Source organism: Emydura macquarii, unplaced genomic scaffold (assembly GCF_026122565.2).
Source record: "Emydura macquarii macquarii isolate MOO-44397 ecotype Brisbane River unplaced genomic scaffold, CSIRO-AGI_Emac_v2 contig_1477, whole genome shotgun sequence".
Taxonomy (NCBI): Eukaryota; Metazoa; Chordata; order Testudines; family Chelidae; genus Emydura; species Emydura macquarii.
In genome coordinates, this window is record NW_027131614.1 from 17,655,981 (window position 1) to 17,800,159 (window position 144,179).

The following is a 144,179-nucleotide window of genomic DNA, read 5'->3' on the forward strand; positions in this document are numbered from 1 at the left end:
ACAATCACCATTCTTGCTGCAGTAGACAGAGGAATAAAATAAATCAAGGTGTGCTTGGAACCCCTGTGATCTGCTCTAAAACCTACAGCATGTGAACTTCAATACAGATGGTAGTCATGCATGCTCATAATCATGTTAAAACTGAAAACCCATGAGCCTAAACTCAGACTCAAATAGAAGTTTTCTGAAATGACTCTGACAACACATGGAAGGGCTTTTCCTGAGTAGTTTCCAGCTTTGCTACATCATATCCTCATATATTGCATTGGTGGATCAAGAGGAAAAATATGATTAAGGTATTTCAAGCCTGACATGAATATTTTTCCAGTGGAAGGAAATAAAGTAGGCTTGCAGTTTGAATTTGGCATTAGCTTTGCTGCTGTAATTGTGCTTCTAAGGCCTGCAGAAGAATCAAGGCCTAAGAAGCCAAGTAAAAAAACATATATATTTCAAGGGAATGCTCATCTGTGATACAATAAATCTATTAGGCTATTGAATATCTCTTTTGAATTATATCAAATCACCTGAAGACCATATGACAAATGGAAATTTTTACCTTAACATTTGCTGCCTTTTACAATAACAAAAAAGAATTTTTGTTGTTAGTTAAACCTATATCATTTCTATACTAATATGCCTTCAACTTTTGGTAATGGGTAATTGAATGTCAATTTTGACCTAAGTGGATCAGTTACAGATATTTTATCTGCAGAAAAGTTAGATAGAAAATACGGCCACATTTTTCAAAAGTGGGATTTTAGGCAGCTAAACCAACATTCAGCCACCTAATTCTTAGAGGTGCTAAGTGAAGGGATTCTAGTTGCATTCAGTGGGGGCTGAGCACCTCTGACTAGGAGGGTAAAATGTGGATTTAACAGTGCAAACTATTTCAAAAGAGGCACCCTTGTTTGAAAATTTTGACCTATTTGTCTATCACTCAAAGCACTAGCTTTCTATGTTTCAGACAGCACTCTACCTCTAAGGCATTCCCATTAGCTATATGGATGGGGGCGTTGATGAGATTTTCTTGCATGGGGCAACCCCTAACTCTCTGACAGAAGATTCAGAGAAAACTCTTAAGGGAAACCTTGGAGAGTTTCCGAATGCCTATGACAGTCTTTTTGCATAAGTGCACAATTTGACCCTACTTTAAGTATGACTCTTACCTAAAACTCTTACATGATAGAGGAGCCTTTGCTATCACATCATAGGAATTGGATATATGTGTATGCCAGAGTCTGATCACCTGGATCATATGTCTAGTCAGGCTCAGGGATCTGTATCTAGAACCAGAAGTCTCCCAGCTTCTTAGCTAAACCTGGACTCTTATTTATCCTAAAAAGTCCATAGTAGGATAAACTAGTTTAAAGTTCCCTTAATGTGCCTCAGGTTTCTTGGTCTTTCCAAATACATATTCCTCACCACTGAGAAGGGGCCTTTTGTTTCTTCTCTGGCTGCAGGAATTTTAATGTTTATTAGAATAATATTGTTGAGATGAGCCCTTTATTAACAAGTTTGCGCAGTCCCCTCTCAAGACCACTATTGTAAACAAAATAACTACCCTTCGCAGCCAACAGATTATGGTTATATAAGGTACATTGCAAACTCTTCCACGAGTTACACATTGAAAACCATGGCCATTGCACCTGTAGAACTGAGCACAGAATTTGGCCCATTGATTTTTCAGATAAAATTGATTCAGAGGTTTAATATGACCTCATACCTCATATTTCCAGTCACTCACAGGTTGTTTCTCTGCCACTTCTCTCTTTCACCTTCCACAAGAGAGAAACTGTAATATAATAGCTTTCCTACAAAGCACTTAGCTCTTTAGAACTACTAGTTGGTTTATTATTCATGTTCAACTTTGTCCTGTTGAGAAAAGAGGAGCTTTTTTAGATCTAAAGGATTATATTATGCATCTTGTCTAATGAGACATGAAACTTTATCATTGCTGTGTCATAGTCCGTTAGCTGGGATGTAACATGACAATGTGTGGTACCTACATCTTAAAATTAAAATAATTTTTTTTTTTAAATGACATGACCTCAGAAAGTTACTTTACTTTAACAAAAAATACACGACAGCCTGACTTCTCTTTTGATGTTTCGACATATTTTGAAATAGGTTTTTTTGCAGGTTTACAATAAAGGTATTTGTCTAACAATTGACTGGGATGAATCCCTTTTCTGTTCTGAAAACACATTTGTGCAGGACTGCATCCCAGGTGCTGCTCTGCAACACTATTTGCTCTTTCGGCCTGATCCTGCATTCCTTGTATACAAAAAGCTCCCATTGGCTTCAGTGTTAAAGAATGCAGGACTGTCTATATTTAATGTAATTACATACACATTGTTCCTGATTCTCCACTCACATTGATTTTATCTCTGTGGAATGCCATTGACTTAAGTGGAGTTATTTCTGTTTTTCACCAGCGTAAGTGAGTGGAGAATCAGGCCCATTATTTCTGATGATTACCCAGGATAAATGAAAAACAACCTCTTCTTCAGGATCCCAGGCATCACTTCACTAGGGCTTTCTGGGTATTGCATTGCCAAATCTAAGCACTGTAATTTTATTTCTTTGCTAAAGACCATTAGGTCTTGCATGCACTGTTAAAGATCAAATAACATTAAAAGATTCTTTATTAATAGAGAAATGGACAGTTAACACAGAAAAAAATCTTTTTTATTTGTCAGTGCTTTTAATTTCTGAAGAAGCAAAACAAACTGAATTAAATCAGACTTTTCATGCAATTTTTAATGCATGTAAATTTTGGTATGGCATAAAAGCATGCATTTTGTGTGAACACCATAGCCCTCATTTTTTACTTTTTTATTAATTTTTCTTTTGAATTCACAACGTTTCTTTTATGGAACAATGAGTACTTTCCCATGGCCAAAAATAATATCTCTAAACTTCAATGGCTTTTAACTAAAGACTCTGGAGCCCAGTGAATAATGCTTCTTGCCTTATATTTCAAAGATATCGAGTTCAAATGTTATAGGTGTTATATTTTTATTTTTAAAATTTCATGGATGAGATGCTCAGATGGCATAAATTGGTAGAGATTCATTGATGCCTATGGATTTCTGCCAACTTACACTAGTTTAGGATCTGGCCCCATATCTTTTTTCAAATTTAGTATCAAATTCAGTATTCGATACTCATATATTAACACTTCGTTTGAAGTCTGTAACCAAATGTTTTCATTGTCAGTATAAATGTACCCTGTGAATTCATGAAAATGAATAGGCTGTGTGAAAGGGGGGTCGTGGGCATGAAATGATACTAAAATTAGAGCTTCCCCAAGCAGACACCTCCTGCCATCTATAGAAATGTTGCCTGAGTAGACACTGAGGATCAGTTTCTTGTCAACTCTTGCAAGGGTGGATAAAGGCAGGGAAGGATGCAAGGACTCCATCTCCTGCTTTTGTGCCTATAAGCAAGGGCTGTTCAGAATTGTAGAGTGAAATCCTAACTGTACTGAAGTCAATGGGAGTTTCACTATTGAGAGCAATGGGGCTAGGATTTCATCCATAATCTTTTGTCTAAATACCTTTGAGGTTCTGGGCCTAATGGCCTGAAAAGGAGGAGGACATAGGACAGAGCCATGGTTCTGCCCCCCTTTGAATGGCCAAGAGGGCATAATCAGGGGCAAAGGGCAGAAAATTGTTCTTGAGTGGTGCAATGAGTGTGCACAAGTGCCCAATCAGAGAGTTCCCAGGAGGACTTCTGTTTGAGTCATAAACTTACTCTAAATTTTATTTAGTCCTTACTCAAGCAAAGGTTTATTTGGAATCTATTTAAGTAAGCAAAGGATTTGGCCTACACTGAACAGGAACAATGCAGGTAGCAGCGCAGTTCTGTCAACGTGCTGCAATGCTCTAGTGAAGTGGTTCTCAGAGTGTGGGTTGTGACCCCAAAGTGGTTTGCGGCCCCATTTTGATTGGGTTGCCAGGACAGAAAATCCAAGTCTGCAGCTCTGGGGGCAGCAGTGAGACTGAAGCCCCAGCCTGCAGCTCCTCAGTGGTCGGGGGGCTGAAGCCCCAGCCCACAGCTCAGGGGATGGCCGGGAGCTGAAGCCCAGAGCCAGATCAGGGGGCTAAAGCTAAGAGCCAGGAGCTCTGCAGCAGCAGAGGGCTTCAAGCCTGAGCAATTTAGCTTTGCAGGGCCCCCCCATGGCATGGGGCCCCCACAATTGCCCTGCTTTCCATTCCCTGCAGGACCTGTGCATCACTTCCTGCACCTTGTTTACCTGGCAGCCCACTCAGCATATGTTGTGTTGAAACCAGTTTGAAAAGGAGCTGTAGAAATAATTTTCACAATGGACTGTTTTCTGAAGAAAAGTGGAAGAAAGGGGAGTACTGAAGGGGATATGATTGCCACTTGCAGCAAAAGAAGGGCAGACAACAAAGATCCAAACAGCAGCAAAAAACCAAGAAACCACAAATACAATCCAAAATATTTGGAATATGGATTATATGGACTGGTTTTCAAGAGGACCTACAGCCACAGTGTGTGTTATGTGGGGAAGTTCTGGCAAAGGAGAGCTTAAAACCATCTAAAATGTTGCAGCACTTGTAGACACGACATAGTTCTCTTCAAACAAAACTGCTTGATTTTTTTCAGCTAAATCTGGGAGAGCTAAAGGGCCAGAAAACAGTACTGAGAATGGCAGCTACAGCAAATGAGAAAGCCCTGGAGAGATCTTTTGCCGTGTCCCATTGGATAGCTAAAGCTGGGGAACCGCACACTACTGGAGAAACGTTTTTTCTGCCATGTGCCAAGAAAATGTTTTCAATTATAGTGGGGCAAGGTGCAGCAACTCAACTTGATTCGATTCCCCTGTCTAATGACACTATTACCAGGCGTATTCATAGTATGGCAAATGACGTGACTGAACAAATTATTGCCAAAAACAAGCAAAGTTCTTTTTTTTTCTTTTCAATTTGACAAAACAAAGGACTTGTTGAGTGCTGCTCAGATGCTGACATACGTAAAATTTGAGAACGACAAAAAGGAAATTCCAAGAGGAATTTCTGTTCTGCAGGCCATTACCACAGTGTGCTACAGAGAACAGCTCTTTGCACTTTTGGATGTTTTTGTCTCTGATTTTGGATTGGAATGGCTGTGCTGTGAAGGAATTTGCAGTGACGATGCTCGTGCAATGACTGGAAGAAACAGCGGGCCAGTCACTCAAATGCAGGCTGTTGCACTGCAAGCAGTTTGAACTCACTGTATTATACACAGGCAAGCCCTAGTTGCAAAAAAAAAAAAAAAGCCACCCGCTGTAAAACAAGTTCTCGATGAAACTGTTCACACAGTCAGCTTCATCAAGGGTAATTCAACAAGTGTACGCCTGTTTGGAGTTGTGTGTGATGAGATGAGTCCTGAGCACTGTCAGTTACTTTACCACACAGAAGTTCGGTGGCTCTCTTGGGGAAAGATTCTCAATCGTTTGTGTGAGTTCAGAGAGGAAGTGAGAATTTTTTTCTTTCTGACAAAGATTCCCCACTGGCTGAAAAGTCTGCAGATAACAAGTGGATTGCTTTCCTACTTTACCAGGCAGACATTTTTGAATGCCTAAATGCATTAAATACTTCACTTGAAAGGCGAGTCACTTCCATCTTTTCTCTCACTGAGAAAATCAAAAGTTGGCTCAAGAAACTTTCGTTGTGGTATGCTCATGTGCACAATGGCAGTTTTGAAGCGATTTTTTTTTTTTACTGGATGACTTTTTGGATGAAAATGCCTTGCCAAAGCATGGCTTGCAACCCATTATCATCAGCCACCTAGAAAGCCTTAAACTGCAGTTTCAAGAGTACTTCCCTGAAAAGGATCAGAAAACAGAGGCATGGATTAGAAATCCCTTTAATGCAGAAACGACTGCAAGTGCTGTTATGTCATTCATAGTGAAAGGAACATTAATCGACCTTTCCTGCGATGAGACATTGATGCTGAGATCTTCTGAGCAACCTCTTGTTAGAAGAATATCCAGAACTGTCATCTGCAGCTTGGAAAGTGGTCACGCCATTTCATCCACCTACCTGTCTGAAGCTGGCTTTTCAGCACTGACTTTACTAAAAAACACATATAGGGCCCGTCTCACTGTTGAAGATGACCTCCATCTTTACCTCAGCCACACAGAGCCCCACATCAAGGATTTGTATTCATCAATACAAGCTCATCTCTCCCATTATTTTTATCTTTTACTGCTGGATATAAAGATTGTCTTGTGATGTATTTTGAATCAAAATATTTAGTGGCCACTTTTTGTAGATACGGCCTTGTAATGCATTTTTTATTTAAAATACTGACTATTCTGAGTAACACAGGGCACGGGAGTTGTGTAGTAATTTTTCTTGTCAGAAGGGGGTCGCAGTTTGAGAACCGCTGCTCTAGTGAAAGGTCTCTATTTAGGAATGAAAGGGTAGTTGAGTTTCCATGTCCTTTCAATCTCTGAGCCAGTCAAAATTCATTCTGGGACTCCAGGTGATGCACAGCCCTCTCAGACAGGCCTGTTGGCACATAGGGCAGAATCTAGCCCTTGGCAAGAGGATGGGGGTTACCATTTCTTATCAATAGTATTACAGACCAATTACATTTAGAATTAACCCAGTTGATACTGTACGAACAAATACAATTTAAGAGATACCTATATGGTCATGCAAGGAAGGGAAGCTTCTGAGCTGCCATGAAAAGTTAATCATTCTAGGTACAACTATAATCAAGGCACTGCAAGTAATTAAAATGATGATCATTTTTGCCATGGCTGTAAAAATTAGTTTTCTGTGTTCTGTGATTCAAGCAGGCTTATGGGAAGTACAGGAGATTGTGATGTATAGTACCCGAATGTTTCCGTGACTGTTTGTAGTTTTAGAAAAGACTTTAATGTGTATCTTCTTATCCTTCTGATGTTTTGGCTTATTTCTGGGGCTATTGGTTCCCGGGATAAAATACAGCTTTGGCTCCCAATACTCATATTGACTGCAAAAAGTCTAAAAATGAACATATTATTTCTGGCACTTTTGAAAAGATCTTGATAATGATTTTAGAAATAAAAGTTGACTGGTGCTAAAATGGCATGATTTTCAAATGGTTTATATTAGTTTAGCTCACATTTATTCAATGTTATGAAGAGATTAAATTTTATTATATTTGGATGAAATTTAATGAGCCTACAGTCAGAAACCCACAAAAAACTAATTATTTTTAAGAAGAGTGACCAAATTCTTCTCTAATATATCTCCTTTGCAAACCCATTCACTTCTCAGTTGTAACTGAAGCAGAGTTTTGCCCAGTATGCTGAGGAAATTAATGTAAATTTTGCCCCCGCCTCCCCAAAAAACCAAATAACACAACTGAGCTTTAAGAGGGTGGAGTCACATGAGGTCACTGAGCCAACCAAAATTTTTGATAAGGACTTCCTTGGTTGGGCTGTGACACGTCTGTCATAGTTCAGAGCAACTGCACCTGTATTTCCCCCCTTGTGATCCAGCAAAGGCACCCACTTTTAGGCTCCCAGCTCCTCAGCTGTCACCTCTCTTGAGCAGAGACCTACATCTTTCTCCCTCCTAGTCAGGGTTGCTTGAGGCTGGACTGCTCCTTGCCTAAACAATGTGAGTTTCCCAGCAAGTCAGACTGCCTCAGCAGACCTGCTTTGCTTTCTTCTCGGAGACTATGAACGGTGTAACTGAGCACAGTTATAGGTCACCACACAGCCCTTTCTAAACAAGCACATTTATTCTTAAGGTGAAAGTTTTACAGAGAAACATTAAAAAAAAAAAAAAAAAAAAAAAAGAACCTACACATGTGCTAATAAGCTTACCAGAGATTACTTCCAATGCCAACAAAGGCTCTGGCTGGTGATCAGTCCTTCAAACCTCACCAAGGGATTTTTCTATCCTTACAAGTCTATACCAGCTGTTAGCTCAGAACAAGCACACCCATGAATCTGTGAGTCAGTCCTTTATATAGTTTGGGTATTTGATCTTGGGACCTTGGGAAAAACATCAGCAGGCAATCACCCTCCTGCAGGGCATATAACCAGAGGTGAGAGAAGCTAGAGGGGGAATTTGCATTCAGTCCCCCTCTCTTCCCCCCCCCTCCGCCCCGGGTCGATATGTCTCAGGAAATCCACTTTACACTTATTGCCCCCAAAAGTTCATTCTTGTCTGCCACATTGTTCAATATAGTCCTTTGATCATTAGGCCCACAGTAGTACATAACTTTTGCATTTTACAATGGACTCCAAAGATACTTAATCTTAATTCAGTAAGATCTCCCAAAGTTATTGCAAGAAATTGCCATATTTGTGACAAGATCCACCATGCAAAAAACATACACTTCTTCATGTCTCAAATGTCATAGAAATTAAGTGGAAGACAGGAAGAACTGAAGACCAGTAATACCCACATCCTGCAATTGTGAAAAATTGATATGTGAGAAACATCCATCTGATCCTAACAGATTAACCCTGTTTAGTGCTCTAGAAATACTTGTAAACAGCCAGGTAGTTTATCCTTCTTTCAGGATCATCAAAGATCTATAGTACTAGTAGTTGCAAGTATAATCAGTACTAAATCAGGAAGTGAAACAAAGCAAAAAAACAGTGTTTAATGTAATTCTAAAACTTCTTGATGAAATAATTGTTTTCAAACAGAGGGGCCAGGGCTACATTTTGTCCTCCAGTTTTACAACAAATGTAAGAAAAACTGGCCCTTGTATTCAAGGTCACACTCAGTCACAGTTTCTCTGGCCTGGTCTCCATTGGCCATGGATTTTGGCAGCAGTCGACAGGAGTAACTTGCGTATCTCCTGTCGACTTCCTAAGGTCTACTGCGCTGAGCCAATGGGAAATGCCCTCCCGTTGACACAGTGCTATGCTTCTTGCCAGGGTGGATTTACAGAGTCAACTTCCGGGTTTGATTGAGCGAGTCTTCACTGCTGCTCAATTAAACCCACAAAACTGATCCTGCACTGCCGGCGGTGCTGCCAGCAGTGTAGATATATCCTCTAATTTTAGGGACGTGGCTAGTTGGGGATCAGCTGCACTCCATAGCATCATTTCCCTGAAATCTCCTCAGAGAGCTCCATGTTACTAATGGAATTATGGTTCTGAAGAGAACAAAAGAGAGTGCAGACATTTTCATGGATAATCCAGCTATCCAATGGTACTGGAGTTTGGGAGTATTCATCTGTGGGTTTTGGGATATGTACAGGTCAGGATGGCCACGTTTCCTGCTCACTATGCAAATAGGTAGCACCAACCTCCTGACTACATAGTCTGGCAGAAACTCCATGGCCCTAAGACTGCATATGTTTCTACCTAAGATTTTGTGTGGGAAGGCAAGAGTTGGGTTTTTATGTTCTACATAAACTACTGTAATGTATTTGCTCAAACTGCTATATATTACATTATTTTTCAGATTATTAGAAATATTCCATGAATTAACTTTAACAAGACAGGTTGGGACACAGTAGGACAAGTGAAGACTTAGCTAAGAAGACAAGGCTTGTTTATCTTTTGGGAATCTTTTTTGTTCTGGGGAAGAATTTCATAGCTGATTTTTGGTTTTATTTTATTAATCTTATTATATTTGAATCTAGCCCTGAACAAAACAAAGCACTTTGCTTCAGGCTAAGCATTACAAAAATACACTAGCAAATGAACCTTCCGATGTTGTGGGTAATTAATATGTATACAGTGTTAGTTTAGTGCCATCAAGTGACCAAAAATATGAAACAACACTTCTACATTTTGTAATCAAAGGAAGACTGAACTGTTATCCTTTTAATAGAAGAATGGGGAACTTGCTGAAAAGTTTTATTAAAACAAAAGATATTTCTAAAAAGTGAAAGAATCTAAAAGTTAGTTTCAAAATCTCTTACATATTTTGATAAAACTAGGCCTCCACTCCTTTACTAGCTAAATAGGTTTGAAGAACATGAACTTCTGGGATGAAATCCTAGCTCCATTGAAGTCAGCGGGAGGTTTTCCATTCATTTCAATGGGGACAGGATTTCACCTGATTTTTTTTTTATTAATGCCCCACCTACACACACACACACACACACACACACTGTTCTGGGATTTAGGATGGAGTGTTCTCTTCATTTAGTGAGGAAGACATTTGTTTTCCTCAGGGATAGTTCTGTATTTGTAAATCAGCCAGAACATCCCTCAGGAATCAATCGCCTCTCACTGTCAGTGTCTTCTGTCTGCAGACAGACCATCAGTCTGACTAAGTGTTTCACAACTGTGTGTCCTACAGAAAAAAGGGGATGGGCCAAGCTACAAGGGGTTAGGAACAATTACTCTGCATGGCATATTTTCCTTTTTTCATGGCCCTAATACTATGTCTTAACCAAGATTTTCCAGACGAGTGCCTAAATCCTTATTTCTGACATATGGTACAGGGCCCCTGTTAGAGACAGGATACTAGGCTACATGGATCATTGGTCAGATTCAGTATGACAATTCCTATGTTCTTCAATGTATGATATTGCCCCTATCACAGACTCACAAACCAGTAGTTTTCAACATCTGGCCCATGGACCCCTTGGAGTCCACAGACCATGTCTAAGATTTCCAAAGGGATCCGTACTTCCATTTGAAATTTGTTAGGGGTCCACAAATGAAAAAAGGTTGAAAACAACTGCACTAAAAGCATAAACAATGCTTGTGAGAAAACATTTCTACAAATCTATCAATCTAGCTAATAAATCTGAGCAGCCATTGCAGTAGTAGCTCGACACTAATAATTTGCCATTTTGATTTTATTGAATCATTCTTAAAATATACTTTTATTCTGAGACGAAGTACAGGCATATTTCATTTTTAAGAGTAAATGTGTTATAATGGTATCACACCAGCAGGCGGAGCTCTAAATCAAGCTGCAGAGAAATATTAAACAAACGCAAGGAGGAAATAATGCAATCCCATAGAGAACTTTAAAACACACCTGGTAAGAACAGAGGGAAGTTATCAAATGTGCTGAGAAAACCAAATGCAAGTGCCTGAAAATCAAGGGGCATACATAAGAAGTACTAAATTATGTTCAAGACTATCATCCTATGAGTTTGATTGTGGTCACAAGGATGGATTAAAAATTATGTAGTAGGGCTACAGACCATGCTGTTAAACTGGTAGTGCAGACATGACTAATAAGGCTATGGCTGATTTGTAAAACTATTTTGTCTGTAGCCTGCAGTACCTCTAAATATATGCATGGCACAAAACGCATGCTTGATTATGACAGACAGTAAAGCTTCACTTTTATCTAAAGCTGCTGGCAACAATATAAACAAGAAGACCAAAGCTAGAGTGGTTTGACAATTTTACGAAAGCCTGTTATTTATAGTTGGGTCTACCTTTCTAAAATAGTAGGATTAAAAACAAAAGCCCTGTACACATGTTCTTTACTGTTACTTTACTGTTCAAAGTGTTTGGTATGTTGGATGTGAGGATCCCAAACATGTTATTGAGAGTTGGGTGCCAACCCAATGCTTTAAACATTTAGACCCGCTGTAAACTTTCAGATGTATATCTAACCATTGACATCACTTTCTCTCTTCTTTTTGCACTTGCATTGGTTTGTTCCTCTATTTCTTTTGTTTTTTCATATCAAAGAGTAAATTGGGTCCATTAAAGACAGCTTGCTTCTCACCTTAGAGAGAAATTACTCAAATCCCTCTGGAGAGAATCAATGGGGGGGAATACGGTCTAAGTGCCCTCCTGCTTCCCCCAACCCTGGTCACATAGGGCTGGAGATGTCCCCTAGGAAGTGGTCTTGGCCTATGGGAAGCTCCAGTCCTCTTCAGGAAGACGCAGAGCAACTGTAACACAAGAGCAAAGGAACAAGAACTTTCCTCCTCCAGAACATCTCCCTCTAATCAAAATATCTGCTCAGAGATTGTTAAATTGAATAACTGCTTTGGGGCCTAATTGGACTCCAGAATCTTACTGAGATCCCCAAAAAGCCATGACAGGGAAAATATCTATTTCCATCTGTGACTGGTTAGAAGATTGCACACCATCCATTGGGCACAAACTTGGCCATGATGATCCCGTATTCATGAACCCTAAGCATGATTATTGTGACTTTTGTTCCTGCTATGACACCGTTCTTTGATGACACTCAATGCTGTAAACTAAATGCTGGCTGCTTTTATGGCCTAGTTTTCAAAACTGCTGAACACACACAGCTCCCTTTGAAGTCAATGGAAACTGTGCTCAGAACCTCTGAAAAATAGCCAATCTCCTTTGCTTTAGGTTTTTGAGTTTTTTTAAACTCTTCTTAGCTACTTACTGATGCCCTTGCAGCATCTCAATCCTTTAAACTATAACACCTATAAATGCGGAGCTAGTCACAGTTTGACTGCCTGAACCTTTCTTTAGAGAGGCATGAGTGTCACACTGTCTGGAGTGGCTCATGACCATGAATGCCTAACTCAGGGAAAACAATCAAAAACAGTGCTGATACCTCAAATTGATAGTATGTTCTATAATTAGATTTTACCAAGCCAATAACAAGTGTGAACTCCTGGATCACTATAATAGTCTCACCATGGAGTCACAGACAGTCCCCTCAGACTCTCCAGTCTATCTTGCCACCCAGACAAACTAGACAATGATAAGTGGTCATTTACACCAAAAATCACACCATATTCAGGTTGCTTCCAGTCCCAAGAGACTAGTCACTTACCCTTGAACAACTGGTACCCTAGATCCTACACCAAAGACACCGACTGTAGCCAATCCTGTAATAAACTATTTAAAGATTTATTAACTAGGAAAAAGAAATGAGAGTTATTTACAGGTTAAGCAAGCAATCATACACACAAATGAGTTACCATCTAAACCCTAAGAGCAACAGAGTTGTAGTGATCTGTCAATTCAAAGTGTCTTTCAGGACAGACCCAGGAGGTAATGGCTGGGGATCTCTGGCTTCAGTTTATTGTCTCTGACTCTGTGATAGTTCAAACAGCATAGAGATGTAAAATTTTCTTGTGACTTTGTTTTATTTCCTTCATTCAGTTTCCAAGTCCATATGACAAGCTTTCTTCCAGGTAGCATTTCCAAGGTGCGATAGGGGCCATTAACCAATCCTTTTTATTGCAATGTTTCTTAATGGCCATCTGATTTTGATAGTTCTTCTGGATGAGTGGGGGAGAGGGAGAGAACACTATTTGTATCTGGGTTCATAAATTTAGATCAAACATTTTCAAAGTTATAAAGCAAAATTTACATATTATAGCATGGAATACAGGCATTACAAATAAAATTAATGCATACAGTAACTTACAAATGTTCTATAGAGTCTAACCACTAAATACAGTCTTATAAGATTAATTCCTACTTTGAACATCACTAACACATAAGTGAACTGGTCTGGCCTTCAGCTATGAGTTTGTCAATTCTTAGCTAATGCCTGCAGTCTTGGCAAGAGTTGGCATCTGGCCTGCCAGCGTCACAGTGAGCACATTCTTTTATTAATTTTTTCCTCTTAGGAATTTTTTTAATGTTTTAATTATTGGAATATAGTATGAGGAGCTGCTCAATTTATTTCCTGCATATTGCTGAGTGATGCAATCCTGAATAGATTCTTACACATTATATTGTTTCAGCTCTTTGAACATAAGCACTGAAGTCAAGTTTATTATAATGAGGCAGCAATGTCAAATACAGTATTTCATATCAAGGGGAGATGCTAAGCTTGATGCTTTAAGAATGATCCAACGCTTATGGGTTCAGGGCAGACCTAATTTGTTCTTGGAAAATTTTCCAAACACACAAGAAACCAGAATTGCATTTCTCTTCTAGGATAAAAATCAGAATCAGTTTAAAATGCAGAAGACTGCTTCTTCCTCTCTTCTCCTAACCAGTCAGTTGATATTGGTATACACTAGAGTTAGGGGCCTTTTCTCGTTGAAGCACTCTTCCTTTAGTGTCCCAACTACACTTATGTCCTGAAAAAATTCCTGTTTTTTAATAACACTATGAATACAAAAAGGGCAAAATCTAAATTGTACTCATTGTTACTTTCTATAACAATACCCATTCGAGCATCTATTTGCACATCCTACTAAATGACACAAGATCAGATTTTGGGTAGAATTTATGTTACCTTCAGTGTGTTCTTTACATTTGGTGATTCAGGTTGAAATTTATGCAAAAGAGCTTGTTAAAAAAAATGGCGATTTTGATCATATATGGGGAAATGTTCCATAGCTAACTGTTTCTGGAACAATTAGTCTTACTCCTAAATCTATTTTACTGAATTGTGATGATGGCATAAATACGACTCCCTCTCATCCTCTAGCACCAGCCTCTCTTAGCAGCCAGAGTGGTGGTGGACTCAGAATCTCCAGTAAATAAATGGGTTAACACATCATGGGATATGTGTTCATGGAAAAACTTATAAGCATTACAAAAGATTCTTGGCTGAGATTTTTAAAAGGGCTTTAAAGCCTGACTAAGCAAATTAGATGGCTTATCCTACAGCAGAGAGCAACAGGCAAATTCTTTGTTACTTCTTTTGAACTTTTGGAAATCATTCAGATACTATGGTGACAGACATAGACAGAAAGAAAAAGAGAGAAATCTGAGAACTTTAAATTCCTTGCACCATTTTGCTTGTTCTAAATAAATCAGGCTCTCATCTATGGATATTCCGGTTCTAATGTATTGTCTCATCATTATCATCCTTATTTCTTTTCATATATATTGGGAATGCCCAAAGGTCCTAATCAAAACTGGGCCCCCATTGTGCTAGGAGCTGTATAAACATACATGAAAAGAGAAACCCTGCCCCAAAGAATTAATGTACCTATATTGCCAGACAAATCATAATCTGATCATGTAATAATTCACTTATCCCATTCAGAGAGCTAATACTTTCAGACAACTAAAATATTAGAATCAAATTAATCTCTGGTGCAACTTCACTGAAATTAACAAGTTACGTCTGGGATGAATTTAGAACTCAGTCTTTACGCCCAAACACCTCCTCAAATTTTAACCCTGACCAGCAGTAAACGAAGTATAATTCAGAGCAGCATAAGAGGTTAGCCTAAACCTAACTATTGCAAAATGATGCTGACTGCAGCAGTCCCATATAGATTACTGCATCCCCTGTCTGAGAATTGAAGGGACGCTATATACTCTGCGCCTGAAACACCCTATGTGTGGTGGGATTGACTGAATAATATAAACCAGCTATGCCTGTTTTACATAGAGACTTTACACTCCCTAAGCAAAACAAATTAACATGGGATTGAGAATCTGGCCCTTAGTGTCTATATACATTAATATGCTGGTGAAGAAGAGTTGCTAGTAATGCTAAGGAAGGAGTAGAGAGCTCTAAAGTTTATTTATTGAGTGCTGAATGGTTCTGTGTGTAATAAAATCAACACAACTTCATAGTCAAATCTTATTAGTTTTAAATACGTGAATAGTCACAGTGACTTCTCTGGGACTGTCACTGTGAATAAGGTGAATGGAATTTGGCCCTTATTTTGTATTGAATCTTTCACACAAACCATTCCCTAAATACTTGGAGAGAATTATCTCCTCCTGTACTGTCTTTAGGGTTGCCAACAGTCTCATATTATAAGGGACGGTGTCCCTTTTTTAAATAAAAATTGCATGTCCCATATTGAACCAGCACAGGACGCCTTTTATCCCATATTTCCTTTTCTGGCCACGCCTTCCCCTTTTGCATGGATGTCTTCACATGCTGAAGGATGAAGCAGGAAGAGTTCACTGGTTGCATCTTCCCCCTATACTAAGTTCTGATTGGTCACACATTCCCTTTGGAGGTGGGGTTATTGGGGATGCACCCAATAAGGAGGACCTTCCCAGGTCCAGAGAGACTCCCAACCCCATTGTCACTGCACCCTAGCCCCTCATCCCCAGAGAGACCCCCAAGCTCACTGTCACTTTACCCCATTCCCCCATCCCCAGAAAGACCTCCCCCAACCTCACTGCCACTGCATCCATTAGCCCCAGAGAGACCCCACTATCATTGTACCACAGACACCTCTCCCTAGAGAGACTCCCCAAATCTCACTGAATCTCATTGCAGCCTCAGTCCCCTATCCCTAGAGAGACTTGCAGCCCCACTGAATTTCACTGCACCTCCCCAGACCCACTATTCCCCCAAACTTCCAGGATGTATTTTATTTTAATAATTTGCATGAATTCCATTGTCACAATTAAAAACAGTAACTATAAATAAGCACAAATAGCTTAATGAGCTACAATTGCATGCAAGTATGTAATATATGTGTAGAAGAAATTGTGAACTGTCTGTATCAAGGGCATGAAAACTTACCTCAGCTGGGATTATGATAGACCCACACTATTTTTAGACTGGGTAGAGGGAAATGTTTCACTGAATCTGTCACACTGCAGATTACATGAACCACAGGCTGGTTTCCTCCCCTTCCATTCTAGCTCCAGGGAATGGAGAGGCACAGAGCCGGGTTGCTCTGTTTCTCTGCCTGTGCTCTATCTCCATAGGACAGAACACCAGGGTGTTCTGCCTTCCCACCTAGCTCTGGGAAACAGAAAGGCACAATGCCAGGTACCTGCCTTCTTCCCAGCTCTGGCGACTGAAGAGACACAGTATCTGTGTGCTCTGTCTCCCCTCTAGCTCCAGGAGCTGGAGAGGTGAAGTACTCAGCCTTCCTAGGGGGATAGACTCCTAGAACTGGAAGGTTAGTTGGGAGGCCGCACTCCCAAGCTCTTCACACCTCTAGCCAGCAGCCAGCTAGCAGGCACTTGTAAAACTGAGAAAAGCCTTCCCTGAGGGCAGCGGGGAAGCAGAAAAATTTCATTTGGGGTCTCCTGAACAGAATTTGTCTTTAAAACCTTTTCTGCAACCATTTTTATCCTGCTTTGGGATGAAACTTTTTATCAAACATGCCAAGTATTTTTGTGAAAGAGATTCCCTTTTTTACAGCCAGTTCTAATTGTAAATATGCCTTGACTGACTGGGACTACTCATAAGTGGGCACTACTGGAATACAAATCATAAAATAAATTGATGGAGGTAGTATGATCCAGTGACTAGGACCCTAGAACTTCCTATGTGACCTTGGGCAAGCCTCTTATCTGTTCTGTGCCTCAGTTTCCCATCACTAAAAAATGGGGATAGTAATATTTTCCTACCTCACAGGGATGTTGTGAAGCTAAATTAAAGATTGTGAGGTGCTCAGGCACTGGGGTGATGGGGGCCTTTTGAACTAAAATGGTTAGGGTAAAAGCAATTGTAGGATTGGATTTTTCTCTTCCTGATCTATTACTTTTCTTAGATTCTGAACACCTTGATACAGGAACTGTGTATGTGTGGGCAGACCTGGGCACCCGATGGGCACCACTGGAATAAAGTAAAGTAAAAATAATTATACATGGAAAATACTACATTTACACTTTTTATTTTAACTACATTAAATAAATGTGGAATTACTTTTTTAGTTCAAAACATTTAAGGTTATGTAAGCAGGGTCTGAATGAACTCTCCCCTGCCGAGCTAGTATTGCATGAGCACACCCGTCCTGCTTAGGTGCTCAGCATGATGGGATGGCTTTGCCCAATGATCCCTTTTGGCTGGTGTTGGGTTACAAATCACTTCAGTGTTAAATGCAGGGATAATTAAATGTTGTTCCCCTTATCATATGAGCAAAGGGCAACAGAACTGTGCTTAGCCTGTTCTGACTGAAGGGTCGCTATAATTGAACCGAACTGGCTAAGCAAGGGGCACGGATGCCCGAGCCCTGTGAAGGTTGATGGTGGTGGGGACTGATATTTCTGCCTGGAAGTGTGGGCTCTGTCTAAGAGTTCCACCCATGGTTTAGTCTCTGTCTCCCACTATTCAAAGATAGAGCTAGTTAAGATTCCACTAGAAATCTTTTTGTTTTGTTAAATGCCTGCTAGAGCTGAACTCATCTATTGTGGGATAGTACTCCTATCCAGCCACAGTGGGGCCTTTAGCTCAAGATGCACCCACAAAGAGTATTACAGGGTGAGATTATGGGTTCAATTCCTGCTTATGAAGTTGTTAGATTAACTGATTCAGCACAAAGGTTTGTCTCCTGAGAGCTGAAATCACTGCGAATCAGAGAGCTGGGTGGAGTATCAAGAGATCAAGTCTCAAAGGTAATCTAAAATAACAGAAGGTGATAGCGTGTGGCTAGTGGAGAGGGCAGCTAGACTATAGCAGCCAGATGGTGGAGTGAGCTGGGTACCTTCCTTCCCCAACAAGGAGGGCAGGAGGTGAACTTAGAATCTGCCCTGATTAAGGACAACACCAGTGAAGGGAGAGGCACATCAAAGGAACTTCTTGTTGCTGGACTTAAGAACCTCAAGCAAAAGACAACTGCTCCACGTACATTGGGGTGGATGTTTTGTTCATGGTTTTATGCATGTGACTCTTGGTTCCAGCATTTTCCCAAGTTAATGGTGGATTTGTTGCCCCCTTTTTATTAAAAGTCTCTTTTTTACACTCAGGCTCTGTGTTTGTGAGAGGGGGAAGTATTGCCCCTGGAAGCACCCAAGGGGTGGTGTTGAATTGTCCCAGGTTACTGAGTGGGGGCTCGAGCCAGTTTTGTGTTGTACTGTTGAAAGGAGAACCGGAGCTGGCCCTTGTTGCTACGAACTCCGAATGACAGAAGGGTTACAATTATAAGCTAAATTAAAAGATCAGTTAATGGACAAATATACAAATGAGTTAATTAGCAAGATAGGGCCACTTCTATTCTAATCCTTGGCTTTTTCAAAGTCACCTTTCCTAAAAGATCCTGAAGTAGTTGAGTCAGGTACTTCCTGGGTGTAACTCCACGGCCATGGATTTCCATGGGGGATGAATTTGATCCGCTAGAGACTGCAGGAGGAAGATGTCCTTAAGGCCCCGTGTGCTGCCATCAGATCCGCAGGGTCAGAGCTGTGACAGCACAGCCAGGGCGTTGGCCCCTGCCCTGCCCGACGCAGCTGGGCGTCCCTTCCTGGGCGAATCATCATCACGGGCGGCCCGGCTCTGTGGCTCGGTTATGGGGAGGCGGGCAAGGGAAAGCCGGCTCTGCTTTGAAGGGTCTTGGGGAGCCCCGATCGGCGGGGCGCGGGGTAGCCAGGCCTCGTTAATAACCAATAACATCAGTGCCCGGCGCTGAGGGGGAGTGTCCGCCGCGCATGGGGCAGGAGCCAGCAGGGGGCAGGGCGCTGGCAGCAGATCCCCGCCGCCGCCGCGCGCTGTGTGGAGCCCGGGCCGGGCCCGGCGAGCGGGAATAGGGTCCGTCCTAGCCGCTCGCAGCCCGCCGCGGGCTACATGCGCGAGAGGCGGCGCGGGCGCCCCGGGCAGCGAGCGGGCTGAGGGCGAGGCCGGCTCCGCGCTCTCCGCCCCCGGCGGGGCCTGCGGGGGGCCCCACCATGGCTTTCACCCGGAAGAGGCGGCTGGAGCAGCAGCTGTACTCCAAGGAGAGGTGGGGACCCCGCCGCGTGCGTCCGTCCGTCCGTGTGTGCCTGGCCCGGTCCGGCCCGGTCCAGCCGGCCAGCCTGGGTGGGGGCCAGCCCGCGGTGCAGAGGGCGCTGGGCCGCTGGCCCACCCGGACCGGGCTGCGAGAGCAGCAGGCGGGAGGCTCCGGCGGGGCCTCCTGCCGCAGGGGCGCTGTTATCTCCCGCTAGGAGATGCGGGCAGGTTTGGGCAACGCTGACAACCTCCAAGGGGCGAAGGGGGGCAGAGTTGGTCAGTGGTGACGCTGCCCCCTACCTCCCCAAGAGGTGGAGCGGGGCACATTTGGGCAGTGGTGACAGTTCCTTCTCTTTTCGCGATCTGGGGGTGTCTTCTACTGCACGGTGCCTGCCATAGTGCAACTTCCCGTCCCGCCCCCCCCACCACACACACTTATATCCTGTGAGCAGGTGTTCAGGACATATGTAAGCATATGATAAAAGATCTGTTTATTGTCACGTTTGGGGCCTGGGGTTGGAAAGATGACATAAACCCTGTTCTGAGCACCTCTGGTTAATGGGGAAGACCAGATTGAAACATTTTGGGTCAGGCCTAACGCTAATAACGATGAACTGATCTGGGAAAAAAAACCCACCCTAAAATAGGGTTAGCTAAAGTTGGAGAAGTCTTTTAAAGAGAGAGAAATATATGATCTGCCTTAAGATACACATTAAAACAATAGCCATGTCAGTTGTGCTCTCAATAGCTTAAAATATTGTAAGCATCATTTTTGACACATATTGAAGTGTTATATGTTTTGAGTTTTTATCTTAAAGTCAATTTTTAATGTACGTACCCTTTGGCAGTTTAATAGAGAGTCATATTTACAATTAGCCCATGACTTTTTTCCCCTAACCCTTTGTTCTCTCTTGGTTTGTGTTTTTGTGGCTCATTAAACCTGGAAAAAATACTTTGTACACGCACTTAATTCAGGAAAAAAGATAAATAAGTCTCCTATGCATCAGTAGGGGCGGACCTATTTTATTTGTCTTGTCTGCATCTAGATTGACATTTAGAACTTTTTGGAACCAAAATGTTTTTTTATTTTAATAAGTGTGATAATAACAATTGAATTGTTGTAAGATGATTAGAACAAAAAGTAGTTATCTTCCTTCCAGATGGTGCTCCTGTGACTGGACTCCTGTATTTCTATTTAGAAGGCTGTTGAGAAACAGCTCTACAGTGTGATTCCCTTCCTTTTGAGTAACTATAGTGCCAGTAGCAATAGGGATGGAGTAGTAAACTGATCACAAGTGACCATTTTACAAATGCTATTCTCTTAGAGCTTCTCTGTAGCTATTGAATGCATTACGCTCTTCAACCTTGGCAAGGAAACCACAGGATGATGATGAGACAGACTGAATGGCTAATTAACCAACGGCTAATGGAAAAGGGGAGCCAGGGTGAAATTAGTAAAGCATTCTACATTGGATTCCTTTTATATTATTGAATATTTAATTGTTTTGTTTTTTATAATAAAAATGCAATTTTTATACCACTCTAATGCCTTTGGGGTAGTGTTGTAAACTGCCATAGGGTTTGATTCCTAGGAATATATGGCCTTGAGGGTGAGATGTATAAAGCAGAGTGGGGGAAAAAAACCTTGTGTGAGTAGGAGGAGGAAGAAAAGAAGAAGAATCCTTAAAGCTCTGATGGGGCAAAAGCAGTTTCTAGAGAGGGAAAGAAACACTTTAATTCTTTTCCACCAGATTTCTGATGTTGTGGAAGAATGGTTTTCTTTTGTTTGAATGGAGAACTTTTAAATTGCAAAAACATGATGAGATCAGGGCTTGGAAAATGTAGTAGTGGCTGATGGAAAAGATGAGGGACCCACCAGCTAGGTCCATGGGCAAATTCATGTCTAATTCATTGTCCACTATTTGTGGATTGTCATCACTACTTCTTCCCAGAGGTCTTCTCAGCCGCTGAAATCTATAATGAGTATTTTTCTCTCAAGGATAATCTCACAATGTATTGCCTACCAGTGATTCTAATTTCAGCAGTTGAAGAAATATTGAGTTCTGTCTTCCCTAGTGTTTGAAACTCCTCCCAGTTTATTATCTGTGAATTTAATTTCCATGCTGCTTGCTCCTTTCCAATCATTAATCAAAGTCAAAATTCCCTCAAGCTAATGGCTCATCTGGCTGACGTAGTTACATCAATCTCATAGCCAATGATATGCAAGAGAGTGATGTGGCCGGTATGTCCTGGTGCCTTTGACTACCCTGTTCCAGTGAACCAGGTACCCATCTTGCAGATTGGTGAACTGGAGGTAGCCTTTCAGTGTGAAACTGAGTAAGACTTGAACCCACAACCTTCAGAATTGTGATTACGTTAAATAAGATCGTACCTGCAGTTACCTTTGGTACCCAAATAGATGCTCCTCCCTTAGTATACTGGGTTTGTATCCTTTTTTATGACAAAGGAGACTTGAAAATATTTATAGTGTTTTTTCTGCTCCACTGCTTTTTTTAAAAAACATCAGTAATATAAAGTCTTGACACCCTGGTTTTTCCTAAACTCCTTCCTTAAAGGATATGAAAGTGGCTTGGGAGCTTTTTCATCCTTAATTGAAGGGCTAAGCTGTTGAATCTCTAACACAGAGCTTTTCTTCTATTTGCTTGCTGGGTAATTGTTAAAGGGACACAATTTTTGTCCCGATGCCTTTATCTACAAATGTAATCTTGGATGTTGTAACTATATAACTGAAAAATATTTGATTTTTTTTTTTCATTTTATTTTCTGTGTGTATTTGACAGTTTGTGTATAGTAAGTTTTATTGTTCCACTGTTTGTTGGCTTTTCAAACAGCAGCATAGAAAAGTACGTAAGATATAAGATGGTAAAAGTACAAAAATTGACTGAGAGGCCGACATAGTGCCTCAAACATTTATGAAACTGACTAGACTACAAGTTAATTGTATCCCTTAAATAGATGATTATGAAAATAAAAAAAGTTTTAAATAGTCTCAGTCAAAATCATTCACCTCTCAATTAATCCGATTTAACTTTATAGATTCATAGACTATGAGGTCAGAAGGGATCATTATGATAATCTAATCTGATTTCCTGCACAACTCAGGCCTCAGAACCTCACACACCCACTCCTGTAATAGACCCCTAACCTAAGACTAAGTTTTTGAAGTCCTCAAATAATGATTTAAAGACTTCAAGGTACAGAGAGTCCACCAGCAAGTAACCCGTGCCCCATGCTGCAGAGGAAGGTGAAAAACCCCCAGGGCCTATGCCAATCTGCCCTTGGGGAAAATTCCTTCCCGACCCCAAATATGGTGATCAGTTAAACCCTGAGCATGTGGGCAAGACACACCAGAAAGAATTATCTGTAGTAACTCAGAATCCAACCCATCTATCATCCCATCACAGGCCATTGGGCATATTTACCACTAGTCAAGATCAGTCAATTGCTAAATTAGGCTGTCCCATCACACCATCCCCTCTATAAACTTATCAAGCTCAGTCTTGAAGCCAGCTAAGTTTCTTGCCCCCACTGCTCCCCCTGGAAGGCTGTTCCAGAACTTCACTCCCCTGATGGTTAGAAACCTTTGTCTAATTTCAAGTCTAAACTTCCTGATGGCCAGTTTATATCCATTAGTTCTTGTGTCCACATTGGTGCTGAACTCATAACTCCTGTTCCTCCCTGGTATTTATCCCTCTGATGTATTTATAGAGAGCAATCATATCTTCCCTCAGCCTTTTTTGGTTAGGCTAAACAAGCCAAGCCCTTTGGGTCTCCTCTCATAGGGCAGGTTTTCCATTCCTTGGATCATCCTAGTAGCCCTTCTCTGCACCTGTTCCAGTTTGAATTCATCTTTCTTTAACATGGGAGAACAGAACTGCACACGCTATTCCAGATGAGGTCTGACCAACGCCTTGTACGACGATATTAACACCTCCCTATCTCTACTGGAAATACCTCGCCTGATGCATCCTAGGACCGCATTAGCTTTTTTCACAGCCACATCACATTGGCGGCTTATAGTCATCCTGTGATCAACCAACACGCTCAGGTCCTCTTCTCTTCCTCTGTCACTTCCAACTGATGCGTCCCCAGCTTATAGCAAAAGTTCTTGTTATTAGTCCCTAAGTGCATGCCCTGGAACTTTCTGCTATTAAATTTCATCCTATTTCTATTACTCCAGTTTACAGTGTCATCCAGATCTTGTTGTGTGATATCCTGGTCTTTCTCTATTAGTAATATCTCCCAACTTGGTGTCATCTGCAAACTTCATTAATATCTGATTTTATAAACCTCTTACTTTTCCAGCTACTCTCTTTTTTCCTTTGCAGGCTATCTTTAATAAGTTTAGAACATAAATATCCCTTTCACATGGGTAGACAACTATTCTCTTTTCTTTGGCACTTCTTATCTCCCACATGCTTTGTAAGAAAATTACTTGAGGGATGTATTGTGTCCTGTTTAATTGACTTATACTAAAATCTTCTATTTTGTACATATTAACAATTTTTGCTATTTGAAGGAAATAAAATTAAGCTTCTAAAAAGTACACTAATTTTAGTTATAAAATTTACAAGTAAAATAGTATTGTTTTATTTCCTGTAAGATCATTGTAGCATTTGAGTTGAGTTCTCTATGCAGTTGGCTATTAGCGTCAGGGTGGATTGATTTAAATCGTAATTTAAATCACCAAGAGAAAATAATTGATTTAAATCAAGTTTCCCACTGATACTACTTCAGATTTGCACCATTGTTTATGAAATATGTGATCACTAAAACATGTTAATTTACAACTCAGTACAGCATTTTACAACATCTAGGAAGGTATACTTTGTGTAATTTTTTAGATAACTTGATTTTTATTAATTTAGGAAATAGTACATAATACTCATTACCTGTGTCAAGCTGCGGATGCATCAACAATACATTAGGAATGGTAAGAACTAAATCTCACACACAAACACAATAGCACTTTTATGTAACATTTAAGATTTAGTTTAATAAAATATATGTTTCACATTTGCAATTGCAGCAGTCTCCTGAATTGCCGGCTGATGGCTGTCCTTAAACTTTTTTTTTTTTTTTTTAATTTTCAAATTTTATTAACTCTAACAGACAAGACATCACAACATTAAACGTACGCTGTCCTTAAAACTTCTACAACTAGCTTTCATCTTCCCCACTCCCACTGTCATTTTTATTCATAGACTGAAACAGAAATATGAGTTTTCCTGCATTTTCAACTCCCAGTCAATTTCTTAGCTTTGAGTGACTAATACCAAACGATGAAAATATTCTCTCTGTGCTTGCAGAGGAAGCTACTGCTGTGAAAAGTTGGCTTAGCAACTGAAGGAACTCTGTTTCAAGGTGCCTGGCTAATAATTTCCACCAATTCAGAGGAGTGACTTTGTTCAAAACATCATCAGTAAACATGTACTGTTTAAATGGTTCTACTCCAGCCCTGAAATTTATTATGACTGGCATAACTGAGAAATGATTTTGAGATGCCCATGTCATGGCAGCATCATCTTCTTCAGAAGGTAGGCATCTCCCTTTACATCTGGGGTCGAGAATGTTCGCAAGAGAATGAGGTGGAGTTAGTGCTTGATCCATTCGCTTCTTTATTGCCTGCAGTTTAACTTTCTGGTGAGGTATTTTTCTTCAATGTCTCATGAAGTGACTTCCGAATTTCGACAGCATCAGCAATGCAGCAACAATTTCTCTTAAGGTTATGGATATAGACTTCAGTATACTGAGCATATCCTCTACATTCCTCTTTAGTCCAATGTTAGATATTTTGGATGAGATACTTCCATCTATTTTTTGTCACTGTTTTCTTCACAAAGTTGTATGAGAATAGGCCAGTTCTTAATCAATTGTTCAAAACAATCAACCAGAGAATTCCATCAAACATCTTGAGGAAGAACTAGTTTGAATTCTCCTGCTCTCTTCAGTGAAGCTGAAGCAAAATGGTTGTTATGGAAGTATTTTGTGACTTCAGCAATATTTTGTTTTATTCCTGGAGAAGACGTACTTAAGTCTTTGGTTAAAAGATGCATTAAATGGGCACTGCACCCATATGTTATTAGGGAGCATCCTTCTGTTTCTTCTTCTAAGTATCTCTTCTCATCAAATTTCCCCTCAGTATTTCTTGCATACTGTTCAAGTTCCTTCTCATACACTGTGTCCACCAGGTGGAGTGTAGCCTGGTTGTAAGGACTCAGCCATGTCAATGAAGTCTTTATTGTTAACTATGCGAAAAGGAGAATTTGTGGCATAAATGAACCAAGCAATCTTTTCATCTATGGTGTCTTGTTGGTATTTGCTGGTCCTTACTACAAACCCATCCATGGTGGTGGTTTTACTGGATGATTGAAATCTTTCATTTTTGTTTTAATACTTTGTTGTCCGAAATACGTTTAGTTGCAGCACTGCTGCTAAAAGTACCAACGGATGACACTGAAGTTGTTGCAGATAGACAGTCACAGTCAAAGTCTCTTATGCTTAAGTGGAATCCTGAAACAAAATTCAAAAATGATTTTGAATAGTCATTCTTCTCACACTATTATTCAGTTAATCATTTCATTTTTTTCAACAAGGATGCAGATCCGATTCTCAATTACCATAAAAGCTAAGACTGACTGCACTTAGAGTGCACTTAATTTTGGAGTAAGCCCCATAGAACTCACTGACACTTCTGTCTTTTGAGAAAACAGGTATAGGATGGGGTTCCCTTGGGAAAAGTGAGTTATGTTGAAGTAAAATAGGGAATAGACTTATGGCATCACCATTATGGTCTGTGGCCATGATGTTCCAAAATAAGGGGCATGTATTATGTAATATAAAATAAGAAAATGACACCCAGCGGTAACTGGCAACTCTAGATTTCTCTTACTGCAGCTTTCTGTACCGTACACGTGAGTGATAGATTCTAAACCTAGTTACCTAATTAAACAAGACATAAGGATTATCTAAGCTAAACTTTTTTCCTAGCAACATCTAACATAGCAAACAGCTTGGGAATGTACTTGTTAAATCACACTTATACTAAAAGGAATAGAGAGAGTCTTGAAAAATGATGCATTGGGAAGTGAATTATTTAAGTTACTAACTAGTAGATCCACATTATTCTTCAGACATATCCACATCTTCATCCACATCATTTTCTCCCAATAAGCAGTTTTCATTCTGATGTTTCATTCTTGCAGCTAGGCCCTGCATCTCCTTGTTGCACTACTCACACTTGACACGTTTTACTTTTTTACCCAGGGAAGTAATTTCTTCAAAAATATTCCCAGATAGGGTCTCTTACTCCCAGAAGCCATGACAATTTTTCTGTGGCAAAAGTGTGGGGGAATATAGGAAATTGTGTTATGTACTGAATAATGTCTTCCCTTTATCTTTCCAGTCCACACCCTGTTCCTTTCTACTCTGCCTCTGTCCTTTGTGTGTCTGTCTTTAAGACACCATCTTAACTAATTCCTTTGCCTTCCTTGGCCCAGGTCCAGCACATAAGCAAAGAACAACAATAATCCTATCCAGCTTGTGTCTATCTTTGCACATGTGATTTTAGTCTGCTGAGACAGAAACTGAAAGCCCAGAACTTTCAAGAAGCAAGAGGCAGTAGTTAGGCTGGACAGACTAGAGCCATTAATTTGTTTTTGTGAGATGGTAAGTGTAGGGTTAGTATGTTTATGATGAGATTTAATCGTAACTGTTACTTTTTAAATGGGAGACAAATTTAGTATTGATGATTTAAAAAAAAAAAGCAAAAAAATCTGATAAATTTAAATAATAAAAAAAAATCATTGATTTTTATTCACCCTGATTAGCATGCACATATGGGGGTGGGACTAACTCATTGATCTGACACCTCATACAGAGGATCTTATAAACAGATCTCTAATGCACCACATCTTGCATGCTACTCTGCTTCCTGTTCGGGAAGCTTATCTGTTTCTGCATTAGTGTTCTGTTTGTGTGTAAGATATTGGCAGCATAAAGGCTCTGCTCGTGAATCCTGAATAAAACAATTGTTTGGCTTTTTTTCCAAGCCAATAACCTTGTCTCATCCTCTTTGGTGCAAAATATCAAAAACAAAAAACGTAATGAGTGCTCTCATGTTCAGATATCTGTAAATGAGTGTCACTTCTTATTTATGGATACTTTCTTCAATTAATAGTGTCTAAAATTTTAGAAACAGACCAAGTTTTAGTTTAGGAATAACTTGGTGATTCCAGCCATTGCAGATTTTACTGACATTCTGGTGCTGCAAGCTATTCTACACAGACAGATGCCTAATAACTTCAGTGGGGGCTCTGTGCAGACGCAGAGGTTTACCTATGTGGAGCAACTTGCAAAACTGAGGCTTAAAGCTGCACAAGTTGGAAATCCTAAGCAATGTTGCCTCCTTTCAAATGAGTATACCTTTGAAAGGGTGAGAGTAAGGTCAGGTTAGAAATGGAACTTTTATTTATTTTCTCTTACTGAGGGCTTTAGAACTGTGTAGTTAACTAAAATTTTCTCTCTTAGTGAATACGGTTGAGCTGGTTTGGTAAGCAGACATCTTAGAGACCTGATGGTAAGGGAGAGGGATAGTGGTGAAATTTCAAATTTTCAGGCAGATTGACATGAGGTGAATTCCTTAGCAGGATCTGGCGAGTATCTTCTCTGCTTAGGAGCTAAGGATGGTAATGATAGAAATGGTCTTCTCACCAAGGCATAGAACTTGGCATCCTCGCTTTCATATATACCTCTTGTTTGTAGGTTTGACCAACAGGTTCCTGAGATACAGACTCCAGGGGGGGAAGCAGATTTTCTTAAAGATGACACACACTAATAAGATTTTTGTGTGCAGAGAGAAAGGTACAGTCAGGGCTCAGATCATCTCAAATCAGGGTGCCTGGCTCGAGGGTGCTTGGCGCCTACTAGCCTCTGGGGGAACTCAAATTAAAGCATTATTTGAAAAAGAGTTTGGTTCTCCAGTTTTGTCTATGCAAAGCAGTTCTGAGGCTTATGTGCCTGTTTATGTGGCTAATAGATTATACAGCACGTGTGTGAAGAGAGAGGCTAGCTATCTGGAAAACTATCTCAGCATCTCAAGACCTGGGAGAGGGGAGGTGTTATGGTCATTGAATCTGAGCACCATCCCAGGTATTGTAGGTTTGAATCCAAACCAGGTCAGAAATCTGAAGTGAATAAAGCAGACATAGTGCTCCAAGCTGCCTCTGTCAAAGGGTGGTTCTTATTTAGGGGAAATGTAATTTGAGTACAGCAGAATATTCAGAAGATGCTGAAACTTATTTTCTTAAAAAAAAAAAAAATACATAAGCAAATTCTCCGAGGCAGGGGATGAGTTATTAGGGGTGCAGGAGTAGGTGGTAATAGAAGAAGAGGGGTTTGAGTCTGCAGTGAGGGATGGGGAATGGGATAAATGGGAATGGGTGGAAAGGGACCCTGCTCCTCTTTGGGTGTCTGAGCTCCTCTACCTACCCCTCCATGTGAGCTGGGTTCTGGAGTGGGAGGGGACTGAAGATAACACAGATTTAAACATCTGAAATCCAGAAAATGAAGATACCTATCATCCCTATGTAGGTTGGGGGACCTGACCAGAGTGTGAGGGAAGGGTGCACTTGGTGGATCTAGGGCATGGCTGGGGAGAAGCCAGGATGAAGCAGGGGAAGGAGTTCCAGTTGGTGGTTGGTAGCAGGAATGAGCGCCCCAGCTCAGTGTGCCGCTTGGGCTACATAACCAAGGTAATGTGCAGCCCTCCATAGGGCTAGAGACAGCAAGGGAAGCAATTTATCACATGTTAATGGCTTTTATCATGCCAAGTAATGGCTTAATGGGATGGGAAGGGGCAGAGGAGTTGGAAATGGTTGGGGCGGGGGCTACATATTGTGGGGGAATGGTGGGGCGGGGGGTGGAAAAGAAGAGGGACAAACCAGGATTCTTGCACACACTTGGTGTCAGGACGTTTGGCTGTTTTCCTCCACAGCAGGGGTCCCCAAACTACAGCCTGTGGGCCTCATCCAGCCCGCTGACACATTTTGACTGACCCGCTGAGTCCAGTGGCATTACAATTACATGCAGCCCTTCATAACATAATGCAGGGGTCGGCAACCTTTCACAAGTGGCATGCCAAGTCTTCGTTCCGCCCTCCTGGCCCCACCCCTCCCCCCAGTCCCGTCCCTCTTATATGTGACGTGGGCCTAGTGCCTGGCCAGGAGGAAGCGCTCCGGCTCACCATAAGAGCAAGACTGAGTGATGTGGCCCTAGCAGCTGAAAGTTTGGGGACATCTGCTCTACAGGTTTGCTGGCTTGTGCCAACACTTTTTTGCAATGTTCAGGAGTAGATAACAGTCTTTGTTGCCTATGGCCAGATGCTCAAGCAGTTTTCTGTACTTGTGTCTTAGCATCTCTGGAAAGATTATTTTTTTAATTTCTGAAGATGAAATTAAAAAAAAAAAATCTTCCACTTAGTCATCACATTGATTTTCCAGGTATCTTAGTAAATCAATCCATTAATTTAATGACACAGTACAGGAAGCAGAACTATGAAATGAAAGCTCTTCAAGCAAAACAATATTGGCTGTGCTTAAGTTACTACAGAAAGTGCCCTTATGTAGGCATTTAAATTCTGCTGTGATATGTACAGTATTAAAAACTTAGACCGGAAATTTAGGGCTTAATCTTGTAAGTTACTAAGCACCTTCAACACTCACTGACATCAATGGGAGTTGCGGTCACACAGTACCTTGCAGGTTCACATCACTAAATAGATATAATCTCTTACAAATTTGTAATATATTACATTCTAGCAAATGCTTTTCAAACATCCAGTTACTAGTCCCATACACCTCCATTACCAATCTGTATTTCAGGTTCCAGCACACCTCATGGAAGTAACTAACAGAGTCTGGAAATTCCCCATCTCAAGTATGATTTTTAAAAAGCTAAAACAAACATGTATAAATAGTCCTTTTCTCTTTTGATGTGGAGGTAGACTTGAACAATCTCAGTGCGCCGTTTCAGGGAGATACCAATGTGAGTCAAAACACAATATTACAATACTTCCTGTTTCACAACCAGTCTGATTAGGTTAAATTAATATCAGCTGAATTCCTTTCCTAAAACTCGCATCATCTCCTCTTTTAATGTGCACATAGGTACTGCTGTGCATCCTATAAGGGTTTTTCCACCACTTTCAGTAAATATTTTTAACTGAAGAAGTGAGACCAGCTTGTGATCTTAAGTAGTCTCCAGAGTTTCATTGGTGCCTTCTGAGTGCCATCAACACCTTCTGGAGAATGTTTCTGTGGATGTAGCTCCTTTGCAGACAGTCTGCTAAGTAGCAAACCACCAAGATTTGTTGAACTGAAATCTGGTTCCCTACCTTAACTATTCTGCTGTGACCAGCTCCATCATAATATAGTCGAAACAATTCATGTGGGCCATACTAGATGTCTGTCCCAGTGCTCTGTATATTCAATTGACTTCAATTGGTGTCGTAATGTTGGAACTGGTAGGATAGTCACTGCCAGATCCAGAAAAAAGGTACATTGAGCAGCCGGGCTGGAGTTAACAAGTTGTATTGAGTGGATAGTGTTGAAAATGGAAAACTGTACTCTTTTGGTATTCTCTAGTGGATTCCATTTTAAAATGACGTTCTCTTTGCTCTTGCTTTCTATTGCTATAATAATACAAATAATAAATCATTATAATTTTAATAAATAATTAATATCTTCACATTGGTCTCTTCAGAAATAGTAGATGGTAATTCTATGTATCTTAGGTATCCTCTCAAAATACAGCCCCTAGGCCTCAATTGATGGCAGCGTGACTCAGGCAGGTATAGTACAAGAACAGTACTTTCAGCTGACTAGATTTGAAATGCTCAAGCCCAATATATGAAGCCTTTCCCCCTCCTTAGGCTTCAGAGTCCGAGCTCCAGCCTGAGCCACAATTTCAAAGTGCTGTCTCTACAGCTATGTTTAGAGTGCTAGTGCGAGCCCTGTTGATACGAGTGTCTTGACCCAGGCTAAGAGGCTCACTCCTGTTAGCTCCAAAACATTATGTAGACATGCCCCTTGATCTCTTTTCTTATTTGACCCCTCTTGTTTAACTCAACAAGGTTGTCCTTTTCCTTTGTCTTCTGTTTTAAGGGTATTGTTGCCTTTAAAAGCAGTCTCCTATTTTTTCTTCCAGTCCCACACTTATGATAAAATGTTGACTGATCCTCAAAGAAGTAATGATTAATCAGATATTCATTGTATGAAGCATTGCTATCAATGTATTTGTGAGCAGTTAAACTGCATAGTCATCCTACAACTTGTGACCATCTCTATGAAAAGTGTATTCTCTTGACTTACAGGGAGGCAGCATAACTTCATAATATTACACGTTTCCTATGATACACTTAAAGTGAAGTTTTAGGTGCAGGTCGCTTAAGGCTTGAACCCAACAGCTGTTGAAGTCAAAGGAGCTATTTCCTTTGGTTTCAGTGGGCTTTGAATCAGTTGGTAATGTGTATAATGCTGAGCTATTTAATATCATTAACAACTGATGTTAATTAGTTAAGTTTCTTACACTTGGCAAATTTCTCATAACACAGTCGATTTACACGCTTCCAGAAAACTGACCACTTTTTGTTGTTAAGACAAATCTGTCGTTCAAAGTTCTCTGGTTTCTCAAAGACCCTACAGGTAAGAGCCAGACACTAGTTTTCACTCATACCAAATAATGGAACTGAGAAGGAATGAAAATAATTTTGCCTAAAAGGAGGGAAAAACATTGCTCTTTTATTTGCTTTCTGTACTAGAAGGGCTTTCAGAAGGATTAATTGTAGTGGTAACTCACAGTTTACCCAAACAATCTTGACAGTGTAGTTTTTTTAAAACTTTTATTATTAATCTTAAAAGATTATGCATATACATAATGCTTCCCTTATATTTTCAATAACATCTAAATCTAAAGTGATGGTGCACTAATATCAAATGGATTCAAGGCTGTGTGGTAGAGAGAAGCCTTACTTATTTTGAAATCGTTGATTGCTTCCTGTTTCCTTTCAAACTGGTGGGAGTTCAGCTTCTGTGAAGTATTCTTGGTAAGACTTGTTCCATGGTTTACCTTGATCATGTTGAGCCATACTGGCCTTTGTGGTTCTACTGGGTTCATATAGGCAACCAGGATTGCTTTTTTGACCAGCATAGTAACAGAGCATAATAGATCCGTTTTATGGAGTTTTAACATTTCAGAAATGCCTAAAACACAATTGTGGTATTTTTTAGGGAAACTAGTTTTCAACATGTCCTTAATTGTGTTACTCCTGCCCATGTGGCAGTGTATTTTAATAAGAATAGTATAGAGTCTGATCCCTCCAGGAAGAAAAAAAAAAAAACCCAACACACCATTTTCCTCTCACTTCTTTATTTCTAGGTTTTCTCTGCTCCTTCTTAATCTGGAGGAATATTACTTTGAACAGCATACGGCTAATCATATTATAAACAAAGACTGCAGAGATGAAAGGTAGAAAGCCATTTGTGTTTTAAAAGTTACACTGGAGTCATTCAGCTATTGGATCTCAATTTAGTTACACAAATATTTTTTTTCTTTTTCTTTCTTTCTTTCTTTTTTTAATTTTAGAAAAATCAGAGGTTCACTAAAAATCTGCTCAAAATCAGTTATTTTTGAACCAGATGAGAAAATCCAGCCCATTATTAAGGTAAATTGTGCGGTCTGATCATTTGGTACTAATTCATTTTCTTTTAAAATATATTTTTAAAGAAACAAGTATTTCTATAACTTGCTGCAGATCCCATTGAGAGACTGTATTAGTATAGAAGCACCAGAAGATAATGAAGCGAATAATCCTTTCACATGGTATGTGAATTTAAGATGTTCAGATACTTATATTTTTGTTTTTAATAAGTTGAATACTTGTATTTCAAGTCCCTTATCTGCATTTTAGGTGTTTACCTGGAGGGATTTCTGTTGTATCCAATCAGGTAAGAAATACATATAATAAATTATTGCCTTATAACTAAGAGAAGTTTTTCTAGGATTCCTTTAAATATTTTCCAAAAAAAAAAAATTGGACACAATGAACTAGAAAATAATATACCACATTACCTTTCTTAACATCTTTCATAAATAAATTAAAAAAAACACATGTTCAACTCAAACTTAGTTGAGGTTATGTTGAGATAACTCTTGAAGAGATGGTCAGATAAGTTAAATTTACCTCAGAGCTTTATTGCATATTGCCCAGTGAAGATAATATTTGCAGAAATGAATGATTACAAGAGGATCACTTTTATTATTAAAATAACTAGGGAGGTGTATGCCAGCTTTAATATTTCTTGTTTGAGTCTTTCTACATCTCTTGCAGTTTTTCTGACTCCGCTACCACCATTTGTCTTTTCAAAGAGTCCAGTAGAAAACATTGGACTTTGTATTGCATGTGCATTGAATTTTTCAGTAACTGGTCATGAAGTATGGAAGTTACGTTAGAGCATGGAGTGTCTTGAATATAGTTAATTCTAATTTGTAAATAATGCTACACACTCTAGGATTCATTAAAAATTAAAGCAGATCTAAACATTTTAAAATTAGAAAGATTTCACCAAAAAATGCACATACTTTTCATGAAATCTTTTGTCAAAAAATTCACCCCATTTTTTCAGCCAGCTCTATTAAAAATCTCTTATGTTGGTCCACTGGCAGATTTCACAATTGTAATCTTGATTTTGCCCTATTAAAGTGCAATTGCTACAGTTCAAAAGGGATTTGGGCCGGTCATTAGAGGAGTGTTTACATGAGAAAGTTATACCAGTTATACTTACGTAGTTATACCCAGTACATTTAGTCATTCTCTTTTCAGTGTAGAGATTTTGTGAAAATGGCATTATGGGGTTGGGGTTCCATGTCAAACTTTTACATATAATGTACTCAATTTACAAATATAAAGATGTCTTCAACTGGTCCTGCAAACTTAGTCAAAGTTCTAAGAGTGGAACTGTGTTTTTCCTTTTCGTCCCCCACTATGCTGCAAAAGTTGTGAAGCACAAAACAGGTTAGCCCAATCTGCAGTCCCAGGGGGATTCCTCTTACACTATCTCAAAGCCTGTTTCTCAAAGAAAAGTGCAAAAGCATCTTTTATAATGGAAAGTGTATGGCAAATTAAATATGGGGTAGTTGGATGCTACCACCTCTCCCCTATCATACTTGTAAAGTATTGAAATCCTTGGATGAAAGGTGTGTTATAGAAAGTATTTTATTCAAAGGAGAGGGGATTTAGAGTGTATAAAATGTATATAATTGACACTTTCTGATGTCTGTCGGACTCCGTGCAGAGAAACATTTATTAGTATATACGAATTAGACATTATTACATCCACCTTATAAGAAGTTGTAGTTATAGTGAGTTATAATGGAACATTTACTATATAATCTCAGAAAGGATTACTTTCTCTGTAAACTCAAAACTCATTGCCAGTGCATGACTGAATAAGAAGCTTTTTGTTTTGACTGAGAAGAATGGACAACTGAAAAGCAATGCCATAATAGCTGCAAAACAAAGACAGGAAATAAGAGCTGTAATGTGAAGGTCATTGGAGATTGTCGAGACACTATTGAAAAACTTCTGCTTTCGTTATCTCTGAGGAATAACCAGATGCATTAATAGTATATGTTAAAACGTGAAAGTGTCTTTTCTGTTATGCTTGTTTGGTAATGCAGCTGCTTTCGACCTTCATGTTCTATTTGCTAATTTAAATTTGGGATATCTGTTTGAGAACTCTCCAAACTGTAAAATATTCATCTAACATGCAATAATACAAGCTAACTGCAATGTAAGCAAATCTTAGTGAGGTTTTAGGCCCCGATCCTGAAATGTGGGCAAATCTCTGTGCCTGCACAGAGCTCGTTGCAGGATCAGGGCTTTCATAGGGCTTTGTTTGTTTGTCTGTCTGTTACCAGAACACCTACAAGCTCTAGTCATGGACCAGGACCCCACTGTGCTAGATGATGTACAAAAACAGAATAAAAAGATAGTTCCTGTCCCAAAGAGATTAAAATCTAATTATTAAACAAGAGATAATAGATGTCTACAGAGAGGTAGGTGGGGGAGTTCAAGGAAACAGTGAATCAAAATTGGTCAGATAGTGCTCTCAGAACACCAGCATCTAACCATTATCAAGTTTTTTGTAGGCATCACTAAAAAGGAGAGTTTTTGAAAGGGGATAGTGAGGTATCTTTCTGGATGTTTACAGGGAGCTGCTCCCAAGCGTGAAGGGCAATATGAGAGAAAGCATAAAGGTACTTTTTTGAAAATTTAAAGGTGGCCAATTGGAGGTGTGAGGTAGCATCTTTTCAATGTACCCTTCTGGCCTTGTAATCTATGAATCTTGAGAGTGAATGAGAGAGAGGCCATGTGAAGGGCCTTGAAAGTGAAGACAGCTTGGAATATTAGTTTGATTTAAAATGTTAAGACTAATTCAGAGAAGAACATTACAAATGTTAACTGCAAAAAATGTCTAGGAAAAGGCTGTGTATCAAATATCCTTCCAATAAATATAGTTAGACTTCAGTGCTCTTTGCTTACATTGCATTTAATCCTATAACTTTTGTGGTGTCTTTTAGCAAATAAAAATCAACTAAATCAAAAAAGATGTTTAAGAAATTAACATCTTGGTTAAATTGAATGCTTGTACCTTTTGTAAGTGGTGATCATATTGCTGAAAATTGATAGCTCTCACTAGCAGAAATCCAAAAGTCACTCAAAGCAAGAGAGTGGAATCCTGTTTCTGTCTTGCTTAATAGTAGTTGACTGTATTTAAAACCAGAAAGTGTCTATAACTTGTTAAACCTGTTCTTACATCAGTTTTAGTCTTTCACTGCTACTGACATTGGAAACCCAAATGCCTTCATATGTATATAAAAATGAGTTTATTCAGCAATATCGCCAGTGAACCTGCCATGCTAACAAAAACTTAAATTCTGGATATAGCTAACTGAGTGAAAAAACATTTAATATAACAGACCTTATTAATATTTGTTTCTTTCTTTGATCTTTTGACATAACTTAACAAAACAGTGCAGCCAACAAGTTGTGTTTTAACCGTAATAAAGCTTTAAGTTTTTGAATCTCAACATCTACTGTCATTAAATAATTATTATGTAACCCTTCCCCTTCCATAATTTCCTGCAGCTGTGAAAATTTAATCAATAAAAAGCTTAAAAATAAACATTGATATTATCCATCAAAATCATTACAAAAATAAATAAATAGAGTTCTGCCAAGACTAATCAGATGGGATTAAAAAACAAAGCAAAAGCTGCAAAGTTTAAGAATGGATACAAATCCTCATGCTGCCGGACATAAGCCAATTCCTAAATGAAGAGTTTTAGGAAGAAATTTTCCCTATAAATGGTAGTGCTACAATTGTCCATTTCTCAGTTTCTTGCACCTTACTCTGAAGCATCTGGTAGTGGCCACTTTTGGCAATAGGATATCAGATGGGCCACTGACGATTCCTATGCTCCTACTCTCTTGTCACTGTCATCCCCCTTTTGCTTCCACCCCAAGTTAATAGAAGATCTCTCCTCCCTGCACAGACCTCCACATACACATCTTGACCGCACACACTTTATCCGCACATTGTCACCAAACAATATAATTCATAGAAAATTTATGGTCAAAGCATATTCTGGCCAAATGATCTTTTATCTTTTTTCAGGCTTTTCTCATTAAAGAACAAAATGTTATTGCACCCTATAAAACTGAAAGAGTAAGTAGACATTTTTAATTATTTTTAACGATTTAAGGATTTTATATGAACTATGCTCTTGTTCCTGAAAGAGCAAGATTATTTATTTAATTGCCATCTGAAGTTTATGGGAACAAATACAAAGTACTCATAAGTACCTCTTTGCACTATATAATAAATGGTGTCTGGGTATTTGCCTTAATGCATGCATGATGTATCATTATCAAAGGTCTAAGGCTGCTATGACTTGGTATTGAAACAAACTCTGGATGCATATAAAACTTTTCCATCGCTAGGTTAAACCAGATCAAGAAAAGGCAAATGAAAGAAAATGCAGTGCAAAGAAATGAGCTTTTATAAATTTGCTGTGAAATAACATAAGCACTAAATACCAACAAACCTCGTTGTTACACAAGGGTTACTGGAAAAGAATGAGCAGGCACAAGAATTGTTTAAATTGCTCAAGATATTCTACCTTCCTTCTGTTAAGAGCAAGACTTTAAGAATAACACATCCCACAAATTTCTATATCTATAATGAACAGCAACATGTCTTGGAAATGCAGTCTTGCTTCCTTCACAACTGTTTTATGTCTTCTGTGTACTCTTTCTGTTAACTACATCTCTAGTCATAAAACACAAGCACCCTTAAAAGTTAGGGAAAATAGTGAAAATCTTGTTGCACTGCCTTCTACCTGATTCGCCAGCAGTACGTTGGCAGCACAGACAACAAAACCTTATTGGCAGGAAAAGGTCCCAAACAACAACAAACCCAGCTGGATTGATCTTGTAGGGGAAGAGATTGTAGGAAGTTAGACACAGGAAGAGATTGAGTCCTTACTCCAGAATTCAAACTTACTGAAGGCTAAATAGTTGAGAGGAAATGTTTTGGTTCAGTTCATTTCAGTTATCTTTATCTACTGGAGCTGATTTTTCCTGTCTGGTCCCTGTCTTTTCTGTTTCTAATTAATCCTTATTTATGTGAGTGATAGGGAATCATAACTAACACCATAAAGAGATGTGACTGTATTGCTGCATGTTAAAACAAGAAACTTAGTGTTTCCTCTATAGCTTCAGGGACTCACTTTGTTGTTGCCAAACCTATCCTCTCCCCGAATGATTACTAATTCTAGACGCTCACCTGAGTACTTTGCTCTGGTGCTAAGTTGAGGTGTATGTGTTTTGAAACTCCACTCATCCTCTCCATTTAGCACCTAAGTAGCATTCTCCAACAAATCAGAATATCCTGAGTTCCCATGTGAATGGGGAGATGGATGAGATACCTTTTGCCGGTGATGGCTCTAAATAACCCACTACACTATTCTCTAGTTTTAAAGCTTGTGAAGGCCTCTTGATCTCCCAGAGCCACTCCTAGCCATTGAAGGAAAGGTGCAGTTGCTAAAACCTGCTGTGCGGGTCTTCTTTTCAGTCTAGCACCAGAAATACTTTATTGTTCAACACTCTTTCTCTTCATTCCCACCCAAGTTCTTTAAGACTTCATATTTTCTTCACTATCAAACATTTCATTATTTTTTCTCCTCAGTTGGATTGCTTTCCACTTTCTGTGAACTGTGACTGTGAAATTGAGTTGAAAATAATTCAGATCTCACTAGTTCTTTGAGCCTGAAAAGCGGCTCTTCTGCAAGATAAATCTTTCATTGTGTTTCTCCCAATGTCTCCAAATACCTCTTACTCTTCATCTTGCCTCATTAGGTTATATTTGAAAAAAAATCACAGGAGTTTATTTTATATATTTTTATTTGACGGTTATCAGAAGATTCTTTGAACTCCTTGATGTGTCACAGTAGAGTGCAGACCTAAAATGTAGAGAGTTAAAATTGAACCTTGTTTTTAATGTTCAGTGTTTTTCCATTATACATATTCTCCTTCCTCATTCAGAGACCTGTATTGCAATTAACCTGAATAGCCTGATCTTTAAAGATGTTATAGATTAGAAACTTTTGTCTAAAAGGTATACATTAGCATTAAACATATCCTACAATAAACATATCAGTTGCTAGATAAGCATATATTGTTTCTTCTTCAAGTGCTTGCTCATGTCCATTCCAGTGTAGGTGTGTGCTCGCCCTGAGCACCACCACCAGAAAGTTTTTCCCTCAGTGGTATCCGTCAGGTCAATTAGCGCTGGTATATAGGGCTTTGCCACTCCTCCGCCCCCTCAGTTCCTTCTTACTACTCGTGATGGTCGCTGGAACTCCTCGTCCTTGCATTCACACAAGTACTTCTCTCAGTGGACTTTGGTTTTCTTTACCTGTATATAGTTTATAGTGGTTAGAATTTAGTTTTAATTTAGTAGTTAGTTAGATTGGAGAACCCTGCTTAGCGGGGTTACCCCTTCTCCAGCACCAGGGCATGCCTCAGTCCCTAGGGTGCCCTAAGCCCATATCTATTAGTGACCCCTATTCTAGCTACCTTAAGTGTTTAGGGGTGTCTCACCTGTGGGAGCACTGCAGAATTTATAAGGGGTTCAAGCCCTGTACCAAAAAGGACAGGGATCAAAGGCTCAATTCCTCCTCCTGGAGGCAACTCTCCACCCCTCCCTTAGAGCCAAGCCAGCGAGCACTTCAACTTTGGTGAGAAGCGCTCCAGTTTATCAGAGCCAGCATAGCTCGGCCTCTCCAACACCAAAAAAGGACTCCTTTTCTGCATTCTGGGACTCTCGTGACCATCAGGTATCTCCAGTGCAGAGGAGGTCCATGTCTCAGTGGAACTCTTGGCACTGCTCCCAATCGCTGGTGCCAAGGAAGAAGCAGATGAAGACTGACCAGAGATGCTCCCCAACCCCGATGTCCACTGGCCACAGGGAAGCTGGCAGAATGCAACCCGTTCTGGGCCACTCAGACACACCAGCTGCCAGCATGGTACTGTTGACTCTGGCCCCGGGAAGCGACCCATTGAATCCGGTACTGTTGGACTCCCCCCAGCGAGAGACGTTACAGTTCAGTCCTAGCATTACTATCTATGCCAGAGGCATTTGGGGCAGTGAGGAAACTACCATCACTCCCAGTACCGCCATCACCTGCCAGGTGGGAACTGGCACCACAGCTACCACAAGAGCTACCATGGCACTGAGCCCCCAGGTGCCATGAAAAGGAAAGCTGGTCATGATGGCCCAGCACCTTTCTCCTCTCTTCATCCCTGGCAACACTCTCTGGCCCTGGTTGGTATGGCTCTACCATGGTCACTGAGAAGCGACTTCTTGCAGTTGGACTCCGAGACAGAGTCTTACACCTCCTGCGGGAGCCAACACCAGTCCAGCTGCTGTTACCCAATGGCTGACATGAACCAGGGTTTCCTGCCAATATCCTGGCCCGTGCAGTGGAAAATGCCTCAGCAGTGATCCTTCTGGAATCCCTGGGTGTTTCAACTAGTCATGGGGTTGCAGTCTAGGAGATCATATTTTGTTGTTTCAGAGAGTAGAGCTCCTCCACCATTTCCCTTGGTACAGGAACCATGAACCGCTACCAAAAATGGCACCGAACTCCAGGACCCGGTACCACGGGATCTCTCCGGTGCTGAAGGGGAAGAACGATGTCTTGTGCCTGTTGAGACGTCTTCCTCTTCCTCTCCAATGAGACAGTGGCAAGACCATCTATTGCGCCCTCTTAGGATGACTACATATCAATGTTAGGGAACTCAGAGCAGTGCAAATGTGTGCTTACAAATGTGTGCTTACAGACAACACAACAGCGATGTTCTATATAAACAGACAGGGTGGAACACACTCCTCTCACCTGTGCCAGAAAGCTCTCTGCCTGTGGGAATTCTGCATATCCTATGTCCTGGGGGCACAGAATGAGCTAGCAGGTCATCTCAGCAGATCCTTTTCCAATCAAGAATGGTCCCATCCACCCAGATGTCGTGAAGAATATTTCCAGAAGTGGGGAACTCCCCAGATAGACTTGTTTGTGACAAGACACAACAGGAAGTGTCTACAGTTCTGTTCCTTTCTGAATCACAATGCATGCTCACTCACAGATGTTTCTTCTCCCTGGAAAAAACATCTCTTCTATGAATTCCCACACTATTCCTCTCATACACAAGGTCCTGCTGAAGGTCAGGGAGGAGGGAATGAGCCTGATCTTGATAGCCCGGCCTGACCATGTCAACACTGGTTTACCACCCTTCTGGACCTCTCGGTGGAAACACCAATCAGCCTACCTCCATTTCCAGATCTCATCTCCCAAGACCACAGATGCTTGTATTACCCAAACCTCAAGTCTCTTCATCTCATGGCCTGGAAGCTCCATGACTGAACCCCTTGGAGCTAGCATGCTCAGGCTCAGTTCAAGAAGTTCTTTTAGGGAGAAGAAAGCTGTCCACTAGAGCTATGTACCTGGCAGAGTGGAAGAAGTTCTCGATCTGGTCAGTGCAGAGAGGTGTCTCACTCACATAATCATCAGTACCATGTATTTTGGACTACTTGCTACACCTGAAGCAGCAAGGGCTATCGGTGTAATCGATTAGAGTCCATCTAGCCATGATTTTGGCCTGGATCTGTCTTTGCAAACTTGATCTGTAGTCATTTGTCAAAGGGCTAGACAGACTGCACCCACAGGTGAGACAGCCTATCCTGCCCTGGGACCTCAGCCTTGTATAATCAAGGCTCACCGGTCTGCCATTCGAACCCTTGGAAACATGTTCTCTATTTTGCTCGTCCTGGAAAGTGGCCTTCCTGGTGGCCATTACCTTGGCCAGAAGGGTCTCAGAAATGTGGGCCCTTACTTCAGAATCTCTATACATGGTCTTCTTCAAGGACAAGGTCCAACTGTGCCCTCACCCAGCCTTCCTCCCAAAGGTGGTGTCACAATTCCATAATAATCAGGACATATTTCTCCCAGTCTTCTATTTGGGGCCGCACACCTATAAACAGGAACAGAGACTTCATTCACTAGGTGTCAGAGGGACGTTTGCTTTCTCCGTAGAAAGGACTAAATTGTTTAGAAAAACTACTCAACGTTTTGTGGCAGTGGCAGACAGGATGAAAGGTCTTCAAATCTCAGCCCAGAGAATTTCATCGTGCATCACTTCCTGTATCTACACATGCTATGACCTGGCGAAGGTCCCTGCTCCGGCCATGATGCACATTCCACAAGGGCACAAGCATCTTCAGCTGCATTCACAGCACAGGTTTCCATCCAGAACACCTGTAGCACAGCAACGTGGTCTTCGGTCCACACTTTTGCAACTCCTTATGCCGTCACTCCGTAGGCCAGAGACGATGCTGGATTTGGCAGAGTGGTGCTCTAGTCCTCTTGTCAATAAACTCTGAACCCTCCTCCTACATTTACTTGGAAGTCACCTACATTGGAGTGGACATGAGGAAGCACATGAAGAAAAATCCATTACAAATCTTCCATTACTCTTGTTCTTGGAGACGTGTTGCTCATGTCCATTGCACTCTCCTCCCTCTTCTCCCCTCCCCCCCCCATCTGTCCCTCTGTCAGTTAACTGGCAAGAAAGAACTGAGGGGGTGGTGGGGTGGCAGAGCCCTATATATGGGCGCTATGAGGAAGTGACTTCAGGGGGCACCACAGCTGACCAGATGGATATCATTGAGGGAAAAACTTGCCAGCAGTGGTGCTTGGGGCGAGCACACGCCTACGTTGTAATGGACATAAGCGACACATCTCAAAGAACAACAGTTACAGAACGTTAGTAACCGTTTTTCCTAAAGTTACAAATAAAAATGTTGACCTGTTTTAGGTGCACAAACATTTAAAAGCTTTTTCTTCTAACTCTATAATAATCTGAAAACTTGTCTCAAAGTGTTTATTAAATACTGACTAGCTTGCTAAATACCACTTAAAAAGCCAATTTACTCCAACAAAGCTGCATTTTGTAATCTACAGTATATTTGTCATGGGTATGAAATCCAAAATCGTTCAGGAATGCCACCTTCTTTTAAAATACATTTTGTCTAGAGAGTGTGGTCTTTTAGTACTATGCTTAATTATAGTTTATCATCCAGTATTAAACATACTTTTTGTCCTTTTGTTAGGGTAAAACTGAATACCTCTTTCAGTTGGATGTTGCTGGGAAGGTGGATGATGTTATACAGACTCTACTTCAGGTACAACTGCTTGATAGCTTTGCAAACTTAGCCACCACATCATCAAATTTTGGACTACGTTATAGAAGTAGAACCTTTCTTTAAGCAAATAGTTTGAAGAGCTTCATCTTCTGAAGGCAAATCAAAGGATTTAGGACACTTGCCTAAGAATATTACCAATTTGCTTGGAGCACCTGTGATAAAGTACACAAATCAAACATAGTGCTAATTCTGAAATCTGCCTTCTACTTCTCTGTTAGAAAACTTCTTTATTTCTTGTTGGGTGCTTGTCTGTGTAGGCTAGATATCAAAATGTCTTCAAATATGAACAATAGACCTGAACAATAATTTTTCAAATTAATGCATGTCATTTCTCTGTTAGCAGTCAGTGTGCAAGTCTGCCAAATGCTCTCTACTTCTAATGATTTTGGTATGAATCTATATGATATTTCTAAATTTACCAAAAACAATTAATTTTAACTCCTTTTTTAATAGCTCCACCGGGCCTCTCACCTGGACAAGCTGGGAGATCAGGCTGCCATGGTAAATTCTCGACATATTTTAAGGGCATGTTTGTTTTTAATGATGATGATCCAACTGCAGTTAAGAATACAAAACATTTTAACCTTTTTTCATTAGATAACTGCTATATTGCAGTCACGTTTGGCTAGAACATCATTTGATAAAAACAGGTATGTTTCTGATTATTTGTTAGTATAAAGTTCAAGTTTGTTTAAAGATTAACAAAAGCTAATTAGCTTGTTTAAAGTGTTTAGCAAAACCTTCTTTACCACAGCATTTGCATTTCAATTTAGAAGATCTTACTTCTCTTTGCATTATGACTTAGTATTGTAGCACTTTGTATGGAAAATTCTCCACTATAAAGTTAAATTTAGTTGTTACCTTTTTATACATCTTCATACTGTTCTGAGTCCTTTGTGTCCATGAGTTTTGGGTGGAAATATGGCATTTCTGAACAGCCTCTGAAAAATGCAGCCATGTGTGTGAAGATGCCAATGGTTTAAATGATGGCTGCTTCAGAGTGTGATGGAGACTGTGTAACAACTTCCACTTTGGAGTAGCAGGGAAGATGGGGAGAGGATTCTGGTACATTTTTCAGAGAACCTGCTTTAGGCATGCAATAAGGTGCAAGTAGAAAGATTTTTAGAGCAGTTTGTGACCATTTCAGTAAAGCAGAAACCAGTAACAGATACATTGACTTCTGTGTTTTTGTTTTTTATTTTTACTTTTCTCAGATTTCAAAATGTTTCTGAAACCTTACACATGGAATGTGAAGCAGAAATGGTGACACCACTGGTGACTAATCCAGGGCATGTATGCATCACTGATGCAAACCTGTATTTCCAGCCTCTTAATGGGTATCCTGTAAGTAAACAAAATTTCATGTGTGATTTCTCCAACTTGCTCTTGTGTACCATATATAATTTATTTTTTCTAGATTATTCATCATAAGAAAATCCTTCTTCTTGGAACACATGCAATAAGTGTCTAAGAAGAAATCATTTGTTATGTTGATTAAAGTAATAACCATTCAGTTTTTTGCAGTTTTCCTGTGTTGACTCTTCATATGCAATATTATACATATCACTTTAATTACAGGGACTGTTTTTGATCTTGACTATTTCATTGGGATGAAAACATTGTTCTTACTTTTTGATTTGTCAGAGGGAAATTACGTTCATTGGATTGCTGGCCTAACAGCAATTATTAAATTGCATGGTAGATTTTCCTTGTAGGAATATTTCATGTAACTCTACAATTTGTAGGACCTTATTCTGAAGTACTGTCCCTGCACAATGGAGGTTTGTGTACGTTCTGTGTCTGGTTCAAACTGAACAAGGTTAGTTACATGTAGGGAGCTCTACACTTCCTGGCCCCCTGAACATTTTTTTTTACTGCAGGGGGGTTCGGAAATGGTAGATTAAACTGGCTGATCATTGCTTCATTGTGTGTGGGATTGTTTGGTGGTTTTTTTTGATTGCACTAAGAGGCAAAATTATTCTAAAACAATTGTTTAAAAATCTGTTCCTGAACTACAATAGATTACCACTCACTATGCATTTGTAATGTCCTAAAGTCAGATCCACTGCCACCTTATGCTGTGTAATGTGAAAGAAATGCTATTTTATCTTTGTCCATAGCTAGCAAATATTTTTCTCAGCAAGCTTACTCTTTCCATATTCTGACAACTTCCTCGATTTTACCTTCTACTGTTGTGTGACTACTGTCATCTGAGAAAATTTTTAGAATGCACTATAAACAATGGAGTTACCTCTCAAGTTTGGGCAGCTGCCAATTACAAAGTAATTATTTCTCCTACAAAATAACTTTCGTTAGGGGAACGGAGGTAGTTTCTTCTCTAATGTGGAGGATAAATCTTGCCTCCAGGACATTACATATCTATAAACAAAAAATCCTTGTTTAGTTTCCCTGCATGTTACTGGTATCATATATAAGAACCTGTGGAAAATTAATGCTTTTGGGGTACGTCTCAATTTTTATTTCATAGAAACCTGTGGTTCACATAACTATGCACAGTGTCCGTCGCATCTACAAAAGAAGACATGGTCTAATGCCATTGGTGAGCTGGCATTGTTTACTTGTAGCTACGTATATTGTTTATTACCTTTCACATTTTCTCTGAATCTATCCAACTAAAATTGTTAGTGTACAGGAGAAAAAGGGTACGTCTATGCTGCCAGGTCCTTGGGATCGATGCTGCGGAATCAATTGAGCGGGCTGTGGAGACCTGCTCAATCGATCCCAGAAGTGCTCTCTGGTCAACACTGTTAAGCAACCTGCCCAAAAGGAGTAAGGCTGCATTGACCAGAGGGCATCTTCCATCAATGCAGTGCAGTGAAGACACTGCAGTATGGCAACGTAAGTAAGTCGATAAGACGCAAGTTATTACATAGCTTGTGTATCTCCCGTCAACTGCCAGGGGCAGTTTAGACTAGGCCAAAGTAACTCTTCATCTTGCTCTCTGAGCATGAATTAAGAAAAGGGCTGCAATTTTCCCCCACCATTTAGGATGCTTTGTTAGCAAGGTAGAAATGAATTACAAACGGAAAGGAACAGTGAACTGTCTGAGCTGTTGGAGGCTTCTTCCATGGTTACTTTTTAAATTAGTATTTCAGTTTGGTGTCAGTAGAGACTAATCCAGATCTTATGTTAAGAAGCCACTTACAGGATTGTACTTAATTTTCTAATTATTCCAGTGTGTGATAGAAATTTAAGTATGTTCTTAGATTCTACTGACCTATATTACAGTTCTTTTGCAGTGAAGTAACATACCTTCTTTCTTTTTTCTGCCATAAAGTAACTGGGTTTAAATTCCGTGGCTTTACAATGCCCAGATTTGGGGTGTATTGACAATGACTTTTTAAACTACATATTCTTCTGCATTATGGCCAGCTAGGTAAATGTTACTTATAAAGGTAATATATAATCTCGAAGTACAAGAAGGAAATTGTGTTCGGTTACATGGCTGATGTGAGAGAGTAGTAAAGGGGTGGCACAACAGTTCTACAAATCTTGGTTGTACACTTTTGTTTCAGTTTTAACATAATGTGAATATAAACTCTAGATTAAACTGTGTGTCCTGGACCCAAAGGGGCTCACTTTGGAGTTGTTCCAGTCACTTAGTACATATTTTATAAAATTAAAATGTGTACTGTGTATTGTATATGAAATTATTAGATTATCTCCTTTGGATCAATTGAGGACAGCCATAAACTCATACTCTGATTAGAGGAAAGTTCATATGTATGTGGTTGAAGAGAGGAGAAATCTTTACGAAAGGCAAAATATTAGGCAATACTTAGGCAAAACTTTTTCCATATAATAAGTTTGTCAGCAACCTTAAATTTTGGACATCACTAACTGAAATTTGCTGTTAGTAACATGGGTAGTAGAGCTTGTCACTGAATTTCTAGATTTAATTTTTCTCCTTTAATTTTGTAGGGTCTAGAAGTATTTTGCACAGAAAATGACCTGTGTTCTGACATCTACTTAAAATTCTACAACTCTCAAGATCGAGATGAGCTTTATTTCTATATTGCAACATATCTAGGTTTGAAAACATTTATTTATTAAATGTTCTACTTCTTTCCCTTGTGGGGAATATGCTGGGGCCTGTTGTTTCTATGTATGGGAAGAGGTAGGTTACAGCTTCCTCTGCCAGAAATATTTTGGGTGTGGGTAGGCAGAATCTGAAATAAATGTTACAATATTCTCTATAACTGTGTCATAATAGTTTGCTTCTATTAATAAAACTAGTTATGAAAGCTGAGGATATAGTGCATAAGTGAAAGTCTTTCTTTTAGCTATGCAGCTTGATACGTACTGTACTAAAGAGATCCTTATGGATTTTACTTTCACAGCTGGAGATAAAATTCAGCTGAGATGCTTTGTGGGAGACTATATTCACACTACAGCTTATGTCGGTATAAGCTATGTTGCTTGGGTGTGAATAAGCCACCCCCCGAGTGACAAAAGTTACACTGACCTAAGCACCCGTGTGGACAGCACTATATCATTGGGGGAGCTTCTCCTGCCAGCATAGCTTCCGCTGCTTGCGGGGGCTGAAGTAATGAAGTCAATGGGAGAGCTCTCTCCTGTCAGCTGAGATCATTTGCACGAGCAGCGCTATAAGCTCTCATAGTGTAGCCATAGCCTTTGGTAGTGTTAAGAGACCTATTGTCTTCTACAGCAGCTTGCAGCAACTTCTGTAACTGCCTTTCAGTTGAAGAAGATTTTATCTTCCATCTTAATTGCTGGCTTCTTTGCTCTTTAGAAAAAGAGTTGATGAATGCCAGCCATTCATTAGAGGGATTAAAACTACACTGTGGTACCAGATTGGCTAATATTGTTAGTGGGAGTTCTCTTTACGAAGGGATGTATTTGAGAACTATCAGGATGCATTGTTGAGAGCTTTGGACCTATCTCTTCAGCTTATGGACTCAGTGAGGATGTTAACAACAAGATTGTCATTATAAATAACATAATTTATGTTCTGTGAATAATTAAATAAGAGGTTGTCATAGAAATCCCAACCCCCTTAGCCTGTGATAATCCCAGTGTACGTCACGTGTGAGGGATAGCAAAATCTACTTAGATATGCTCAAAATATAGTTATGGAAGCAGCCAATGCAATTTAATAAACATGGCAACAGTACCATATTCGGGAAATGGTCTGTCAGCTCAGGCCATATTTTCCTTTAAGAGTATGCCTTGAATATCCATACTTCCTTTAGAACCATATTATTTGGAGTTAATGGAATGGAGGATCTCTAACAGACACTTCGCTCTGTATTTCACAGACAAGGAGATTCTTCTGTAACAATTTCTTTTCTTCTGTGTAGTGTTGGTATTGCACCTTCATCCAGTCTGTTTGTTAAACTGGACCTCATTCATGTAAAGGTGAGGCCACATTTAACCAATAGATGTTAAGCAGGCACAATTAGTTACTCTATAGCAAAACAAATTCCTTTCATGTAGTCCATCCCTTTGTAACCCATGGCCCCAAATCTTAAGGGTCTTCTCGTTGCTAAGAAAGAATTCTTCAAATACTGCGGATGCCATGTTTCTCTTTCCTTTCACAAATGTTTAGTCTTTTTCCTTTCCATTCAGTTCAACTGCTTGATGATTTTAATGCATTTTAAAGCTCTGGATAAGAGCTATTATAATAATGATTGAGGTTTATTTTAATTAGATTGTTTAAACTACAGCATGTTTTCAGTGTATAATGCAGTGAAATAAACATCTCTTAAAATAGAGAAACAAGTTAATTTATTTTATTTTTATTTTTTTTAAGAAAATCATATTACAGAGCAGACGGCTGAGAGTTACATGTTGCAATGGCAGCGAGGTCATATTTCAAACTACCAATACCTTCTTCATCTCAACAATCTGGCTGATCGAAGCTGCAATGATCTCTCCCAGTATCCTGTATTTCCTTGGATCATAGCAGATTATTCTAGTTCAGAATTAGGTAAACAATTTATTTAAAAAGAAAAATGCACAAACTGCACATGATGTACAGTTCTGAAACTGATGCTTTTACACTGCATAAAACTCATGCCACAGCAATATGAGGTTGAACAGTAAGGAACAGGATATTAACCAGTATACTAATCCCAGTTCTGTTATGTGAAGCATGTGTCCCTGTCTGATTTCCCCATCTGTAAAATGGGGATAACATTTGATGGAGTATGAGGCTTAATTGTTCGTAAAATCTTTTGAGATGCTTACTAAAAGGGCCACCTTGTCGTCTTCCACAAGATTTTTACAAATGAGACACTATCTGGTGGTCAATAATGTCAGAAGCTTTTTGCATTTTCTAATAAATCTGTATGGACCAACCATATGATAGTCTGGTATAGAACAGACTGATAAAGTACAAAGAAACTTAAGGAACAGGTGTTGCTAGAATGGGACCATCACCACTTTCTGAGAGGTTCAAAGTAGTGCTAACGGTTGAGGTTAGTGCCGAAACTGGCTTCTTGAACTAGGTTCTAATTGTAACTTATTTGTGTTGCTGGCGACATGCCCTTTTCAGGGTTGTGATTGCCTTTGCCATTAATGGGTCCAGTGTGTCTTCACTTGCTGTAGGGAGGGGAGAGGAGGGAGAATCAACAGTGCTTCTCAGCTCCCACTCAGACAGCTTCTATTCAAATAATGTTGTTGTGATACAATGAAAAAATGTCAAATTATATAAGGGATGGTAGAGGGAGATATGCCATTTATTTGTGCCTTAAGGCCACTGGGGTCCATATTAACAGATGTGAGATGTTTGCCCGGTTGCAGTGCTGTAGAATATATTATGTTAGCAAAACCCTACTCCAAAGCTAGCTGTTGTGTGCAACTTGTAGATAAGTAGCTGAAAAACTAATTGTGGGAACAGGGATATCAGTTAGGGTGAGAGCTTGTTGTGTCTGTAGGAAGAGGAGGAAAACGTTGTTGTAAAATATTGGTTTACAAGTGATTTCTATCAGTGAGAGCAAACCATAGAGGTTAATTTCTTTTCTCTTTTTAGATTTGACAAGGCCTGAAACATTCCGGGAACTTAGTAAACCAGTTGGTGCTCTGAATAAAGAAAGACTGGAAAGACTATTGGTATGTGGAGTTCAGGTTTTTTGTTTTATAATTTGTGACCTACAAATCTTATTACTAAGAGGAGTTCATTTTCCTGGGCTTTCCATCTAGTGCCTCTTATGAGGATGAAATTCACACAATACAAAAATAAAATAAACATGCTTGTATGACTTGTGTCCAAATATTTCTAGGATTATTCACAATATCGCCTGTGTTTTGCAATTCTTAAAACAGTTATTGAAACTTAGACTACAAACATTATCAGAAGCAAACTCTATCTTTATTAAGTTAGTGTGGTGTGGGTATAGATACATACATTAAGTAATATACAAACTTAAAATATCTAAGATGCATTGCATGTAAAATAAACAAAATATGGAAAACAAACTTGTTAAATCTCATTATAAATCAGAGGATTTCTGCCTCTTTAAAATGAAGTGCATTAGGCAGTTAACTGTTGTGATTGTTTTTCCATGGATGTTGCTCAGATACTGCAATGATGATTAGTTATATAGAACCCTATGATAGATGGATAGATTATAATGCATAATGTAAAAAGAACAGGAGAATCTTTTTTAACGAACAGTATAGTAACAAATTAAGGTAGAACATAGACACATGCTTCTAAATCTCTAAGAAAAAGGTGAGGATTTTATGATGGGGAGAGGGTGGGTAATATTTTTTTTTTTAAATTGCATACAAATGACAGAAAAACAAGGTAAAAAGTGAATGATTAACACCTGAAATGGAGTTAGTGAAATGCCACTACACATTGTATGCAGTTACAGACAATACCACATAATTAATTCCTTCCCATCCCACATCAGGTAGGAATTTTTTTCATGAACAATCTAATGTATAAATGCAGCATTTGAAAAATCCTAGTTTCTGCATTGGCATTAAATTTCATGATTGTAATTCTTCAACATAGAGCTGCAAAAACACTTTAGAGAATCCTAGTATATTCTTTATAGGACTTGTCTTATTGGCAAGTTGGCAGGATTAAGTTACCATAAAGAAACAATCATATGAAGAATATAAATATCCGTTAATAGTTACTCCCTATACCTCCAAAATGCTTACCTTGCTTATCTCTTTAAGAAGCACTAGAACAGGAAATCCTTGCCTAATCAATAGCATCTTTATTGCTGGAAAGGAGAAAAGGATTTTAAAGAAATAAAGGTTCTTAATACAAATTCTGATGCCAGCCCTAAATTTCTATGATTCTAGCTCTGAATCAGTGGATTGCTTTACATATTGGGATATATTGGGATACATTTTTATTGCGAGAAATATCTTGAATATATTAGTCTCTGCTAATAGATACCATTGAGTTCGATATAACCTTGAATTTGTTATAAGATATGAAGAGCTATAACATTGAATTTACAGAAATGCTATAAACTTACAAAAATGCAAAATGCCAGTCTACCATGTTTTTTTGTTTTTGTTTATTTTTCAATTTTAGCCCTGGTCTACATTGACCTGGCGATTCGGTGGCAGTCAACCGGAGTTACGCAAGCTATGCAGAGTAGCTTGCGTAACTCCCGTTGACTGCTGTGCTTCCTTTCTGCGCGGTGTCTTCACTGCACTGTGCCGATGGGAACCATGTTCCCGTCGACGCAATGCTACGCCACTTTTACCAGTGTTGACTTCTGGATTGATTGAGAGGGTCTTCACTGACCGCTCAATCAATCCAGATAGGTCGATCTGATGGCGGCGACTTTGCCCTTAGTCCGTTTTGCTCTTTTCAGCTTACTAGGAAGGCATTTCAGAAATTGCATATAGAAAGACATATACATTGGAATACAGGATTTCTCTCCTGAGATTATGTACTGTAACCATGCAGTTTAAAAACTTTTGTACTGTGTTTTATCTGAGTGAGGAGAAATGTTTAATCCTTACTTAAGTTTTCAGATACACATGTGTTTAATATAGGAAAAAATAGTACTCTAATTTTAAGCAGTTTTGTCTTTTTTCAATATGTTGCAGACACGTTATCGGGAAATGCCAGAGCCTAAGTTTATGTATGGCAGCCACTACTCGTCTCCAGGTTACGTTCTGTTCTATCTTGTTAGAGTTGGTAAGATTGCGTTCATTGCAATTTCATTGAACACCTGGTGGGTTTGAAAATAAACAGAATTTGGACAGATCTGATATCTGTTCTTCTCCCCAGCACCAGAGTACATGCTTTGTTTACAAAACGGAAAGTTTGATCATGCTGACAGAACGTTCAACAGGTTTGTTTAAATTTAGTTTAAAAGTTGTATTTATTTTTCACTATTTAGTGGTTTCCTTTAAATTGCATATTTATATAGGATATAAAGCCTCAGAATACTTTCCTGACCAATACACTATTGATTTGTATTACGTCTAGTATTGCAGAAACCTGGAAAAACTGTCTGGATGGTGCAACAGACTTCAAAGAGGTAAGTAGCCAGAAGCTACTTGAGGTCACATTCCCTGACTGCGCTCCCCACCTTTTTTCCATGTAATTTTTTTTTAATTTCTGTTGCTTGCTTCCCTGTTGAGGTTCAGACTGCCTTGCTAGGCTTGGTTTGAACCTGCCACTGGAGATAAGTTTGAATTCCTTCTCTGAATGTTCACATGGCTTCTGGTGGCCTGCTTTTCCCTTTTTGAAACAGTTATATTTTGATCCTATCTTTGGTTGGAGATTTTAAGTAAAGATCATGAGGTTATTCTGCCATTTTCCTCTCCTACCTAAATGTAATTGGAACTTGACTTCTACAGTGCAGCCCATTTTGAGGGATTAGAATTATGGTGCATTTTTTTTGTATCTTCTGTTTTCAAACTTCACAGAAATATTGCATTTGAGCAATCTTAAAAGCCTTCTCATTATTCTTAATGTCTTTTAAAAAACTGAAGGAGATCTGTCAGGTAAACCGATCTGGTGCTGGTAAATTATGCTTCACTGACACCAGAGGTGCCTGAATTGAGAAAGGAGGCTTTTCTTAACACTGCAGTCCAAAACCAGGAATGGATAATTATATCTGATCTTAAACAACTGGCTTACCTGAAATGCCTTAGAACCTTGGCTAAATTTTAAATTGAATCTATACAAGATTTAGCTTTTATCTACTTTTTGAGATGCTTCGGGGAGTTTGACAAAATCTTGAAAGTTTGTAATACTGTCATGTTATAATACGCCATGTATTTTTAGCAATATTGTTTCTGTATTTTTATTGATGCATTTCATTTAAAATGATAAAAATAATGCAAATCCTTGACATTTTTTTTTCTTCTCTCCCTCTTCTGTCCTCCTACTAGCTGATTCCAGAATTCTATGAAAATGATTCCAGTTTTCTAGTAAATAGTTTGAAGCTGGACCTAGGGAAAAGACAGGGAGGAAAGATGGTTGACAATGTAGAACTCCCCCCTTGGGCATCAGGTACTGGCACTCAGAATGCATTTACTAAACTCAGTAATACACTCAGTTTACTTTTATTGCTCTCAGACTCTTAGAATCTTTTTGTCCTTCCCCTCAGTTTTATTTTCCTCTTCCGTTCTATTTTCATTTATAAAATCTTATTATTATTTAGGTGCCACTATTGGGAGGAATAACATAAAGTGGCTATTAATGAATAAAGATCATATTCTTAAATCTTCATGTTCTGCGTGTATACATCAAATACTTTTTTCAAAATGTTCCTGAATAGCTGAAATAGTGCTATTTAATTCTAATAAATCTAGAGGGTTTCTCCTTGGAACGTCTGTGGGGGCGGGAGAGAGAGGAGAGTTCATCCACATTTAACAGTGGAAGATTTCTTCACAGATTAAACTTTTTCTTGTTAGATCCTGATGACTTTCTTCAGAAGAGCCAAAATGCCTTAGAAAGCCAGTATGTGTCAGAACATCTCCATGAATGGATTGACTTAGTATTTGGCTACAAACAGAAGGGAAGTGAAGCTATTGCGGCCCAGAATGGTAAATTATAAAATTCTCTAAAGAATCACTTTTTTGACATTGTAGATAAACTCTGGGAGGGAAAGTGTGACTAGCAAAGTTTCCTCCATGTCCCATATTCTGTTGAACATGCATGCCTGTGTTTGATTCTTTCAGTACTTGAGAAAATTGCCATTCCTTTTCCACTGGAAATAATGACTCATCTTCTAAACCTTACTCCCTTTTTTGTAATGTCTGTCTTCCCGGAATACAGTATATAAATGAGAAACGTTTGAGTTGGGTATTGTGTGTAGATGTTGCACTTAAAAACACAGTCAAGGGAGACTGCCAATATGTTTGTCTTTTTGCCCCTATCGTGGACTTCAGCAATGTGGCACTGAAATAGTCTCTTGTGTTGTTAAAATGGGCCAGTGGGATTCTGTAATCTGGCACACATGCCATATGTATTTCACATTTCTGCCCAGAAATTGCAGCATGAAACTTCAGTCAGAGGGAAGGGAAAGAATAAACAGATGGCTGGGCTTTTTCTTGTGTGCCGCTCAAGTGACAGTAACTTTTTGACTCACTTACGTCATTGTCCTTTACAAAAAAAAAAAATGTTTGTGATCTTTGTTTTGAAAGTCTTAATGCTCTGTCTTAGCTATAATTAGCCTGGAATATTAAGACATTGTAAACACTTAAAAGAAAAATAATACGTTCTTTTTTGAGTGACTGAAAGCTCTTTGCAGAATCAAAAGCAGTTCTTTCATCATGAAGTTCTCTGAATTAAACTACTGACAGTCAACTACATCAGAAATCTGATGTCTAGTTTAATTGTTTTTTTTTTAAATACATTTACTAATTTCTCACACAACATTTTGCCAAACCAAGTGGGTTTCAGAGGGAGGCAAAGGGGGGTAAAAGGGGAGGAATTAAACACCTTTATCTGTTCTAAGCATGTTCTTTTCCCCCACACATTCTTGAGTTTCCATTATAACCACCATCTAAGCCAAGTAGCCGTGTAGTCAATTCTCTCCTGTTTTGTTACGTAGCTTTAATTTAAGGTAGATGTATTTGAATGTGAAGCACATGTACCTTAGTTATACTAAGCTAAGTTTTCTGTGCCTGAATGATATTCAACGTTTATCTACCTGAAGAGCAAGAGATTGAGATCTGGAATCCATCCTAGACCTATTAGCAAGTTAGTCCTGCAGAGATCTAATGAGGAAACGATATTTGGGGGGTTTAATGATGAATTAAACCTAAATCACCAGGTCCCCTCAGCTTATCACTTAATCATGGTTTACAAAATTTGCGATGTCTTACAGATAGGTGATTGTTCCACTGTGAAGATAGACTCTTATAATGATGTAATAAGCTCACTGTTGTATATCCAGTTACTGAGGGTCTTTGAAATCATAGAAAATGTTGTGCTAGTGAAATGCAAAGAATCAGGAAAAGCAGTATCTGAATCTCTTTTCCTTTCTGGTCTAGCTCAAACTTTTCTATGTATCATATGGCTTGAAACAAACTATAACTTACAGTGGGTGTGAGGTGGGTGGAATTGCACAGATGTGTAGCACAGTTAAATATTCATGTAGTGTAAGTAGGTGTGTAAATTAAGGGAAATAAGCCATGTTTATGCACATTATGCAAATGGGTCTCTCTCCCTCTTCTTTCAGTGTTTCATCCATTAACTTATGAAGGTGGAGTTGATTTGAACAGGTAATTAAATGTTAATAAATTCTTTGGTAGAGGCATTTATTAAATTCCCACGTATCCCATCAAGTTCCATGTTAACAATACAAGTGCTCCCAACATTCTGTTTTGGAGTCCAGAAGACACTGTCCACCAATCTCAGCATTGTAACGTAGGTTGAAGTGAAGGATTAAGCTCTCAGATGTACGTCTTTGCAGTCTGAGACTTCAGTTACACTGATACAAATTCCTATATTTTCAGAATAGCATCTATGCAGTTACTGCTGTTGTTGTGCCTGCATGCAATTGTCCAGTTAACTGTGTAACAAGTCAGTTGTGTATGCCTTTACTGTGACTGTATGTTATAGCAGTAACTGCACACGTGTGCCTACGTTTTCAGAAACAATCTTTCTGTCTTAAAATATTTCATTAAATGCTTTGTTTTTCTTAAGTATTCTGGACCCCAATGAGAAAGTTGCTCTGCTGACACAAATCTTGGAGTTTGGACAGACACCAAAACAGTTGTTTACAACTCCTCATCCCCAGAGAATAATACCAAAGTTCAAAAGTTTGTCTCGAACATCCAGTCACAACATTTCCATAGCTGAATCTTCAGGTAAATGTATAAAATAATCATAATTATTCTTTGTATTTCTATCTGATAACATAACTTACTTGACCTTATTTTTGGGAGGGCTGTATCTTTTGTTTCAGAGGATCATATGTTATATAACTTGCTTGGCTGCTTTCCCTGTAATTCCTGGAGAAATTACTACAGGAACCAAGAGCTCTAACAGAAAACAGACTTTTGCCTGACAACTCTTTATTTTGTTTTAAACCATCAAGAACAGAAGCATTGTCTTGTTGAGCTCTGATCATTCAGGTTGCCCCTTAAAATTGTTTCCAGGGTTTAAATGAACATCAGACATCAATTCAGTCATCCAGATATACCTGCCTATAAATATTTGGTAAATCAATAACACCTGCAGCTAATATGCAAATTACAGCTCTCAGTTTTTCTATTCTATGTGATGTTGGCTTTAGCAAATATAAAGTGAATTCTGTGGTTTGTGAAGTACCAGATTAATTTGATAGCCACTGCTGTTAGTCTCTCCACACCATGTGCAAGCTCCACACAGTGTCTCATTAATGTATTTTAATCCCTTCCTGGTAGGATCACCTCTAGGGTGAGAGGGTAAGTCAGGTCCTGTGTCCACTTAATAACTTAGCCACTGCTGAAATGGCCAACGAGGGTGCCAGTTTAAGATGGTGGCTCTTGTGATGTGGACAGTCGTCCACTTAGAATTGGACTGAAACATCAGACCATTTATACACTTAAATCAGCATCTCTGCTTATGACTGTAGGGTAGCTAATGTAACTCTGATTTTTAAAAAAGGCTCCAAAGGTGATCCTGGCAGTTATAGGCCATTAAGTGTAACTTCAGGACCAGGCAAACTGGTTGAAACTTTAGTAATAAATAGAATTATCAGACACATAGAGAAACGCAATATGTTGGGGAAGAGTCAACGTGACTTTTGTGAAGGGAAATCATGCCTCAGCAATCTATTAGAATTCTCTGAAGGGATCAACAAACATGTGGACAAGTTGATACAGTTTACTTGAACTTTCAGGGAGCCTTTCATTAGGTCCCACTCCAAAGGTTCGTAAGCACTGATGGGTTAAGAGGGGAAGTCCTCTCATGGATCAGTAACTGCTTAAAAGATAGGAAACAAAAGGTAGGAATGAATGGTCAGTTTTCACAATGGAGAGAGGTAAATAGCAGGGTCCCCCAAGGATCTGTACCAGGACCAGTGTTGATCCGCATATTCATAAATGAGGGGTGAACAGTGAGGTGGGACTGAACAGTGAGATGGCAAAATTTGCAGACGATACAAAATTACACATGATAGTTAAGTCCAAAGCTGACTGCAAAGAGCTACAAAGGGTTCTCACAAAACTGGGTGACTGGGCAACGAAATGACTGACAAAATTCAGTGCATTCCACATTGGAAAAAGTAGACCCCAACTATGTATACAGATGATGAGATCTAAATTAGCTGTTACTGTTCAAAAAAGATCTTAGTGTCATTGTGGATGGTTCTCTGAAAACATGTGCTCAATGTGCAGCAGAAGTCAAGAAAGCTAACAGTGTTAGGAACCATTAGGAAAGGGTTAGATAATAAAATAGAAGATATGATAATGGGACTGTATACACCCCTGGTATGCCCACACCTTGAATACAGCATGTAGTTCTGGTCATCCCATCTGAAAAAGATACATTAGAATCGGAAAAGATTCAGAGAAGGTAGTGGAATTATTAATATTTATGCAGGGTATTACCCGGACACTAATTTAACCATAAATTCCTATATTAAATTCAAAGGTCAGATGATATTTATACAATTTCTCTGAACATTCCTGTAAAGCCTAAATAATAAACAATTTACTATGCCAAATGCAATAACAAAACATTTATAAGCATTTGCTCCAGATACTTACAAATGGGCTAAACCTAGGAGTGCTTAGACCCATATTGGTTGGCTCCAAAGTGGTCAGGCAGGTTTTAGCAATGAACCTTTTAAGAGTTTACTTTTTATACTATTTTACAAACAAATGATGTTATTGCCAATTACTGACTTCAGCGAAAAAGCAATTTGGGACAGTTCACCTTTATTTCCAGTCTTAATCCAGATAAGATTTACCACCTTCTTTTTCCCTAAGGTCTTTCCTTCCTATTTTCCCCTTCCTTCTTGCTGACCAAGTTATTCTTTTGCATCTGGGTTCACATAGGCCCAAGGTTTTTAGATAACACTGTTGTGTGGGGTGGTAAAGGCCATGTTGGTTCATTTAAGACAGATTCTGTTTGTCTTATTTAAAATATCCTGCAGTCACCCCTATCGGTAAGTGGCCTTCTTTTTAGAAATTTTCTCTTATTTCATTAGTTATTCTTTGACTAACTTGTTTATTCCTTCTGGCCTTTTCACTTATTATTTTCAAAGCTTTCCTTCTACTTGCTCGCCAGGGCTTTTCTTTACAATACACATTTCCTTAACCAAACTTAAGCTAACCCTAATTCTTTAATTTCATATTTATCCTACAGAAGGATGGTTGATGGTATGGAACAGCTTGTATATGAGGAGAGGTTAAAAAGACTGAGACTGTTCAGCCTAGGAAAGAGACAACTAACGGAGGATATGATAAAGGTCTATAAAATCATGAATGGTATGGAGAAAGTGAATAGGGAAGTGTTGTTTTCCCCTCCACATAACACAAGAACTAGGGTCACCCAATGAAATTAATAGGCAGCAGGTTTCAAACAAACAAAAGGAAGTACTTCTTCACACAACTCACAGTCAACCTGTGGAACTCATTGCCATGGGATGTTGTAAAGGCCAAAAGTGTAACTGGGTTCAAAAAAGAATTAGATAAGTTCATAGAGGATAGGTCCATCAGTCGCTATTAGCCAAGACGATCAGGGAAATTGTCCTGTTCTGTTCATTCCCTCTGAAGCAACTGGCAACTGTCAGAAGACAGGACACTGGAGCTAGATGGACCATTGGTCTGGCCTAGTATGGCCATTATGTTCTTATACACTATCAGTTGTCAGCCAGTAGATACGTGGTGACCGCCATCCTAGCATTATATCATCTTCCTCAATCCCCTCTTGGATGATCATTATCTTTCAAGTAAAGGAGTGACGATACAAGTTGCTGTTCTAAGTAGAATGTCTATGCTCACGTAGGATTCATTCTAAACCTATGTTGGATGGTTTGCCAAAAGAAGATTTAGAAATTTAAACATCTCTAAACCATGCTATAAATTCTCAGTGTTCTTATTGACTTGTTGACTTGGTGGTATTCTTGGTAGCAGTTGCCATATAGAGAGCTCACTTATTTTCTTTAAACCCCCATAACCTTTGAAAACAAAATTCATAATTTTAAACCTATAACTTTAGAGTATCTGACTCTTAAATACATGAACGTAAAAGTGGCACCCAGTTATAACAGAAGAACATATACTGTAACAAACATGCACTATGGAACAGCAAGCCTCCTGCTTTCTTCCCTCCATCCAAAATGCTTCTGTGTATACTACCAGGAATTCACTGCTGTCTAAAAACTTCTGGTCCAGTTAGGAATTAACCAGAAGATTTCATGTAATCCGTTAACAGCTTTGTATTTGTAAGAAATGAGGTTCTTGACTTGACTTTTCAAACAAGAAGTTTGAAAATAATTTAGTAGGCTTATCTCTGGCTAGTTATATTCTTGGACTTCTGTCAATATTGTGAAGGCAGCTAAACAATCTCTCATAAATTTTCTCTTCTCTATAATAGAATTGGAAATGCTAGAGATGCTGCAAATGTCTTTTTGTATCATTTAATGTGTTCATATTTGGTGTAGCTTCAGCTAACTTATTATCTGAAGTTTGTCTTTGAATTTTCAATTTGTGACTTTTAATTTTATGGTGGTATTTTATTTTAGTTTCTCCAAGTGAAGAATCTTTTGAAGATTTGACAGAAGAAAGTATAACGCTTGCATGGAACAACATTGCCAAACTGAAGTTAGATGAGCAACATAAAATTCATAAAGAGTAAGTCTTATACAACAGACCATTACATTACAATCTCAAAATCCAATAACCTCTTTTAGTTATTCTACTGGTTATTGGATCATGCATTGCTCTGGCTGAAATGTGTGAAGGAAAGCTTCTAGAAGGTGCATTCCTTCATGAGATTATCTGGTTGCTTGGTAATGCAAAATGAGTTGTATATTAAGAACTGGCCTGATATCTTAATCATCTTATTGGCCTCCCAGTAGAGGATAAATGATTTAAAAGGGTATGGGCCAATTTTGGCTTTTACCACCTTAGGCAGGTCCTTTCTGGTCAGGGTTGAAGCACACTGGCAGAATAATGTGGGGAACTTGCACTGCTGCTCCCAGTTCTTTGACAAGGTATATTTTGTTTATAGAATTGTGATGCACACTATAATAATCTTCTTAATTTGCTTGAGTATCTAGATTAACTCTTGTGAAGATCAAATACTGAATTCCAGATGTACAAAGGTCACTGCACAGCATGATTATTAGAATTAATACCCTTTGAATTCACTTGCAAACTTATTTGTGTTGAATAGGGAAATTACTGGAATAGCAGTTTCTTCCAATGGGTCTTCAGTTTTCACTACATCTCAAGGTGGGTATTCTGGTACATGTGTCTCCTTATAAGACTCTGTGATGCAAACATTGCATCACTGTGTTATAATGTCTTGCCTTAATGATGTTGCATGAACCATCAGTAATTCAGACCACTCAAAATGTACTTTCTCCTTTTTGGATGGGATTTGCAAAGGTGCTTAACAGTGGCCTAACTCTGTTCTTTAATTTATTGGAGTAACTTCACTGAAAACAGAGGTAGGCCAATACAGTTAGTTTGAAAATCCCACCCTTAATTTGTTCCTTTTGACTTTTTAAATAAAGTAGTCCATTGTTTGACCTGTAGAGATGCTTTAATGTCTTGTCGAATGCAAAAATCTTTTTGTCTGCACTATGGAGTCATCATCAGTGTGTACATTATGTGTCTGTTTCTTTCAAAAAGAAACAGTCTTAAAAATCTTCAACAATAGTCTAGTCTAGTGTGATGTGAAGGCTTATTATCTGAATAAGCTTGGGATGTTCACATTATCCAGGTCCTGCCTAACAAATGTTAATAAAACTGTATACCACGTTACAATGTGTATTCTGCCATGTATTTAACACACTTAAAACGCCTATAAAACCAATTTTAGGTCAGTTTTCATATACACAGTTGTCATGCTTGAAATCTTCCAGGTGCCAAGTAAGTGAGAAACTGACAATGCCTGCTAACTTCTTCTCCTTTCTAATGCATCTCTTGCCTGCTATTAGAACTAAATATTTGAATATTGAAACAGGAGCAAAAATTATTTGTCTGCAATACAGTTCTGTTCTGTCTTCATAATTACTTCCCTCATATTTGCATTAGATTCAACCTTGAAGATGTTTTCTAAAGACTCAAAATCGCTCCAAAGAAGTGTGTCGTTTTCAAACATGGTGAGTAGTTGTCATAATAAAAATGAAGTCGTTAAGAGAACAAATTGATAAATTTAACAGTAATAAGTCACCAGGACCAAGTGGTATCCATCCAAGAGTTCTGAAGGAACTTAAATGTGAAATTGCAGAACTACTAACTCTGGTATGTAGCCAATCATTTAAATCAGTTTCTGTACCAGATGACTGGATGATAGCTAATGTGATGCAAATTTTTAAAAAAGGCTCCAGAGGCGATCCCGGCAATTACAGGCCGGTAAACCCAACTTCAATACCAGGCAAATTGATTGAAACTATAGTAAAGAACAGAATTATCAGACTCATAGATGAGCACAATTTGTTGGGGAAGAGTCAACATGTTTTTTGTAAAGAGAAATCATGTCTCACCAATCTACTAGAATTCTTTGACGGGGTCAACAAACATATGGACAATGGTGATGCAGTAGATATAGTGTACTTAGATTTTCAGAAAGCCTTTGACAAGGTCCCTCACCAAAGGCTCTTAAGCAAAGTAAGCTGTCAAAGGATAAGAGGGGAAGGTCCTCTCCTGCATCAGTAACTGGTTAAAAGCGAGGAAACCAAGGATATGACTAAATGGTCAGTTTTCACAATGGAGAAATATAAATCGTGTGGTCCCACAGGGGTTTGTACTAGTTGTTCAACATATTCATAAATTATCTGGAAAAAGGGATAAACAGTGAGGTGGCAAAATTTGCAGATGATACAAACTACTCAAGATTGTCACGTCCAAAGCAGACTGCAAAGAGTTACATAGGGATCCAACAAAACTGGGTTCCTGGGCAACAAAATGGCAGATGAGATTCAGTGTTGATAAATGCAAAGTAATGCACCCTGGAAAACATAATCCCAACTATACGTATAAAATGATGGGTGTCTTAATTAGCTGTTACCACTCAAGAAAGAGATCTTGGAGTCATTGTAAATAATTCTCTGAAAGCATCCACTCAATGTGCAGTGGCAGTCAAAAAAAGCTAACAGAATGTTGGGAATCATTAGGAAAGGGATAGATAATAAGACAGAAAATATCATATTCCCTCTTTATAAATCCATGGTACACCCACATCTTGAATACTGGGTCAGATCAGAACACCCCATCTCAAAAAAGATGTATTGGAATTGGAAACGGTACAGAAAAGGGCAACAAAAATTATTAGGGCTATGGAACAGCTTCTATATGAGGAGAGAATAATAAGACTGGGATTTTTCAGCTTGGAAAAGAGACGACTAAGGGGGAGGGATATGATAGAGGTCTATAAAATCATGAATGGTATATAGAAAGTAAATAAGGACGTGTTATTTACTCCTCCTCATTATACAAGAACTAGGGGTCACCAAATGAAATTAATAGGCAGCAGATTTAAAAAGAATAAAAGGAAGTATTTCTTCACATAACACACAGCCAACCTGTGGAACTCTTTGCCAGAGGATGTTGCGAAGGCCAAGACTATAACAGGGTTCAAAAAAGAACTAGATAAGTTCATGGAGGATAGGTTCATCGGTGGCTATTAGCTAGGATAGGATGCAAAACCATGCTCTGAAATGTCCCTAGCCTCTTTTTGCCAGAAGCTGGGAATGGGCAACGGGATGGATCATTTGATGATTACCTGTTCTGTTCATTCCCTCTGAAGCACTTGGCATTAGCCACTGTAAGAAGACAGGATACTAGGCTAGATGGATTATTGGTCTGACCCAGTATGGCTGTTCTTAGGTTCTCACAAAGTGTTCCTGAAAGCTACCCACAGAAAGATGTCCCTCGTCAGCAGTATATCAATGAAATGCCAAGTTTGACTTTGTTTCCTTCCCTCTCTAGCCCCTCTACCTTCTGCATTCTCTCTTGCATGAGCAATGTACCAATGTGGGGTGAGGGTCTGTATTGTGCCTCTGAAGAAGCATAGCACAACTTGTGCCCTCCCAGTTTTGGGCTGCTCTGTAATGTAACTGAAATCATCTACATAAGCTTGTCACTGGCTGTGTATGTCCAGCAGTGCTGCCCAGTATCTCTGCAGCACTACATGCTCTCACATGCCCATGATATGTCCCCTATACCAGGACTTGTAAGGGAGTCCTTGGAAGGACATCTCTTGTCTGTCTTCCTCTGTTCTGTGCAGAGGGTTATCCCCCAGAGGGATCTCCTATAGAGCCTCTTTTTCCAGCTTCTACCATTTTAGTTAACATAAAGGGGCTGGAGCAGAAGTGACAATCTCACCTGTGGCATTGACTAGGCTGCTACGACTTCTGACTGTGACAGCTGTTTGCTTTTCATTAGTACTTTTTTCCTAATCCTTGGCCAAGGAGCCAGTTTCTTTCATCAATGGGACTTGTCTACACTGACGTTTTTCTTAGTCTAGTACAGGTGTTATACAGCAAAAATGGTGAAAGGTAGTAGAGACTTGCAGCTGGCCACTCTGCCACTGTGTTACCTTAACCCTGCTTAGAGCAGGTGTGGAACGCAAGGCAATACAAACACCAGCAACAGAACTACACGAATTCTCCCGCTGCCACAGAGGGAGTGTAACTGCAGCAGAATTAAAAAAACCAGCCAATGTAGACAAAAGCCTTAGCACCAGCAGAACTGTTCTCCCTAAACACAAATCAGACATAAAAAATGGTAACATCCATAAACCAGTTGGAGAGCACTTCAATCTCCCAGGACACTCTGTAGCTGACTTGAAAGTTGCCATACTTCTACAAAAAAAACAGACTTCAGCGAGAAACTGCAGAGCTGGAACTCATCTGCAAACTTGACACAATCAAACTGGGCCTAAATAGGGACTTGGAGTGGTTATCTCATTACAAGAAGTAATTGTCACTGTTCACACATACTCACTTCCTAATCAATGGTTGTGAATAGGCTTCAACTACTCTAACTGAATGGACTTTGCTTATACCTACCTTCCCCATTGTTGTTCCTTACCCTTATATATATACCTCCTATCTAATTTCTATTCCTTACATCTGACGAAGTGGGTTACTGCCCACGAAAGCTTATGCCTGCAGAAATTAAATTTGTTAGTCTTTAAAGTGCTACAGGACTCCCGTTGTTTTTGCTAAAATAGATAGATATTCTTAGCATGTTCAGGGTCCACAGAGTTGCTTTTTTACTTCTGCACCCATACTGCAGAGAGAATACCTTTCACGATCTAAAGAATATAATCTTTCATGCAACCCTTTTCATGAAAATATCATTCTCTGATTAGTAGTTAGCATGAAGTGGTCCTTTGGCAGTGTAAATATAGAACAAATGTTTCCATTTACTTTGGTGGCTTTAGGTTTGTTCAGTACTTGCTGTGTCTCAAGTTGACAGGGAAGTGCAAAATTGGAAAGCTTGCACATGCAAATATGATTAATCAGATGGATGAAGCAATGCACTATATTCTTAAAGCATGAGCTCTGAATTACTGTCAATTCCGTATCCTCTACAGCATGCTGAAATTAGACCTCTTATGAAAAGCTGGTAACTATTTTATGTTGACCATAGTAAATCCACCATCCTTTAAGCCAGTAAGAGTTAACTTCTGACATCAGTCTCAATTTTTTTTTGGAGAACATGAAATGCATAGAATGTGGCTATTGTTTGGTGTTTTTTCCAAAAATGTGCTAATGCACTTTAATTGTAGTCTATGCTATTTGATACCAAATTGAACATAGCTTTATTTTCCTTTTTGTTACAGGCTTTGTCATCTTGTTTAATCTTACCAGGAGATACCACTGTCATAAGTTCTTCCTGGGACAATCATATGTGTGTATTTACTTTCTGTGGATTATATTTAATCATACTAGTTTGTGGTAACTATGCTTTAAGAAACTTCTTTTGAGGACATGGAAGTAAGTCACTGCAAAGAAGCATTTACTCTTTTTCTACATTTTCAGCAGATATCTACCTGTTATTTAGAAAATATAGAAGCCAAATTATTTTAACTTACTTAAAAGCTTTAAAAATTTGCTCTATGAAGAAGTACTTTCATAACTAATGTTTTTTTTCCTGTTAGCTATTTTTATTCAATCGCATTTGGAAGACTGCAAGACACCCTAATGGGACATGACGATGCCATCAGCAAGGTCTGTTGGCATGATAATCGCTTGTATTCTGCATCTTGGGACTCCACTGTAAAGGTTTGTATGTCAGCCACTTTACTATTTATACTCATGGTTTGAATTAAGGGAGTGGAATACTCCAGAGGTCATGAGACTAGTTGTCCTGTTATTAACAAAGATTGCTGTGATTGTGCTTTATCTCCTTTATAATCACCCAGTGTTTTTCAACCTTTTTATATTTGTGGACCCTTAAAATTTTTTTCAAAAGGAGGTGTCTTTGGAAATCTTAGAAATAGTCTGCAAACCCCCAGGGTCCACAGACCATTGGCTGAAAACCACTGTAATAGCCTATGCCTTAAAGCCACTCAAAAGTTAAAGCTAGTGCACCACTTACACAGAATATCTTGCAATGACACCAGTGCTCTGTGATCTGCATTGACTATCTATTGGGTGAGGGATGGAAATTAAGGTGTTGGCTTTGCCCTGTGAAGCAATAACGAAATAAGATCTGCCTAACTAAAATATCACCTCTCCCTGTCCAATACTGCCATAGTTATAGTCAGAGACATCCCTTCCTCCCAAACACATTTGTTTTAAGATCGGGGCTGTTGGCATCCTCAGGTTGCCCCCCTCTCCCCCCCAACATTGAAATTCATCACTGTGCTTCAGGGCATTCTGTGAAGTCTGCCTGTTTGGTGGAATGAGGGGCAATAATGTTTTATCACGTTTTCTTGCTCAGTGGGTGGAGGATGCTTCTGTTTGGTTGAGTGGAACATGCTGCTGCTCCTAATTATTTTTAATTGTTATATAGACTAAGTTCTTCATGATTTGTCAAGAAATATTAGAACTTCTGAGAGGCTGGTTGAATGTTTAAGCCAAAACAAATAAAAGGAAAAATCATTCTGAATTTAGAGAAGAGGAGGAAGTTACTGAAACTGACTTCTGTACAGCTTTTAGTTAGCACAAACAACTTACCTTGCAATGAAAGAGCTAGGTAATAAAAAAAGCTAACAGGAAAAGTTGTCCTAATGTGTGCAAACTGCAATGTTGGTATTCTAGGTGTGGCACTGTGTTCCTGCAGAAGTCCAGGGCACTAAAAGACATCATTTTGAAATGCTTGCTGAGTTAGAACATGATGTTAGTGTGAGTATGGAAATGTGCACATTTATAACTTCTAATAAATCAAAGACTATAGTCTGGAGTTACATGATAATATCTAAGTCAAGCTTTCATTGCAAGAATGCCAAGACTAGGAGGGAATAGGATAGAATATGGGCAAAGTAAAAGCATTAACTCCAAATATTTTTTTTCTTTTCTTAAAATAATTGGTTAAAGTATCCACTTCTGGGGCGTGGGAAGGTTGTATACACAAATGGGTTTTCTTATTGTTGGTCTGGCAGTGCTTGCGGTGTGTGCAAAGGGTTCTTGGGCTCTTTCAGTAAATCAAAATAAACTTGTCTGAAGTATTTTCATGTTTATGCCTTCTGTATAAATACCAAATTTGCCTGTTTAGAGTTTTAAGATAAAAGTCTGACTTGTTTTCCATATTTTATACTTTGCTGTGACGTTATTAAAAACACCACAGTAAATATCTAAATACATTGTATGTGTTTAGAATAAACCTGGGCAAATACTAGGCTATAAATGTACACAAATTCTGTAACTACTGCAAAGTAGTTAGAACACTTGTATTACGTTAAATTTCTTAAACCTCTCCGTGGATTTATTTATAGATCACAAGAAGGCAACAGTGCCTGGTAAAATTTACCAACAGCATCCAAGGATATAAAAAACAGATGGGTTGGGCAAAAGTTCAGGCTAGTGGTTTTCTAGACTTGCTTGCTATGGTTAAGTATTTCATTAACTAAGATCAGAAATACAGGTTATTGATCAGTCATCTTACCTTAAATAAGGTCTTAAATGTCAATTCAAACTTTTGATTCTGCAAGGAAAAAGAATACTTATAAATCTGCTTAAGACTCCACTTATGTCATATCTCCCCTCCCTTTTCTGCTCACATACAGTTAGGCAATGGCTAGGTGAGGATTTTATCTTATTTTTAAAAAGTCAGAATTTTATATAAAAATATATAATCAACAGATATAATAAAATTGGATACTTATGGAATATGGGCTTGCTTTGTGAACACTTAAAAGTCTATTAAGAATGCTCACATGAGAGATGAATTTAAGGAGTAATGTGGTACTTTAATTGTCTAGGTAAATACTATCAATCTAAATGCTGCAAATGCAATGCTGGTGTCCGGAACCAAAGAAGGCACCATTAGTATTTGGGATGTTTCTACTGCCACTGTGTTGCACCAACTTGCATGTCATTCAGGGACTGTGTATGATGCTGCTTTTAGTCCTGGTACGTTGTGTTTAAATCTCTTTTAATATGCAGATGTTGAGAGAGATGAGAATTGCTAGCGGAATCTCAGTCATTGATTAACTCTATTGTACATTGATATCTGAATTTTTAACATAATTGTAGACTTTAGATCATCAGTTAGTCACACAAATCTCCACTCTCCAGATCTTATCAGTGCTTTGCAGTACCATGCTTGGTGTTAGAACACTGTTTTCAGGGCTAGTTATAAATTGCTTCAATTTTTTTGCTTGAAGATTTACTTACCACCTCATCTGAGACATAACTGGAGTAACTGCTTTTAATTGAAGCATGCTGTTTTCTGACATACGTAACTAATGTGCAATATTAGTCAGAATTCCTTGCTTTGACCAGTGGAAATATTAAGTATAAATTATTATGTGTGTTTAATACATTTAATTTTTTATAGACAGCAGACATCTGCTCAGCACAGGAGAAGATGGCTGTTTTAAAGTAATAGATGTGCAAACTGGAATGCTCATCTCTTCTATGGCCTCAGAGCAGCCACAAAGGTAATGCTGAGAGAAAGCTCTGTCTGAAACCCAACCCCTTCTAGCTACAGTTGATTTATGGATGATTGATAGAATTATATCTCTGAATATAGTGGGGGCAGGAAGTCGACATCTGTGTTTGCATCAAATGCCCAAAGAGAGTGAAAATGACACAAAATATTAAAAACTTCTTCTAAGGTATACCTCCTCTAGGAGAAATGGGAGTTTTTAGCAAGAGATGCATGTATCAACAGATCAAAGTGCAAAGGCGGGGATTCTGTGTGCATTGTCTATTGTGGCCAAAGTTTCCCAAGTTGGATGCTAAAACTAGGCACTTAAATAAATGGTCTGCCTTTCAGACGTGCTAAGCAGCTGTCGTTTTCACTGAAATTAGTGAGAGCTGATACTGAAAATTGCTACAGTTAGTAGATGCAATTTTGTGCGTAGTTCAGCAGCGTAAAACATCTTGGATTCAAAACATGTTAGTGTGTCATATACCAAGAACTGTTTGCCTTGTTATCTTACACTGAAGAAAATATCATTTTTTTACTTGAAGGCCCCTCTTTCCCACCTCTCTGGACTCGGACTGATATACTGGTTCAGAATATAGAGCAATATGATATGTGGTTCAAAGATCAACAGCCAGTTTTCTTTATTTTTAAAACTTTCCCCTTCCCTTGCACCTAATTCTCATTGCTTAATTCATAGAGCAGCATTGGCCTTAGTACTAGGTAGAATAGCTTTTATGCATAGGTGAGGACTAAACTAACAGATACAAGAGTCTTAAATAAACAGTGCCACTTCTTAACTCAAATGGCATAAATAATTATTGAATTATTTTTCAGATGTTTCAAATGGGATGGACATACTGTCTTATCCGGAAGCCAGTCTGGTGAATTATTGGTTTGGGACCTTCTTACAGGAAAAGTTATTGAAAGAATCAAAGGACATACAGGTTTGTAGAGTACTGTGTAATCTTCTAGGGCCAGATCCACAAAGGGACTTCGGTGCCTATAACCCAATTTTAGGGGCCTAAATCCTATAACTAGGCTGCGTTGCAATCCACAAAACCCCAACTGTGGTGCCGCCTACTCCTGTGGTGCCTGAACTCATTCAAGCCCCTAAATTTCTTCTGTAAAGGATCCCTCAGCACCTATGTTTCTTCCTCTGCGCATGCAAACTGCTGCCTCACTATAGTCATCCAACACCTATTTCCTGTCTAGACCACAGCACCATCCACAAATCAGCACGTCGTCTGCAGCGCCTGACCTGGTGGTTGTGCAAAGCAGTACATGCAAAACAGCCAGGGTGTGGCGAGAAGGACTCTTTTCTTTTTTTTTTAACCTTTAGTGCAGTGGCCAGATAGTCGGAGAACCCCAGTGAGAGAGTCTTAATCTCTCCTATTGAATCTGTTCCACTTTAATTAAATGTTTGAATAATTAAATATGAATTGGGCCAGAGGGAGTGAGGCCACATTTACACTATGGACATTACAGTGCACAGCGATAGTTCAGTAGCTGTACTATTGTAGCGCTGTAGTGTAGATATGTCCTACAACAACGGAAGGGGTTTTTCCTTCACTGTTGGTAATGCACCTCTCCGAGCAGCAGTAGCTAGGTCAATGGAAAAGTGCTGTGCTGCGGGTTAGGTTGACTTAACTATAGCATTCAGGGGTGTGAATGTTTCAAACTCTTGAGTGATGTAGCTAGGTGAGTCTAAGTGTAGTGTGAATGACTTTATAGTCTAGTGACTTCAGCACTCTTTTGAGAGGGGGGAACCCCCTGTTCAAATCCCTTCCCTTATCAGGCAGAGGGTGGAATTATTCTCTGATCTTCTGCATCCCAAGTGAGAGCTCTGACCACTGGGCTAAAGATTATAAGGGAGGTCGTCCTCCTCCTCTTGTTTTTTGTGATGAGAGGCAGGAATCTAGCTCATTCCTGAAAAATGGGGCTTAGGTACCTAAGCCCTCTGACTCTAGGAGAGAGGTTCCAGGCTGTTGGTGGCGGGCAGAGAAGGGTGCCTCCCTGCAACCTGGACTTAGGCATCTAACTCTGTGAGAAGGGTGTGACCTGAGAACACACCCCTCTTATTGGCATCTCCCCTTGGCTAGCTTAGGCAGCTTCTCACCTACCATGCTGGCTTTTGTGGATCCCATTCTAAGAGTGCTATCTCTTCCCATGCTGTGTACAGTGAGCTGGGGTGTTTCATTCAGGCTTTATGGACCACATTCTTCCAGTGATTTTTCTAGACACCAAAAAAATTAAGCACTGAAACATCCTACATGCCTTTGTGGAACTGAATCCCAGTTCTGTGCAAGATTCCTTTTTTCCTAAGGAGCACTATACTCTGACATTGGTCAGACAACATTTAAAGTTTTTCACATAGTCACCAGCTGAGGAGAACTGGAATTTAGAATCATATGACAATTGGATCAGATGCTAAATTTCAGATAATAGAAAGTCTCCCATTGGCTTTAGTGGAAGATGCAGAGGACCCTTAGTCTGTTATTCCTGGGCCAGCAGCATTATAAAAGCAGATGCAGATCTGCCTGTTGGGTGACATGAGGGAGGAAGAAAAAAAAGATTAACGGGAAATATTGAATTCTACTGATTTGGATGTTTCAGTGGTACTGCTGGAAACCGGATGCTCTAATAGTATGCAAGGTTTAGTATACTCCCGATATGGCAAGATACCCAGATTTCTGCAGCAGATGTGAAATTTTGGGAATCGAAGTTTATATTTAATAAAACTTCATTTTAAAAAATTAATCTGTCAAAAAGTCTGTCAAATTCAGTTTTACACAGTCTCCAGGTTGTCTAAAGACTTGAGGACAATACCATCTTGCATTCAGTTTGCTTTTAAGGTTTATTTTGCTAGTATGAGGGCTGGCAACAGCATTTTAATAAAAGCTTATTTCTGGAATTCAGCTCTGCACTGAGGGGTGGAATCTCAGTATACACAAGGGTTCTTGCCCTAAGCTCCCACTGAAGTATATTGTAGGGTTGTGTAGGATGCCTACTCCTATTTTAAAATGTGAGAAATGGGTCAAGTGGCAGGGGCTAAGAATGCTGTCAATTCTGAAAATTGGGCTAAATTAAAATTCTTGTCGCCTCCTGCCAGTTGACTAGAGTGGCAATGGCTGTGGCTAAAGTGATTCATCCAGTTCAAAAGACTGCTACAGATATGCAGTGTGCTGGGGTTAAGTATACATACTGTAAATGAGAGCACTGATCCTCACTGAGCATGCTCAAGCAAGAGAAATTAAGGCTGTGCTGTTAAATGCTATTCATTTTATAAAAAACTACCCATCAAATATTTCCTGCAAACTAGTTTTTAAAGTAGTACTCTTCTGGTTTGTTGAAAACACTTCCCAGATATTCCTACTATATTTGTATCTAACACAATTCCAATTATCTGTTTTTCTCAGGTGCTGTAACATGTATGTGGATGAATGAGCAATGCAGCAGTATTATCACAGGAGGAGAAGACAGACAAATCATGTTCTGGAAACTGCAATATTAAGTGCCTTTTCCCTCAAGATATTTAAATGAACTCAATGTATTTTAAACCAAACTTTGTAAAGAAACTTACCCCCATGTGCAATGATGGCTGCAGAAGTTCAACCAAATAGAAAGTTTTGTTTAGCTAAAACTTTCCAGCTCATGACTTCATTAAAAGCTCTTGCACTATAATTTCCATACAGTAATATTTTGTGTTTGTATTTCATTATGGCTGTCATATATTGTCCTGACTTGAAAATGCTTGTCTTAATTTGAGATGACTTATTTTTCTGTAATTAAAGAGATTTTAACTTGCAGTTACTGGGTGATCTACTTGAACTGCATCAAATAGGGTAGTGCATACTTGAATTAAAGTCTCATTTCAGTAAGGACCACATTCATATCATCTCGTGCATCGTTTTTTTAATTGGAAGCTTTTAAGCCGAAGCCCTTTCATGAGCCTCTCTGCTCTTCACAAATTTATTAGAAGGAAACACTCTGATCTTCACTTAGCCCTACCAGTCTAAAGAGTCTCTCCCCTCTGTTACACCAACCTGCTTCCTATATTGGAACCTCCAACTTCTTGTCTTTACCAGGGGGAGGAGTAGGAATCCTTACTCATGAACAGAAAGTGGGTCTATATCTGTGGCACCTGTCCTATTTTAATCACCTACAGGACAAATTTGCTTCACAGCTGCAGTAGGCCCCACCTGGAGCAGAAAAATGTTTCTCCTGTTCAAAGGGAGCAGAATTGGGGCTTGTGAGAAAGAGGTTACCTACCAGTAATGCTTGTTCTTTGAGTTGCCTTGGTGTATTCACAAAATGGAATTGGTGCCTCCTGGTGGTGAGCGGCAGAGCTACCCTATCTGTTGGGATGGGGTGTGTGTGTGTTCAAATGTGAAGGTGAGGTCATCACCCTACTCCACATAAGGGAGTATTTCTCCCCCCCCCCCCCCAAAAAAAAAAAAAAAAAAAAAAAATAGATAGCATCAGATATGGATGTCAGACTGTCCAGAATAACCTTGAAGTCTTTAAGGGTATGCTTACATTACAGCTGGGAGCAAGCCCCTCACCTCAGCTACCCGGACTTAACAGGCCTTGAGCCAGCCACTGAAAATAACAATGTGGCCATTGTAGCTGTGACTCAAGCATTCTCATGCAATGACATGCTCGCTGCTATATTTACCATGCTGGCTCTAGGCCTGCTCCCATGAGTCTGTCTACTGTAGCCAGCCTAGGCGACTCCCTTCCTGCTGCAGTATAGCCTGATGTGAAGGGGATCAGGCCTCATGACAGTCCCAGCAGAGGACTCTGGGTGCTTGTGGGGCAAGAAAATGGACTATTAATGATAAACTAACTGAACTGTGCTGTACTACTTAGAGTTTTTACAAAGCCAGAGGAGGGGCTAGTGCTGAGGGAGTGAGTTTTGTTACCTCTCCTCTGAAGCAGAGAAGGAACTAAGGGTGTGTGCTCTTGTAATAGGGTGGCAGTGATGTCAATGCTTATACCTCTCTGTTGCAGGGGCGGTTGAAGAGAGAGAAAGATTGAGCTGGGTGAAGTGATGAGCGTTTATTCGGTTACAACTTCTAGTCCACTCATTCCCCTTTACTTCGTGATCAACAAAGTGAGCCCCAAGTTCACAACTTTAGTATGTAAATACACATCTTTCTACAACACCCCATAAAATCCCTATTTGGTTATAAAATGAATATTAATGGCTACGGGAGGCATATAATTATACCCATCCTGTTTGGTATTTCCCACAAAACTTGCATAGCATATACCTTTATCTTAACAGCAGGAATGATCATGAAGTCCCTTAACAAACTAGCAACAAGGGAAGAACTAGGGGAAGAGATCCTAACAGACATGCTGGCTGAGAAAGAAGAGATAATACTCCCAACCCCCTAGGAATGTAGCCCAGCTCTGCCATCCTTTGTCCCTGCACCCACACTCTCCCCACCCCCAGTGTTGTCCAAGACAGTGCTATCACTTGACAAGAAGTGCACATCTCACAAGTATGTACAGCTGAGGTGGGTTGAAGAACAATAGGGGCATAAATGCTATCATGTCCCTGTTGAATGAAGCACAATTGCTGAGGCAGAGCCTTGGGACTAGTCACAAAGGGAAAACAGGGTTACTTACCAGTAACTGTTGTTCTTCGAGATGTGTTGCTCATATCCATTCTCATTTAGGTGTGTGCGCGCTCCGTGCACAGTGTCCCGGAACTTTTTTGCCCTTAGCAGTCCCGGTAGGGTCGGCTCAGGCGCCCCCTGGAGTCCCGCGCCCATGCCGCGGTACATAGGGCACTGCCGACCCCACCGGCCCCCAGTCCCTTCTTTCTGCCGACTCCAACAGTGGGGATGGAGGGTGGGTGCGGAATGGATATGAACAACACATCTCGAAGAACAACAGTTACTGGTAAGTAACCCTGTTTGCTATCTTCGAGTGATTGCTCATATCCATTCCCATTTAGGTGACTACATAGCCATACCTGGAGGTGGGTAGGCGTTAGCGTTGCGCCGCCCTGGCAAGGACGGCTCTGCCAAACCCCGCGTCCTCTCTCGCCTGTTGGACGATGGCGTAGTGGGACGTGAAGGTATGCACCGTCGCCCAGGTCGCTGCTCTGCAGATGTCCTGCAGGGGTACTCTTCCCAGGAAGGCCGCAGATGAGGCCTGGGCCCTGGTCGAGTGTGCCGTTACAGCCCCTGGAAGCGGTACCTTTGCCTGCTCATAACAGGTCCTGATGCAGGATGTGATCCAGGTGGAGATGCACTGGGTGGAGACAGGTGAGCCTTTCATCCGGTCCGCCACTGCCACGAACAGCTGCGTTGACTTCCGGAAGGGCTTGGTCCTCTCAAGGTAAAAGGCCAAGGCTCATCTGACATCCAGGGAGTGCCATCTCCGCTCCTCCTCCGAAGCGTGTGGTTTAGGAAAAAACACAGGGAGGAAGCTATCCTGGTTATAATGAAACTGGGACACCAGCTTCGGCAGGAAGGCCGGGTGGGGTCTCAGTCGGACCTTATCTTTGTAAAAAACCATATAGGGAGGTTAAGGCTCTTATCTCAGAAACCCTTCTGGCTGATGTAACAGCCACCAGGAAGGACACCTTCCATGAGAGGACGAGCAGCGGGCATGTAGCCAAGGGCTCGAAGGGGGGGTCCTGTCAACATGGCGAGGACCAGGTTCAAATCCCAGGGGGGCACCGGGTCACGGACCTGGGGATATAGCCTCTCCACACCTTTGAGGAACCTAGATGACATGGGGTGTGAGAACTGGGATCTGCCCTCCATTGGCTGGTGGAAGGCCAAGATGGCCACCAGGTGTACCCTGAGAGAGGCCAGGGCTAAGCCCTGTAATTTCAGGTGAAGGAGGTACTCCAAAATCGCCTGAATTGGCGAGGAGCTCGGTAAGATGCCCCGGGACTGAGCCCAAACTGTAAAACGCTTCCACTTGGCCCTGTATACCAACTGTGTGGAAGGTTTCCTGCTGTTAAGTAAAACCTGCTGCACTTGTATGGAGCAGGATCTCTCTCCCTCTGTCAGCCACAGAGTCTCCACCCTGTCAGGTGGAGGGAGTCCAGGTCCGGGTGGAGCAGGCGACCCTGGTCCTGGGATAGTAGGTCGTGCCGCCTCGGGAGCGGTAAGGGCGTGGCTATGGACAGGTCCAGCAATATGCTGAACCAGTGCTGTCTCGGCCAGGCTGGGGCGATCAGTATGATGTCTCTCTTGATTTTCAAGAGGACTCTGGATAGCAAGGGGACGGGGGGAAAGGCATACATGAGGGTCCCCGTCTATTCTATCAGGAACGCATCGGAAATGGAGCCTGGTTCGCGCCCTCGGAGCGAGCAGAACCTTGGGCATTTCCTGTTCCAGGCCGATGCGAAGCGGTCCAGATGGGGAACTCCCCACCTGTGGAAGATAGAATCCACCACCTCCTGGTGTAACGACCAATCGTGTCGGGGAAGAAACGACCTGCTGAGGCGGTCCACCTCCTCGTTCCTGACCCCTGGGAGGTGAGAGGCAGCTATGTGGAAGTCGTGTCTTACCACCAATTCCCAGAGCAACTCGGCTTCCTGGCACAGGGCCGAGGAGTGTGCTCCCCCGTGCCTGTTCATATAGAACATGGCTGCCGTGTTGTCCGTTAGGACCTGTACTATCCTGACCCGTAGGAACACCTTGCAAGCAAGGCGGACTGCCCTGAGTTCCCTGACGTTGATGTGCAGGGATATCTCATTTGGTGACCAGTGCCCTTGGGTACTGAGGTTGCCCGTGATATGCGCTCCCCACCCCACATCGGAGGCATCGGTGATTAGAGTTACCGACGGGACCATCTCCCTGAAGGGAACTCCCTTCAACACTTCCCTCGGGTCCTTCCACCAGAGTAGGGAAGTCAGTAGCAGGGTGGGTAAGGTGACTATCCTGTTGAGAGGATGTCTGATTACACAGAGGCTAGCCACCTTTGAAGGGGTCTGAGTCTGAGGCGAGCTAACCGCACCACCTACGTACAAGCTGCCATGTGTCCCAACAGCTGCAGGCACCGCCCGGCTGTCGTCGTGGGGGACCTGTGAAGGTCGTCTATCAAGGCCGCCATCGCCTCGAAGCGGGGTCTTGGAAGGAAGGCTCTGGCCTGAGTGGCATCTAGCATGGGCCCAATGAACTCTATGCGTTGCACCGGTGTAAGAATGGACTTCTGCTCGTTGATGAGCAGACCCAGCTTGGTGCAAGCTGTGCACGTGAGTTCCAGGCTGTTCCTGACAGGGGCCCTGGACTTGCCCCGGATCAGCCAGTCGTCCAGGTAGGGGAATATTTGAACCCCTCTGCGGCGCAGGTGCGCTGCCACTACCGCCATACACTTCGTAAAAACTCAGGGGGCAGACGAAAGACCAAATGGCAGGGCTGTAAATTGGTAGTGGAAACCCGCTACCATGAATCTTAAGAACCTTCTGTGTCCTGGGAGGATAGAAATGTGAAAATATGCGTCCTTGAGATCGAGGGCCGCATACCAATCCCCTGGATCTAGGGTAGGAATGATAGAGGCCAGGGAGACCATCCGGAATTTTTGGCGTCTGATAAACTTGTTCAGACAGCGGAGGTCCAGAATGGGCCTCAGGCCCCCTTTGGCCTTGGGGATCAAGAAGTATCGGGAGTAAAACCCTTGTCCCCTTTCCCTTGGTGGGACCTCCTCCACCGCCCCCAGCTGGAGGAGGGAGCAGACTTCCTGAGTGAGGAGTTGCTCGTGCAGTGGATCCCTGACGGGAGATTGGACCGGAGGGGAGTCCGGGGGAAGGCCGTAAGTTGTAGTGCATAGCCTCTGCGGACTATACCAAGGACCCATTGGTCCGACGTGACACTTTGCCAGTGAGCGTAGTACGGCCGTAACCTGTGGGCAAAGGGTCGGTCGCGAGGCAGGGGGTAAGTAAGAGTACCACCCCCTTGCGCACCATCAAAAAGGCTTTTTATTATTCTGGCCCTTATGCGAGCCACGGGTCCCCGCCGAAGACCCCGAATGATTACGGCGGTTAGGGCCTCTAAACCTCTCCCAACCCCTTCTGGACTGGGCAGGTCTAGGGGGCTGCCTCGGTGGTTGTTGAGGCTGCCGCTGGCCCTGAGGGTGATTTTGACGCCTTGCAGCCTGAGGGGTATAAATCCCCAGGGAGCGTAGCATGGCCCTCGAATCTTTGAGGGGGTGTAGCTTGTCATCAGTGCTGTCCGCAAAAAGTCCAGCTCCATCGAAGGGGAGATCCTGGATGGTGCGCTGGGCTTCCTGGGACAGACCCGACGACTGAAGCCACGAGGCCCTCCTCATGGCGATGGCCGATGCTATGGCCCGACTAGCGGCGTCCGCCGCGTCGCTGGAGGAGTTCAGGGCTGCTCCCGCCACTGCAGCCCCTTCCTCTATTACCGCCATGAAGTCCGCAGTCTTGTCCTGGGGCAGGACCTGTGGAAGGACCTCAGCAAGCCTCTGCAGCGAGGACCATAGGTTGAGGTTGTACCTCCCTAGGAGTGCCTGGTGGTTGGCGATCCTCAGCTGCAGAGACACTGTTGTATAGGCCTTGTGGCCAAAGAGGTCCAACTTCTTGGCATCCTTATTTTTTGGGGTGTTGGCTTGACCCCCTTGCCTCTCTCTCTGGTTGACAGCATCAACAACCAGAGAGCACGGTGCCGGATGGGTGTATAAGTACTCCACCCCCTCCACAGGGACGGAGTACTTTTTCTCGGCCCCCTTGGCAGTTGGAGGGACCGAGGCTGGAGTCTGCCAAAGGGACTTGGCCACCTTGAGCACCCTCTCGTGAATCGGGAGGGCTACCCTAGATGGCCCTACCATCCCCGAGGCTCCAAATAGGGGGTCCTCCTCCTCGGAGAGCTCCTTGAGATCTAGTCCCAGGTTACCAGCGACTCTCTTTAACATGTCCTGGTGGGCTCGAAAGTCCTGCCATGGACCTTTGCGACCCCGGAAGGTGACGTCATCGGGGGATGAGGAGGAGGACTGGGGAAGGGGCCCTGTGGAGGGGCCTTCCTCCGGATCGGATCCCTCGTCCAAGGGGTGATCTCTTTCCCTGTGGGACGTTGGAGGCGGAGGCGGTGGTGCCCCAGATGATTTGAGGGAAACCGTCGCCTGTCCCACCTGTGTACCCCAAGGGCCCCAATAAGGCCACTGCCAAGGTCCCTGGGGCCATTGTGGAGCCGGCCTCGGTGCCGAGTGGGTCACGCGGTGCCGCAATCTAGACCCAGAGCCGCTTGAGTGGCGTTTGCTCCTGGTCTTGGGGGAGCGGCTCCGGGAACTAGAGGACGACAGCGAATGTCGGTGCCGTCGTGAGTGGTGCCGGCGGGAGGAGGAGTTGCTCGAGCCCGAGCATCTCCTTCCTCTTGAGGATTTCCGACGGCGTTTGCCCCCCTTAGGTGACCAGGAGCGGTGCCGTCGGTGCCGGCGAGAAGATCGGGACCGGAATCTGGATCGGTGCCGACCTGTAGAGCGGGACCGAGCGCGGGATGGACTGTGTGTCGGTGCCCAGCGAGTCGGTGCCGATGGCGCCGGTGCCGCGAGTAGCGGTGCCGATGGCGCCGGTGCCGCTGGTAGCGGTGCCAAAGACGCCGGTGCCGCTGGTAGCAGTGCCGAAGATGCCGGTGCCGTGGGTAGCAGTGCCGTAGTCGGCGACGGTGCAGCTGGCTTTGCTGCAGATGGCGATGATTCGCGGTCTGCCGCGGCGGCGGTGCCGTTGATTCAGGCTGTGCTGTCGTAGGAGGCGCCAGGATCCGCACTGGACTGGGTGTCGGGGATCTGGAGCGGTGCTGGGTGCTGCGGTGCCGAGCCGGGCTGTCGAGGGATGATGGTGTCGTCGTCCCTCGAGAGCTCCTCAACCGTCCACGGTCCCGTGGCGACAAGGAGCTGGACTCGGTGCCGGAGCTGGGAGGGGAGCCCGCACTCTCAACCCTCCGTGACCGTCTGGGGGGAGACTTCGACTCCTGTCTCCACCCACCGGGACCACCCATTACGGGCTTACCCCGAGACGCAAGCCCCAACCTCGGCCGAGGGAGGGGCGGAGGCGTGGGCAGGCCCACGAGGGCGCGTGCCGCGGCGAACATCTCCGGCGTCGACGGTCCCTGCAAGGGCTCTGCCCCACTCCAGGGAGTTGGGAAGGGCTCCTTGCGTGGAGATGCCGGTGCCGGAGAAACCTCTACAGCACGTGGCTGGGGCATCTCCAAACTCCTCCGGTGCCGGGTCGGTGGTGCGGAGGAGTCTCGGCGCACTGTCTCTTTGCGGCGCTTCGGTGCCGGCCCCTTGGATGATGTTGGTGCCGGTGGAGCGCTCCGCACCGAGGAGACGCTCGGTGCCGCAGATGACCGTGCTGGCTCGGGGTCCGGACGTAGAGCGGACTCCATCAATATCGCCTTCAGCCGCGCCTCTCTCTCCTTCTGGGTCCGCGGCTTGAAGGCCCTGCAGATTTTACATCTGTCCCTGCGGTGCTGCTCCCCGAGGCATCGGAGGCAGCGTGAGTGAGGGTCACTCACAGGGACCGGCTTAGCACATTCAGTGCACGGTTTGAAACCTGTTGAGCCAGGCATGGCCCAACGCAGAGAAAGAACCCCTGAGGGTTTTCCAAACTATCTACTAACTGGTATAATGATTTGAATAACAAAAGAACTAAGGGTTTGCGACTCGCAAGCAAGAAGCAAAGTTCCAACAACCGTCAACGGGCGGAAAGAAGGAACTGGGGGGCGGTGGGGTCGGCAGTGCCCTATGTACCGCGGCATGGGCGCGGGACTCCAGGGGGTGCCTGAGCTGACCCTACCGGGACTGCTAAGGGCAAAAACGTTCCGGGAAACTGTGCACGGAGCGCATACACACCTAAATGGGAATGGATATGAGCAATCACTCAAAGACAGAACTTAAGCACTTAACTCTACCATGTAGATTTAACTACCCATTCACAACTTCCCCATCCCACCACCACTCAGCTGGGGGGTAGGGCTGAAGAAACCTATATTCTGATGCTGCCCTCATTCACACCTCAACCCCTGTGAGAATCTCCAGGTAGGTATTCAGCCACTTATCTCTGAAATGGTAGCTGAGCACCATGAGGCATTCCTAGAATATGCCTAAGTGGGGGCACCTGGGACCGGGGAGGCTGTCTGGCCCAGACTACCCAATAGCCTAGTGCTTAGGAAAATCACCTGGGATATGGAGGATTTAGGTTTGCAATCTCCCTTCTGGTTTAGTCCAGCTACTTGAATCCAGGCCTCCAGCATCTAGAAGTGCACCCTAACCCCAGGGTTAGATGGATGTCTCAAGCTCTGCCCTGATGCTGCATAAATTCTTCTTGGAGCAGGAACTTGAACCTGTCTCCCATATCAAAGGGACACTGTGTCCACCAGGTTAGACTGTCACACACACACTTGCTCTGTGGCCCAACAACTATTTAATCATTTAACATGGAACAGCTTCAAGAGGGAGTGATTGACGATTAGCCATATGGGATGCTCCACAGCCTGCTACTTAGGGCACACAACAGGGAGGGAGACCTTGGATGAAGACCCTGCATCAAATGAGGCAGGGGTCTCCCTTCCAGGAGAATATCCTACCTATCAGCAGCATGGTGGAGGGGAAGAGTCTCTGGCTTTTCAAGAGAAAAATTCCAGGAGAAAGTTAACGGTGGAAATAGGTCTGAGATAGAGGGACTATCTTTGAGGGACAGGGCTTAGGTCACCCACCTTTCCTCAGCATTTCCTACTTAACTAGCTTGGCAGGCCCTGCTTGCAGTTTGCTGCCTGCTATAGTCTATAGGAGTTAGGCACCTAAATACCTTTGAAGCTCTGGGCCTTAAAGACTAGACAAGTCACACAGGAAATCAATGCCACAAGAGGGAAGCTGGCACCCTACCCCCTGCATAGCTCTGTGCTCCCACATCTGTTTTTCTTCAGGAAAGGGATAGTTTGTTTGTTTTTCCCCTCCATTAGCAACAACAACTTAATGGAGCCTGAACAGCTGTTGAATTTTAATGAGAATTGCACCTATAAAAAGGGGGAGTATATTACATTCTCCTTCAACAGTCCCAACCCTTTTTTGACCCATGGATATTTTTGGACAGGTGTGGGGCACGTTCAATGCAAGAGCAGTAACTTGCAGCTTGCAAACAACCTGCACTAACATGATTAGTTATGATGGGTAAAGTCTGAGACACTTAAACCTCACATCACTTAAGTTCCCTTACACCCACACGGACATCCCCTAGTCTCAAACAATTGTTTGAGGTGCTTTCTGATTTTACCAGAATCTTGTTTGAAAGATTTTTCTCACCATTTTTCAGAAAGCAAGTGTTTTTGGCAAAACCATTAGGTTCCGGATTTTTTTTTCCTCTGACAGGGAGTGCATAGTGAGCTGTATGTACTAGAACAATCACATGAATGCCCTTACACCACCTGGGCAAAGACTTCCTTTTGCACTGGAATTAGCTTAGGAGCAGCTCACCCTCTCAAAATCTTAGCTTAGAAGACTCAGGAAGCAAGGGTCAACCTTCTGCTCAAATTGTTGGTGCCTTAACATAGGAGAACAAAACAGGATAAATTTGTGCCCATCCTCCACCAATGGCATCATCTAGTTCTCTTGCATCAGGGATCAGTTTACTAATGAAAGTATGGAAAACATTATTTCACCATTCATTAAACTTGCATTTCAACATCAGTCTAAGGATGTTGAGATACTTGTATTAGAAGGAAGTACTCTGGTCTCAGGCACATGTTCAATTACTACCATATTCTTACTATGATAAGATGTAACATTTGTAATTCTCTGTTAAAAAGGGACAGCAATGTGAAATCTAGTCATTTCAAAATTAGAATAATTTCAGTAATTACACTTTCTGCTGAATGCTTTTAAAAAAAATAATAATGCTTTGCCCCATTGCTATGTCAGACCCTCATTGGAACAGGCAGACTAACACTACATAAAGGGGAAGAATGAAATTTACACCACATTGACAGACAGGAAGTTCTTTATAGTAAGTTTGTTCAGTATGTGTTCACTTATACCAATTAACTGTTATTTGCAGCAACAGTAGGTAACATGTATGTTTAGTTAACAGTGTCCCTTTCAGTCTAAAAAGCTCCATGGGGCTGTTTCAAACCAAGATTCCTGCTAGCCAAAACCATTAACAGGAAAAGGAAACAATTTCTACACTAAGACTTTGGGGTTACAATTCAATAGTTGTATATTAGTTATATTTAACATAGGGAAAGGAGATTTAGACTCCTATTGAACTACCACTAGAAAGAACCATCTCATCCTTAAAGAAGGAATACTTCCATTTTTCAGATGCCAATCTATTAAAGCTTTTAGATAAATAGCATGCTGACAAAGTAAGCAAATTTAAGCTCAGCTTGGTTGAACAGGTGACAATGTTACTATGCATTTTAAAATGTTTATCCTACATCTTTAAAAAAATCCACAGCATTTTGCAGTCATTTTATTTGGTTATTCCTGAACTTTATTTTTAAACATGGTTAAGGCTACAGAATGTAAGCACATTATAGAGTTACAATTTGTAAAATGAATAGTAAAAAGTTGAGTATAAATCAAATTTCTCTCTATTCTTTACCATTTAAAGCACTTCTTTGTGGCATGATGCCATATTAGCTAAACTCGGTTTTCAATTGACTTTTTTTTTGCCAACAAGATTACTAGAACAAAAAGTATACTAGCACTAAAATAGTCATTTCTAAATATATGGTTACAAATAGAAGGCAATAAAAATATTTAGTTGTCCAAAAGAGAACAAAGAGCCAGCAATATGTTCTAGATCATAGGTAACTGATATCACTTGCAGAAGAAATATGTATTAGTTTCCTTTAGTTACAATGGCTTATCAGAGAAACAATAGTAAACTAAATAGCACGACCCTACAGAAAAAGATCAGCAGAACTTTCTTGAAAATTTCACATTTGTCAGATCAGCATAAGGCTAAGAGTAAGTCTTACAGCTGTATGAATAAACATGGTAACATGCTGAACTGAATTCCCAGCCATAATATATAATGTAAATGCTCAATGCAGCATATCTCCTTTTGGCCTCAAGAAAGGCTCGTGCAGAATCCAGAAGTCGCTGAGTATAATTGCCCAAGATTAGCTGAGTTCTCATTACATGTGCATACACAATACAGTGGCTTTAAATTTAGACTTCAGGGATTGTATGGTCCATCAGACTTTTCACGATGCCAGAAGCCATTCTGGGGGGGGAAAAAAAGGTCTTTTAGTTAATTGAAAAAATTAAACAAAGTAATGCAAAGAAAAATCACAGAATACTTGACAGAGACTTTAAATTAAATTTGTCTTACTAGGTTAACAGCAGAACTGTGCAGCAAAGGAGATAGAAAGCTAGCAAGTGATTGTGCTGTTGGCATTTTACTCTACCTTGTATGTTGCCAAAGAAAACAGAATATTTTAACATACCTTGTATATGGATGCACAACTGGAGGTGTATTCTGCTTAATGTCTACTACAGAGAAACTGATAAGTGTAACAGCTAAGGATTACATTTTTTACACCTTCAACATGGAAAGCAATATGTTTTTGCCATACTGCAACCAGAACAGGTGCACAGGTAGTGGCAGTGGCTCAAAACACAAATGAAGATGGCAAGAATGTCACAGCTTTACATAGGAGTATATCGGAATCTAGTCCAGCTTAACAGAAGATGGACTAGTTTTAGTGTACCACCATGCTCTACATAGGCAAGTTAATGTGCAACACACTGGTGTGCTCTACAATTCACCCCTCTCTAGTGCATATTGCTTCACTATGTAGACAAGCCATTACTACAGGACACTCCAGTTAATTCACAAATACAATTGGCTCATTCATTTGTGATCCTTTATAATTGCCAAATCTTCTTCTGCAGACTACTGCCTAGCTAAGTTATTCCCTATTTTGTAGTTGTGTATTTGATTTTTCCTTCTTAAGTGTAGTACTTTGGACTTATGTTTATTGAATTTCATCTTGTTGATTTCAGACCAATTCTCCTATGTGTTGAGGTCATATTGAATTCTAACCCTGTCTCCAGGGTGCTTGCAATCCCTCCTTATTTTGGTGTCATAAGCAAACTCTCCACTCCATTATTAAACTAATGAAAATATTGAACAGTATTGGATCTAGCACTGATACCTGCAGGACTCCACTAAATACATCTCCCAGACTGACAGCAAGCTGCTGAAAAATATTTGTGTTACTAAATACACTGCTGTATTCAAAAAATCCATTACAACGCTGAAATTTAGCCAAACGTTATTTCAAAGAGGACCGTTACAACTTTCTGCTTTAACATTTTTGAAAGTAAGTTACATTTTACTGATTTTTTTTGTATCTAAGATGTATGAAACATCTTTCAACCTGACTGGAATGACAGGATTAAAGTCAATGATTTCCCAGTGCCAAAATACTTCATTTCTGGTTTACAATCATTTGAAGTAAAGGCAATCCATTTTCGCAATTAGCTACCCTAACATTATACATGTGAACTGCTCGAGTCACAGAAGGACTGAAAGGAAATACAAATATTTTTCTACAATAATCTTAGATCTAATCTAAACTGTGGGAATTTTGTATGGTACACACTATCCCCAAAAAGTTATTTCAGTGCCCTAATTCCTTGCCACTAACTTCTACTGTAATATTTTACCCTCTGTTTTGTTTACAGAACAGAAGTTTAACCCTTTGTCTTAAAAGGATATTATGGTTCCTCACCCCCCCCCCCCCAAATTCAGATAAGATGGAATTGTGTTTGTGAATTACCATTTACCCTGGAATCAAAGGAGTAATTGTCCATTGGAAGATTATTTCCACAACACTTAAATAAGCAGATTGGTGCAACTAATTAGCTATTTTTAAAAAATGATTTAAGGCTTTCTTGCTTACCTCTTAATTATGTGTTCAAAGATATATGAAGGCATAATAGTAAGTGTCACAACCTTCCCAGCTGTTGCCAGTATGTCTGCAATCTGAGAGTCCTGTTAATGAAATACAAGTGAACAAACCTCATTATCTGCATCCAAGATCCTTCCACTCCTGCGTAGCAGCTACAAACAGGGCACAAAGAACATAAAGATACTTTCCCAAATATCTGCAAGAAAGCACTAAGGTAAGATATTCAATGTAGACTAGTATGAAACAATAGCTTTGACCATCATTAAAAGATCTCTGGTCAGCTTGCACCTCCTAAAAACAGAGGCACGAGAGAGAAACCCTGGACTGGTTCTCAGGGCAATCACTGCCAATGTTGATACGGCAAGTGAACATCTAGCATGCTGTTCCTTATGTCTCCGGATGGAGCAGAGGAAGACATTTAAAAAAAAACAAAAAAAAAAACCAAGCAAACAAACCACACAATTCTTAAAGAACCTATACTATTAAATGGAGATAATTTTAAGAAAAAGAGTTAGGCTCTTAACTAGTTTTATCCTATTAATAGCCATTTCTACCTGCTAAGAAAACACAGAAAACTGGAATAATCAGACAGAATGACCCTTTGATGACGAGAAGATGTCAGAATTTTGTCGCGCATTCTTGATTACATCTACTGGTAGAAAGTCACATCACTAAGTGTTCAGAATGACACCATACTTGTGATTTTCTAAAAGCACTACTCGCCTCTCAGAAAAGTACTAAGATAGCACAGTTGTTGCACTGAATTTATTTTTGTAAAGCACATTTACTTTACCTTCAGTCCAATTACGTTCTGGCCATTAATTTCACACATATTGTGCTCTGTAAGAAGTCCATTTCGAGCAGCAGAACTGTCTTTTACTATTGAGGTTACTTTTCCATTTTTGAATATGAAGCCAACATGACCCATGCTGTCCTTATGCATAGTAAGAGTTCGTTCGAAAGGCCTATAAGAAATATGTTACTGAATAACAACATATACTTATGTACTATAAGTATTCAACATATACTGAACACAAGAGATGAGTTACACTAACAGCTCTGCAGGTTTTTAGTAGTATCCCACAATATGACAACATTTACAATCTCTCTGACCTACAAGTATTCCTTTTGTCTGAAATGTCTGTTTTCTTAATATCGATACTATCCACCTTTCTAGCTAAAATATTTATAAAAAAATTATGCAGAGATTAAAATACAGTATATTCATAGAAATCAGATTTGGTTACTCAATTTTATGAGTTATTGTCATTTCAGTTTCAAGTTATGATTCTAACACAAAATGCAAAAAAAAAAAAAAAAAAAAAAAAAAAAAAAGAGAGCACACTTCAATGTTGAAAGAGACTGCTATTTTAGGTGAGTAATGTACTCTCCACCCATACATTTGACTACATATTGAAACAGCTTGATATAACCAGCTACTTCACTTAATATTTTAAGCTTATTTTTCCACTTGGGCTGTAATCATTGTTCAATGACTTTTTATCTATATTCCCATCCTTCAAGAAATACACCCTCTTTTCTACCCTCTAACATACAAACATTTATATTTTAAATTACATGTTTTGTAGAATGGATTTGTCTGCAAATGTTACAAGATAACTAAAATAGCATCAGCACATACAGCAACAACATTGATTAGATCACTAGTCTCCTTTCTGGAGTCCCAATACTTGTCCACATATGAACTTGCACTGGTCTGTTTTTAAACAAGTTTAAGACCAGTGCAAATTTGTAGGCAAACACTTATTTCAGTTTAATAGTGTAAAAACACACAGTTAAAATGGCACAAAAGTTTGTGTTGCCAAGGACCTTGGTTTAAGGGTAACTACTAAGCTTTCAATATGAAAGTTAAGATTCCAGATCAATTCCAAAATACTGTATGAGTTTATTTTTAAAGACATATTTTAAGGCAAAAATCTTGGAAATAATTGTGTTTCAGTGGCCCTGCCATCAATACCTCAGAACCTTGAACTCAGGACTTGACAGATAGTAAATGGAATTATCTTAATATACGTGTATACTTTTTCTATTCAAGAGAGTCCTAGACATGAAGTAGCAATAACCTAAGCAGAATTGTATTAGCAGAATTAGCAGGCATTATGCAAAATTTTTTGCAATGACAGAGTTAGCCTTTGCCAATGCCAAAAGGTCTTAATTTAACAGATTTACTCATGAAATATTAGACATGAAAAGGAAGTTCCTGAACTACTTAGATTATAAACTCTTTGGGGAAGGGACAGTCTTGTGTGTGTGGCACTTAAAAACACAAAAGAATCCCAAGCCTGGACTAAAGGCCTGAGGTGCTACTTCAATACAAATTAATAATAAACAATCACTTGACATTTTTACTTGATAGTTTTACCTGTCACGAATGATCATTGAAATTCTCTCTCCTGGAGCCTGCTTGAGAACTTTATGGGATTTATCAGAGCTCCATCCTGCACAGTTTTCACCATTAATTTGCAGAACTTGGTCCCCAAACCTCAGACCAACTAAAGATGCTGGAGAGTTGGCTTGTACTAACTGGACAAATATACCCTAAATGCAGTGATAAAATCGTTCATTATTCTTGAATATCCACAGTCAGAAAAAGTTCCCAATGCCTATTTATAGATTACACAAAGTATACATAGACAGCAAGCACAGAAGACAGGGTCAACAACTCTGCCTTTTAAAAATAAAGATGTACAACAGGAGATGAATAGGCAACAATTGTTTTTAATGCATACAGAGGTGACCTACAAAATCTAAAAGATTTATTCTCCTTTTACGATATAATGAAGGCCTGAAATCTTATTTTTCGTTTTAAAAAAACATGAAGTTTTACCACCATAGAACTATCAGGAAGACTAGACTTAACGTTTCCTGATTTTACTGGAGGATCTCTTCGTGTCTCAAAGCAGGTTCATTGTGAGCTTTAAAGACTTGCATTAAGTGGTGAAGAATACTGACTCTTTAGCAATGGATTTTATGTATCTCAATTGCGAATCTGAGACAAACAGATGTTAACACAGTTGACTGAAAATCCTTTCCTTGTTCAGCTACTCAGCTTTTATTCCTGTGAGGTTATTTTACTAGTGTTTCAGTCATCATGGACCCTGTCTACAGTTAGGAAGCTAAGCTACCAATACTGGTAGCCTAATGTAGATGATGCTGTGTCTGCAAATATGGTTATCAACACCATATTGATTAGATTTGCTCCCACTTCACTTTCATGAAAGGGTGCTGAAAGTCCTTTCAGTAACCAAAAACTACACTTGTGCTGGGGCACTCAACACTGTTAACACCAGCATTGGGAAACTTCAAATTATTCCGCTCACAGTGGTGTTTTTTTAAACATCCATGAGTGACAAAATTTTGCTGGCATAAGTATTTGTGTGGACAGTGCTATGTTGGCGGGAGATGCTATCTTGCTGACATCCTACAGCTACACAAGTGGTCTTACAGTGGCACAGATGTAAGTTTTAAGTATAAACTAGGCCTCAGTGTCTTTCAAGATAGACCACACCCAAACTTGTAGTCTAAAAAAACCACAAGGTAATTAAATTTTTGATACCTTGGGCACAAGCCCAGTTTCTCCCCCTTTTGCAGATCACTTAAGAATGTGACAAATTAACATGCCTGTTTCATAGTTGGGAATAGTCAGAGGCCAAAATGAACAGAGACTGGCTGCAGAAAAGTTAAAACAATTTCTCTGCACCTTTGGTTGCTACAAAGGAGAATAAAGCATACCTTGGTGTTACTCTTTATAGATATAATAGTCAGAGCTCCACTTTCCCTAATATTCCCCATTACTGGTATATTGTGCTAATTTGAAGGTGGTGCAGGCACTCTAACAAGTGGTTAATAGCACAATGAGAAATAAAATTGCAATTTGTTATCAAGCCAAAGTTTATGAATGAAGACTAAAGCTACTGAGCAACTGACAAAAAAATGCCATTTAATAAGTACTATAGCAAATAACTGTAAGGCATCCAATATCTGTACTCAATATATAAAAAGGTGCTACGTGTAATCTTGGGTATTAGATGTGTAAGTAGTAAATAAGGATAGTTGTTTCTATACATTTATATAAAAGTAAATTATGTAGTAATTAAATTTAGATCTCAAATCTTTCAAAATATACTAAGAGAGTAAACAGAAGACACAGAAATTAGAAACATTACGCATTGGGTAGAAAGTTTACCCCCTTTTGTACTAAAACACAAATACATGCCTTTGCATCAGCAACTCCATGCTCCCATACAATAATTTTACTTTTGATTACTACAGTTACTGATCTACAGAAACAAGAAAGAATTTCCATATACTTACATTATCTATGGATTTAAGACGAAGTCCAATTTTTCCATCCTGATTTTTACAAACAATTACTTCGCGGATGCCTTGTTTAATTTCTGCTCTGCAAATTCCAACATCATTTCCACTTACTGGTGCCACCATGTAATTCATAGCAGAAGGTCTTGTTACCAGCTGCTGCTGATTAAAAACCACATAATATCAAACTACTCAGAACAGCAACTTGTGTAGACATCTGAACAAGATATGTCAGTCAAAATGAAAAATCACATTTTCACACAAATATGAATTTTAAGATGTCTTACTTTTAGTTATTTTTGGAGCAATGAAACGAAGTTTAGTAAAAAATATTTTATACAAAATTCTTACTCAAAGGTAAGCTCTAGAGATGGAATGACGACTGACATCTTAAAATCATTAATCCATCACTAATTAACTAAGAACACAAAAACAGCCATATTGGGTCAAATCAATGGTTCACCTAGCCCACTATACTGTCTTCAAACAGTGTCCAATGCCAGGTGCTTCAGAGGGAACAAACAGAACCTTTGGCCGTTCCCAGCCTTTGGCAAACGGCAATCCCTGCCCAGTCTGACTAATAGCCATTGATGGACCTGTCCTCCATTAACTTATCTATTTTTTTCACCTCATTATAGTCTTGACAGAGGCTACTGTGACCACCAAGGAGTTCCACAGGTTGACTATGCGTTGTGTGAAGAAATACTTCCTTTTGTTCATTTTAAATCTGCTGCCTATTAATTTCATTTGGTGACCTCTAGTTTGTGTGTTATGAGGAGTAAATACATGATTTTACAGACTTTTATCATATCCCCGCTTAGTTGTCTCTTTTCCAAGCTGAAAAGTTCCAGTCTTATTAATCTCTCCTCATACGGAAGCTTCTCTATACCCCTAATCATTTTTATTTACTTTTCCTGTACCTTTTCCAATTCCTATATCTCATTTTTGAGATGGGGCGACCAGATCTGCATGCAGTATTCAAGATGTGGGCATACCATGGATTTATAAAGAGGCAGTATCATATTTTCTGTCTTATCTACAATTTTCCTACTGATCCCCAACTTTGTCAACGTTGACTGCCACTGCACATTGAGTGGATATTGTCAGAGAACTATCCACAATGACTCCAAGATCTCTTTCTTGAGTGGTAACAGCTAATTTAGACCTCATTTAATATGTATAGTTGGGATTATGTTTTGCAGTGTGCGTTACTTTGCATTTATCAGCATAGAATTTCATCTGCCATTTTGTTACCCAGTTTTGTGAGAGTCTTTTGAATTCTTCAGTCTGCTTTGGACTGAACTATCTTGAGTAGTTTTGTATCATCTGCAAGTTTTGCCACCTCACTGTTTACCTCTTTTTCCACGTCATTTATGAATATGTTGAACAGTACTGGTCCCAGTACATTCCACCCCTGTGGGATACCATTATTTACCTCTCTCCATTGTGAAAACTGACCATTTATTCCTATCCTTTGTTTATCATCTTTTAACTGATTACTGAGCCAGGACAGGACCTTCCCCTCTTATCCCGTCTCTTACTTACTTAAGAGCCTTTGGTGAGTGATCTTTTCAAAGGCTTTCTGAAAATCAAAGTACACTATATCCACTGGATCACCTATGTCCACATGCTTGTTGATCCCCTCAAAAAAATTCTAGATTGATGAGACATGATTTTCCTTTACAAAACCATGCCGACTCCTCCCCCAACAAATCATATTCATCTATATGTCTGATAATTCTGTTCCTTACTATAGTTTCAACCAAATTGTCTGGTACTGAATTGGGCTTACCAGCCTGCAACTGCCAGGATCGCCTCTGGAGCCTTTTTTAAAAATTTGCATCACATTAGCTATCATCCAGTCATCTGGTACAGAAGCTAAGTTAAATGATAGGTTACATACCACAGTTAGTAGTTCTGCAATTTCATATTTGAGTTCCTTCAGAACTCTTGGATGGATACCACCTGGTCCTGGTGACTTATTACGGTTTGATTTGTCAATTTGTTCCAAAACCACTCTGACACCTCAATCTGGGACAGTTGTTCAGATCTGTCACCTAAAAAGAATGGCTCAGGTTTGGGAATCTCCCTCACATCCTCAGCTGTGAAGATCAATGCAAATAATTCATTTACTTTCTCTACAAATAGCCTTACTTCCTTGAGTACTTCTTTAGCATCTCAATCATCCAGTTGAGAAACTGGTTGTTTACCAGACTTCCTGCTTCTCATGTACTGAAAATTTTTTTGCTGTTACTTTTTGAATCTTTGGCTGGCTAGATGTTCTTCAAATTTTTTTAGTCTTCCTAATTATATTTTTACACTTCACTTGCCAGAGTTTATACTCCTTTCCATTTACCCCAATAGGATCTAAGTTGCGCTTTTAAAGAATGTCTTTTTGCCTCCAACTGCTTCTTTAACTTTGTTGTTTGGCAACGGTGGCCCTTTTACTATGGTTTTTAATTTGGGATATACATTTAAATTAAGCCTCCTGTTATGGTGTCTTTAAAAAGTTTCCATGCAGCTTGCAGGGATTTCACTTTTGGCATTGTACTTTTTAATTTATGTTTAGCTAACTTCCTCATTTTTGGGTAGTTTTCCTTTCTGAAATTAAATGCTACTGTGATGGGCTGCTTTGGTGATTCCCAACAGGGGATGTTAAATTTTATTATGTTATGGTCACTATTACCAACCGGTTCAGCTATATCCACCTTTTGGACCAGATCCTGTGCTCCACTTATGACTAAATCTCTCTTTTGGGTTCTAGGACTAGCTACTCCAAGAAGCAGTTATTTAAGGTGTCATGAAACTTTCTCTCTCTATCCTGTCCTGAGGTGACATGTACCTAGTCAATATGGGGAAAGCTGAAATCCCCCATTATTATTGATATTTTTCTTATAGCCTCTCTAATCTCCCCGCGCATTTCAGTCAGGCTCATTTAAGATTTTTATTTTATTTGACTCTACACTTTCTTTCACATACAGTACCACTCCCACACCAGTACGACCTATTCTGTCTTTCCAATATATTTTGTACCCTGGTATTACTGTGTCCCATTGATTATCCTCATTCCACCAAGTTTCTGTGATGCCTATTATATCAATACCCTTATTTAATATGGGCACTCAAGTTCACCCATCTTAGTATTTAGACTTCTAGCATTTGTATATAAGCACTTTAAAAAATTGTACTTTTTAGCTATCTGCCATTATGTGATTAACTGAATGGGACTCTTTCATTTGACTGTTTCTCATCAGATCCCACCTAAATTTATCCCAGCCTCTCCTCCTTACTAAGATATAGAGATTCTCCATTACCAGATCTCCCTTAAGGGATGTCTCTGTCCGAGGCATGCGCTCCTCAACACCAGGCAGTTTTCCCTCAGCCTTAAGTTTAAAAACTGCTCTATGACCCTTTTAAATTTTACGTGCCAGCCATTTTGGTTTAGGTGGAGTCCCATCCTTCCTGTATAGGCTCCCCCTTTCCCTAAAGGTTCCCCAGTACCTAATAAATCTAACCCCTCCTCCCTACATCATCATCTTATCCACACATTGAGACCCTGCAGTTCTGCCTGTCTAACTGGCCATGCATGTGGAACTGGAAGCATTTCAAAGAATGCCACCATGGAGGTCCTGGGCTTCAATCTCTTACCTAGCAGCCTAAATTTGGCCTCCAGGACCTCTCTCCTATTCTTCCCTATGTCATTGATACCTGCCTATATCATGACCACCAGCTCCTCCCCAGCACTACAGAAGTCTGTCTGGACGTCTCAAGATATCCACAACTTCACACCCAGCAGGTAAGTCACCATGCAGTTCTCCCGGTCATCACAAACCCAGTTATCTATGTTTCTAATGATTGAGTCATCCATTACTATTACCTGTCTTTTCCTAATAACTGGAGTTCCCTCAGCCAGAGAGGTGGTATCCTCTTGCACTGAGGACACCAAGATATCATCTGGAAAGAGGGTCCCAACTATGGGATAGTTTTCCTCCACCCCAGATGTTCTCTGGCGAGATATTCTCTTTCCCTGAGACGTGCATCCTCCTCAACAGTACAGAGGCTGTTATACTGGAGGTGGGACTGTTCTATTGTGTCCCGAAAAGTCTCATCTATGTACCTCTGTCTCCCTTAGCATCTCCAGTGCAGCCACTCTGGTCTCCAAAGTCTGTATGTGGTCTCTGAGGGCCAGGAGCTTCTTCCACTGCTTGCACACACGCCACCCGCCCATAGGGCAGGTAATTATACATGTTGCATTCAGTGCAGTAAACTGAATAGTCCCCCACTCTGCTGCTGGACTTCTGCCTGCATTCTCTTTTCATTCCTGCAACTCGTTCTTTTATTGTTTGTTTGAATCAAGGTAGTGGGTGGTGTTATTGTCTTTAGTTTATAGAATGTTAATGAATTGTATCTGTCCCCCCATTCCTCCTCTAAACTCTCTCGCAAAACTCCCATTAGTTGCCTCTGGTCACTAGCTCCACTGTTCGCTTAGGAGTGGGCTTTTTAATTATGGTAATTACCAGACGAATAATCCACTAAACAGAATATGTGGCGCACTAGTTTTAAGAACTAGGTATTTTGTTAATAAATATTCTATCTCCCAATGTTTTCTAAAGGCGAGGTTTACTTGAATGATACCTACCCCCTGAGATTGTGTATCTGCAACCATTGGCATGTTTCTCTGTATTTCTTCATTAAGACTCAGGCCCATATACTGAGAAAGTTCCGGGTATAGTCTGGGATATAGGCCTACTGAAAGAAAAAAAAAATGCAAAGTAAATGATTCAGTAGTTATAATATAGAAAATGTTTGTTCACTGAAATACTAAATAATTATTGGTTTACTAGAAAAACACTGTAGATTATATTCCTACATGCTATTGTCTGTTCCAGTACTTTATCTCAAGGTCAACTACATCAATAGCAACAAACTTTGCCTTTGAAAGCACATGCAATATAATCCACTAGAACAGAACTGCTATTCTGTCACCCATCTTAAAATACTTGACCACTTCTGCATTTTACATAAAGCATTCTCCATCGTTGAGGTAATATTTATCTTTTTTTTTTTTTTTAATCCTAGCAGAATCTATTTCAAGCCATTTTTAGTTTCCAGTGATTCATGAAAACAAGGGTGAATGGATCTGTCATCACATACATGAGGTGAGAAAACACTTAAGAGCCAGATTGTGCTCTGGAAATCTGTGAGCCTTCTGCACACGCTTCAGGCTCCCCAGGCCTGTGCAGAAGTCGGAGGTGGCATCATTTCCCTTTTACCCCATCCCCAGGACTTTACGAGGGAACCTCAATGAGAGTGGTCCAGGTTGGATGGGCATTCGCATGTTGCAAGAGAGCAAACTATCAGGTCAGTAGTTCTCTCAAGAGACTCAGAGACCCTACACAGATTATCCTTGCTTTTTGCAAATCCCCAGGTACCTGTGGAGTTTTGGAGGGCAAGAGATCAGCCACATCCTGTCAACAGAGGAAGTAAGAATAACCCTAAAGGATTTCCCATCCTCTCTATCCCTTTCAACAGGCTTTACCAGAAGCATGCACAGTACGGCCCTCAGTTATTTTAACTTTCTGGAGTGACTGCACTGAGTATGTGTAAGCAAAGATTAGAAAAGCATGAACTATTCATTCTCTTCAATATCTAATTTTTTTTTGCCACTTAAGTTAGTTGATGCTCAAGTTAAAACAGAAAAGGATGATCTGTCCTGAGTTGGAACCTCAGAGTTATGGACACCTTGGGGATGGAGATTGTTTGGAATTCTGAACAAGATGTTATGGTTGTTCTTTCAAAAGTTTAAAACTGAACATTGACTCAATACAGCCTGAAACTTTACTATACAGAAGAAAAATGCTCTTTTAACCATCTTAATTTAAATGAAACAAGCACAGAAACAGTTTCCTTACCTTGTCTTTTTTTTTTTTTTGGGGGGGGGGGGGGGTAAATTCCTTTTTTTTAGTAGTTTACGTTTAACACAGAACTGTACTGTATTTGGGGTTTTTTTGGTCTCTGCTGCTGCCTGATTGCATGCTTCGGATTACAAATGAAGTGTGTGGTTGACCGGTCAGTTCATAACTCTGAAGTTCTACTGTATTAATTATCAGGTCTTAACTAACTAATTATGGTATCAATTTCCCTAAGGCAAGAAGATATTTAGATTACTTAAAATATTTTAAGTATAAATCCAGTAGTTTAAATTACTGATGAGACTATTAAGTGTGTAGTGCCAGCAACTTAATGGCACTATGAAAACCTTTTGAATTTCCCATCTTGCAAGTTCAAAAATGCTGAATGTTACATTAAAGGATTTTGCATTTAAAACTACTCTAAAATTGCTTTTCTCTGTACAGTGTTTTAACTGTTTCATTGTACTTAGTGATTAATATATTTCAACAGTATCAGCTGACAGTAAACACATCTTGACAGAGTACACTAAAACAATTCATTTCTTACAACTATATGAAACTAGAGCACACAATCCACTTTATAAAAAGCATGTTTGGCCAAGTCATACTTTCATGGAAAAAAGCCTATAGAAGGGCCAGAAAGCTATTAGTTGCAAATCAGTTTCTGTAGAATAGTAACATCAAGGGAGCAGAATACGCTCTCCTACAGAGCAACAGGTATTACGATAAAAATTGCTTTATAACAAACAAGAACAAGAAAGTCAGTTTTGTTACAAAGAAGTAGTACCTTTTAACCATTACTGCCATTTTATAAGTTTTGAAGCACCACTCTTGCAAGTGCTCTAAAATTCAAACAGTTAGACTGCTTTGAAATTTGGTGTGCCTCATGAGGACATGGAATAGCATCAGGTGATACAAATCAGGTGATCCTGCATAACAGCACCCTCCCCCTCAAATGGTTTCCTTCTGTTGCCTTGTACTGTTAAACTAAGAGGTACTATGGATGGATGAATCAACAGAGCTCGATAGCTGTGAACTCATCTTTCAGTTAACATAACTAAGGATTAATCAATCACAACTCCCCACTGAAGACAAAAACAGTTTTGGACTGAGTGGCTGTCGGTTGCTACAATCTGTGTCATGGGTGGGGAGAACTTATTTTGGGGAGAATGTAATCAGTCACTGAGGGGAAAAAAGTTAGACATGTGAATGCTTCCTGGAAGAGAAGGTGTGTTAGGGAGGGGAGGAAAAGGGGCCTGGGGCTGCAAAAAAATGAGGATTATGGGGATGGATGGCATCCCTGCTCTGCCAGTACACTCCAAGCCCTGGGCACCCCCAATACTGTCAGTGCACCCCAATCTGGATGGAATCCTATGGGTGACAGTGAAGGAGTTGTAAAAGCAGGCAAGGAGCTTCTACCTTTCAGCAACAGTGGGTTGGCAGACAAAAGGTGTGTGTGTTAACAGGGCATATTGGGGCATTGTTGAAAGAGGGCAGAGTTAAGGTTGCATGGGCAATCCCAACTCTGCATTACCTGATTTTCAGAAGTTTGCATTTTGCTCAATTCAATATTTTGCAAGGGAACAACATACCAACAACCTTAACTTGGCATTAATGAATTATTTTGCTACTGAATCTTATAGTGACTGTGGTTCTTTGAGATGTTGTTCATGTGGATTCTATATATGTGACGTCAGAATCTTTCAATAGCAGTTTGAGCTATCCTCATGCATCCCCACCAGAGGGCATAAAGGGCAGAGTGGCTACAACCTACCCTTCTCTCTCTTTACCTGGGATTTTGAATTATGAAGTGGATGCCAAAAAACCAGGAATGAAGGGTTTGTGGGATCTATGTGGATGACTATTCCAGTCTCAAAGAATCGTAATTACTTTAAGGAAAAGATATTAGTCACAACTCCTTCTAATTACTTAATTTAAAAAAAAAAATCTGTAGCCTCCTCCCACCCAAATATTTGCTTTTTCAGAAGACATGGACCCTTAATTAACAATGAAAGATTTATTTTGTTATCCTATACCAGTGGTTCTCATCCTATTTATCATATGCAACCCACAATGTATTACATGGGCCGCATCCAATACTACCTGTATGGCCCTGAGGATGTCACACGGGCCACAGCTATGTGCTGATTGAGCTACAAGTGGTTCATGGGCCGCAGGTTGAGAACCACTGTCCTATACGTAGTGTTCGGCTGTACTTAAACTCCTCTTCCAAAAAAGGGCGAGTTTGTTTACAAAAAACTTCAGGATTCTACAATTCTTTTCCAAACATCAACTTTTTGTATAGTACATAAACTTACTTCCATCTTGGGGGATGGGATCTGAGGCTTCAGACAAAATTGCTGGATTGGCAGGGTTTGAAGAAAAGGCAGTCTGGGCCTAACAGGAAAAAAGAATTTACATGAATTATTCTGTACAAGAGAGCCTATGAGATTGTTACTATAAAGTTCTGAGATCAAATATTCTTGTTTTTAGAAGTTACAGTTCATTATCTCAAAGGACAAAACTTCAGAACTCTTTCTTGGATCTAAACACCAATTCATATAAGTGAAGTCCTTGTTCAATCATGTTAAAATGCTTACACTACAAAAGCCCCCTAACAATCTATTTATAAACTAGCATTTGCAAGTCACTGAAAAGAGAGTAAAAGATAAGCTTACTTGTAATGCTAGATATTTCCTTCCTTTTCAGTCTCACCATCTTTTGGTAGTTTTAGAGAACCTAGATATGTTTTGTACGCCTCTAAATGCAAGCCATGTACTGACTATTTAAAAATCACCTTTAATTAAACTAGTTGCCACAGTTCACTATTATCTGACATTTTATAACAAAGTTAAAAGATGAGGCTCACCTGCGAACTCAGATGTCAATACTGAGTAATGCGTAATGCATTATGATTTAACAACCTAGTTGGTCATGTTAACCAACAGTTTAAGAAAACCACATTTAAAAAAAAATAAGCCATCACTAGAAAGCTGTGGATTAGAAGTCAGAACACAAGTTCCACATGAAAATAAATCTGGACAATAAATGAAAACAAGTCATTTGGGGGTTAGTTTCCAGTTTAACTATTCCTGTTGGTCAAATCTGTCCTTTTAATCTATACTCACTGGCAGAGACTAAAGAATTTATTCTCTTCTCTTCAGATGAAACTACTGAAAGGGAGGGAAGTCTCAACTAGTATGAAAAGCTTTAATATTTATCCACACTTGACTTGGTTGTAACACCAATCACTAACATGGTTACGGGACCATCACTGGTAATATAAAACAAAAAACATGTTAGAACACAGATGCCTCTAAGTGTAAAATAAAACCACTCTACTGCATAGCTCACCTTCTTGTGTTGTCAAGCCCTTACAAAAGCTGGTTAGCAGATATCATTAAACTTAAAATTTTACATCAGACCACACCCTGGAGCACCAAATAGTTTAATCTTTATCACTGAGAGCAGCAGTGAAACTGGAGTGGTTCAAACTTAGAACATTAAGATCAATTAACTGTTCCCAAAAGAGACCACAATATACTTGTTCAACAGTCTGCATCCTCATACTGTGCTTTAAGATAAAAATTTCAAGCAGGATAGAAGTAACTTAACAGTACTTATATTCAAGGGATTATTTTCTTTTTATTACACACACTAAGTGAAACAAAAACAGTGTATATACTGATTTAACAGTTTAATAATAGGATTAGTTTTGTTCTAATTAAAGAGGCAGCTTTCAATCAGCATTTTGTTACTTAATGGTTTACTGTATGATTTGATTTAACTATATTTGCTGAAGCTTTATCATTAAAAAAATTTACATCTGTTATCTTTAACATATTGTCATTTTGGTATAAGCAGAGAAGTTGCTATCAACTTTTATATGACAGAAAGCAACCAATTATTTGGATAAAAAAGCATAATTGTGCCATATGGATCACATAAGATTTATACTTTTAAACATTTGTAAGAGCAAGCTCACCTAATTCGAGATATTTTGCAAAGCTAAAAAAGGTTAGTAGGGGATATTAAAGTACTGATATCCAATCTATTAAAATAGTAAGTTGCAAAATACTGAAAAAATAGAGAAACGTTTTAGTAATTTATTCAGGTATTACATGTAGTACCTACACATTTAACATGAGAAACTTGTTTTAGAAATGGAATTCTAATTATTAATTGAATTGTTCATTTTTAACTAGAACTCATCTGAGAAAGAAGTCTATATATTTCACCATACCTGAATTACCTTGTCCACTTTCAGATCTTCCAGAGAAGGATAGAGAGACATTTTTGTGAAATTTCCACTAAAGAAAGATAAAAAACATTATTTTAATAACCAAGTTCTTTTACTCCAAATAATATAACACGCCAAGTAAATCTTGGAAATTGGCTATATTAGAAGCTACTGCCGAGAAAAGTGAATTTGTTAGCATTGAACAAGAATAAATCATGCTATAAAAGAAAGATGAAACCCTCCCCTGATCTATATTCTAAAGTCTTGTTTATAATTATAGGGCTGGAAGGGACCTCAAGACGACATCCAGTCCAGTCCCCTGCACTCATGGCAAAACTAAGTAATATCTAGACCATCCCTGACAGGTGTTTGTCTAACCTGCTCTTAAAAATCTCCAATGATGGACATTCCACAATCTCCTTAGGCAATCTATTCTAGTGATTAACCACCCTGACAGTTAGGAAGTTTTTCCTAATGTCCAACCTAAACCTCCCTTGTTGCAGTTTAAGCCCATTCCTTCTTGTCCTGTCCTCAGAGGCCAAGCATAACCATTTTTCTCCCTCCTCCTTGTAACAAGCTTTTATGTACTTGAAAGCTGTTATGTCCCCTCTCAGTCTTCTCTTCTCCAGACTAAACAAACCCAGTTCTTTCAGTCCTGCCTCATAGGCCATGTTTTCTAGACCTTTAATCATTTTTGTTGCTCTTCTCTGAACTTTCTCCAATTTGTCCACATCTTTCCTGAAATGTGGTGCCCAGAACTGGACACAATACTCCGGTTGAGCATGGAGTAGAGCAGAAGAATTACTACTCATGTCTTACTTACAACATTCCTAATGCATCCCAGAATCATGTTTGCTTTTTTGCAACAACATTACACTGTTGACACATATTTAGCTTGTGGTTCACTATGACCCCCCCAGATCCCTTTCCACAGTACTCCTTCCTAGACCGCCACTTCCCATTTTGTACATGTGCAACTGATTGTTCCTTCCTAAGTGGAGTACTTTGCATTTGTCCTTACTGAATTTCATCCCATTTACCCCAGACCAATTCTCCAGATCATTCTGAATTATAATCTTATAATCCAAAGCACTTGCAACCCCTCCCAATTTGGTATTGTTGTAATGGGTTAAAATCATTGTATTGTGCATGTGCCTCGAGTCCATGTTGAGAAAGAGACATAGAAAAATTTATTGAAGATTGTTAATTGTGCTTTAAGGTTTTGTGACCATCTGTTCTTATCATTGTTCCTAGTTATATTTGTAATAAATAAAGGGAAGTCGTTAATCTTGTGTAATAGATAAGGAGATAGAAATTGTAAGCCACCTGGGGAGGAAAACTCAGGGGCAGCAAAACCCTGACCGAAAAGTGACCGGTTAAACTCAAAATAGGGGGAACTTACAAGCACAGCAGTTCCCAGGCCCAAATTTAGAAGTTTGCAGTCACTGCAACTTTTATTTGTTAAGTTACACCTGGTCAAGCATGAACTTCTGGCCTGGGAACTCCCCAAGGAGGGACCAACAAAATGATGTAGAAAATGCCCATAGTTAGTTTGGCCGACGTATAGGCTGGAGTAGAGATAAAAGGGGTTGTCAAGGCAAGCAAAAAATTAGAGAGCCTTGTCGGGAGGACCATCGAGCCACCCCAAAGGGTACACCAGAATCGTGCCTGCAAGAGGGTCTGATCAGCCATCGTGTCTCTCTACAGCCCGTTGCCTTTACATTGCCTTAGAATAGTCAGGTAAGTGAGCTGATAACCTGGGTGTGAATATGATAGAGGTTCCACCTGGATGAAAACTAGAATTCTAAATAAAAAGACCAGGTCATGAAATATTTGTTGTTTTGCTGCAGCTGAGTTTACTCGTGTATGTGGTGAGTAGTGAATGTAAATGTAAAACTAGCAATAGTTTACTTGTATCCCAGGAGTGATTGTGATTGTAGCTGTAATTGTTTTTTGTTAGTTGTTTTTTTTAAGTTTTATTTGTGTGTTAAGAATTTGAAAACGAATTAAGAGAAGATAATTTGTCTTTTGTTTGTGTGTTTTAGCTTTATTTGTGTTTTAAAAATTTGTAAAAGAATAAGGGAGACTGATTTGTGGTAAAGTACATCATTTAAGTTGCTAGTTGTAGTATTAGTGAGTTGATAAATAAAGGCTATTAAATGGTTAAGAATTTGAGTGAGTTTGCCAAGTTTTTCCAGGAAGCTTGCTAAGTTTTTTCTAAGTCAGCGTTTCCAAGCCTCACACTCGGTCTTAAAAGGGAATATATATGAAATCGCCTTAGTGTCTTGAGGCACCCTTCAAACCACTCCCGTAATTTGGGGGGGGCCGTTTGTCCTTGGTGACCTTATCAAAACACGGCACTTAGGCACGTCAGGTATTATCTGCAAACTTAATAAGTGTACTCTCTATGCCATTATCTAAATCATTGATGAAAAGATTGAACAGACCAGACCCAAAACTGATCCTTGCAGAACCCTATTCGTTATCCCCTTCCAGCATGACTGTGAACCATTGATAATTACTTTTGGAGAACCGTTTTCCAACCAGTTTTGCACCCACCTTATAGTAGCTCCATCTAGGTTGTATTTCCCTAGTTTAAGAGAAGGTCATGCGGGACAGTATCAAAAGCCTTACTAAAGTCAAGATATACCACATCTACTGCTTCCCTCCATCCAAAGGGCTTGTCACCTTGTGTCAAAGAAAGCTATCAGGTTGGCTTGACATGATTTGTTCTTGACAAATCCATGCTGACTGTTACTTATTACCTTATCTTCTAGATGTTTGCAAATGGATTGCTTAATTATTTGCTCCATTATCTTTCCGGGTACAGAAGTTAAGCTGACTGAGCTGTAATTCCCTGGGTTGTGCTTATTTCCCTTTTTGTAGATGGGCACTATATTTGCCCTTTTCCAGTCTTCTGGAATCTCTCCTGTCTTCCAAGACTTTTCAAAGATAATGTTGGATAGATTGTTGTACAGGAGCATTACTGCATTACTAATAATATCTTAAGACTTATTCTACTAACCAAAGAACTTCCAAACGTTCAGTTTTATCAAAAGATAGATATGGAATTTAAACAGAACTTCTAATGGAGGAAACTGTGGGCTGGACTACACTACATAGTTAAGCTGCCTTATGTCAACCTAATTATGTCAGCGTCTACACTACAGCCTTCGTCCTGCTAATGTAAATGCCCTACTATACTGATGTAACTCCACTTCCATGAGAGGCTAAGGCTTATGTCAGTGTAGTTAGGGCAACGCAGTGTCTGTGTAGACACTACGATACTTACATCTGCTGTTGGCTGTCTTGTCCCGATTTCTGAAATTGACAACTAGAGCCCCACTGACCACTCCATTCTCCTGGAGAGCTGGGCAGGTAACTGCCAGCTGAGATGAGAGACCGGGCTCTCATCTCCCCACACTGCCTCTCCTAGGTCTGTGGAAGATCTCCTGATGAGGACATGCACCACAGACCCAAGGAGGGTATTGTGGACATGAACCACTGCAATAAATTACTGCAATGACATTAAAATAGGTCGACTTACATTTCTAGTGTAGACATCCCTGTGTTCCAAAATAAGTGTTTTATTCCATAAAGGTGAATTTCAAGGAAGCCAAGATTCACAATCATAGAACCACAGAGTTAGAAGGGAATGCAAGGGTCATCTAGTGTAACCCCTCTGCCAAGAAGCAAGTTTTGCTGTGCCTAAATCATCAAAGACAGATGGCATCCACCCTCTTTTCAAAAACCTCAGTGAAGGAGGTTCCACAACTTACCTAGGCGGTTTATTCCACTGTCCTACTGTTTGAACCCATTGCCTCTTGTCCTGCCCTCTGTGGCAAGAGAGAATACTTTTTCTCCATCTTTTATCATGGCAGCTTTTCAAGTATTTGAAGACCTCTACCATGTCCTCCCTTAATCTCGTCTTTTCCAAACTAAACATAACCAGTTCCTTCAGCCTTTGCTCATACGGTCTGCATAGCATCCCTTTGATCATCTTTGTTGCTCACCTTTGGATCCTTTCCAGTTTCTCTACATCCTTTCTATACAGTAGTGTCCAAAACTAGACACAGTACTCCAGCTGAGCCCTAATCAGTGCTGAGTAGAGCAGTACTATCACCTCCCATGACTTGCATGCTATGCCTCTCTTAATGCAACACAAAATTGTATTTGCTTTTGTTGCAAGAGCATTTCCTTTTGAGTTGTGTTTCACCATAACTCCCAGATCCTTCTCAGTAGTGATGCTGCCAAGCCAGTTATCCCCCATTCTGTATTTGTGCAGTTGGTTTTTCTTTCTTAAGTGTAGGGCCTTGCATTTGTCTTTGGAGAACTAGGCTATTGACAACAAAATAAAATTCAACAATTTAATCAAGATCTCTTTGAATTTTAGTTCTATCCGCCAAAGTGTTTTGAAACCTCCCTCCCCCCAGCTTTGTGTCATCCACAAATTTGATCAGTATGCTCTGTATTCCTACATCCATGTCATTAATAAAGATGTTAAACACCGGAATCAGAACAGATTCCTGTGAACCCCACTTGAGACCTCCCTCCAATTTTACATCATTTCATTAATAGTTACTCTGTTTGCTGTTGTTTAACCAGTTATGTATCCTCTTAATGGTAGTTCTACTGACCCCGCACTTCTACAGCTTACTAATGAGAATAACGTGGGACTGTATCAAAAGCTTTGTTAAAGTTCAGGTATATCATGCCCACCACATTCCCCCATCCATCAACCAGTTACCTTGTCAAAAAAGAAAATCAGAAAAATCAAGCTGGTTTGGCAAGATTTGTTTTTAGTAAATCCACGTTAGCTGCTAGTTATCACTCTTTCACTCTCCAGGTATTTGCAAACTGAATGCTCTATTAGCTTCCCAGGTATTGAGGTCAGACTGACTAGTCTTGAGTTCCCTGGCTCCTCTTTCCTCCCTTTTTAAAAATGGACACTATGTTAGCCCTTCTCCAGTCTTCCAAAACCTCTCCTGTCATCCATGAGTTTTGAAATATTATTGCTAGTGGCTCCAAGATTTCTTCAGCTAATTCCTTCAGCACTGGGGCAGAATAGTATCAGGCAGAGGCAACACGTGAGAGAGAGAAAAGGATCGTTATGTGCCTCCTCAGATTTTCTGCAGGGAGGGTTTACACCAGAACGTGGGGGGAGGAGGTGGAAAGGGATGACCTGGTCCATGTCTTTACAGATCTCATCCCTTCCCCCGTTGTCCTTCTACTCCCTGCAGTTGGAAGCAGCTCCTGTCCTCACAGTACCAAAAGGCAGCGAACACTTCTAGGCTGCTGCTGGTCACTGATATAACCCTGCCACCTCCTGCTGTCTAATCTATTGATTCACTTTGCTATTATTTACAGAAGTTAACTTCCTTGTTTGCTTTTAAATTTAACAGATTGAATAGTGTTAAGAAGATGTATGTAAGCAAATTGCATAGCCTAATTACGCAGTAATACAATAGGCATGCCTATGCCAGTGTCATTCTAATCATAAACAGATTTTTGTGATTTCACAGTTAGCTACTTGACATACAGCTCCTACAATGTCAATTTGGACTATAATCGAGCTTTAGAAAAGAAATGCTCAAAATTCAGTATCCCGGGGCGCTACACCGCACAATATGTATAGTAATATCTATCTATTTCTAGGGTATCTGTATTTGGCTGCCTGTTTATGGTTTAGTTAAAGCAACAAATTTCCCAAATTTCCCAAATCTCTAGCTGTTCCAGTTAAAGAGGATGTAACTCAGCATTTCCCAAACTCAAACTCAAATTTCCCAAATCTCTAGCTGTTCCAGTTAAAGAGAATGTAACTCAGCATTAAGGCCTTAAATACACTAAGCCAAAAAAAAAGTACATTTAACCAGTTTATAACCAGTTAATCTGAACCAGTTAAATCTTTTTCCCCCCCCCAGCCAGAATGGATGAGCTCAAACAAAAGACCCAATCCATCCTTCAGACTTTCGCTTGCACCAAGTAAGCTGATAGAGAGAAAAAGAATCTCAGATTTCTTAAACTTTTTCTATAGCAATGCTATCTGATCACAAATAGGAAGGGAGGTAGTCCCTGCAATCACAAAGGAATGGGAAAATGGCCTGAAAGACACACTGCTAGAATGAGGTTTACACTATGGAAGTGTTTGAGAACCTCTGATGTATAATGTAGTCCGTACTTTAGGGCAAATATTTGCAGTGATGAGTCAAAACATAAAAAACTGAACTGCAACCACAACATTATCAGATATCAGTAATCACTGAATGGCTCTGTCCAAGCTTCTAAAGAAAATTCTACTAAGAAATAGCATCTTTAGTAGTATTGGGTATTCTAAAAAACTGAGAACTCCAATTATTTAAAAGAAAAAAAAGTCATATATTAGGCTGAAGTTTGTCATAAAATGGTCAGATTTATACAAAATATTAAAAGCCAACAAGATGAAAAATCTTGAGAAAACTCCCCACTTCACTTAACTATTACAGTACATTGTTTAGCAGCTTTTTACCAGATGTACTAACTTGTAGCTAGTTTGTTGGTTGTCATACTATGACAATAATATGGACAGAAATCACTAGGCTTTTATAACAGCTATTTAAAGTTATGAAAAACACTGAGCAGGAAAAAGATTCTCTCTCCCCACACAGTCACTTGGCTTGCTTTTTATATGGGGAGGACCAGTCCATTTATGTTATAAATCTGGCGTGCTGGTATGTACTGCAAAATCTAAGACTCTGAAAGATAGAGGGGAAAATGGCAACTGAACAAGCAGACAAAGATTTTCATTAAAACAGACTGCTCCCTCTTCCCCAAAGCCTGGCCTGTAAAGTACTATAAAAATGCATCTTGTTGCCTCTCCTCTTTGGTATCTGTTCCATGGATTCCACTGCCAGCAACAGATCAATGATGACCAGCTGTACATTGCTAGTTCACAGACTCAACCAATGCCAACATAAGGTTGCCACTATCCCTAGAGATCAGTTGCTGGGTTCATACTCAACCCAGCAAGATGAGCTGGAAGAGAGAAACACTTCCAAGAACTAAGCAAGTAACTGTCCTCTCATTCTACCAAGTATATGTGCAACCTATTCATTGAAGAGATTTGAAGCCTCAAGGCCTTGTCTTAATTGCCACTTAGCCTAGAGTCCAGGGCAGCATGAGCAGGGTGGATAAAAATCAATTATATTTTTTTTAAAATCAATCAAATACAAAATTTCCCTCGTTTTAAAAACAGTTACAATTAAATCTCATCATAAACCTGCTAAACCTACACTTACAGTCTCATAAAAATTAATAAATGGCTCTAGTCTGTCCAGCCTAACCACCAGCTCTTGCTTCTTGAAAGTTCTGGGCTTTCGGTTTCTGTGTCTCAGCAGACTAAAGTCATATGTGCAAAGAGACACAGGCTGAATAGGATTGTTGTTGTTCTGTGCTTATGTGGTGGTGGAGCTGGGCCAAGCAAGGCAGAGTTAGTTAAGACACTGTCTTAAAGACAGACACACAAAGGACGGAGGCAGAGTAGAAAGGAACAGGGTGTGGACTGGAAAGATAAAGGGAAGACATTATTCAGTACATACACAGCTTCCTATATTCTTCCACACTTTTGCCACAGAAAAACTGTCATGGCTTCTGGGAGTAAGAGACCCTATTGGGAATATTTTGAAGAAATTACTTCCCTGGGTAAAAAAGGAAAATGTGTCAAGTGTGAGTAGTGCAACAAGGAGATGCAGGGCCTAGCTGCAAGAATGAAACATCAGAATGAAAACTGCTTATTGGGAGAAAATGATGTGGATGAAGATGTGGATCAACTAGTTAGTAACTTAAATAATTCACTTCCCAATGCATCATTCTTCAAGACTCTCTCTATTCCTTTTAATATAAGTGTGATTTAACAAGTACATTCCCAAGCTGTTTGCTATGTTGGATGTTGCTAGGAAAAAAGTTTAGCTTAGCTAATCCTTATGGCTTGTTCAATTAGGCAACTAGGTTTAGAATCTATCACTCACGTGTACGGTACAGAAAGCTGCAGTAAGAGAAATCTAGAGTTGCCAGTTATCGCTGGGTGTCATTTTCTTATTACATAATACATGCCCCTTATTTTGGAACATCATGGCCACAGACCATAATGGTGATGCCATAAATCTATTCCCTATTTTACTTCAGCATAACTCAGCTTTCCCAAGGGAACCCATCCTATACCTGTTTTCTCAAAAGACAGAAGTGCCAGTGAGTTCTATGGGGCTTACTCCAAAATTAAGTGCACTCTAAGTGCAGTCAATCTTAGCTTTTATGGTAATTGAGAATCAGATCTGCATCCTTGCTAAAAAAAATGAAATGATTAACTGAACAATAGAGTGAGAAGAATGACTATTCAAAATCATTTTTGAATTTTTTTCAGGATTCCATTTAAGCATAAGAGATTTTGACTGTGACTGTCTATCTGCAATAACTTCAGTGTCATCCGTTTGTACTTTTAGCAGCGGTACTGCAACTAAACGTATTTCAGACAACAAAGTATCAGTAGCAAGCAAAAGATTTCAATCATCCAATAAAACCACCACCATAGATGGATTTGTAGTAAGAACCAGCAAATACCAACAAGACACCATAAATGAAAAGATTGCTCGGTTCATTTATGCCACAAATTCTCCTTTTTGCACGGTTAACAATAAACACTTCATTGACATGGTTGAGTCCTTGCGACCAGGCTACACTCCACCCGGTGGAGCACACATTGGTGGAAGGTTGCTAGATACAGTGTATGAGAAGGAACTTGAACAGTGTGCAAGAAATACTAAGGGGAAATTTGCCAGTTTAAGCCTTGATGGGTGGAGCAATGTACACAATGATCCAGTAATGTGTGCCCATGTGACAACAGAAGATGGGGTTGCATATCTTTCAGAAATACTAGATACATCGGGAAATGCCCACACAACAGAATATTTAAAAGTGGCAGTGAAAGCTGTAATAAACTGTGAACAAAAATTCAACTGTCACATGCGCAATTTTGTCTCAAACAATACTGCAAACATGGCAAAGATGATAAGATACTTAGAAGAAGAAATGGAAGGATGTTCCTTAACAACATATGACTGCAGTGTCCATTTAATGTATCTTTTAACCAAAGACTTACGTACGTCTTCTCCAGGAATAAAAGATAATATTGCTGAAGTCACAAAATACTTCCATAACAACCATTTTGCTTCAGCTTCACTGAAAAGAGCAGGAGGATCCAAACTAATTCTCTCTCAAGACGTTTGATGGAATTCTCTGGTTGATTGTTTGAACAATTTATTAACAATTGGCCTACTCTCATAAAACTTTGTGAAGAAAACCGTGATAAAATAGATGGAAGTATCTCATCCAAAGTATCTAACATTGGATTAAAGAGGAACGTAGAGGATATGCTCAGTATATCCATAGCCTTAAACTTCAGAGAAATTGTTACTACACTGCTGATGCTGTCAAAATTTGGAAGGCACTTCAAGAGACACTGAAGAAAGAAATACCTCACCAGAAAGTTAAACTGCAGGCAATAAAGAAGCGAATGGATCACTAACTCCACCTCATTATCTTGTGAACATTCTCAACCCCAGATATAAAGGGAGATGCCTAACTTCTACAGAAGATGCTGCTGTCATGACATGGGCATCTCAAAATCACTCCTCAGTTATGCTAGTCATAATAAATTTCAGGGCTGGAGTAGAACCATTTAAACAGTATATGTTTACTGATGATGTTTTGAACAAAATTACTCCCCTGAATTGGTGGAAATTATTAGCCAGGAACCTTGAAACAGAGTTCCTTCAGTTGCTAAGCCAACTTTTCACAGCAGTAGCTTCCTCTGCAAGCTAAGAGAATATTTTCATCATTTGGTATTAGTCACTCAAAGCTAAGGAATCGACTGGGAGTTGAAAAAGCAGGAAAATTCGTATTTCTGTTTCAGTCTATGAATAAAAATGACAGTGGGAGTGGGGAAGATGAGAGTTAGTCGTAGAAGTTTTAAGGGCAGCACACATTTAGTGTTGTGATGACTTGTCTGTTAGAGATAATAAAATTTGAAAATTAAAAGAAAAAGAGCTTAAGGACAGCCATCAGCCGACAACTAAGGAGACTGCTGCAATTGCAAATGTGAAACATTTATGTAACATTTAGTTTAATAAAAAGAAGTGTTTGTGACATCTTGACACAGGTAATGAGTATTATGTACTATTTCCTAAATTAATAAAATCAAGTTCTCTAAAAAAATTACAACATCTAGGAGGGTATACTTTGTGTAAAATCCTGTATGGAGTTGTAAATTAACATGTTTTAGTGATCAGATTTGTACCATTGTTTAAGAAATATGTGAAGTATCAGTAGGAAACTTGATTTAAATCAATTATTTTCTCTTGGTGATGATTTAAATCATGACTTAAATCGCCTTGATTTAAATCAATCCATCCTGCTTCATTCTGATCATTAAGGCCATTCATGAGTCAGAACCCAGCAATATCAGCAATCATTTTCATCCACAACCCACTAGTAGGCTGTACTCTCAAACAATTAATTTACAAATCCAGAATAAAGTGAGAATCAGAGTAAAGACATGCTCAGAAGAGAAATTGGTTTTCAGAGGAAATCAGGCCTGGTCTACACTAGAGACTTTTGTCAACCAAACAGTCAGCTTTTTACACCAAAACAGTGGTGATGTACATACTGCATTCACGCCTCCCACCACCGACCCAACTCCCCTGATTTTGTGACAAAATAAAATCACCTCAACAAGAAGCATAGAGCTTTTTGTGCCAAACTTTTAGCAACAAAGCATCAGTGCAGACACTACACTTGGTTATGCTGTGGTAAATGACCTCCAAGAAGTGTCCCTCAATGCCCATTGTGATCACTCTGGCCATCTGTTTGAACTCCCTGCAGCTATTAGCCCTTACCCCTTTAAAATCCCAGGAATTTTTGAAATTCCACTTTCTGCTTGGTTGATATGGAGAGCTCACATCTCATCTTCCCAGCTGACTATGGCAGCTCTATGCATCAAATGCTCTCTCGCTTGGAGCATAGTGGAACTTCTGGATCCGACTGGCATTTGGGGAGAGGAGGCTGTGCAGTCCCAGCTCCGCTCCAGCCAAAGAAGCTTTGATATGTACAATCAAATTTCTCATATAATGGCCAAGAAGAGATACAGGACATGCTGCAGAAAAATCAAGAAGCTGCGACAGGCGTACCGAAAGGCTAGGGAGTCAAACCATCGCTCTGGTTCAGAGCCAAAAACCTGCTGCTTCTATAAGGAGCTGGAAGCTATTCTCAGTCGCAACCCCACCTCCACCACCAAGAGACCCTGGATACCATGGCAAACCCAGAGGCAGCAGACAGCAGACTCAGCCCTGATGAAGAAGTTGTGGATGAGGAGGTGGCATTGGAGGACAATGCGGAGCAAGCGGACATGGAGAGCCAGGACTACTTCTCAACCCCGGAGGGTTCAAGCCAGTTCCAGCCCTGGGGTGCAGGATACAAGAGAGGTGAGTTCAGGTAAGCGATTTTTTTGAGCTGATGCTGCTTGGTTACATGAGGTACGGCTGTCCTTTGTTCTGTTGCATTATACAGCTGGTTGAAAGAATAGAAATGCACAAGAGTAGCTGTTTGCAAGTGCTTCTAATTCCCTTCTTCAGCTAAAGAGTGCAGGAAAAAAGTGTATTAATGCACTCCGAGATTTCACAGGAATCCTTCAGAAAGATTTCTCGGAAACTTTCTTGGAGATACTCACCAATTCTCTGCCAAAGATTCCTTGGCAGACCTATTTTGTTTCTTCCCCCATTGTAGGGAACTTTCCCGTGCCAATCGGCAATCACTTGTTCAGGGACCAAAGCAGCACACAGGCAAGCAGCATAGGGATCTGGTTTGAAGCTGCTTACATGGATGAAATACCCCCTTGCATCCCTACTTACTCCCAGGAGTGAGATATTGGCTTGTATGGCCCCGCTAGCGGAAAATGGTGACAATTTGAAATTCTGTCCCTAACTGCATCAATACCCCAAACAACCACCCAGAACCTTTTCCCCAGCTTGAGTGCCCCTTCCCACCAGGCACAACTCACAATGCCCTGGTTGAACATACTTCTTTGCGCTTGCCAGGGGACAGTGAAAAAGAGGTGTATTTTACAGTAATGTATCAATGCTGATATTGCACTCATATTGCTGCTTCTGTTCCGTTTAGTGCGCTTCTACAGATGTGCCCTTGAAGGGAAACCTCTCCACATCTGCTGAGCACCTGCAGCTGATAAAAAAGACCTTTGAACATCTGTTTTCTTCTCCGTGAACTCCTCCCGTCCTCTGAGGCGGAAAAAGAAAAAAAAGTGCATGGAGACAGAGCGTCCAAATATCAGAAAACTGATAGGCAGGACTTGAGAGGAAACCAGGAGCGAGTGATAGCAGATCACAAGTGCATAATAAGAGCTATGGAGGAGCAAAGAAAGAGAGCTCCTAAAGTCACTCATAATGCTGCAGACTGATTTCATGCATGTTCACCCCTCCCTTGCAGCAAACACAGAACTGCTTTCCATGCCCTCCCCTAACTCTATGCACACATTCCTACTGAACTCCCAGCCCGTCTCGGTACGCTGTTCACTCCACCCTGTCAGACAACTTCCAGAACAATAGTTGGACCTACATCCAACCGTCATTGCCCACACTGCCCCTCACTGCTTTCTCCCCTCTGGCTCAGCTTTCCGTGTGTGTTGTGAATAACTTATTTAATAAAAAGACATATAGCTTATTCTTCACGCAGTCTTTGTCTCTTGCACACAGTTGCACCTCACATTGATAGACAATGCAAGCTGCATAGCTGTCATAGCATCGGACAGTGCTGTTTACAAAGACACCTTATTAGTGCTCATTATCAAAATGGTTCTTCAAGACCTCCCTGATTCAAATACCCCCTCCCCTCCACCCCGTGCTCCTCTAATAGCCCTGACATGACATGGTTGTTCATATTCAGCTGCTCCACCCAGGGGGAAACTTTTCACCCTTAGCTTCACAAATATTATGGAGCACATAGCAGGCGGCTATCATCAGGGGAATATTTTCCTCATTTAGGTGTAACTGGCCATAAAGGCATCTCCAGCGAGCTTTTAATCTGCCACATGCACATTTTACAGTCATCTGGCACCTGCTCAACCTGTTATTGATGCACTCCTTTTGCTATCTGGGTTGCCAATATAAAACTTCAAGGGCCACGGCAGTAAGGGGTAGGTTAGGTCTCTTAGGATTACTATGGGCATTTCAATATCCCCCATTGGAACCTTTTGCTCTGGAAAGAAAGTCCCCGCTTGCAGCTTTCTGTACAGGCCAGTGTTTCTGAAGATGCATGCATCATGCACTTTCCCTGACCAACTCACATTGATGTCAGTGAAATGCCCATGATGATCTACAAATGCCTACAGTACCATAGAGAAGTACCCCTTTCTATTGATGTACTCCATCACAAGATAGTCCAGGGCCAAAATTTGGGATATGCGTGCCATCTGTTGCCCCGACAGTTAAGGAATCCCACTGTTGCGAAGCCATCCACTATTTCACACACATTTTCAAGACTCACAGTCCTTCATAGCAGAATGTGATTAATGGCCCTGCACACTGTGTGATAGCACAACTTCAATGGTGGACTTCCCGACTGCAAACTGATTAGCGACCAACCGCTGCATGGAAGCTGGCAACTCCAGATGGCCACCGATGACCACGCGCTTCTCCAATGAGAGGGCAGCTCTCATTCTGGTGTCTTTGCCCAGCAGCAAACTCTGCACACAGAGTTCCATGAAGGTGGCTTTGTGCATTTCAAAGTTCTGCAGTCACTGCTCGTCATCCCAGACCTACATAATGATGCGATCCCACCACTCAGAGCTTGTTTCATGTGCCCAAAAGCAACAGTGCACCATATGCAGATGCTCCGTGAATGCAAACAATAATCCAGCATTGTTTGTTTGCATGGCACTCAGCAGGTCAGGCACCTTGGCTTTCAGTTCCAATTAAGAGCTCAAGATATACTGCATGACCAGCCGGGATGTGTTCACAACACTGACCACAACAGTGGAGAGCAGTGCAGAATCCATCTTTTCAGATAGAGATGGCGGGTGCTTAGAAAACTGGTGCCATTGAAAAACAGCACAACACACAGTTGAAAACCCATGGAATGACGGGATGGAAATCCACTGCATCATGAGACGTTGAGCCCGCACCCATGATGCATTGCAATCCTCTCCACCTTCCCACAACTCCTAGCGGCACAAGGTGGCGAGTTGCACAGTGGGATAGCTGCCCAAAGTGCACTGCTCTCAGTGTTGATGCTAGAGCATCAACTGTCACTTCAGTGACACAGTGAGCACTGTGTGGACAGGCATAAGCATTGTAATTACAGAGCTTTTCGATCATCGCTGTAACTTGCATTGACAAAACTTTCTAGTGTAGACAAGGCCTCAGTCTAATCCAGAGCAGTACCACCTTTCAAGTAATTTGGAAACATGCACACAATAGCAACACTTCAACAAAACAAATAAACCTCAACCAACTACAACCCAAGCCAAGCCTCAGGCACAAAAAGATTAAGCAGCCTAGACCTGGTCTACACTTACCTGGAGATTCGGCAGCAGTCGACGGGAGTTACACAAACTACGCAGAGTAGCTTGTGTAACTCATGTTGACTGCTCTGCTTCCCTTCTGCGCACTGTCTACACTACACTGTGCAATGCAGTGCTATGCTACTTGAGGGGGTGGTTTACCAGCATCGACTTCCTGATTCATTGAGCAGGTCTACACTGACCGCTCAAATCGATCCAGAAAGATCGATCTGGCAGCAGCGAATTTGCCACTGTCAGTATAGACATGGCCCTAGTCATGCAATCATCATCATGAAGCTCTAGGTTACCTGAGAAGCACTTGGATTCTATAGTGAAAGAGAAAAAAAGATAGGTTGGGGAGGGGCCTGATAACCAACCACAGACTTAATATTTTTGCCTGTAAGAATGTGGGCATAGATAAATACATACGGTACATCCTGGATAAAAGAAAACTGTGGTCTCAGTAGAAAGTAAAAAACAAATAATTCAATAGTACACAAATGAAGAGCCAATTTAATTGGCAATCCTAACTGACCATTTTTGCAAGGAAGTTAGTTGAGGCTTGTTTACAAACAGACATTTATTCATCATCTTCCATCCTGTTTAAATTATCCACAAATTAGAACTCTGATCCCAAATAGTTTTACACAACAGCTGCTACAGTAAGAGCTGAGATAAGAGTGTCTCAGTCTTACTCATGTTTCCAGGGGCTGGTTAAGGATTCTGTCTAAACGGTGGATAGCCAAGCTATGAAATTTACATTCCTAAATGGAGAAGTCAAAGTGATTTCGTTTATAAAAACTAAGAGCATTAACCAAACTAAGTTACAGCACAGACGCCTGAATCGCCACTGTATGGTTTATACATTGCCACAACACCAGCTGTGGCCCTCCTTGTCTTTCAGGGGGGAGAAGAGAAGAGATCGCCATACATACAAAAGCAAAACCAGCCCCTCCAGTAAACCCAGCAGCGCAGACTAAGCACTAATTAACCTGGCTGTGTAATCACCGGAAAGCCCATGGGAGCAGGCAGGGCTCGGCTCAGCCCCCCCCAAGCCGGGGCTGCCTTGTTTCAGAGAAAGGGGGGAGACTGCGGCAGACCCGCAGAATTTCCCGAAGCGGGACTGGTGGTTGTCTCCTTCAAGGGGGCAGGACCGGATCAGGAGTCTGAGGAAATGAGGAATGACACCCCCTGCCCCCCCTCCCGAATCGCCCCCCACCCGCTAAAAACCCGCCCTGCCCCCAGAGGGATGTGGCGGGGGCGGCCGGGGCCCTCTCGGGTCTTTACTCCCAGCGCGGGGCCGGGCCTAGCTCGGCGGCGCCTGCCCGCAGCCCGAAGGTAACGGGCCGGGCCAGGCCTGCCGCGCTCTGTGTCCTGGAGCCCCCCCCCCCCCCCGCTGCTGTGGCTCTCGGCGGGTGAGGCGAGGTGACAGCGGTGCCGGGGGGGGGGGGGGGGGTGTGACACCACCCCGAGCGGGGCGGGAGGGGGAAGGGGAGAGAGGCTGGCCGCCCCGACACTCACCGGCCGAGCCGGAGCCGGAGCTGGAGCTGCTGTTCCTAGACCGCTTGCAGCTCTTCTGCTGAGGGAGCGGCCGGCGAGACGGAGGCTGCAGAACAAAACGGCTCCGTCACACTACACTGCGCATGCGCCGCCCTCCGGAGCCAGGCGACGGGGCGAAGCCTCTATCTGGCAGCTGGCTGGAGGGGAAGTCCCCACCTCCCCTCCCCCACTCTGTGCGGGGCAGCACGGCAGAGGGCAACAGGCCTGCGCGACGACGCTCTAGAATCTGAGGGGCAACGGCAGGCGGGGGCGCGCGGATTAGAACTGAGTCGTGGCTACCCCCTCCCCCCCACGGCGGCCCCTCCCTCTCCCCAACCCGTGATGAGCCGCCTCTGGAGCTGTTCGCTCAGCAGCCGCCTGACTCCACTTCCCCCTTCCTGAGCCGCAGGAACCCCCGCCCCGCGCGAGTGACAAGCGCGCCCCCGTGGGCTCCGCTTTAACCTCAGTGCGTCAATCTCTCGCACGCTGATGGGGGTTGAGGGGAAGGGGCTGCCGCCGGGCCGGTTCCAGCCGCTCCTTGCCTGGCGGTGACCCTAGCGGTGACTCGCTGAGAACGGAGTTAACTTGAGTTCATTTGTACAGCGCCGTCCTGTTGAAAGGACGGAATCGCCTCGTCATCGCCGCAGCCCCGTCACGCTGGGAGCAAGAGAACTGATTTTTCAGCTACCGTCAGTGGCACGGCCTGGGTTACGCCCTCCTAGCCTGGAGGTGCGATTTTTGGCATGGGGCTGACGAGAACATGGGACAGTTGTGCAATGCTGTGAAGTTTGGGGTTTTGTTTTTTAATAGCCAGAAGTTTGGTAACACCCCAAATGAGGAACCCACATGTGAAATGTGGAGCTTTTCCGAAACAAAGGTCACTGAATGCTTCATAGCACCCACCATGGCCATTGTCTTTAGATTATGTGTGTTCAGTCTTTTCCGTAGAATAAACTTGGATTTTTTTTTCCATGTATTTGCCTCATTTAACCTTGTTTTCATCTTCTCAAGTCAGGCTCCTTGGATGACCGTATGATTCACTGTTTCTGTTTCCATTCAGTTTCTATTGTTTTTTCTTTATTTTTTTTAAGTGTAATCTGTTAAATGGTTTACATCACTTTCTGTTCTTGATTGTGTTTGTGGTTTCATTTCCTTTTAGGAGGGACTTCATTTACTGTTTTTGTTGCTGTCTCCTGGACAGATTGATTTGTTTCTTGATATGGCTCTGGCCTTCACCTCCTCTTTATCCTTGAAGGAAAGCATTTGTGGATATAATTTGTTTGTTGTTCTCAGAATCATTCATATTGTCTCTTTGAAGACTAATTTAGATTGTAAAGTCTTTGGGGGCAAGAACTGTCTTTTTGTCCTCTGTTTGTAGAGCCAATGGGGTCCTGATCCATGACAGTAATACAAATAAATAATATGACAGCTAATAACTATTTCAATGCTTGTTTAGGTTTTGAGTGTGGCCACAATTAGTTGTTTAAAAGAAATGGAATGAAAGATCCAGAAACTTTAAAGTAAACCAGGTTCAGAATAATGAGGGGGCAAGCAGCAGTTGAGTTAAGCCCCCACCCTATAATGAGCTCAATGCAGGAGAACCCCTCCCCCCTTTCCAAATTCATTACAAAATTGGAGCCTTAGTATTATCACAGACTTAAATGAAAGGCTCTATATAACCGTTTGAAATTTGTATTATTATTTATTGATTATTTTTGAGTACACAATCATGCAAGTCACAACACTAAGTTAAGACACATATCTGAGCCTAGTCCCATTAAAGTCCTAGATGTTCTGCCACTTACTTTAACAGAAGCAAGATTAGGTCCACAATTCCGTCCATAAAAAAAATCTTAATTTAAGGCTCCAATTCTGTAATCTGATCTGAACAGGTTGGTTTCTGTGCAGCCCGTCTGATTTCAGCAGGACTCTACACTAGCCTAAGGGTCCACCTCTGCCAATTAGGTTGCTGAACTGAAGCCTAAATTCAAGTACAACACATGAGGGGAAACAAGAAAGAGGGAGACTGAGAGGTAGGGCATGAGTTGCAATAACATTGCTTGATTACTCAAGGCAAACACAGCTCTTGTTGGTTTTGTGAACTTTGTTTTATGTTGTTTCAAAGTTTCAAAAAGATCCACAAGAGGGAAAAAGAGCTTGTGCCTTTTTTTAACGAGGCATAAAGGAGGCCTAAAAAACACTGTTTTTTCCAAAAAATATTGTTAGATTTTCCTTCATTTTACATTACTTTCATTTGCATTAGAAATGCATGTCCTGTCTGCCTTGGAAGACTACGATGACTGTACGAATAGTTAAAATGACATTTCAAGAGATGAGAATGATAGCAAACTGTTTAAAACTCTTTGCTTTTGATACATCTGTTTAACATCAATGACTAATTAATACTTTAGATAAAATGTGTCTTTGTTAAAGATTCAAGACCCCTCACTCTGCCCTTTCAGTGAAAGTGTAAGATATTCTACACATGCCCCAAGAGATCCAGAAGATTCTCCAGAAAAGTCAGGGAAGTCCAAACTTGTCATTCCTAGTACTTCAAAAGTAATAAATAAATAAATAAACCTTTGAAGGAAAAACCAAAAACCAAAACAGGCCTTCTTTATACATCATAAGGAAACAAAAGAGAACACAATCGCAATTAAAAAAAAAAATCCTTTGCAGATCACCTTTCGCTAGTTTCTTGTATGTTACATGGATCAGTTTAATAACATATGTGATCCCTGTAAAGCCAGGTTATTTTAATCAACAGAGTTTTCTGAGTGAGGAAAAAATGTATCCATAATATTCTTTAGATACCTATAAAATAATCTAAAGTACCTCTCTCTTCTATAAACCAGGTTGTTGTAATTTTTAGGTATGGTATCAAATGATCTGTCAGGACTAGTAGTGGATACTTAGGGGGGGACTATTCAATATTTTCATAATTGACTTGAATAATGGACTGTAGAGTGTGCTTATAAAATTTGCAGATGACACCAAGCTGGGTGGGGTTGCAAGAATTTTGGAGGACAGGATTAGAATTCAAAATGACCTTCACAAATTGGAAAATTGGTTTGAAATCAACCAGATGAAATTCAATAAAGATAAGTGCAAAGTATTTCACTTAGGAATTAAAAAATCAAATACTCAATTAAAAAATGGGGAATAATGGGCTAGGTCATAGTTTCTCAACCTGTGGTACATGTACCCAGGGGGGTATGTGAGACACAGGCAGGGGGTATGCAGCGAAAAACCAGTGAAGGGAGGCGGGTGGTAGCTGCTGATTTCTAGGGAAGCCAGGTGGCAGCTGCCCACTTTCCACCCAGTCTCACCTCCGAGTTGAGAAGTAGACGTCAGCCACCCCAGTCCTAGGAAGCCACCCGCGTCCCAGCCTGTCCCAGCTCCCAGGCGGGAGCCCGGCAGCAACCTCCTGCACCCTGCGAGCTGGGTTTGCAGTTTGGTGGCTGCCGCCTGTGCCTCGGCTCTGAGCTGAGAGACAGCTTCCCGCGCCCTGGCTTGAAGATGGGCAGCAGCTGCCCGCCGCCTGCCCACATCCCCGGGTCCCAGCCTATGCGGAAGCCTTCTCCACCCCAGCTCAGAGCAGGTGGCAGTCGCCCACCTCCCAGGCTAGCAGGCAGGTGGCAGCCACCTGCAACTTGCCCAGGTGGCAGCCCTCCTCCCCAGCTCAAAGGCTGGAGCCCAGAAAGCCAGGCGGAAAGACCAGCAGCTTGCCCAGTCCTGGGGCCGGGCTCTACCTGCAGGCTTACTTGTCAATTTAATTGCTCTAGCTAAGCAGTGAAATTGACAACTATGACAGTCCCAGATTTTACATGTTAAGAGGGGCCTACACAGTGTGATTTGCCTCAGGACCGCGCCCCCTAGGGATGGCCATGGGGAGCACTGCTATCCACTTTGGGCCGCTAAAGCCTGCACATACCTCACAAGTTACAACCTATGTGAGGAGAACATCAGATGACACTGCCATCAGGCCATAGTGATTGGCTGGCGTTGACCTATGCTCCTATATGGAGGAAGGGAAGGAGGGGAGAAACAGCAGGAGGTTTTGTGATCTGCCACAGCCACACAGCACTGCAGAACTCAGAGCTCTTCTGCTTTAAAAGAAATACAGTCATCCAGCAGTAAAGGGGAAAAAGATTGTATTTCTCTGAGTGGAAAATTGAGTGTTGGGGTACTTATTAAAATTTTAATAAGGGGTACTTGCTAATTAAAAGGTTGAGAAACACTGGGCTAGGTGATAGTACTGCTGAAAGGATCTCCTGGCTATGGTGGATCACAAATTGAAAGAGAGTTAACAATGTGACGTATTTGCAATTCTGGGGTGTATTTACAGAATCATAGAAAATTAGGGTTGGAAGGGACCTCAGGAGATTATCTAGTCCAAACCCCCTGCTCAAAGCAGGACCAACCCCAACTAAATCATCCCAGCAAGGGCTTTGTCAAGCCACACCTTAAGATCCTTTATAGATGGAGATTCCACCACCTCCCTAGATAAGCTATTCTAGTGCTTCACCACCACCCCAGGGAAACATTTTTCCTAATATCCAACCTAGAGCTCCCCCACTGCAACCTGAGACCACTGATCCTAGTTCTGTCATCTGGAAACATCCTAGTTCCACCCTCCCTGGAACCCCCTTTCAGGTAGTTAACCTGCTGTCAACCCCCCCTCACCCACCACCATTCTTCTCTTCTTCAGACTAAACAAGACTAGTTCCCTCAGCCTCTCCTCATAAGTCATGTTCTTCAGCCCCCTAATCATTTTGTCGCCCTCCGCTGGACTCTCTCCAATTTGTCCACATCCTTTTTGTAGTGGGGGGTCCAAAACTGGACACAATACTCCAAATTTGCCTCACTAGTGCCCAATAGAGGGGAATAATCACTTCCCTCAATCTGCTGGCAATGCTCCTACTAATGCAGCCCAATATGCCGTTATCCTTCTTGGGTAATAAGGACACACTGTTGACTCATATCCAGCTTCTTATCCACTGTAATCACCAGGTCCTTTTCCGCAGAACAGCTGCCTAGCCAGTTGGTCCCCAGTCTGTAGCTGTGCATGGGATTCTTCTGTCCTAAGTGCAGGACTCTGCACTTGTCCTTGTTGAACCTCATCAGATTTTTTTTGGCCCAATCCTCCAATTTGTCTAGGTCGCTTGGTATCCTATCCCTACCCTCCAGGGTATCTACCACTCCCCCCACTTTAGTGTCATCTGCAAACTTGCTGAGGGTGCAATCCACCTCATCCTCCAGGTCATTAATGAAGATGTTGAACAAAACAAGCCCCAGCACCAACCTCTGGGGCACTCCGCTGTTACCAGCTGCCAACTAGACATCAAGCCATTGATCTAGTCAGCTTTCTTTCCATTTTATAGACCATTCATCCAACCTATACTTCTTTAACTTGCTGATAAGAATACTGTGGGAGACTGTATCAAAAGTGTTGCTAAAGTCAAGGTATATCACATCCACCCTTTTCCTCACATCCACAGAGCCAGTCATCTCATCATAGAAGGCAATCAGGTTGGTCAGGCATGACTTGCCCTTGGTGAATCCATGCTGTTCCTGATCACCTTACCCTTTTCCAAGTGCCTCAAAATGGATTCCTTGAGGACCTGCTCCATGATTTTTCCAGGGCCTGAGGTGAGGCTGACTGGTCTGTAGTTCCCCAGTTTCTCCTTCTTCCCTTTTTTGAAGATGGCACTATATTTTCCTTTTTCCAATAATCTGGCACCTCCCCCAGTCAGCACGAGTTTTCAAAGATAATGGCCAATGGCTCTGCAATCACATCAACCAACTCCTTCAGCACCCTCGAATGCATTGCATCCGGCCCTATGGACCCATGTCCAGCATTTCTAAATAGTCCTGAAACTGTTCTTTCAGCACCAAGGGCTGCTCACCTTCTCCCTGTTCTGTGCTGTCCAATGCAGTAGTCTGGGAGCTGACCTTGTCTGTGAAGACGGAGACAAAAAAAGCATTGAATACTTCAGCTTTTTCCACATCATCTGTCACTAGGTTGCCTCCCCCGTTTTGTATTAACAGAAGTGTCATATGTAAGACATGGAAAGTTATTGTCCTGCTCTACTTGGCATTGGTGAAGCCACAACTGGAGTGCTATATATTCAATTCTGGATGCCACATTTTAGGAAAAATGTGGACAAACTAGAGAGAGTCCAGAGGAGAGCAACAAAAGTGACGAAAGATTTAGAAAACCTGGCCTCTGAGGAAAGGTTAAAAATATTGTGAATGAAAAGAAGACTGAGGGGAACATGATAACAGTCTTAATATACTTTAAGGTCTGTGATAAGCAGGGTGGTGATCAATTATTCCTCACATCCACGGAAAGTAGGACAAAAAGTAATGGACTTATTCTGCAGCAAAGGAGATTTAGATTAGATATTAGGGTTTTTTCTAATTATAAGATTTTTTTCTAATTATAACGGTGGAATAGACTTCCCAGGGAGGATATGAAATCTCTGTCATTGGAGGTTTTTAAGAACAAGTTGGATACACACCTTCCAAGGATGGTCTAGTTATACTTGGTTCTTCCTGACCACATGACCAACCACTCAAGGTCCCTTCCAGCCCTATGTTTCTCTGATTGCTGGAAAAGGAGTGAAGTGTTTCTTCAGTATACTATAGAAAGCATTTCTAACTCTTATGGTTTGCAAGATATCAAATCTTAAACCTTCACTGATCCGGAAAAGGATATCAATCTGAACTTCAGACCAATGTAATTACAATCTTACTCTGACCCGATGCACATGGGTGAGAAGCAGATTTTATATACATATTTTTAAAAATCTAGTTCTGTTAATTTATATACATATTTTTAAAAAGCCAGCTCTATAAATCAGCTTCTGATCATCAACTTGGAACCTCAGAAGTAGTCCCAGCAGAGATAGATTAGTGGGCAGAGTATAGCTAAAGAGACAAAAGTGCTAAATAAAAGCATTTTATTAATGGGTTTCACAGTTTATTCCATGGTTGCAGAAATAAGGTTATTTATTCCAATATTACCATAACCACATAGGTAGTATGTATGTATATGCATGGTTACAGAACTAAACTGAACCTCTGGTCTGTTCAAGTGCATTCTTATCAGTATCAGGTCCAGTTCCCTTACCTGTTTTTTGGATAGAATCACACGATTCTCCTTCTCATAGACCAGGTCCCGGGCTGTTAACAGCCTGTGGATCATCCATGCCTTCCCAGCAGATTCAACTGTATTTGGGTTCCTATGGTTCTTCCCTCTAGGAATCTGTGACTAGTGGTTTATGGTGACCTACAACTGCCTTCTTAAAACAAAAGTATTGTTTATTTGACCATAGGAACAAAGCATAGCATAAAAGACTGAATTTTACAACAACGAAAGGTGTACTTGCGTATCTATCATACCTAGTGTCCTAAGTAGACCTATCTTATCTCAGACACCTAATCTCAGAGTGGTTAAGTCTCAGTTTCAAAAACCTAGGTAAATCCTTGTGGGAGTATGGGTGTCTTTAATTCCTGCTATGGTTCTTTGTTCTCAGTTTCCTGGACTTGGACTTTCTGCCCAACATCAGTTTGGTGAGCTCTACAGGGGTCAGAATTTGAACATTCAAGCCAATGGCTCTTGCATCATTCCTGAAGTGTTTGCTGAGAGGTGTATATTGGGACCCACTTTCCCTTTCCTGGGTGCATTTCCTGACAATCCTGCTATTGAATTAACTCAGTATATGCACATAATAAACCTCACAGTAACCAAGTCAGACATAATATTTATAAATTGATACAGGAAACTCAAAATTCATCACAACTTATACGTAAAAGGGGTGGGAGGCCACACCCTCTCTCGACCGCACCTGTGTGGGTGAGCCGTAAATAGGGGATTAGCTCTCTATAGTCTCTAGCTCTGGCCCTCGGCCTGGGTGGGGCAAGCAAAGCAGTCTGTAGTCCGTGAGGCTTCACAGGCCACAGGGGCAGTCACCCCACATTTGGCGTGGCATGGGTGTGGGAGAGGGATGCGGGCCCTCCCAACTCCACTGCACCCCAGGCCAGGACCTAACAGTGGTGGGGCATCCTGCCACTGAATCAGCAGGACTCCAGCCAAAACTCGCTGACAAGTGCTTGGACTTGAATACAGCTGGACTGAGGTGGCTATCCCTGGGCTACTTCCTCTGCCCCTGTGCCCGCGTACCTGTATCCTAAATCATCGTCCATCTCCTTAGGGTAAATCGCGAGGGGCAGCCCAGCAGATCAGCATTGCCAGCATCCGACAGCTCCAGCAAGTCACCCTCTTGGCTCCAGCCAATAGGCAGCTCTGATGGCTCTTCAACGGGATTAGGCTCGAGTCCCAGTACTGGGGGAGAGACTTCCTTCTCCATCCTCCAGCAGGTCCCCCCATCTGAGCAGCGGAGCCTGCCCTTTATACTTCCTGTTCCTGTTTTAGCCCCGCTCCTCTGCTTCCAGCATGGTAGGCTAGCTTTCCTAGTTCCGCCCTCTAGGGGTTGAGTAGCAGTTCCTCCCTGTCAATCTCCGAGGGCGGCAATGCCCTCCCACTATGCTATATAATTCATACAGCTGACTGGAGAACAAAAACATATATTTGTGAACAAATTCAAAATCATTTTGTTTCAAAGTTTTCCACGTGGGCCCATTCTTTGGTTATTTTTAAAAACATTTTTCTAGATTTTTTTAATGTCCTTACTGTTTTAGCCTCTGTTTGTGTCAGGCTGTGCTGAATTGGCCCTGACTGGTGACCTTTCCTGAACTGGAGAAGAAAGAGAATGAGAAAGAAAAGACGATAAAAGGAAAAAGTGGGAGTGTCTTTAACAACTATAATTTTAACAAACCTCACATACTGTAAAAATATTTGTATAGGGATAAGTACCTTAGCAGCCTAAAATAAAAGAAAATATTAACCAAGATAAATGTAAAAGATATTCTCACTGTATGTATGAGAGCAATGTCACCTAAATAGCTAAAACTAGACTCTTAAATATTTTTTTTTAAATGCAACAAAATACAGTTAAAATACTTTTATTGTATGTGAACTATTCAAGAGGGGAGGACTTGCAAGAGTTATTACTGAATAGATATACTTTACCCTAGCACACAAATCAGATAAATGTAGTATTTTTAAAGATGTATTTAACTGTGAGCTATTGTTGAACTAAAATAGCATATAAAAATAGCATTTTAAAAATTCTAATATAAAATTGTTTCCTTTGGTTTTGAATAGCAAGATCAAGTAGGGCTGGTTGCTTTTTAGATTAACTATTTATAGAGCTCAGTCCTTCACTCCTTATCCATTGAAGTTAATGGGAATTTTGCTTGAATTAGGGTTTCAGAATTAGTCCCATTGTTTGAGAGCAGAGCAAACACAAGATGAAGTCATCAGTTTTTGGTCACTTAAATAGGAACCAATAGCTGGTAATTTTTCTGTTGTTGAAATACTTAAAAACAGTTGTTATTGTGTTAACATGTGGAGAATAATAGACTCTACCCTTGAGAAATAACCAGTCATCAACAGCTGAAGAATTCCTAATAAAATAATCCATGACAGCTACATAAAGGGGGCATTTTCCCCTGGGAACTGGAAATAGACTGTACTCTGCACCTCAGGAAGCTCTCCGACCATCCAGGAGTGAACAGCTGTGAAGAATCCTTTGGACTCTACAGAGAACAAAGACATTTTATATGTGTTTGTATATGGCAAGGAGGATCCAGCATATATATGGCAGATATAATAATTGTGTTAAAAAACTACAATAAAAGAGCATTATTAAGATTGTGAAGTCAAGCACTCAAAATTAGGAAATGCCAGAATGAAGGTTGCCTGTGCAATCTTAATTTGGCCCCCTTGTGCATAACCATGATAATACATCTTTAATCACATGATCACGATTTTCCCCCCCGCTTCTGACTCATTCCAAGGAAACAGAGTGCTAATCAAATGAGCAGCTATTCAGTTTTCTCCTTGTTGTTCAACAAGTGGCCCCATGACTTATTTACTTACACACTACTCAACTTGGCTTTGAAGGCAGAATTATTAACTTTCTCAGTCTTTTCTATGGTGTTCAGTGTGTTCCACAAACATAAATGAATTTAGCTTCACAGCACCTCTCTGAGATGAGGGAGGAGTATTATTCCCATTTTACAAATGGGGAACTGAGAAACAGACTAAAGTAAAAAAAGGACATGAATTTTAGGAACCCAGTTTGAGATGCCTATAGGCTGTTTTTTTTCCTGAGAATTTAGCATTCTACAGCACTTTATTGGTTCAGTATACAGCTCCCATTGATTTGAGTTGCAGCTGTAGATACTCAGCACTTCTGCAAACCAGACTCCATGATCTCAAGAACATGAAGCACCCAGAAAATGAAGACCACATAGATAGTGACCACTTTTGAAAAGTTTGGTTTAAGCTACTCAACCAGAATTACATAGGAAGTTAGTGCCAGTGGCAGGAATAAAAGACAATTCTCCAGGGCAGCATTTAACTGCCTAAACCACAAGAAACATCCTTTTCTTTTTGCAATTCCCTGCCTCACTCACTACATACTTTCCGACTCCAGAACCTCTAACTGAGGTTCTGGCTGCACTTTTCCCCATGCCTCCAGATTTATGCACAACCCATTGATGGCCCCACAAAGCCACAGGACCTCCTTGTCAACCTCCTCCTGGCACTGTCCAAGACGCCCATCCATCATACCAGGAGAAGGATGCTGGATGGGGGCTGGGGTTGCTCTGTGACTGTGAAGGCTGTGGAGTTCTCTTATCCAATCATGCCTTCAGGCAGAATTCCTTTCAGCGGTGTCTATTGACTCCTTAGACAAGCAGTGGGCATTGTCTGGGGTTCTCTGCATGGTGTCCCCCACTGGATTCCTGATTCTTTACCTCTGACCTCACTCCTGCGCCTGTCTTTTTCATTTGTTGTCCCCCATAATCAATTGAAGTGGACTTTGTGGTTCCTACCCCTTAGTTGAGAAAGAGAGCCTTTAATTTTGGGTAGGCCTAGACCTACCTGTCCCAAGTACTTCAAATATAACACACCTTCCAACTTCTACAACAAATAAGGCAGGGGCCCTACAGACAACACACATCTTTCATCACACAACCCTGATTTATTTCCTGTGAGAGGAGACAGGAAAGAAAAGTCAGGAAGTGGGTGGAGTGAAGCTTTGACTTATACATAGATGGGCTTATTGTGCTCTTTCTGTAACTAAACCACAGGTGGGGTTTCAGTGGAAGAGATGGTGACTGAATGAGCTAATATGTCTTTTCCATCTCCTACCTTGTATGAGTCCATGTTCTAATATAATGATAGCTGGAAGCCGAACTAGACAGATTCAGCCTAGAAATAAGGCCTGCATTTTTAAGTCATTGTAATTTACCATTGGAACAATGGAATGAAGTCTCTAAATCAAGATTACATGTCGTTCTAAAAGATATAATCTAGATCAAACAGAAGTTAGGGGATTGATGCAGGAATTACTGGGTAAAATTCTATGGCTTGTGTTCTGCGGAAAGTCAGACTACATGATTATAATGTAGTAATCAAAAACTACCAATAAAATGGAACAACTGAGTGCTTCTCTGCATTCTGCACTTAGTAGAAGTATAGCAAATGCTACACTATATCCAGCTGACACTGCAGTGGTGGTTTAGATAGAATAAGTGAATTGGAATTCATCCAGAACCCTGGGACTTTTTTCACAACTCTTATGAAAAGTGTCATGGGATCTTTAATCACCATAAGTGGTTAGAACCTACATTTTATAACTTCTGTGAAAGAAAGCACTATCAGCAGCACAGTGACCCTGCATTTTTTCCCAAAGCACTGTCTCAATACCGACTTAAAGCAGAGGGAAGAACACTATACTAACACTACTTTCTACAGCTCATGGGTTTTTCTTGGAAGTCTACCATCAAATTACTGACCACACTAAACCTGTTTAGTTTATGAGGTCAGAGGCCTTAGATGGTATAGCTCCAGGCACACTAATGGAAACACCAATTTGAAAAGAAAATAATTTATTTCACCCATCTAAACTTTCCATCTGTTTCTATGCTTCTGCCTTCATCCCCTCTTTTCGTGTCTCCTCACTTTGTGTAGGAAAAATATGTACCTCTCCTCTCTTCTCACATCCACTAGCTTTTATTTCTCTCTTCACTACACTCCTCTTTCAGTATATAGTTCTCTCTCTCTCTCACACACACATTTTTTTCTTTTGGTAAGTCTCTCTCTTCAGAGCATGCCCAGATATGAGCATACTAAGTGACAGTTCTACAGCCTTTACCAACTTGAAAGAAAAAAAAATAGAACGAGATAGGAAAAATTCCAGCACTTTTGGTACCAATACCCTGATGTTTACAGGAACAGAATAATTTGTTTGCACACAACTGTACAATAGCAGAATACAGTGTATTTAGTTTGGAGAAAGGACAATTTAGGTGTGCATTTTTTGTTGCTTTTAAAATATGTGGAGAAACTGAAAGAAAAAGGTTGTTCCTGCTCTATCTGCTGGAGTAGCACAACATGGCTTTTCATATGCTTTGAGCACATTAGGGTAGTTTTTTGCTGGTATGTTATGTAACTCCTCTTCACTGTAGAGTAATTTTTTCATACTAATAGCTACCAGTTAGGGAGTGTTTGACTTTTATTTGTCTTTTTAAAAACTACATTTTCTCTCTGTTCAACTCTGAGTGCTTTTAATTACTCTGTTGAAACTAATGAAAGTTATTTTTAAAATATGCTGTTTTAATGGGGGCATCATCTTTAAACAAATGATATTGCATAAGTTTTAAGAGGACATTTTTAATGCAATAGCTATTGTTAGCCATAACTCCTCTCTTCATGCTCCATTTTGTGTCCAGTTCCTCTCCAATTTTGTGTCCTTTGCTATTTCTTACCATTTGTGTTCTCGCTTTCATCCACTTGAACTTTTGCTTCTGCTTCACTGACTGTTCCCTCTTTTCAATTTGTTCTGAAGTGAAACTTAGTAGAATCCTGATCCTTTGCATCCCTCTTTGCCAATGTCAAAGATAAGGAATTGAGTAGACTCCCTTTGCTACCAGCTGCCAATGAAACAAAACAAGCACAATAAAATCATTTTTAAAAAGTTGTAAAATTATAATGCTAAAAGTTATTAAAATCTTCTTATTTGATGGAGAGAAAAGTTGTTTTAAAAATTATGGAGAACAAATGATCATTGTATTTGTCCCAGTTCAGGGCAACTTCACCTGTATTTCCCATCTATGGTCTCTTGAGGACACCCACTCTAGACTCCAGGCTCTTCAGTCGTTACCTCTCTTGGCAGAGACCTGGATCTCTTTCCCTGCTGACCAGGGTTTTTGAGGCAGCACAGTGCCCTGCTTACACTGTGATATTGCAGCAAGCCACGCTGCCTGCTTTCTCTTCTGTAACTGCCAGAAGTAATAATTTACTACACAGCCTTTTATATACAAGTACATTTATTCTTACAGTAAAATCATTACAGAAGAAAACCCATTAACAACAATAAAAGAACCTACACTCATGTTAATAAGCTTACCAGAGGTCATCCATCAATCTCATTGGGCCTTAGTAGGTCAAGTCTTACAAAAGGAATCCTACAAAAAATGGAAACATGGAAAATTTGCTAAAGAGAAGTACAGAAGAATAGCATGAACATGTAGGGAGAAAATCAGAAAGGCTACTGCACAAAATGACTTACACCTATCAAAGGCACAGAAAAGGCAACAAGAAGCAGTTCTTTAAATATAGGAGCAAATATAGGAGAAAGATGAAGGAAAGTATAGGTCCTCTACTTAGCAGGGAAGGAGAGCTAAAAACAGATGACATCAAGATGACTGAGCAGTTTAATGCTTATTTCGATTCAGTCTTCACTAAAAAGATTAATGGTGACCAGATATTCAACACAATGAATGTTAATAACAAGGGGGAAGGGAGGGAAGCCAAAATAGGGGAAGAACAGTAAACAATATTTAGATAAGTTAGATCAGTGGTTCCCAACCTTTCTGGCTTGAGAGCCACAGATATCATTTTTACAACCCTGAAGGGCCAGCAGCTGCGCCCTTCCCCCCCCCGCAGCCAGATGGAAGAAGTTCAGCAAGGAGACTGCCTTCTCCCTGATCTCCCGTTCCCCTGGCTGCAGCAGAGAAACCGCATGCATCCTGTAGCCCCATGTGCTCTACCTGGGTCCATAGGCAGTGGCTCCCTTCTGCAACCAGAGGGTTGGGAGATCAGTGCTCCACTCCTTCTGACTCCAGCAGGGACCCCAGCACTTAGGGACCCAGGCGGAGCATTTTGCCATGCTCCCTGCTATAGCCGGGGGAGGGGAGTGCTGATCTTCCATTCCCTTGGCTGCAGCAAGGAGCCGGCACTGGTCTTGTAGCCCTGTGGCAATGCGCTCTGTCTGGGTCCTTAGGCAATGGCTCCCTTCTGCAGCCAGCGGGAGGGGAGCCGTGGGCTACTTTGAAAGACCCCGCGGGCCACAGGTTGGGAACCACTGAGTTAGATGTATTCAAGTCAGCGTGGCCTAATGAAATTCATCCTAGAGTTCTTAAGGAACTAGCTGAAGCAATCTTGGAACCATTGGCAATTATCTTTGAGACTCCTGGAGAATGGGTGAGGTTCAAAGGACCAGAAAAGGGCAAACAGAGTACCTACCTTTAAAAAGGGGAACAAACTGGACCCGGGAAATAATAGACTAATAATAGAATAATAGCCTAACTTCGATACCTGGAAAGGTACTGAAACAAATTATTAAACAATCAACTTGAAAGCACACAGAAGTTAATAGGGTTATACGGAATATCCAGTATGAATAAAACATGTGTCATCTGCAAATATTATGAGTATAATCTCCTCTCCATTATCCAAGTAATTAATGAAAATATTGAACGGTATCGGACATAGGAATGACCCCACTAAATATGTCCTCCCTATTTGGCAGAGAACCATTAATGAGTATGGTTTTTCAACCAGTTGTATACTTACTTTATAGTAATTTCATCTAGACCACATTTCCCGAGTTTGCTTATGAGAATATCATGTGGGACTATGTCTAAAGCCTTTCTAAAATCAAGACATATCACTTCTACTGCTTTCCCTCTATCCACTAACCTAGTACCCCAGTCAAAGAAGGAAATTAGGCTGGTTTGGAATTATTTGTTCTTGACAAATTCATGTTGGCTATTACTTATCTTATTATCTTCTAGATGCTTACAGACTGATTGTTTAATAATCTGTTCCAGTACCTTTCCAAGTATTTAAGTTAGGTTGATTGGTCTATAACACCTGATAAATTTTTAGATAAGAAGTAGACATCAACCTGTTCATTCTCAAGAAACAGTGGTCTATACAATATTAAATTTGAAATGGTCAGTGACTATTATCTTGGAACAGGAAAGAGAGAAATCCACTTCCCAATATTGGACAGTTAGGGAAACATTGATAATCCCAGTGCAAATATAATTCATTGTATCAGAGTACTAAAACATCAACTTCAAAGACTCTCCTAGGTATAACTGATGGACTGACAGAAATAAAGCAGGTCACCTGGTATCAGAGGATGTGAGAGCTGCACCTCTGCCACATTGCCATGATAAACATCAGACAGGATTTGACACAGAGTCCGAGAGTAACACAGAAATCTAGAACTAAGAGAATCTGATTTTTTTATTTCTTTTGTGTAACTTTAAGGATTTTGGCATCCCTGTGCAAGACTACGTATGTTTCTTTCTACTATTAATCTTTAATTTCATTTTTTAAACTTTTTTGATTTTTTTCCCCCAGTAATTTTATTTTCTTTAAAACAACTGAATCCTAGACTGAACTTTTTACTTACAGTCCACCGTGGGAAAGGTAAACAGCTTCTGAGGAGAGGTGAAAAAAGAGCCTAGTCTGATTGGGTTATCAGTCAAATACATGGACCAGAGGATGCAGCTGACACATGATGTCCATAAAAAGCCTGTAACCTCAGACAAGAGAGGACTGGAGTGGCAAGATTGACATTGATTTTGTCCGACTTATATCAACTATTGACATATATCAACTGTTAACATAGCCTCTTGGTCTGTGCTGCCCCTGGTGCCGGGGACTGACGTTGGCGCCGAGAGGGAGACTCCGCATCCTGAGTCGAAGCAGGCCAGTTTGACGATGCTGACCTGGAGCGATTGCTGGGGGAGTGTTCTCGCTCTACCGCTGGTGGCCGTCTGGCGGGAGATCTTCCTCCCCGTACCGGGGATCTCCACCGCCCTTCGGGGGGACCCTACGCAGGCTTGCCCCGGGACAGCGGCCCCTTCTCCCTCGGCAGATGGGGGGATGGAGGTGGCGTAGGCAAGGCCAACAAGGCTCTTGCCGCCTGAAAAGCCTCCAGTGTCGACAGCATCAGCAGGGGCATTATCCCACTTCCAGGAGTCGGGGGAGGCTCCCTGCTCGGAGATGCAGGCACCGGAGAAGAGTTGATGGGCTGTGGCCGGTGCATCTCCGCACTCGACCCTGCCTGTACCGATGGCGCAGGGGAGTGTCAGCGCTCCACGTGCTGTCTCTTCTTCTTCGGCACCGGGGATGTTGCTCGGTGCCGAGTCAAGCCTGGTACCAGCGGTGCACTCTGTACCGAGGTGACACTCGGTGCCAAGGTGGAGGAGGATGGCTTGGACGCCAGGCGGAGTGCTGCCTCCATAAGCAGGACTTTTAACTGGATCTCTCGGTCCTTCTGAGTCTGCAGTTTAAAAGACCTGCAGATCTTACATTTATCTTTTCCTGTGCTGTTCCCCCAGGCACTTAAGGCACTTATTGTGGGGGTCGCTGAGTGGGAAAGCCTTCCCGCGGGAGGCATACGGCTTAAATCCAGGTGACTGGGGCATGGCCCGGCTGCTCTAAGTCCCTCAGGGACTTCTTATCTAACTACACTTAACACTACTTAACAACTACTTAAGTACTAAAATACTTGGAATAACAAAGAGTTCAAACAAGGGGAATAGTACTTGCAAAAAGCAAGGCTAATTCCAGCAACCGTCACGGATGGAAAGAAGGAACTGAGGGGGTGTAGGGCTGGCAGTGCCTCATATACCTCATATGCCTCATATACGCATGCCTCATATACCGTGGCATGCGTGCGGGAAAGTCATGCCTGACCAACCTGATTGCTTTCTATGATGAGGTGACTGGCTCTGTGGATGTGGGGAAGGCGGTGGATGTGATATACCTTGACTTTAGCAAAGCTTTTGATACGGTTTCTCACAGTATTCTTATCAGCAAGTTAAAGAAGTATGGGTTGGATGAATGGACTATAAAATGGATAGTGAACTGGCTAGAGCATAGGGCTCAACGAGTAGTGATCAATGGCTCCATGTCTAGCTGGCAACCGGTCACAAGCGGAGTTCCCCAGGGGTCGGTCCTGGGGCCGGTTTTGTTCAACATCTTTATTAATGATCTGGAGGATGGGGTAGATTGCACCCTCAGCAAGTTTGCGGACGACACTAAGCTGGGGGGAGTGGTAGATACCCTGCAAGGTAGGGATAGGATACAGAAGGACCTAAACAAACTGGAGGATTGGGCCAAAAGAAATCTAATGAGGTTCAACAAAGAAAAGTGCAGAGTCCTCCACTTAGGAAGAAAGAATCCCATGCACAGCTATAGACTGGGGACCGACGAGCTGGGCAGCAGCTCTGCAGAAAAGGACCTGGGGGTAACAGTGGATAAAAAGCTGGATATGAGTCAGCAGTGTGCCCTGGTTGGCAAGAAGGCCAATGGCATATTGGGCTGCATTAGGAGGGGCATTGCTAGCAGGTCACGGGAAGTGATTATTCCCCTCTATTCGGCATTGGTGAGGCCGCATTTAGAATATTGTGTCCAGTTTTGGGCCCCCCAATACAAAAAGGATGTGGACAAGTTGGAGAGAGTCCAGCGGAGGGCAACAAAAATGATTAGGGGGCTGGAGCACAGGACTTATGAGGAGAGGCTGAGGGAACTGGGCTTGTTTAGTCTGCAAAAGAGAAGAGTGAGGGGGGATTTGATAGCGGCCTTTAACTACCTGAAAGGGGGTTCTAGGGAGGATGGGGCTAGGCTGTTCTTGGTGGTGGCAGATGACAGAACAAGGAGCAACGGTCTCAAGTTGCAGGGAGGGAGGTCTAGGTTGGACATTAGGAAAAAGTTTTTTACTAGGAGGGTGGTGAAGCACTGGAATGGGTTACCTAGGGAGGTGGTGGAATCTCCATCCTTAGAGGTTTTTAAGCTGCGGCTTGACAAAGCCCTGGTTGGGATGATATAGCAGAGGTTAGTCCTGCTTTGAGCAGGGGGTTGGACTAGATGACCTCCTGAGGTCCCTTCCAACTCTAATATTCTATGATTCTATGATTCTATGACTCCAGGGGGCACCAGAGCCGGCCCTACGGGGTCTGCTATAGTGGAATGGACATGAGCAATCACTTGAAAGAACCAAAGGTATAATAATAAAAGAAAAGAAGAAGAGAGTTATAGATGGCTAATAGATCATATACATAGAAGTGATTTTTCAGTGTTCATAGATCAGGATCATAATAGTGATGGAATGAACTGCTAGCTGGCAAAAGTCTCTCTGGAATTATCCAAATGGATTGGGGGGTCATAAATCTTTTTTTTAGAGCTTCCTTTTTAGAAATCCAGTCCAGAGAAAGGAAGCAGGAAAATGAAGACAAAATGGAGATGTCTCAGTTGTCTTTTTATATCCTGTGCCATGTGCATGGAAATTTACTCTCCCAAACAAAGCCCACAGCCCCTGTTTGTGGAAAGTTACTGGCCCAAGAGGGAGTCTAGGGTCACATGAGCACATCACATTTCCTTACGTAGTTTACTGAAGCACAGGGGATGGCCATTGGCCTCTCGGAATCTGAGGTGCCCGCAGGAAGACCTACTGGGCAGGATGAGTTTCTTCTCTGGCCCATTGTTAAAGTGAAGTGTCCTTGATGGACCATCAATACATAGCTGTCTGGCCCTGATGTAAATCTATCTGGTGGGTGTCACCCAGGATTACAACAAAGGTTTCAGATAGAAATACACAGCCAATATTCATACCTTCAGATACAGAGATAATACAAGGATTTAACCACGATAATCATACTTGATAGATTGTAATTTTTCCATTCACACCTTACATGATACACTTTGTATAAGATTTATGGAAATTGTGTAACAGTGGTAACAACAGTGATATAGATGGTCACCTTTCTTATACACAGCATCACAATCACTCCCAAGTGTTTGTTAGGGTTTTTTTTTTATCTAGAACCATTGTGATGCCTTTGTCCTTGTCTATCCAACAGCTCCCTATTAAACTAAACCAATACATTCATACAGGAAAGCCCAGTAATCCAATATAGTTACACAGTGACTGATCTGACTAACCAGATCACGTAATGTATTCATTAGATTAATACAAATTATTATTTTTAGATCATTACATAGCAGCTATACACCCATTACAATTTTATATCAGTGAAACTGAAATATTTCTGTATAAAACGATACAATGTTCTATTTTTTCTATGGAAATGTTTATAAGTTATCTAGTAAGTAGGTCCTAGAGTGGCCTACAAAGTTGCAAAAGGAAGAGAGCGAATCAGACTGATTTGCCAATTGAGTGACTATAGCAATCTTATTTCTAGTAGAGCTGTAATATACCTATTAGGTCATCTAGTACTTTACCATGGCAATGCATGATTGTTCTCTTCAGCATATTTGTTAGTACTTTACCCAGTCTCCTTTCAAATGCCTAAAAATGGGTCTTCTCCAATTCCATTGAGACTGTTCCACAATCGAAGGGAGAAGCAGAGAAGACTGAAAAAGAACAGTGAACTATTTTTTGGTCAATTTAGCATTGATATCACAACCCGGACACATAAGGAAAAGGTAACAATCAGCTATTATGGGGCAGCTATCGAGCCAGAATTAGGCAGAGAAAATAATGGAGGAGTGGAGGAAGCAACAAGCTACCTTTGATGTCATAATCCCATCTCCTAACAATACATTTTCCCTCTGAAATGGGGAAATCAGCAGAAGATAAGGTGCAATAGGGAAGAGGCAGAGTAGTGCTATTCATTCCCTCCCAGGATGGGCTACTAGTTAGTAGAGACTGAACTGCTTGTTCATTACTAGAAAGGAAGGGTGAAATCCTAGCTCGATGGAAGTCAGAATCAAAACTCCCATTAACTCCAATGAGGCCAGGATTTTATCTGAACCCTCAAAGACAGAGATGAGTTAAACTAACAGAGTAGTGTGGGGAAGGCTACCTTTCCACTGTCTGTGCTATACTGTAAAAATTTTCAGACTAAAATAAAGACTTCCATCTCAAGTGCTATTAGTACAATAACTTTCAAAAGCCCTATATTTATTTTAGAAAGAAGATTAAAACTTTTAACGAGCATACAATTATCCTTCCAAAAGGCACGTATACTAATGGAAATAAGAACAAATATCAAGAGGCAAGATCTATTATTGCTGTAGAATACTTTACACAAGTTACAGTGCATCAGAGACCACTAGGGGGAGATGTTATGTAATCATTCCTCACTTTACAGGCAAATAAGAGAATGCTGAGCTAGAAGCAGATACCCTGTGGCTGTTTTAAACTTTTGTTTCCTGTTTTCATTCTTTATTGTTCAAGTTTCCAACACAGGTTTTACATATTTCCCTGATGTAATTGTATCTTTGGGTTGCAATGCCATAGCAATACGATCTATTGCTGACCCGTGAGCTACAGCTTTCTTTTTTGTATTGCTTTCTCTGGTTCTTTCGATGGCTGATGTTAACAGAGATCTCACAAAATATAGAGAGGGAAAAGTAGCAAATGGCAAATTGCCTCTTCACCAGGGACATTTGTTATCAACCACCACTGCATAAACAGAAATTATAATCAGTCTGTAGGTACACTGGTTATTGCCACTTATTACCAATAGCCTTTCATACCTCATTCATTTCCCTGCTATGCTCCACTACACCCGAATTATGACGCTATCAGTAATTGTGGGAACAAATTATGTATCACAAGTTAGCCCATTTTTTATGGGTCAAATCCTAACATTACTGGTGGGAGCCATGAGGGCAGAGGAAGCAGGGTGGTGTCAGCCACACATAAAGCTAGATTGTTAGGGGCCCTGAGCAGCTGCATGGAGGTGATCAAGTAGCTCCCTTACACCTTGTGTAGCTTCTCAGGGAACAATAGCAGTTCCTTTGTCTGCACTGTGGCAAGAACAGGGACTATTTGCTCAGGCTGCCATAAAAAATTCATGACGTTGCTTGCTCCTTTGCATTGGCCCACAAAGTGGAGCAGGCATGTCAGAGGCAGCATTCTTGGCAGACCAATATCTGTTGCAGGTTATGCATCCCTCATGTGTGGCATAATCTCTCTGGTGCTCTTTTTAAGGGCAGTATAGCTCCTCATCCCCTCCTCCTCAAGGCTGTGACATTAAAGGCACAGTCTAATCCATATGTTCCATGGCCATTCTGCCAGCATAGGCTCAGACTCATGGCGTGACATGCTTACAGCCAATTTTTATTAACCAAACTAAGATATACTAAAAAAAGAAAAAAGAGAGTATTGATTGAAATATTATTATACATACAGACATGAATGAAGTTCTTAGGTCAGTTTCATAGTAGAGATAGTAAGTGGCTGAGTTGCAAAAAGTTCTTTCCAGAATCAGTTCATAGGTTATAATCCACATAGGAAGTGTATATGCAGAGTCTGTATAACTTCTTCCATGAGAAATAGCAGAGTAATCCAGATTGGTGCTGGGACCTCAATCTTGCGACTAAAGCTTCCCCTGTCAAAGCTTAAGCAGGTCTGAGATACAGGATCAAGGCCCTAGAGCCCTTTTATAGACCTCTGTCAGGCTTATTGATATTTTCTTGACAGCAAGTATTCTTTGAGTGACTCATAGGAGATCACTTGTGGCTTTGAAGTAAAACCTCCTATTTCCTATGCACACTGGTAATTAGCTGCATTGATTAGCATAGGCCTATCTCCAGCCATCTACAGGCAGTTTACTACAAACTTCAAAAAGAAATAGACAATGATATTTCTACATTCACGTTTCCTCTAAATGTTCATGTCCCCTTTTGATCTCTGAATTAACAGAATATAGTGACAGACAGGGACCGTATGGTTAGATTGCTAACTTCTAACAATATACATATAAACACAGTGATTGTATTTGTGTATCTAGTTCCAATTTTCTAACAATACAAGTTTACATTTCAAAGCTCTAGTCTAATTAATACAGCTTTGCTAGCCATTTATAAGGAATGGCCCTAATCACCATTTATATATGTCTCTAGAGGTTGAATTTGGGTCATTTTAGTCTGCTAGTGGCTTAACCCTTTCTGGCTCAGTGTCAAAATAGCACATGCTATCGATCTCACTATGTGCACTGGCTCCATATATACACTCTAGTGGGTTTTCCAGTTGGGTCTGAGGTGCATTGTAGTAGCAGGAATCCTCTCCATGTTGTCTTTAGGGCTGGGCAGGTATCTGGCCTGCTTCCATGTGGCTCCTCTGTATTCAGTAGGTAGCACAACGCAGGGCAGGACTTGGTCCTATGCCAGGAGAGACTGTTAATAATGTTTGTAGTTTTTTAAGAAAAGGTTGAATGCAATCCAAATGCTTAAAAAAATAGAAACCCTGTTTTCTAGTACAGTTTAGCCCATACTAATTGTCATCAAACAATAACTCAATGTATTGCAGATCTGCACAACTCTTTCTAACCAATATTTCTAAGGCATGAGCAGTTAAACTGACAAACCCTATTAAAAATATTAGAATCAAAGTCACACTAAAGGGATACTGTGCCTATTTTTTAAAACACTTATACCATTAGCACATTATACATTATTACCATTATATAGCACATATTGTTATACTCATGAAATAAACAGCAGGATCTTATTCAGGGGATAAGGCAGTATGCCACGTTTATTATAAATACAAAAAGAAAAACATTTTAAAAAGCAATTGCCTAAAACACACTCTCACTCACACACACACAGTTCTGCAGGGGCAGGATGCAATTACCAGATCAACAATGGCCTATTTGGTGCTGCCTGCTGAGGGATCTCTCTGGTGCCCCCTGCTGCTGCCCACACATATCACAGACAGCAGTTTAATAAATTAATCTCTCTCATTGGGTGTACAGCATGGCCCATGTAATCAACAACATGTGAAGCCCTCTGGTATTATCTACTACCCAAAACTATGCTGTGCACATCAGTGTTGTCAGTGTAACACCTCATTGTGATCAGTCAGAGTTGTATTTAAAAAAAATATTTTCGCTTAAGAAAAAGTGGGGGGTGGATTTTATTCCCCTGTCTGTATACAGCAGAAATTGAGGTAGGCTGTGTCAGTTAGCAAAATGTGGATGGTTGTGTCCAGTGGCTAGAGCAGGAGTCAGGCTCAGGAATCAGAGCCCAGATGCCAGAGCCAAGGGTCGGAGCTGAAGTCAAGAACTGTGGCCAAGGGTCAGGACTGTGTCACCTGGAATGAGGCAAGGCAGGGACCAAGGCATGAGCAGTGCTGGGGACAAGCAGGCACAGAAGCTACTGCAGACATGGCTGAATGCTTTGAGCAGCCGCTGAACTGTTGCTGGGCTTCACAGCCGGTCTGCTGACTCATCCAATCAATCTGGGGTGTAGCCAATCAGGCAGCCTATTACCGGCCTGCTGCACTCATGAGATTGCCTGGAGACTGGCTCTGCTGCAAGCCCTGCTTCCTGACTGTACTCCCCAGCCAGCTCAAGGGCGCCTCCTACAGGCCTCAGGGCCTGGTTTCTTGGGGGTACTTCTCATGAAACTCTTGAAAGTCCTCGTGATGGGTGGAAATCTTGTGTGCTTGGTTGAACTCCAGTTCCTTGGCATTGCCTGAGGCACCCAAGTCCACCAGTGTCTCTAGGTTGAGGTTGGGTATTACAGGGTGCTGTAGCTGGATTTGGAGATGTGTTGGAGACTGATTGACCATCACCAGGTGCCCTGGCTCCCTGCAATATAGGCATTGGCCCAATACTTTGTGCTGGTTCTTTTTCCATTTCAGAGTGGGGGAGCTGTACCTGATTAACTTGCATGGGTTCAAGTGACTAAGAAAGGATTAGTGACACAGGGACAGAGTCAGCAGGACTGGCGGGAGCCAGGAGGAACATTTTTTTTCTTGGCTTAATTTGGTCAGGTGTTTGTTGATCTGATGCATACGTTGAATAAGGGGTTCAGGCTGGACAGGGATTCCACCCATGCCAGTTCACTCTTTAATATCATCATTTAGACTGAGCTGGAAATGATAATGCAGGTAGCCTCATTTCACTTGGTATTTACTACCAAATGTTGGAACTCTGCTGCATATTTAGCAGCTGGCCAGCATCTCTGCTGCAGCACCTGAAGTGCTGCTTCGGCTATACGCTCACATCTCAAAGATCACTGCCGTAACTCAAAGAATGTGCTCAAATTATCCTAGAAGTGAGCTTGAATTTTCCAGGAATGGAGACACCCAAGCCAGGGCCTCCCCAGTAAACACACTGATAATCAATCCCACTTGGGCTTGGTCAGTGGGGTACAACTGTGGTCATAGCAGAAATAGGAGTCGATGCCGATTTAGGAACCCACAAAACTTGTGATTGCCACTGAATTTGTCAGGTATGGGGAACTTGGGCTCACAACCAATGGGGTTTGGGGCTGAAGGAGGTGTGGCATGAGCTTGCAAGACCACATTCTGTTTCTGCAGGATGGCAAGCTGGGCCTCCGAGATCTGTAGGGCTTCCATTATCTCTGTAGGAGAGATATTGTCCTTTGTAGAATCCATAGTCACCAGACCAGCTCTAATACCCCTAGTGTTTGTGTTGAGGATGCTCACGGTGTCAGCGACCAGGAGGTGGTTTTGCTAGAACAGGAATCAGGCCTAGTGGCTGGAGCAGAAGTCAGAAATCAATGCCAAGGGTCAGAACCAGAGGCAGAGGTCAGGTGCCAGAGCCAAGGGTCAGAGCCAAAGTCAGGAATCAGAACTCAGCATCAGAACCAGAGCCACAGGCCAGATGTCAGATCCAAAGGTCAGAGCTGAAGTCAGAAGTCATGGATTGGAGCTAGTGGTCAGGACAGGTTAATCAGGTGATTAATTAGCCAATCAAGCAGCCCGCTACAGGTCAGCTGTGCTTGTTAGGTTGCCTGCAGACTGGTTCTGCTGCAGCCTCTGATTCCTGACAGGCTGGCATCAAGTTTTTCTGTAATTCCCTGCCTTGGGCAATTTGATTTCTAGAATACATGGAGAGATCAAAAGGCTACTACTTTTAGATGTGCTGCTCCTTCTGCTGGAGTAGTTGAATCCAGTTTGTGAAAAGTATGATGACATTATCACATTGTACTGTACCTGCACAAAGCAGCTAAGGAAAGAAAGAGGAGGTGTGATAGACGGAGCTATCTAGATGCATGTATTATGCTCCTGTGAGCCAATGATCTTAAAATAAAATAGGTGGATATCTGTTGTATGAGTAAATCCTATTACTGCTACATGACCTTCCAGCTTGTAGGAGGCAGAAATTTTTGCAGACATGCCCGCTATTTATTGAAAGATATTTTGCTAAACAAAAGACTGAGCCCTGTACATGGGAAGAGAAGAGACACTGTTTTGCATAAAGTGACATCCAAAATTGAAAGGGTTTTATCTTATTGCTCAATGTGCACATTTCCAGGAATGGAGATTACCAGCTTGGTAGAGAGGGAGCAAGAAACATGAATCACACAAACTGGTTGTACCCCTCTAGTTGTGTTTCAGAAGAGGATATAATGAGTAGCCTGTAAACTCAGTTACAAAGGGGCGATTTTTTAGGGAAGACAGAAAGGGAAGGAGGATGTGAGATTGAACTCTCAGCTGACATGCAGAAGGACTGAGAGTGAGTGAACCCTGATTTTTTTTAAAAGGATTTTTTTTCTTTGTTAAAGAAAATTTAAAATTGCCTTAAATACAATAACAATTTTGTAAGGGCTATTTACAGTCCCAAAGCCTTCCTGGAATTTGGAGCAAGGAGAAGTGAGGGAGGTTTCTATCAAGCAGATTTTCAGTCTGCTGACTCTGGCATTGTTCTGGAAGTTTTGCCTAATGGCCAAATTCTGCATTCCTTAGAAAAGGAAAACTCATGCTGATTTTACATTTCTGGAGCAAATCTCCTGAGTGTGAAATCTCACATAGAAGTGAATTGCATAACAAGATATTTAGAAAGGAAGAAAAGTCTCCGGGTCTTCAAAATTTCATGTTTCACAAAATTAGATGAATACAAAACCCACAAAATGAATCACTCCAAAAATTCCTGAAGTCCACACTCGTTTTACACAATTCATCAGGTTTGGGTGGAGCGGCGGGATGTTAAAGCTGGGATGCATTTCAGGTGGTACAGGAGTGTTATGAGTGTTTCTGATTCAATTAGGACTGTGTAGAAGGATGTGCAGCTGGTGATCTAGGTCCTCTGCTACATCCAATAATTATACAGTAATCTGTCATCAAGAGCTACCATATCTGTAATACCCTCTAACAAAATGGTAGTAGCCTGTAAATGTGCATACATTTTCATAAATTCACAAAACCATTAGAAGAACATACTTTTGAACTGTATCTTGCAAGTACATATGAGGAATTTCCATTTACATAGTTTAGAAAACAAAAACCAGATAATTCCTATAAAACATTTTAGTGCCAGGGCTATTTCTCATCACATGTTCTAAGTAGAGGGAAATACTGTTGTGTCTCAGACAGTAAAGTTTGAGAACAACTGGAAAATGTTGGCATTTTAATGACAATTACTGTATAGTGAGCTGGGATAAACTGCTCACACGTACTCAGTTGCATGTTCATTCACTGGAAGAGCACAGGCAAAAGTAAGCACACAAGTGTGTCTACAAAATGCATTTTGACCTTCAGCTTTTTTTTCCTTAAAAATAAACCAGGGGCCCAATTGACAGGTGAGACATCACCCGCTATCTGAATTTTCTAAAATTGTCCAAATGCCATTGCTGATATTGGTGGGATGCCAAGATTTGAGCTCCTATTGGCAAGAATCTGAACTACAAGCCAATTTAATTTTTATTGATGTATTGATTTTGTTGTATTATAATAGCAATATTACAGCCACGACTTTTTCCTCACTGGAGCTCCAGTGTCTTTACTGTGATAAACTACTCTACCTTTGGTCGTGTAATTTATTCACTCAGAAATCAGACTATTGACAAGAAAAAGCAGATTTATAATGACATTGTTATATAATCAAGTAGGGCTTTTTCAATGGAATTCCCTTTAAGACTTGATAGAATTTCCATTTCTTGAGAGTAGGTCCCTAAAACCTACCTCTGAGTCACTAAAGAATAAATAAAAGTGACTAGTCTGAATCCTTACCCCTCTCTCTAAGTACAGGAAATATCCTGATATCAGAACACACACACAGTTTGGATTAGTGCTCAAACAGACCCTTCTCCCTGGGTTCTTCTTTTGTTGGGAATCAAAATAATAATAATAATAATGCAACAAGCTAGGCTGCTCTTAGGGATTCCCTCCAGAACCTCTCTGTCCCAGACCCTAGTCACCTCTGC

At 41.0% G+C, this 144,179-nt stretch overlaps 2 protein-coding genes across 6 annotated transcripts; one reads left to right on the forward strand and one right to left on the reverse strand.

The window, feature by feature from the left end:
• The first annotated feature begins 18,784 nt into the window (after nucleotides 1-18,784).
• Nucleotides 18,785-72,944, forward strand: NSMAF (neutral sphingomyelinase activation associated factor). Its single transcript, XM_067553729.1, has 31 exons — nucleotides 18,785-19,485; nucleotides 32,928-33,017; nucleotides 33,135-33,213; nucleotides 33,304-33,371; nucleotides 33,460-33,496; nucleotides 37,229-37,279; nucleotides 43,280-43,351; nucleotides 43,826-43,873; nucleotides 43,970-44,022; nucleotides 44,587-44,716; nucleotides 45,861-45,932; nucleotides 47,315-47,423; nucleotides 49,167-49,343; nucleotides 50,388-50,467; nucleotides 52,439-52,529; nucleotides 52,623-52,686; nucleotides 52,824-52,875; nucleotides 53,735-53,855; nucleotides 54,260-54,391; nucleotides 56,032-56,074; nucleotides 56,499-56,662; nucleotides 60,529-60,637; nucleotides 61,182-61,240; nucleotides 62,048-62,115; nucleotides 65,805-65,872; nucleotides 66,123-66,246; nucleotides 67,228-67,311; nucleotides 68,388-68,538; nucleotides 68,966-69,068; nucleotides 69,893-70,002; nucleotides 72,475-72,944. The coding sequence occupies exons 1-31, from the start codon at nucleotides 19,433-19,435 to the stop codon at nucleotides 72,567-72,569; spliced, it is 2,757 nt and encodes a 918-aa protein (XP_067409830.1). The 5' UTR covers nucleotides 18,785-19,432; the 3' UTR covers nucleotides 72,570-72,944.
• Nucleotides 72,945-83,505: 10,561 nt separating this feature from the next.
• Nucleotides 83,506-117,074, reverse strand: SDCBP (syndecan binding protein). 5 transcript variants are annotated; one of them, XM_067553731.1, is made up of 9 exons: nucleotides 117,053-117,074; nucleotides 100,456-100,522; nucleotides 98,531-98,609; nucleotides 94,940-95,049; nucleotides 90,298-90,462; nucleotides 88,346-88,521; nucleotides 86,756-86,927; nucleotides 85,954-86,045; nucleotides 83,506-84,269 (listed from the first exon to the last, which is right to left on the reverse strand). In XM_067553731.1, exons 2-9 carry the CDS (start codon nucleotides 100,504-100,506, stop codon nucleotides 84,215-84,217), a joined length of 900 nt encoding a protein of 299 aa, XP_067409832.1. In that variant the 5' UTR covers nucleotides 100,507-100,522; nucleotides 117,053-117,074; the 3' UTR covers nucleotides 83,506-84,214. The 5 variants fall into 5 exon arrangements, with proteins under 5 accessions (XP_067409832.1, XP_067409834.1, XP_067409835.1 ...); XM_067553733.1 differs by lacking the exon at nucleotides 117,053-117,074 and adding an exon at nucleotides 116,573-116,904 and having other exon boundaries at nucleotides 94,940-95,046; XM_067553734.1 differs by lacking the exon at nucleotides 117,053-117,074 and adding an exon at nucleotides 116,573-116,902 and having other exon boundaries at nucleotides 90,298-90,459; nucleotides 94,940-95,046.
• Between the last annotated feature and the right edge of the window lie 27,105 nt (nucleotides 117,075-144,179).

Excerpts from the sequence above, each read along its gene's own strand:
- SDCBP (XM_067553731.1), bottom strand. The coding sequence starts at position 100,506 with ATGTCTCTCTATCCTTCTCTGGAAGATCTGAAAGTGGACAAGGTAATT. Across the intron at positions 88,522-90,297 it reads GTCTTAAATCCATAGATAAT|GGTATATTTGTCCAGTTAGT; the intron begins GTAAGTATATGG and ends CACTGCATTTAG. Across the intron at positions 86,046-86,755 it reads AGAACGTAATTGGACTGAAG|GACTCTCAGATTGCAGACAT; the intron begins GTAAAGTAAATG and ends TTTCATTAACAG.
- NSMAF (XM_067553729.1), top strand. The coding sequence starts at position 19,433 with ATGGCTTTCACCCGGAAGAGGCGGCTGGAGCAGCAGCTGTACTCCAAG. Across the intron at positions 37,280-43,279 it reads CACCCTATAAAACTGAAAGA|GGTAAAACTGAATACCTCTT; the intron begins GTAAGTAGACAT and ends TCCTTTTGTTAG. Across the intron at positions 68,539-68,965 it reads TGATGCTGCTTTTAGTCCTG|ACAGCAGACATCTGCTCAGC; the intron begins GTACGTTGTGTT and ends AATTTTTTATAG.